The 132,465-nt window shown below is 40.3% G+C and overlaps 6 protein-coding genes across 6 annotated transcripts; 4 read left to right on the forward strand and 2 right to left on the reverse strand.

Moving 5' to 3' along the window:
* The first annotated feature begins 1,273 nt into the window (after nucleotides 1-1,273).
* LOC137268312 (uncharacterized) lies at nucleotides 1,274-8,623 on the forward strand. The gene is made up of 2 exons (XM_067802863.1): nucleotides 1,274-1,478; nucleotides 8,565-8,623. Exons 1-2 carry the CDS (start codon nucleotides 1,274-1,276, stop codon nucleotides 8,621-8,623), a joined length of 264 nt encoding a protein of 87 aa, XP_067658964.1.
* Nucleotides 8,624-13,287: 4,664 nt separating this feature from the next.
* LOC137268881 (uncharacterized) lies at nucleotides 13,288-65,771 on the reverse strand. The gene is made up of 5 exons (XM_067803470.1): nucleotides 65,699-65,771; nucleotides 17,476-17,533; nucleotides 15,715-15,824; nucleotides 14,715-14,867; nucleotides 13,288-14,048 (listed from the first exon to the last, which is right to left on the reverse strand). Exons 3-5 carry the CDS (start codon nucleotides 15,791-15,793, stop codon nucleotides 13,819-13,821), a joined length of 462 nt encoding a protein of 153 aa, XP_067659571.1. The 5' UTR covers nucleotides 15,794-15,824; nucleotides 17,476-17,533; nucleotides 65,699-65,771; the 3' UTR covers nucleotides 13,288-13,818.
* LOC137268874 (uncharacterized) lies at nucleotides 30,713-40,229 on the forward strand. The gene is made up of 6 exons (XM_067803463.1): nucleotides 30,713-30,906; nucleotides 31,892-32,146; nucleotides 33,956-34,036; nucleotides 34,227-34,346; nucleotides 36,406-36,527; nucleotides 36,977-40,229. Exons 2-6 carry the CDS (start codon nucleotides 31,892-31,894, stop codon nucleotides 37,779-37,781), a joined length of 1,383 nt encoding a protein of 460 aa, XP_067659564.1. The 5' UTR covers nucleotides 30,713-30,906; the 3' UTR covers nucleotides 37,782-40,229.
* A 760-nt stretch (nucleotides 65,772-66,531) lies between the features above and the next one.
* Nucleotides 66,532-91,066, forward strand: LOC137267648 (uncharacterized). Its single transcript, XM_067802124.1, has 12 exons — nucleotides 66,532-66,569; nucleotides 70,837-71,091; nucleotides 71,505-71,585; nucleotides 71,772-71,891; nucleotides 73,746-73,796; nucleotides 76,048-76,169; nucleotides 77,302-78,064; nucleotides 83,811-84,065; nucleotides 84,571-84,651; nucleotides 85,360-85,479; nucleotides 86,206-86,327; nucleotides 89,436-91,066. The coding sequence occupies exons 2-12, from the start codon at nucleotides 70,837-70,839 to the stop codon at nucleotides 90,235-90,237; spliced, it is 2,772 nt and encodes a 923-aa protein (XP_067658225.1). The 5' UTR covers nucleotides 66,532-66,569; the 3' UTR covers nucleotides 90,238-91,066.
* Nucleotides 91,067-102,832: 11,766 nt separating this feature from the next.
* On the forward strand, nucleotides 102,833-116,693 carry LOC137268876 (uncharacterized). Its single transcript, XM_067803464.1, has 6 exons — nucleotides 102,833-102,916; nucleotides 106,280-106,534; nucleotides 107,400-107,480; nucleotides 108,869-108,988; nucleotides 109,917-110,038; nucleotides 112,523-116,693. The coding sequence occupies exons 2-6, from the start codon at nucleotides 106,280-106,282 to the stop codon at nucleotides 113,292-113,294; spliced, it is 1,350 nt and encodes a 449-aa protein (XP_067659565.1). The 5' UTR covers nucleotides 102,833-102,916; the 3' UTR covers nucleotides 113,295-116,693.
* A 921-nt stretch (nucleotides 116,694-117,614) lies between these two features.
* LOC137268883 (uncharacterized) lies at nucleotides 117,615-124,290 on the reverse strand. Its single transcript, XM_067803471.1, has 6 exons — nucleotides 124,209-124,290; nucleotides 121,114-121,356; nucleotides 119,899-120,893; nucleotides 119,423-119,489; nucleotides 119,117-119,285; nucleotides 117,615-118,716 (listed from the first exon to the last, which is right to left on the reverse strand). The coding sequence occupies exons 3-6, from the start codon at nucleotides 119,983-119,985 to the stop codon at nucleotides 118,587-118,589; spliced, it is 453 nt and encodes a 150-aa protein (XP_067659572.1). The 5' UTR covers nucleotides 119,986-120,893; nucleotides 121,114-121,356; nucleotides 124,209-124,290; the 3' UTR covers nucleotides 117,615-118,586.
* Nucleotides 124,291-132,465: the final 8,175 nt, after the last annotated feature.

A 132,465-nucleotide genomic window follows, 5' to 3' on the forward strand; every position in this document is an offset into this window, starting at 1 on the left:
ATCAATGAGAAGACCGGATAATTACGGTAATCTTCCACAGATCTCACACCTGTGCGTATTGTGTACATTCTGTAATATCCATGTTGTCTACACAACGGGTACAACACATGTACAAGTGCGTGCAACACATGGGTGCTATTATCCTTAAGCCGACCTACAACGCATCATCAGGTCCGCGTACAGTTTTTGTTTCATTGACCTTATACGATTTCACGCAACTGAGTTATGGTCCGTTTCAAGATCAATGCCATGCGTATGCCTGCAAATGTTTCCGTAAAAACTCCCGTCAAAGATTTGAGTTAAAAAATGGAGAAATGGTGGCGGCGTTATAACACATTAGGATGTTTATTAAAGGAGCATTTTGAAAATAGATTTCCTCTCTTCTTGCATGAGATTATAAGTCACCTAATAATAAATAGGACTGAACGTATATACCATAGCGTTTCAAAAAGTTTCTTTAAGGCGGTTGGGTTTAAAGTGAATGAGCCTATTTTAGCAATATTCCCGCAATATCATGGCGGGGTACACTAGAAAAGGGCCTCACATATTTTACCCATCTGGGGAATCGAATACGGGTCTTCAGCGTGGCGAGCTTTAACCACTGGACTACCAAACTGCCTGGAGGGAGTTACAGCGTTCGCTCAAGACGACTTCGGTCCGAGTTCGATCCCCTATTGTGTGTAATGATTCAAGACTATTTCTATTTCTCCATCGTAATGTTGCTGTAATGTTACTACGTGCAGCGTAAAAACCTGGGAAATATAACTAAAAGGAATTTTAATTTAAGAATCGATCCGTGATCGAAGTCATGATTAACATCATGAATATTATATACTTTTTTAAAAATTTTTATTGCCTAAGAATAGTGTACGACGGAATGATAGGTGTGATTTTATCGTGGATATATTACTTTATGATGACTGAATCTTTAATCAACTGAATCTGTAAAGACACGAATCCATATATATTGCAATGACTTTAGTAGAAACAATCTATAAAGCCAGAGGCAGGTTTTTGTCATCAGGTGGCGCTATTCTTACATATCTTCGCCAGAGTATCGCCTACAATCACAGCTACACCTCACATAAAGGTGTGGCCCTACATTCTGTCAAGCATATTACTCTGCCAATGGAAATCGGTCGGACGGTATAACACCTTACCATTCCAAGGGAGCCATTTTTGGAGAGAAGCTCTCGCCCAGCAAATATTCCCGGCGTTCGCTGCTTGCCACTTCGAAGGGGGACATTGAAGGGGTAACGAGAAAGAAGCAACGATGGCGGGCGCAGCGGAGGAAGAGAGGAAATTCAAAGAAATGTTTAGGATCTTGGACACGAGAGTTGTCGGCTACATTCCCTGTGACGCTCTACAAGGGGTGTTGTCCCCCATGAAGAACGAGGTTGGTCTGAAAGAGGAGGAGATTAAAGAAATGATCTTTGAAGAAATCGACAAGAATAAGGATCAGAGGATAACATTCAACGGTAAGAATAACTGTGATATCGACACTGGTGTATTTCATATCGCTCTGGTGGGATCTTAATAAAAAATATCCTTTTGGAATAATAATTCATATTTTTTTCCATAAGACAGGTGAACGAAATTATGGAATTTTATGAAGACGTGACCTTGGTTAAAATCTATTGTGTCATGACGGTACTGTTTATTCTGTGTCATTTACACGTGGTATTAGTAAAGACAAATTTTTGAATGGATTAACGTTTTAGTTTTAGACCAATTAAATGAATACTGAGTTCGGAATGGTGAAGACTCAACTCTCCAAACACACGTTCATACGGTTACATTCCTATGGTGTTCGTCAGGCCAAGTCTTCATCGCCAGAATCATTACTTTCCTTAAAATCATCACCAGAAAGCGTTTTCAGTTCTCATTGATGATAAAAGCTTTGTTGCGAAGAACACTCACTACCTCACCCGTGAATAGGTCAAGAGGTCACTTCCGTTTGAAGATTATGAAATTAGGTTCAAACCTGATTTGAGCCCCACAATACGAGTAAGCTATGCGAAACAGATCAGGTATTTCGTCAACGATAACAAGGTCATTGTGAATGAGGCAAATACTCCCAGAGGAATGCATGCATGTGAACACGTACATGAAAAGGAATCGCAGTGTGGGCGTGTTTTTAATTAGGTGAAACGGGTCCTTTTAAGATTAAAGTTCTTACATACCTACGTGCATGCTTTTGTGGCTGGTTGTGCAAGGCGAGACTTGACCTTTGAAGTACCCTATTGAGTGCGTGAGTTTTACGCCGCACTCAGCAGTATTCAAGCCATATGGTGGCTGTCTGTAAATGATCGAGTGTGTATCAGACAATCCACGGGTCGCACACTATTGAGGAAAGTTGGGGTGCACACTTCATTTTCACCTAATTTCAATGGTCATTTAAAAATAATCCAGGACAAAAGGCAGGTGCGCACCCCTGCACCCCCTCTGGTTCCGCCTATGAGAGCCGACAAGTCACCTCCACAGTCCCCCAATAGGCTGGGTAAGAAGTAGTGCTATCATTTCACGAATTTCAGTTTGACGGGACCCAGATTCAACCATGACCTTCCGCTTACGGACAAACGCCCTGTCTACCACACCACGTGGATGGTTGTTTAACACAGACATCTGACACAGTGAATTTTTATTCAAATACAGAATATAATATAATGGATGCTGTGTACATTCTTATTTGCAGTAAACTAGGCTCATTACGAACTATTTACTTTTAGTCCCATCCACTTGTAATGTTTTGACGAAATACGTATATCGAACTATGGTTGCAACGAACTAAATTTGTGTTTGGACATCAGCAACCGTTTTCAGAGTAAACCGAAATTACTGCCTGATCCTACTTTATCATACTTTATGATCTGTATTGTAAGACTAAAACAGGGACCTGTGAAGGTCCCGGAGTAGTATAGGCCGTCAGCAACCCATGCTTGCCATAAAAGGCGACTATGCTTGTCGTAAGAGGCGACTAACGGGATCGGGTGGTCAGGCTCAATGACTTGGTTGACACATGTCACCGGTTCCCAATTGCACAGACTGATGCTCATGTTGTGGTCACTGGATTGTCTGGTCCAGGCTCGATTATTTACATACCGCCTGCATATAGCTGGAATATTGCTGAGTGCAGCATAAAACTAAACTCACTCACTCATTAAGCATGGAGCCGTTGGCCACAATATGTAACTTGGTGTATAATGCCTCACCACACCCATCCGTCATATTTTTTAAATATTGCTACAAGCGACGTAAAAGCATACTCATTCATTTACTGTACTTAGAACTGGTGTTCTTTTAAAAACGACAAGCCCTCTTTCGGTGACCCTGCTGTGATTTTGCAAGAATATTGCTGAAAGTAGCGTACAACAGTACTCATTTACAGAAAGTGAGAACCGATTTGTGCAACTGCATGCAAAGCATGTTTAGTCTAGCCATGTTTGACGTCATCTCGTGCTACAGCACACGCGCTGAGCGAGTTGCACGAGCACAATATGCATCAGCTGCACCAGGCGGTTCACATACACCACTCTCTTTATTTTCTGAAACAACATCGGTTTCCCTTTGCACTTCTAAGAACATCCTACCCTGGGTTAAGTAGGGTCACCTCAGGAGGAGGGTTCGACAAAACCTACTTGTATTTCTGAAGAGAATTTCAAATGATTAACTTGGATTCCGTTACTTACTGCTTGAATGAAAGATGTATAATTTTGTTTGGAGTATTGTATACATTAGTTGCCTGATATTAACCTCTAATAAAATACCAAATAGGGCGGTAGGGTAGCCCCCTGGTTAAAGCGTTCGCTCGTCGCGCCAAAGACCCATATCTGGTGTATTCATCCCATCCAAATCACCCCAGTCCCTATCACCTAAATTCTGTTATTGCCCTCCAGGTAGGATGACTCGCAGCGAAGTTGAGATATGTTAGTTATTGATTGGAAGCAAGTAGTATCAATTGATAGATAATCTTCGCGTTTAAACACTTATCTTTGCGATGGGGTATGCCGATATTTTTCACGAACGATTCAGTATCATTGTTGGACCATGACTATCATGAATATGCATTTATTCTTTCCTGCTAACGAGGCGGTGGGGCAGTCAAGTGGTTAAACCGTTGGCTTGTCACGCCGAATACCTTGGTTCGATTCCCCCACATGGTGCAATGTGTGAAGCCTATTTCTGGTGTCTCCCGCCGTGATATTGGTTGAATATTATTAAAAGCGGCGTATAACCATAGTATTACTCACTCACTTTCATGCTAAAAGTCTGGGCTTCAAATGTCTGCACGTATAAAACAAAGCAACTCTTTTGAACAGGCTGCGTGAACCAGTATTATATAACGGGAACTCCTTTTCTATAACAATCGAAAATAACAAATATATATCTTCAAAGCGTTCCTCACATTCCCGAGATATCTAATTTCAATCCTGAAACCTCAATAAATTAATAAGTATAGATAACGATGGTCGAAGATAATCACACTGTCTCAGAAAGTGCAACTTGTCGACATATTCTCTGTGGCGGCCAATATCGTCTCGTTTGCCAAGATGGCTTACTTTTGAAAGGTCAGAGTACCACGGATGATTCCAGTCAGGGAGAGGATGGGATGAGTGGCGCTGAGGAACTGATGGGGGAGTGTTTATTGTTACAAATGTCATATTATCGCAGAGGGAGATCTGTATACGCCTGACTAGAAAAGGCAAGCGGCCGCCGTGAACATTTCAGGTATTTTTCTCCGAGTTGTGTTACATCGGAATTCATTAAAGCGAACAGGCTGTATTGATATCTTATTATAGATAATTAAGCAGTTGTTGTCTACAAGCATTTAGGATGACTTTTAATGATATTTTTTGCAATGAAAGGTAATGTTTTTTAAAGATGGAAGAAAGTTTAAATGTTTACACTTATTTATAATTCTATACTTGTAAGCTTGTCATGAAAAAATATTAGAAGTACTGTGCTTTATTTTTTATTTATTATATATATATATATATATATATATATATATATAGAGAGAGAGAGAGAGAGAGAGAGAGAGAGAGAGGGGAGAGAGAGAGAGAAGATGTATACGTTACAATCTATGAAAGATCCTGGTGATATGAGGCTATTTTCATTTCAACTGATTATTTGTACTCGGTGAAAATTATTTCTTTCTAAAACTTTTTACAAATCATAACGTAAAAGACTTTGTATAATTACTGTTGAAAATGAGACTACCTTCCTTTCAACTGATAATACGAGAATTTAAAACAACTCACCCTACTGTGAGCATCAATAATTTGAAAAAGGGGGTTCTTTGTTATTGATTCGTAGATTGAAAATATAACTGTTAAAGAAATACTTGTCGAAAACATAATTTCTTGCTGTTAAGTTCACGACTTCCTTGATTTACATCTAGTACAAGTGCAGTGGAAAGAGATAATATATTCTTTACGACTGATCGTGTGAGAACAATAAACATTCCGCACCTAACACGATCCGTGCTTTTGCACGTGGTGTTGTATATTTCAGTATGTCTGATAGTGTCACGCGATGAATGAAGTGGCACGTGCGTATGTTGGCAACCGATCAAACACGATAACGAGAAGAATGACATTTCGTGTCTTTTACTTGTCAGTACTCACCATTCAAGATGCATTGACGGTTTAATAGTATCTTATTTAATACATTTACGGTGTCTTGATTTTTTTCAACCGATCTCTGTCTATGCTCTAATACTGACATCATTTCAGTATGATCCGTTAGCCAAATGTCGAACCATGGTCACTAAAGGTCAAGTTCAGAGAATAGCCAGGAGCGACAAAACGCGCCATTGGTGGTCAGTCAGCGACAGTCATACGAATAGACCATTGAAAATCAAAGTGATGGCACAATTTGCACAGTGAAGTAACAGTAAAGACTATATATCTGTTCCATTTATATATTTATTATGGTAGGTCTTTTTATTATTTATATGTGCTCCATTATAATACAAAGTTTCAGTGTAGATCGTCATGCCGGTCTCAAGCTACTTTAATGGTTTGTCCGCGCGTCTCGCTTACGTCCAGGGTTCGAGTCCCCTTGAGTTCAATATGTGAAGCCCATTTCTGGTGTACCTCGCCGCGACATTGCTGGAATATTGCCAAATGCGGCGAAAACCCACACTTACTCTCTCAGAATTAGACACTCCATGGTGTTTGAGAGAGACGACTGCGCTCGTGTGATCCAGTGTGCGACCAATAATCTTCCCCCACACGTGAAGAATAGGGTACACTGAAAAACCGGAATGTACATGGAAAACCGAATCGTAATTGCTTGTAGGGCGGAGACTACAAGGTAACGTGGACCACGTGTTCAGTATCTGTTACCTTTGTCGACATCACACTCCATACACGAGTTGATAAATGTATCCATGTTTCAGCCCTAAACAAACCCTAACAGACAACATGCTGATGAGAATGAACGAAGATAAAACCAGCATCTTACAGGTGCTGTGGTGTTATTTTACCAAACATTCTTAGCATTGAGTAAATAGAGAATAATTCAAGGTAGATGCATGTCTGTGATGGTGTGTGTTTTGAAGGGCTTCGGGTAGCTCCAGTTTTCGTGCTTTTGCCTTCATCAACGTTTAGTTGGGCAGCATACACTACTTGTTGGTGCCACGAAAGTAGTAATCGCTTTATATCAGCTCAGCATCAAACTAGACCCGAGGAGGGCAATGGAAGGATGCACTCGAAGAGTAGAGTAGAGTTGTTTGTTTGTTAAGCTAGCAGTCTGTGTAAAATCCCGCGCTAACTCCCCGACTTTAGAGATTGTTTATAAGTTGAACACATGGAAACGTTCAAACGATATTGTTTGCAATATCAGTGTCAAACTGTAAAGTACAAATTTGCTTGTTTTAACGGACTACCTCGTGTTTATCCGTGACTGACGGAAGTATACGAGTGACACCGATTGGGACGAATAGAAAAGACGAATCTAGAAACTGTTGGAAAACTATGTATTCTAATCGTTGTGTAGAGTCTGCATTCTCTAAGCAACGTTTACGTATTTCTCAAATTATGTGCCAGTCCATGTTGACATCTGTCTTGGGTTTTTCTTCGACATTTTAAAATGAACCCATCTGCTGGTCGTGTCATACCAAGATCTGCGAAAAGACAGTACGTGCCTGCTGCATTAAAGGGGTTATATTGATCCATTGTTATTGACTGGTCTCCTTGAACAATGCATGTGGGTGGGGCATCACGTGTAACGGCGGTATGGTATCTTGGCTGGCACTGAAAGACCGGAATCAGTTCGACGTTGAACAAGAAGCTACAAAGACGCCCGCGCACTGGATAAGCTAGAGGTTAAAGGGTTCTCTCGTCACACAGAAGACCCCTGTTTGATTCCCTAAAAGGATATAATTTATGAAGTCCATTTGTTGGTCCAGGCCGTTGTATTGGTGACGTGAAGCCAAACCTACTCACTCACGCGCGCGCCCACACACGTGCTACCAGGAAGCGATGTAAGTACAATAATCTTCAACACGACATTCAGCCCCATTTCACACCACCAAACACGCTAGAGCCTCACAGCAATAGGATAACTTTGATATCACACACAGAGATCTTCTTACCTCCCAGACATTTGTCCAGTGTAAGCATTCAGACCTACCCTATGATCCTCGTCATGATTTGATACCTCTGGGCGCGCTGCACTGGGCTTCCCGTGTTTCATCATGTTAACATACCTGCTGAAGAAGACTTGTGTTTAGCGCTGAGCCGTGCAGTGCTGTTGACCCACATATCAGGTGTCTTCATTACATGAGCAATGAACAGATGAAGACCAGCTGCCGCAGACAAGACAGCGTGGTTGGGAATTCCTGGCCACGTGGGCGTGGTTCGTGTGGTCAGCTGACAAAGTGCATCGCGTCTCCTGTGGTAACCACTATCACTTCTGCAACACTACTACTGCTGCTGCTGCTGCTGCTGCTGCTGTTGATGATGATGATGATGATGATGATGATACTTCTGCTACTGCTACTGCTACTACTACTACTACTACTACTACTACTACTACTACACCTACTGCCACTGCTGTTGCTGACCCGTGAAGGTCCAGGCTAGAAATGTCTTCAGTTACCATTGCTTGTCTTAACAGGCAGTTAACAGGATCGGTTGGTGAGGCTCGATAACTTGTTTGACACATATCATCTTAGCAAAACTGCGCATAGTAGAGCGAGCTGGTGAGTGAGTGATATTACTGGCATACAGTTCATACGACGCGGAAACCCAGCCATACGTTGGTAAATCAAAGTCGTACCCCTGTCTGTGAGTGAGTGAGCTTTTAGGTGCTTTTAGCAATATATGTTCCAGCAGATATCACGGGAGGGGGCACCAGAAATAGGCTTCACACACTGAACCCATGTACGGAATAGAACCCGAGTCTTCGGTGTGATGAGCGAACGCTTTAACCACTAGGCTACCCCACCGCCACCTTGTCCGTGGAATCCATCTCTTAAATATTGTGGTTTCTAGAGTTATTTTACAATGTCGACAGAAACACCGTTTTGTCTTTAAAACAATATTTTTTCCTTTCAGAATTCCTGAAATTCATGACAACAGAAGATGAAGAAGAGAAGCCAGAGGAAGCAACATAACGTCACAGCGGAAACATGGATGTGGATTTTCTTCCTCCGATCACGTCACGTGGTCTGAGTTTGTGGTTCCTAACCGTAGGACATTAACCCCCATCACTTGTGTCATGATTAACCCTAACACTGCCATATACTGCCATACTAACGTCACTGTGCTTCGGGTGGACTCTATTAACACTATTTCGACGGATCTTAACCAGCATCTTGAGTCGAGCATTTGTGGTGATGTCAGCGGGATCGTGCAATAACAATAATGTATTAACATATTTATTTTGAATGTTGTTAATAACAACCATAACTGTTGTAAATAACAAAGTATTCACCACTGCCAAAGCACTTTCGTTTTCTCCAAGAACGTGACCATGGTAACAGACCCCTTCAAGGAAATTCCAGCTTCTGGAACGGTCGATTTTCTTCGCCTTCAGCAGACCAACTGTCCATTTATACGTCGAATTCTGTTAAGATGTTCCATGACCTTTCCATTTCATTTTACATGCGTCATAACCTTTTGAGATTTGATTTCTGATTTGTGCATGGTGTTCAAGACATAAGTATATATCGAAAACCAAATTGACATATCAGATATCGATGTGAGAATGAACTATATCTTGACGTCGCTACAGTTTCTCGAATTTCCCGTCACTCACTTGACTCCAAATCTTTAAGGATATAATTCATTCTCATGGGAGAGTATATATCTCATTAATACTTTGTTTCTTAGTAGTGTCAATTAAATTTATTTCACCTGTAGAATAACAATAAACGAGTTAATTTATTATAATCGTTTGTTATATAACAGTGGTTTGTAACAGAACTAAAACATCGCCACATTAATTGACATTTAACCCTCCCCCGCCTTGCCCCGAAAATTTTTAAATTTTAATTTAATTTGTTAAATCTGACAATATAAAACGCTTATCGATGTTAGCAATGAAAGCAAGAGCGCCTGAACTGCCGTCACGATTGCCTATGTTCTGTTATTTGTTTCCATGAGTATATATACTTCAACACAATTGTTAAGGACCGCCAGATATGTCACATGGCAGACCTTTTCTACTCAAAAGACATGACGGATATGAAAGAATCGTGTTGCCTTGAACTGTTGGAAGTATAATGTGACTTGGATCTGTAATAACCTTTTCAGGCTTTTGTTTGGTCTAGGAACGGTATAATACCCAGAATTTGTTGTCGGGTAATTAACTCAGGACCGTTCACCTTAAGGTGACGATGATAAGCATCTATTCGTGCTCAGTCTTTATTCTTCATTTCTGTATTTACATTTCAAGGAAAAAAACATCAGCTATTCGGAGAATTAAGAATCACATACATGAAGTGATCAAAATCCTCAGATACAAACCACTGTATGAAGATTAGCATCACGTGAAAACAGACTGAGAATACAGCGTCTGTATTTCGGATTCACTTTGTAGATAATTATGAGTTCTCTTTGGTGTTATGGGGTGGTGGTGTTCGCCTCTGGTGAAAGCGTTTGCTTGTAACTCTGAACACCCAGGTTCGATTTCACACGTTGGTACAATGTATGAAGATCATTTCTGGTGTCCCCCGCTGTGATATTGGTGGAACATTGTTCAAAGTGGCATAAAACCATACTCACTCACTCACTCACTCACTCACTCGTCAGTGATTTATTTTAACTATAAACACCTGAACACAGGTATAAGTAAACTATTAATTTGCTGTTTAATAAGAAGAAAATATTTTAGAAAGATTTGTTGTTATTTTCTCCCAGTGATACTACTAACACAGTTTCGTTTCTTCGTCGTTTTCTAATGTTCAATTTACCATAGCCCATGTCGTTTAACAACTAACCTTTACTAACTGGGGACAAATAACATGGTTCATATGTGCACGCTCACACATTCCGCACACACACACGCACTGAGATCTCATGGTATTCTGGCACAAAAATACCTTTTTAGAGATGCTCGAGACGATCAGCGTTCCGATCGATCTCATCGACCTCACAGGACAACAATGGATGCATCTGTGATAATGTATGCGAGAGGTATCTTCGTTTTTGATCAAGAACAAACATAGGGGCGATGGGAATAGCCTAGTGGTTCAAGTGTTCGTTCGTCACGACAAAGACCCGTGTTTGATTCCCCACATGGGTTCAGTGTGTGAAACCCATTTCTGGTGCCTCCCGCTGTGACATTGCTGGAACATTGCTCGCAGTGGCGTAAAACGTACCTCACTCACCTCACTCACTCAGAGCAAATATAAATATTTAAATATGTCTAAATATACCATGTTTAAAAATTTTTACTTAATCGTACCTTGACATCCACACTTCCCAGTCTAAGTAAACTTAGTCTCAGAGTATTTCGTTACACTCCACCACTGAGTCTAACAAAACGTAGTAGAAGGTTGCGTCAGGTAGCCTTTGAGCGATCACTGACTGCCCAGTCAAATGAAAGACGGTTAAATAGATTTAACCAATCAGACAACGGCTACTATTTAGGGATCGGAGGGACTTTCAAAATATTCAGGCCACTGACACAGATCTCTCCACAAACAAAAATCTGCATATAACACAGTTATTTGACCTGCAGTATATACGCTTTGGGGTTTCTGTTGACCATGGTTACCATTAGCTAATATTTCCGCAAGCTAAAATCCTTGAATATTGCCCAAAACACTATTTTCGGCTACTGTTTACTCACCGTTGTCATGGTTGTATGCACGCCGTGTGCATCACCCGGAAGCGAGCGTACGTTAAATAGCATTCGGAATTGTTCGGGTACGAACCTTTTCGAGACAAATGGTTCAAAAGGTATGCGCGAATGTGCACTTTCGCGATTTGGTAATCTGTGTTCCGATTGGTCAGTCTCAAAGGTTACCTGGCGCGACCTCCCATAAGGTTTTGTTCGACTCAGTAGTGGAGTGTAACGAAAAGTACTGAGGAAAAGTTTACTTAGACTGCCACACTTCCCTGCTTTTCAACAATTCGTCTAAGAACATATACTGTTTAGATAGAAAGTAAAACTATATCTAATTTAAAAAGATTCTCAGTGAGGCGTTTGCCTCATTACTTGGGGAGAATCTAGTGAGAGAGTGAGTGACCTTTGCTTTACGCCACACTCGACAATATTCCAGCGATATGGCGACGGCCTGTCAATAATTTTGTCTGGACCAAACAATCCAGCGTTCAGCACCATGAGCATCGATCTGGGCACCGATGACATATATCAACTAAGTCAACGAGTCTGATCACACGCCTCTTACGACAAGCATAGTCACCTTTTGTGGCAAGCTTGGGTTGGGGAAAATCTACACATGCTTTATTTAGATATTTTATTTTGCAGAGAGGTGCAGTAAGTTTAGCGGAAGGGGGACTATGAGTGTTCAGGGGATATGTGTCCCTTGACTAGGTAGGGCCAAAACATTTAGTTTAATACCAATTATTATAATAACCGGGAAAAGCGAGCCATGGTTTTTGAGCAACGAGCCGAAACACCTTAAGCCCACATCAGATCCGTTTCAGTGACTCTCATAGACTAACGGGTAGTCTCTGAATATATATAATTTTGATTGTAACAAACAGCTCATATAAATTGCTTCATTTCGTGAGTTGTGATTTACGCAAGTGTTAGGAAATGTGCCAGTATATATCACAGCGAGTGACACTAGAAATGGGCTTTACAAGTTGTGCCCATATGAAGAATCTAACCCGTATCGTTGGCGTAACGAGCGAACTCTTTAACCACTAGGCCACCCCACCCCTCCTAAAAGAGTGTGACTGTGTGGTGTGTTTGTGGCAAAGAGAGAGGGGTCTGTGTGTCGGTTTTGGTATGTGTGCACATGCGTGCGTGTGTATGTGTGTGCCTGAGAGATCACCTTCTTTTGGTATAACGCTGACTGAAATCGAATCACAGATCAAACGTTTCATCCACTTGACCCTTTGTTTGTTTACTCTTTAACGCCGCACTCCGCAATATTCCTGCTGCATGGCGGCAGTCAGTAAATAATCGAGTTTGGACCAAACAGTCCGGTGATCAGCAACAATAACATCAATCGACTCTATCGGGTACGAGCTAGTCTGACCAGCCGATTTCGTTAGTCGCCTTTTACAACAAGCATCGGTTGTTAAATACGAAGTCTAACGCAGATCTTTACGGGTCCCGCGAAGCCATGGTCAGTGTCTGAAGGCATTCTTACAATATGGATCAGGGCCTTTTTTAAGCTCTCTTAGAACTTTGATAGTCGCAAGTTAATGTTAATGTATGGCACTTACGACTATCTTGGCGCCAGAATCTTTGCGATGAGTGACTTTGGTTCAATTACACCTGTTGCAAATCTACGTTAAAGTATGGGAATTTCTGAGTGTTACGAGATAGTCTGAGCGTTACGACTGCTTGTGGACCAGCGTTCGGGGGCCACGGTGCCTGTGTAATTGGACCAGCGCTTTAGGGTAGCATGGAAACAACCAGTGATACCTTCTAACTTCTACTTGACTCGATGTCTCATTGGATATGTTGACAAACACAGTGATTTTAGCGGTAAGGCGTTCGTAACACTCATACTTGCGACGGCTACAGAGCAAAGAACGCTTGTGGAACAAGATCAAATTTTCAATATTTCAGACATCCACTGGTTAAATGCAAATGAGTAATATGAATAAAGATAAAACATTGAAATATATCCAATTTGCATATTTTATTTCTATCAAAGGCATGACCTTGACCGTAGGTCACTTAACGAAATCAATAGTAAGTGTAACAGTTTAAGTGGAAACCTTCCTGCAACATCGTTTTTGGATTTAAGAATACTGTTTTACTTTAAAAAAATAAATTGTGTACGAATTTGTGGAGTTAAGAATATTGTGTTACTTTAAAAAAATAATTTGTTTACGAGTTTCCCACGTTTAGTAATTTTCATGATCAACCATCTGTTGTGCAGATTGTCGATTCTCTCGATCCCTGTTTTTCCCTGTCATGTAACCCTTGCCTTAATCCGACACTCATAGAATTTCAAGCATTTAAACACGGTGTCGTTTTAGACGTTTGCAGCCTATCGATTTTACTAACAAACATTTACAGATATTAAGGTCTCCAAACTCTGCTACCGATGGTTTAGGACGTCTCGACGTGGGTAAGTTGTGGTTGTTTTAGACAAATAAGGAATTGATCCCTGCAGTCGGAATCGAACTGTCTGGTGGAAGGTGGTTTGGTGAACAGTTAGAGAGAACTTCCAGAGTTGTCGCCTTCTATTTTGCCAAACAGCCACCCATTCTCTTCTGATGGTTCCTCTTGCTGTGGTCGACGCTGTTGTGGTCGTCGTTGTTGTGGTCGACGCTGCTGCTGTTGTTGGTTGTAATCGTTACTGCTACGAGACTGTGATCCGGCGCCGTTGATCAGACTCTCAGGAATCCTTGTCCTGTGATATAGAGATGATCTCACTGCTCCTACTTAAACAACAAAAATAGTTGTTGGGTGTTGAACGCTACTCTCCAGTGACTGACATCATGATCACGGATCTTCACAGCTGGATGAGTGATTGAGTTTAGTTTTACGCCACTTTCAGCAATATTCCAGCAACACGACAACAGGGTACACGAGAAACCAAACTCACATACTGTATCCATGTGTGGAACCAATCCCGGACATTCAGCGTGACGAACAGCCAATAAGATTGCATGCATTGACGTGTATATCGTCGCAAGTATCTTTTCATAATGACAAGCTCCTGTTGGCAATTGATCCTCAGTAACCCATGTTTGTCGTAAGAGGCGACTAACAGGATCTGGTTGTCAGGTTCGCTGACGTGGTTGACACGTCATCGGTTCCCAGTTGCTTAGATCGATACTCATGCTGTTGATCACTGAATTGTCTAGTCCAGACTTGATTATTTATAGAGCCATTGAACAGGAATATTGCTGAGTGTGGCGTATAACCCATCTTACTCATTCACTCACTCACTCATAAGGACGACATTATTACGTGGAGAATCAAGGTGCTACTCAATGGAAGTCAGCACAAAGAGTCTAAAAAATGCATTATGGAACACAGATGTGGTGTATTGGCATAAATTATCGTTCTTATCAAAGTTAAGAAAATTAATCACAGCCGCTTACAATCATTGTTCATCTTTTCTTGGATGTTTGTCAGTGCCTTCAGGACTCCCGATATTTTGGGTTCATGATGAGATCGAGTATGTGACCTTGACGATGACCTTGACGAAGACCTCATCGGTGACCTCGATAGTGACGATGACCGTGAATGTGATCCTGAAAGTAATAGTAATTGGTTAGAGATGCTTCTTTCCTTCTGGCCTGGTACTCTTCTTTGATGCAGAAAATATCATTAGCTGCTTTACAAATATGATTTGGTTCTGATAAAAGGATGAGCACAAGTGGTCGACAGGGTTTTATCCCGTTTCAACGGGAACTTATGCGAATACTGAAACACTTCCACATAAAGCTCTTTGCCATGTTGGGTCCCAGCAATGTAAACCGTTAATATTTTAAACTGGTCCCTTGAACTGCTGGTCAGAGCGGATCACCGGTATATCAAAATGGTTCCTTGGAATGATGCTCAGAGCGGATCACCGGTATATCAAACTGGTGCCTTGGAATGCCGGTCAGAGCGGAATGCCGGTCAGAGCGGATCACCCGTATATCAAACTGGTGCCTTGGAATACCGGTCAGAGCGAATCACTGGCTTATCAAACTGGTCCCGTGGAATGCCGTCAGAGCAGATCAGCAGTACCTCAAACTGGTCCCTTGGAATGCCGGTCACAGCGGATCACCAGTATATCAAACTGGTGCCTTGGAATGCCAGTCAGAGCCGATCCCCAGTGTATCAAACTGTTCCTTTGGAAACCCAAGCAACAGAAATGTCATAGAATTCATAGATGACACAGTCGAAGACATTCGGAAACCGAGAAAGGAAATCACCATTCACCGGATCACCCAGAAAGGGAAGGAAATCACCAATCACCGGATCACCCAGGAAGGGAACCGTAAGTTGGACAGTATCCTTATGTTTTATTCCTACCAAGCATTCCTAAAAATGAAGTCAAAAGTTTGCTATACTTTAACTTAGCTATCCAAAAGGGGGTTTTAACAATCTTACCTGAGTTTAACACATTCCACATTGATTCCACCAAGGTGGACGAGAGCATTACCAATAACACCGCTGGCAGGACCTTCATAGTGATATGATGCCAAGCCTTGTGTGTGGTGCTATGGAACAAATGCATTATATACACACTTGGGTCATATCACTCCGTCGTTATTCCTTTGTTTTCGGAAAGAAAAAATAGCTTTGATCTCCAGTTCTTGTTGACAACAAATCACTTTTCGTCCGAGAAGATAAATAAAAAGTATTCATAGTTCCTAAAATAATTGTTTTTTCCCAAGGTTTTTATGTGACAAACCGATATTAAGGTCAACAACACAAAACACACCTTGCATGTCGAGTGACAATAAAAATGGCCCTAAGGGCGTAGGAAATGAATGATGGATGAAGCTAGATAAAAAAAGTGACGAAGACGTGTTTTGTTGTGGCATCATCATTTTCTGATGGTTCAGACATTTGGATGTTTTAGTCGTTGGAGTCGAGGCTGAAAGATGAGTGAGTGGATCGTTTAATGAATTGTGGCTGGTGACCAGGCACATGAGAAACTGTGAGTATGAGCAGCGACCCACCTCATCGTTTGTTATTTGTCAAGTTGTTGTTTAACGTCGTAATATTCCAGCTATCTGGCGACGGTCTAAATAATAGGACAGACAATCCAGTGATCAACAGCATGAGCATCGATCTACGCAAATGGACCACGATGACATGTATCAACCAAGTTAGCGAGCCTGACCACCCGATCCCGTTAGCCGCCTCTTACGATAAACATGCCTTACTGAAGATCAATTATAACCCGGATCTTCTCGCGTACATTGTTTTCGTGTATAATTAGATTTTATTTACGCATTTCATGGGGCAAGTGTCATCTTTCTGTTGTTTCTGAATTAAATATAGGGTTAAGTATAAAATATGTGTAATTAACATGCACTTTTGAAGCGTGTTGAAGTGTAACTGTTTCCCAAAAAATTTATAGAAATGGTGTGGTCATTAGAACGTTAACATGCACATATAAACCACTGTAGCATTAAAATTGTTAAAATTACATTACTTACCATTACAACTTTCGCCTGAAGGGACGGAAAACAACACCACTTTAAAATATCTTTTCCTGATACTCAAAACATGTTAAAGGTCATCCAATATGTTTGCATGGCCACATTTCAGCTGCCCCGGCATCACACTCTTAACTTCTTTTGAGTTGTTAGGTAGTTGAGTAGATCTTTTGTTGTCACATACATGGCAAGATCTTCAGTAATACGTGGAAATACGGTTCTTAAAACATGGTACTACGTTTTCTTCAAAGCAAAACCACGCCCTTCAAAGAGCTATGAAATGATGTGTTGGAGACAAAAAGCATTCTTCGAAAATGAAATAACCATTCAAAGAAAGTCGACATTCACGTGTGAACTTACCTGGGTTTCCATTCACTGGACCATCTGTCTGAAGTCTTTGATCAAATGGGCATGAAGCATTTCTTGCATGGTTCCCTTGACAATATGTTCTTATTAGAAGTTGTACGTCATGCACGCCTAACTGTGTGAAACGTAAAGCCTACATGCGAACCGAATACTATTCTTTCGGATCCCTTCACAGTGTTCCACCTGCCAGCTCATCACGCCGAAGACCCGGGCTCGATTTCTTACATGCGTACAATGTGTAAAGACCGTTTCTGGTGTCCCACGTCGTGATTATTGGTGGAATATTGCCAAGCGGCGTAAAACTAAACTCACTCACTCACTCACTCACTCCCCCCACCTGCAAGTTTGCCAGCCCTTTGATCTTCCTTTGAGGTGTTCAAGCCCTCGGTAAGGTTCTGAAAACGATTTATGGTACATGTGAAAGGCAAATTCCACATTTCATGAAAAAGTTATGTCCAATGTATGGAATTCAAGAAGGGACATTGTTGCGTTGTAGTGCTTTTTTCTACATAGATCTATCTTAAATAAACGCGACCTATTTTGATCTCGAAAATTGTTGCGACGTATCAAATTACATAGGTCCGCTGATTTCTGGTAACACGCAGGCGTTTCTATTATGATTATTCTATCCATTTCCAACTTGATAAAGCCCTAAAATTGCTTGACGACGGACCACTATCACGCCCGTGACGTGAAGTGACATCATAAGGAGGACAGTTTTTGATGCTCAATTACCCAAGGTTCATTTGAGATTGAGCTCAAAATGGACGATATTTCTGACTCACATTCGTCATATGTACCTGTTTACATTATGCCATTTCCTGTCGGTGATAATCTTAATAATTGGTCCAGATATTATAATATTTAGCCATGAAATTCAAAACATCGACAGGAACATTGTTCTTTTGCGTCGGGTAGAATGAACAAAGGCCAAGGTCGCATGTCGTAACGTGCAATAGAGACGTCATCCTTTTTGTTCTATGACTTTTCTATATTTGCACAAAAAAGAAGGTCACTGACCTTTGTGTCTTGTTAGCAGTAAATGCTTCGAAAGCGTCACTGTTTTTTGTACTTATTCTATTTAAAATTATGTCCATTTTATGTATTAGTATGGTAACGTTTTTTCATGTGCACTGTCATGATAGTGCTCTGAACAAATAGCGTCACCCTAGTACGAGTGATATAAAATACCGTTGGAATCAAATAGGAACACGAGGCTCTATTCAGCACGTCCCGGAATAACGGGTTTACACTAGAGCCTAGTGGTTAAAGCGTTCGCTCGTCATGTTGGAGAACCGAGTTCGATTCCTCACATGTGTACAATGTGTGAAACCCATTTCTGGTGTCCCCTGCTGTGATATTACTGAAATATTGTTAAAAGCTGCATAAAACTAAACTCACTCACTCACTCATCCTTCTGCAACGATCTGTATTTATATATACACCCATTAATTAAGCACCACCCTATTTTGAAAATACGATGCGATGCTACAGATAAGTTAGGGTAGAGCCATCAATCTAGACTTCCTTCCAACAATTCAGATTGCTAATTGGCAGAAAACTAAAAAACACATTTGGAATAAATGATTTATAAATAGAGCTAAAATGGATTTTTTTTGAGTGTAAAGCAACTTCATCTGCATATTAAAATTTTCCTTTCATTTCAGTTTGACTGTAACGTTTCCAAAAGTTTCCAGACTTGCATCCATTCACAATAAATAACGGATTTATAATCCACACGAGAATCAATTATTACTTTCAGTTTTCAAAATAAAGTAACTTGTTTTAGAACAGAAAAAACACCTGTTTCACAATGACGATTATTACCCTAATCAAAGTGCCAGTAATTTCAATGCTGTTCGTGTATTCAAAATGTTAAATACTTCCAGCATCAAATTATAAAGGTTATTTGTCGGAAAGAATTCCATTTCAGAAAAAAATGAATTTTTCATCTGATGAAGGAATAAAAATAAGCTCTGGAACGTCGCGTAAGGAATGAAAAACGTTAACCTTAAAAAGTGTCATGTTTTCAATAAGAAAGGTAGTTCAAACATAACACAAGAACCCGTCAAACGTGTTTATTAAAGCGTTAACTTAATTATAGAAGCGATGTTACGTCATTGTAAGATATATCTAAACAACAAAGTTAACTTCCATCTGCACTCATATATCATTTACATAAACTCATAAACAATTACATGGTTTACGTGCAAAAATAATTCAAACAATTACATGGTTTACATGCAAAAATAATTGATGTCACGGAGCTACGCTCTTGAGATCAGGGTGTAAACAAGATTGCCGTAAAACAAGAAAGCATGGTAACAATTTCGGTAATCAAAGAAGGCAATCTAAAGGATACAATACAATGGCAGTGCAATAATGTTTGCACATCGGCATGGTTTACATGTTAAAAATTACTAAGATATTATAAAACTTTAAGCATGTATATACATGGAAACGCGATTTCATTGACAGTGCAAGAAAATAAGTTACCACAGTCAGAGTCTATTATAAATTTAGTAAATATTAGAAAAATCGCCTGCTAAGAGTAAACGATCTGTTGTGAGAAACAAGCAAACAATACCTGATCTTCATGTTATCTTTCGCTTTAGGCGACGTTGTTGGAAAACGTGTTTATTACAAGGCTGTATTTAAAAGGTCTGCTTGAGTTTCTGCAGTGACGTATTATTAAAGAATACAAAAACGATATTTAATGTCGGTAATTACAGGCACCTACATTCCATTAAGCTCATTTCTACACACTAGTACAGTGAAATATAAACGTATAGCTTCAAAGACAATACCAAAGGATAACGGAATAAGCTAATAATGTTTACTGTAAATAGTAAAAAGGAAATGCAATCATTTATCACATATATGCGCATCTAAAAACGAGAGGTTTGTCCAGATAGATGATGGGCGTGGCGGTGTTGAGTGACAGGTGAATAAGCCAACGGCGTACTGCATAGCGTAAGTGCTTTGTACCATGCTCACATTGCATGTTTGAATTTGAAATCATTCTCTTCACACCGTGGCGATGTCAAGTCACGAGTGGGATGACACCATAGCCGATCTTACATTGTCACAAATAATGGGAGTGCGGCGAAAAACTAAACTCATTCACTCACTTACATATGATGAAGTAATAGACTGGAATGGAATAATACAATCGAAGACAATTATTTGGTATTTGAGAACTGGAAACTCAATCTGCCGTTTTAGATGGGTTGATCAAACACAGACCAAAGTGCACACTTACTCAAGTCATGAAAAAATTATGATGTAGGCAAGAGCAGTCCAACTCATTTTAAAATTCATGCTGAAGTCTCTGACAACGAATGTGAAGTAACGGTAAACAAAATCAAGAAACCCAGATTCGCTAGTCCGAAACATTATGACGATATCTAGCATTTAATTAAAAACTTAATGTCATTTTGTTGTGGTATATTTATACATTCGACTGAGACGGAGACGTTGAAACAGTGTTTTATGTATGGGAACAGTAGGCGTGGCTTGCTAACCTGTAGTGAGCCAATCATATAGCCACGGTGAAAGGTTACTTCAAGTCGTTGTATAACTAGATTTATTACATGGACCATAGGTACGATCAAAGGGGCTGGCGCCTGGACATGGTACTAAACAAGAGATAACTTCCTAAAACGTGAAACACTTTTTCTGTGTGCCTAGTTAGTCTTTGTTGAAAGTTGTTGTTTGCCCCATCGTGCTGACATCGAAGTGCAACCGAGTGCTTATGTTAGTCTGTTTGGTGTAAAAATAAATGACATCCTCTGTGCACCTTACTGGCGCAGCTATTGCAGCACATCTCTAAAACAATTTTGAGAGCGCATCGAATGACTTGCAGTTGGCCAGATTTCACAATAAGCGAAAATTGTGCCCATGTGATATGCAAATTAGTTCGTCAATGAGTGTGTGTTCGATGCTTTCTTTTTTTAAATAGCATATAACATAAGACATTTGTTTGAAACAACAGGGAACTGAGTTTATGGAAATGATCAGACGTCTGAGATGACATTGACGTATTGACCTTGGTACATCAGGGCTTTCAGGACATTTTATTGTCAATTAACGCCCTTTCAAGGCTAAAGCGACTTTAGAGCCCTTTCAAGCTGAAAACTCCAGGTTGTCATGCCCTTCACTGTCGCAGTTATTGTGGTACATGGCTATAACTCTCAAACCGCAGTTGGAAAAAAAATTCAGAATAGGCGTTCATTTACAGACAGGAGAGACGCAAGCATTAATTTTGTTTATGACCCAATGCAATCATTTCAGTTCCACACACTGACGACTATTCGTGACGAACCCGTGTCATTCCGGGACAGGCCGAATAGGAGGTTACGGAAAGTGGCGAGTGGTGACGAATGATTGTCGACTTGACCTTGACACATCAGGGTTCGTACTGATTATCAGCCATCACATTTAAGGCTCGACTAACAACTAATATCTGACATGAACATATTTTACTGAAAAAAGTTCATAGTAGAAAGAAAAATATAATGAAATGGTGCCCCGAGACTTTCTTCACTTTAGGAAGCTAAGGGAATCTAGACTTGCCACATTTTCTACACTTGTGTGGGCTTTCTTGGATATATTTACTTTACGACAGACTAATTCAAGCCCTTTTTAGGGAGTTTTGCCCAAGCAGCAACAAGCACTGTGAAGGTTCTGCGGTTGAGATTAATCTACACCTTCTGTCATTTTAACTGTGCACGTGTTTCCTTAAATCCAAGTTGACAAGTTTTGCTAAATATCGTCTATCTGCATCTGTGATAGTATTCATTAATATCTATGCTGTAGAAAATGTGCGGAAAACCGTCTATATTCTTTACCACTGAAAAAAAACCCAAGCCTTTCAAGCGTTTCATGTCATATAACTGGGTGTAATATCTTCTACTATTTTTTCAGTTTATTATATCTGTATATGTTTATATATATATTGAAACAAATGTGTCATTTTAGTACTTGTAATTTAGCCAGTTATTGTGAAAAACGTTATAAAGAAACGGTGGCGTAATCAATAACCCTGAAGGCCCCTGACAGGTAATTAAGGGCAACAGTATGTTGATTGAAACACAACACCTTGCTGATTGCAATTAGACAAGGGTAATTAAGCAAGCTGGATGTAGGTGTAATTAACAGGTCCATCAAGTTCATTAGCCCGTGCAGTTCAGACCAAACACTGGGCGTCCCTTTAAGCAAGGTGTTTGCTTCAAATACTCCGTTTTGAGACTCTATAAAGAACTAGTTAGGTAGATATAATACTATTCTACGGATGTAAGCATTAATCAGTATACGTGTGGGGTTTAATCTTGAGAGAACGGGCCGAGTCGGGTTCTCTTTAAACAACGTGTTTGTTTCCAATACAACGCTATGAAACTCTATAGGGCGATATGTAGGTAGATATGTCACTAATCTATGGACAAAAATAGAATTTATTATACATCTATGGGGCGTAAGATGCTTTAAATTTGGCGGCCAGAGAAAATCCTGACCAAACGCTCGTGGAGAGTGTCTTTGTTGAGAATATATATGGAAGAGACCGCAGCACATTGAGCAACGTTTCTTCCATCAAATACTTCGCTTTTAGACTCTAGAGAGGATTAGTTAAGCAGATATAATACTACTCTATGTATATGAACACTAATCAGTATCCATGCGTGGGGTTTGAGCTGTTTTTAAGTGCTAGGGCCAAGTCGGGCCGAACAGAGACTTAGCACTTTTGATCGAGGCTATGTTGAGAATGGAGAGCGAAAAGGGCTTCACTTTAAGGGATCGGTTATCTTTACATGTTGCATTTTGTAAGATACAAAGGTGATATTTAGGTACATGTAGATCTAATCTATGGATTTAATTACAATTCAAGATACATGGGTTATGTTTAAGCTGCTTTAGAGAGCTCGGGCTCCGGAATCCGGGTAGCCCGGGCCAAGTCGGGCCGAACAGAGACTTAACACTTTTGACTGAGGCTATGTCGAGAATGAAGTGAGAACAGGGCTTCACTTTTAAGGGGCCAGTTTTCTCTACATGTTGCAGTTGATAACATTATGAAGTAGTATTTAGGTAGATATGATACCACGCTAAGGATTTAAATACATTTCTACATACATGAGCTCGGACCAAGTCGGACCGAAAGCTTGTGATACTGTGTCTTTGTTGAGAATGTATAGAAAATACGGTTCACTTTAAGCAACGTGTTTGTTTCAAATACAACGCTTTGAAACTCCGTAAAGCCGTATTTAGGTAGATGTGATACTAAACTATGGATTTAAATAGAATTTAAGATACATCTGTGAGGTGTTAGGTGTTTTTGACAGGTCGGGCCAAGTCGGGCAGAACAGAGACTGAACACTTGTGGTCGAGGCTATGTTGGAAAGACAGGTAATTCACTTTAAGGGACCGGTTATCTTTACATGTTGCATTTTGTAACACTACAATGTGATATTTAGGTAGATATGATACCAATCTATGGATTTAAATATACTTCAAGATACATGAGAGATGAAAGATGCTTCTGATGGAACGTGCATGCAAAGCCGGACCGAACGCTTGTGATGCAGTGTGAATGTTGAGACTGTATAGAAAGGACTGCTGCGCGTTGAGGAAACGTGTTTGCACATGCTCTGCTAAGCGTTATTTAGGGAGATATTATTGCATTTTGTCTGTCATATGTACTAGTAAATTTAAGCATTTGCATACTCGCAGGCTATTGAATTTTTGCTGGATTTATGCTTTTTAGAATACAGTGGCAATACATACGATTTTTGCGCGTGCGAATGCATTTTTCCTTTTTTATCCCATTTAACACATTACAAAATGGTGTGATTTAATATATGTCTTTTAACACATATCAGATGGCGAAATGTATCGCTTGAAACGGCAAGAGCTGCCTAGAGTTATCCCCCTTCCTACACCACGTTTCTCTGTTCACCGCTTGACAAAGGGCGCGTACGTAACGTCAACACAACCATTATTATAAGCGAAATACGTCAAGCACGTGTACTTCCAAGATGTCGAGTCTTGATGAGGATGACAGTTCACGTTAGTGAGTATGTATGGTGGATTAAATCTAAATATAGTAAACGACAATGCTTTAAAAATTGGCTAAAGTAACGTCTCAGAATAAGTACTGATGCAATTACAACTTATTCTCTGTGCTAAACGTTCCGTTACTATAAATGCTTTCCAAATGTAACCAATACAAAACACAGATATATTCATATACCATCACTTAAAGGTCACATGCAACCAAAAAATCAAACATAATTAAAACACAGTTATCACTTATTCATGACATATAATATACATTGCTGCTTTTAAAAAAAACCAAATAAACACAATTATAAGCGTACAATAGCGATTCAAAAGTGCAATATTTTGTACTTGGGCTTACTTCCCCTGAAACGAAGCCCTCGGGAGACCGAACCCAGTCATAGCGGGTGGATATGCACTGAAGTGTAACGACGGCTTCCGATTGGCTGTTTCATTTGCTGATATGCTGAGGGTTCATTGTGTGTACAGAAAGATGATCTGTTTGATAGGCATTTTAGAAGTATAGCCAGTCACAAGAAAGTAAGATTCTTTATGGATAACAACTTCTTTTTGTGTACTTGATGCGTCGTTTCAGTATGGAATCATATACTGTTGTCAAACAAAATCATATACACGAAAAGAAGTCGTTATCCATGAAGAATGTATATAGAGATGTTGGGTTTGGAAAATACATGTTCCCTGAATTTGCGATCGATCCAATCAAAAATCATGTCAGTAGAGATGGTAAACTACTGCGTGGCTGGAATCTGTCATTCGTCCAAGTACAAAGCAGGACTTGAAACTGACAACAGTTTGCACCAGTTTCCGTCAGATCCAGTCATCCGAAAAAAATGAATGCAGTTTGTTTGCAACCCACAGACATAAAAACATGTCATGTGTATCACACGTGCCTAATTACATAATGTGGCACACACGGGACTCGGGTGCACTAGTCATAAATCAACTTATTTTCTTTATGTCGTTATGCTAGGTGTTAAGTTCAAATTGCACGTGGTCAGTGATTGAAGCTGTGTATTGCACGTTGTCTTTAGCAGACAGGCAGACAGACATATAGGTGTGAATAAACCAGACACTGAGCTTTCTCTGTGACAGGGACTGCTTACCACACATCAGCAAGTTGTTTTACGTAACGAGTAGATTATTTACTTGTTTGTGTACACAACCAAGATTAGACTACTGCTCACGACCTCAGACGCTGGGCATGCATACTGTTTCAAGCTCCGCGAACCTATTCACTGCGCATGCGTTATGGACGCTGCGCAGCACAGCTGATGAAACCAGTTTCCCCCCCAGCGCTGGCGGGAATTTAGTGAAACGTTTGAACTCCGATTTCGCGGGCTTTTTTTGCATCGCGTTTTTTCAACTTTTTTTTTATGATTTGTTTCGGTAAGTGCATACCGAACGGTACCAGAATCTGCAAAGTTGTGTTTTACGTTGCATGTGACCTTTAAATGATTAATGCCTAAACTATTTTGAGTATCCAGTTAGAAACAAGTGTTTACACTGCAGTGATGGGTCAAGTCAAGCACGCTCACGACGTTACCCCAAGTCCTCCACCCCGAGGAGCTGGCAGGAGGGATGGAACCCTGCACAGGTCACACCTATATCATCCGACATATACCGGGTTCATTACATCGGCTGGGATTCCAAGTATGATGAGATAAAAAAGAAAAAGGATCTATGCGCGTGCCCGTCTTTCTTCACAGATCCGGGTTTTCAGCGGAATCCGAAGATAGAGCTAAAGGAAACACTTGTGCCTACAGTTCGACAAGACTCAAAAGTACGAGTCACGCTTCAAATCTCAGATGAGGATTTCAACCTCCTAGCTACCAATGGACGACCATACAAGCAGAACAGATCCAAAACTATTTACACTATCCGGTGGCGATCTGACTTCAATCGTTTGATGGGGGTAGGGTGGGACAATCGGATACTGAATGGAAATGGGGACAATATTTACATTAAAACTGAAACCGTCCGTTTTCACAAAAAAAACCACCAAACACCGAAACCGCTCGCAGATGATATCGTTTTCCTGACCAGAAGGTTTTTATCCCAAGACCCCAAGTCTTGTGCTTGTCTTTCGTCAAAGTTGCAGGCAACATATCGCACTTTGACGTACTTCTGAATAGTGACTGGATGTAGGAATAAGGGTCACAATGGTCATTGTGTCTAAGGGGATTCGTGAAATTAACTGTTTACTGAAAACCGTTTCTCCCGACCCGGACGATGTAGCCACAAAGACTGAAATGTGGTGCAATAACTTCGCCAAGACGTTTCAATGTAGAGATGTAACACCCCACATGCATAATCTGAGATACCAAGTTCCTCAGCTCTTGAGATTACATGACGGTATTGTTCGTTTCAGTCAGCAGAGTCTCGAGAAGCTCAATGACAGCATAACCAAGCGCTTCTTCTCAGCCTCTAACCACAAGGGTCTTGACTCTTGGCAACAAGTGATGCGCAAACAAAACAGATTATTGGAACTTTCATCAGAGCGTCGCCGACCAAGAGCATACAAGCTACAGAAACGCGTGGAGGTAGCGAACGCTCTTTAACTGCGACCGGTCAAAATCAGGACGTTATTTCTTCAGGTTGACCAGTTAATGAATGCTTAACGTTTTGGTAACATTTTTAAGCTACACTTCTCAAGATTTGCCGCCTCACTGTAGTAGTTTAGCGGTTTAGTTTCTTTTACGTATATGCATCTGTACTCAGAACTGACTTGAGTAGTAACGGAGGTGATTACTTATGAGTTACGATATTGGATGTATGGATAAATCTCTAGCAGAGTGTTCAGACTTTATCATTTGTAAAGTTCATTTCCGTACATGATTACTTCTGTTGTATCACCATTACTATTGGAAATTAAAGACATAATCATTAAAGGCGTTCCTTGTTATATTGTGCTCAATGCAGGATGAAGTGATCAATTTCTTAGGGAACAGATTCATACAACACCGTTTGATGATAACACGATTTAGAATTAAAATTTACGTATGTTATTTCTGTAATCTATACCTTATTAGAATGAATTCGTGTGAGAAATAATGTAAAGATCTTAATGTGTTTTTGGAATAGGACCTTGGCCTATTAGTTTCAAGACTGCAAGCTCAAAACTTCTTGTTCTGAAATAACTGTGCCTTATTTTTTATAAACTCAAAACTACGTAAGTTTTATCAAATTAAATTCTGGAAACATTTTTCCACAAATATTTTAAAGTTGTGTGGATGAATAATTTAGATGTAATACGTCCAATTCTAAATATAAATATTTTTTATATGTGTGAAAACACCTGTTTAGGGGCAGAGGAAGTAATGTAAATATAGGTTCATATGCATTAAAGGGAGACAACCCATATTTATTAAAGAAATTTGGCCATATGTATAATAATATTTTTAATGTCACAGTTGTCCACTGGCTCTCGCCAATGCCCGCTCCTCTTTAACATAAACATCCTCTGCTGATTCAGCATGAGACAATAAAGGCTAATTAGGAAACCCCAACTGTATCAATTTAGGAAAGAAAAGCTGTAAAATACTGTCACTTCCTGCCCAGAACCCCAGGATGTCACGCCTCAGAAATAAGTAACCTTCTCACACAGACATATCAAGGACAACGCATAACAAGAAGACAATGTCTTTCCTCTGGGACTCTCGGTATGTTATCAGTGTTGGGTTTTCATCGTTAACTATACATTTTCAACCAAACCATACTTGGAATTCTAGCTAGCCAAATACGCAGATTTCGTTTTAATATTCTGCAATCCATTTTTAGTAGTACCCGGTGGCCCGGCCCGGCCCGGCCCGACTTTTCTTGGCCCGACTTTTAGGCCACCCCTGGGAACACGCATATTTATAGCTCCCGTTCCGACAACATCCCTGTCTGCCACAGGAACCGGATATCGCACTGTAGGTTAAACATAGACCATAGATCTAAACACACGTCATATATATTTTAATAGAGTAAAGGAGCAGCAGCTGCCATATTGGGTCGTCGTGCCGACATCCACTCGTTCCGATTTCAAGCTGAAATGTACGCTAAGAATTCGGTGACATTCGAAACCATGCACACGTACCTCTCAATTATACAGTTCCCCACACATCCTGCCTGATTTCCACGACATTACACCCATTTTATTAACTTCAATACGTCCTCAAACTCGAAAATCAAAGAAAACCACCTCTGGGGTGACCGTTATCCCGAACCCGCAGCCTCTCGAGCGATCTCACTGGTCCGTTGAACGGAAGTATTTATAGCATAGGTAAACAAGACGGCATGGTTTGAGAGCGAAGAGTCTTGGATGAGCCATGAATTTGACATCGGACCAGGCTTCAACAAAAAAACAAACGATTTTTAAATTTCGCGCGAATGTAATGAACTTGCTCTGGAAAAATTACTTAAGTTCAGCGGACCAAGGAGTTCGGTAAAAAAGAAGATTGTTCACTGTTAGACTTACGATTCCTTGCAATGTCATTTCAGATTTGCTGAAGTTGTTAGTATAAGAAGGTCAGATGTAAATTTCTGTGATGGGTACATGAGCATTTTTATAGAAAAATGCAGGACTGATGTATATAGAGACGGTAAATACGAGGGGATATCAAAGCCTTGCATATTTATACTAGACAAATAGTAATGGGCAGGGCACCTAACGTATATTAGAGTCCTAGCTACATATTCCCGGTAGGATCACATAGCTGGATGCATTTCTTCAATGACAGTGCCTTGTAGAAGAGATTTACCCCCTAGTGAATGTGAAAAATGGACAAGGTTGAATATAGAGCAGTAACAAAGTTTCATGTCGTGGTGGGCAACACGGCCAAGCAGGTTGGAGAGCGACTCACTGCTGTTTACAAGGAGACTTCACCTTCTGCTGCAACCATCAAACGTTGGGTGAAAGAGTTTCAGCGAAGCTTAGATGATGACCCCCGTCCAGGACGACCCTGAACCAGTACCACCCAAGCAAACATTGACACTGTGCATCAACCAGTGATGGGAAATCGTCGTATCGATGCAACCGGGCTCTCATATGGATCCATTCACAGCATACTTCATGACAATCTCCACATGTCCAAGGTGTATGCAAGATGGGTCCAAAGAATGCTTTCTAATGACATGAAGCTTTCTCGGGTCAACATCAGTGGCGCGATGCTGACTCGTTACCATGCCAACCCAGAAAGTTTTCACTTTAGAATTGTAACCTGTGATGAAACCTGGCTTCATCCTTATGACCCCGAGAGCAAGCAGGAGTCAATGGAATGGAAACATGTCACCTCTCCAAGGACAAAGAAGTTCAAATCGACCACGTCACCAAAGAAGGCCATGGCAGCTATTTTGGGGGACAGTAAAGGTGTTCAAGTCTTTGAAGGGCATTTAGAAATGAAATACATAAGAATGAAGATTTTTATGGATATCAACTTCTTTATTATGAGAACACAATGTTTCGGAGTTAATGCTTACTCCTTCATCAGGTGAACTAAGATTTTTCTTAAGTCCAAACTTAAGGGTTTTTTTCAGACGTAACTCCTTTTATGAATACTGCCCCCGGTGGCGCTACTACTGCTACCAGTGCAGGTGTACCAGACCGTTTGTTCAAAAGAGATGGCCGTTAGGTCTCTGAGAATGCAAAAGATGGATATGTCAAAGATAATGTAAAAGAACTGTTGAGTGTTACATCGTTGTTGGGCTTGTGAGAATAAAATGTCGGAAAACATCTACCCGTTCTCTTAATTTCGAGCTGCGGTAGACATAACCCACGTTGTGTGTTTGTTATACAAAATAAATTATTTATGTTTGGTCGATCGAAGATAATTACAACATAAGATATATTTCTGTGTGATTAATGTATCGAGAGCACAGTAAGGTAGAGGAGATGATAAAGCGTATCTTTCTCACGCCATTTCGAGTTTACCACGGTCTTTGTTATACTACGGTGTACAAATATATACTAGTATATAATACGCGTGCAGTATGTGAAGTCTTTCTCAGATGACCTGCTTGGAATGTTCTCAAAGGCGGAGTTAAACCATTTACTCACCTGTGGTCACGATCACATAAAACGGCCCAGCGGCTCACAACGCAGTAAATAATCTGCTCAGAACGCAAACCGAAAGTTGAAATTAGGAAAGGCGTGTGTTTTGATTGCACCATGGTGATAAATGTCCAGTACGAATTTGTATACACAGCTGACGTAAGCGTCACGCGATCAATGTTATTCATTCAATCCATGAGAATTTTTTCCCGACGTTCGATTCATAACAATCAGTCTCACAGTCTCTGGACCATATTATTTCCCTTCCGTCCAGCCATTTCGCCTGACAGATCGCCTTGAAATATCTGGCATGCTGCAGTGTTAAACTATAACAACACAGAATTAACTATAGCAAAATACTGTGTACTTCTAAATATATGTCATCCATGTGCTGAAATAGATCTCAGTATAACGCAGTTATTTTATCTGTCCATCGTTAAGCAAGCTGATATTTGACTTTTTTGTGTGTTGATATGTAAGACGTATATTAGTCACGTTCACTTCTGATAATATACGCGTTTCGTAAAATTCGTTTTCGTTTTCGAGTCCACCGTCATGACGTAATTGTTGTTCTCAGAATTTAGATAATGTTTATTTCGGTCGCTGAGTATAGTCGCTCTGAAGAAAGCTTGATCACAGACGTGTGTCAACTGGCTCTGAATCAAGGTAAGTTTTAATTTACAGAGACATTGGGAAGATCAGGAATAGATTCCTAATGCTGGTGCGTTGCTTGTATCCTGTAGCGAGAGGGTTAAGCACCAGAAAAGTGAGAGAGTATGGTTTTACGCCGTTTATTCCAACAATATCACGGCGGGGGTCACCAGAGATGGGCTTCATCAATTGTACCCATGTGAGGAATCGAACTCACATATATTGGTCGTTTATTAGGGTCATTTTTAAAAAGACCCTTTGCCATAAATGCCTGTAGTTCCGTGGCTTTTGTTGTAGTATTTTTTTTAAATAAAAAAAGCTCGATTATTTAATTTTGATCGTTAAACGATTGCTCCCCCATTGTTCCCCTGTGCCAAACTCCCCGGATATCTTGGGGCACGGGTAAACTGCAGCGCAAAAGGGTTGCGCAGCATAGAGAAAATGACCAGTCGTCTTAAATGCGAGTGAAGCGAGCAAAGGTTGGCAACGTACTTCCCTGGTTTCGGTTTGAAAAATATTTTTCATGTCAAAATAAAATATCGCCACCATCAAAAGTATACACCCATTTCTTCACTGGGTTGTTCTCTCTCATTTCCAACCCCATGTTGAACAATTACTAACGTGAAATATATTTTATTCAACATTTTAAACCCAACTCGTGGTATATTAGACCGTTCTTCGGAGTTGATTGTACCTCCGTGGTGAGTCTACGTCACTTCCGGCTATCACAGTCAACTTACACCGTAATATAAATTATACACAGAGACCGTGTTAAATTTGAACCCGGGCTTTTGGCTTCTCAATACATCAATGACACAGAAACTATGTCTCAGTACCACACACCATATATAAATCACAACGTCTGGTATTGGGCAGAACAAAGACACTACGCTGTTGAGTATAGCCCCTCGTGAGGCAAAAGGCGTGTTCCAATAAACTCCCTGATAAATGTGTAAGTGAAAGCGAGGACACGGGGGCTACTATGTGTTTGTTTTTGTAGATGGCAGAAGATGGAGTACGCCACAAGGTTGTGGATAACGTCGATGACTGCATCAAGGCTGTCGATGACCTCCTCAAGCAACCGGTCGTTGCTGTGGACTGCGAGGGAATCAATCTCGGAAAGACGGGCCCTCTCACTCTCCTCCAGGTGGCCAAACTAGACGGTTTTGTCTACTTGTTCAATGTGTTCGTTGAGCCAAAAGTCTTTACTGAAGGCCGACTGAAGTCATTCCTGGAAAATCGAAACATCGTCAAGGTATGTCTGTCAAATGATGTCAGTGATCAGTGTTTCTGGTAGGACACAAACTCAAAATAGATCTTAAACATTCTCACGACTGCCTCAATTTTCCGCCATGTTGATTTACTGGGTTTCAATTAAAATTTCGGGGTGACAAATTCAGACGTGTGTTATTGGAGGACGAACAAATATATTTATTATTACACGTTTTCAAAGCTTATGCGCCTCGATTGATCGTGTTCGTATCAGGAAATGCGTAGATGTTACCGGATTGTGTTGGGTATAGAAGACATAGGATACGGGTGTGAGGTTTTATTTGCAGAAGAGCAGTTTTGACACCCTGTAACACAATACAATAACAATAGGACAATATTATACAAAATCATTGTTCTGCCTCAAAAACATGGTTCATCCTTCATATACAGGTGATTGCTTCGGTCAAAGAGACATAAAATCATTATTTAAATTACACAAATTGTTTATCAAGGGCGATAACCCATGTACGAGAGGCGTACCATAAACATGAAGAAATATGGTTATGGATTATGTTACATATTCTTAACAGTATAACTAATTACCACATTGTGGTACCAGTGATATAAAATGAAATCAGAGGTACATAGTTGTCATAATATACTATTTACAATGTATACAAAGAACAATAATCAGTAGTGAAGTTATCCATACCCTGTGGGTGATACTGGGGTGTAAATTGCCCTGGGCAGCCGCCTTATCTACCTTGAATGACAGTATACACCTGCACAGGAACACATAAATACAAATATATAACACCCAGGCACATAATGGATTGCCTTACGTACAGAATACTACATTAAAGACATGTGTCTCTAATGATCAGTGAGGGAAGCGTTTCACAATACATATAATACATTCAAATATGTAACACATTCACTCGCTGCACGTCCGCACATGAAGATTCACAGAGGGAGGTTAGAACAGATTAGAATATTTTATCCCTACTGAGATAATACCTATGTGGTAAGAATTCCGCCCGTACCCCCCCCCCCAAAAAAAAAAAAAAAAACAACAAAAAACAAAAAACAAAAAACAAAAAACAAACAAACAAACAAACAAACAAAAAAACATTAACTTACGAACTGTCACTCAAATTCATCACTAGTTATACCATCAATAATGTGTGTAAGGCATGAAAAACAATATATGACTTGCAATAACTGCCGTTCCCGTATTCAGCCTCGGGAATCGAACGGGTGTCCACATCTGTTGAGGTCAGCGTAACAACATCCCCATATGTAAGCTGTTTTCCATACAACTTATCAATACTCAAGAAAAGTACACCGTACCTCTACATATAGACTAGCTAGCAATAATACATATTACTAACCTTGAACAATACCAATCTTTTATCCCCCAAAATATGACTAGCCTGTACATCCAAGTCTTGTCAAGATGGATGAAAAGTGAAGAGTTTAAATTGACGAATGAAAGGAAGGCTTGGGTTAAAACAAAGAGACAATGACAAACATGGAATAAGCTGAAACCCCTTTACCTTAATAGGCTGCTCCATAGTAAGGAGAAGTTTTTAAAAAACCTGCTACCCTGACAACTCTAAAATACCACAACAAAACAACACCTGAATTAGATAAAACTATGTACAACAAACTATTCAGGAATGGAGTCTGCCACATAGAGACGGAAGTAAATTTATGCAAAATAAGAAAGTCTGTTGGGATTTCACACTAACACAATGGCCTGTCTCAAACTGGGTTCCACAACAACCAGCTAATGACAGGCGTTGAAGCTCAGATCACCTCATCAAATGAATGACCTTTCTTTCAATTTTAGGTTTTTCATGCTTGCAGTGGTGACAGCGCGGCCCTGAAGTGCCAGTTTGATGTCATGCTGAACAATGTTTTTGACGTGCAGGTATTGTGAAACGATTACGCTTCATTCTCTCGTTCATCTTGTTTCATTGTTTCATAATCAAGGCCATACTCATTCATACTGCATCAGCGTACAACCAACCCATCAATATTGCGTCTATGTTCAGCCAGCCATCAGCCAGCCCATCCATGATCCATGCTGCGCTAACATACAATCTCCATATCTTCCACAGAAAGCTCTTTTCATCATTGAAAAATCTGAAGGAAGACAACTTCCAACTGCCCGGAAGTTGATGGATGTTTGCAGCCGCTACACTGACGTCACTTCCCTTGAGAGAAAGGAAGACGTCACAGTAGGTTACACGTAGCTGAGGAAGAAAGAAAGTATTACTGACAAACCTGAGTTCACTAAATACTGTGTGGTACCTATTTGTACTAGGTAGAGCAAAAGTGTCATGGCACACCCCCTCCCCCCCGAAATGTGTATATAATTTCGTATGTATACAAAAGTTGTCGTTTTTCAGAAAGGTGGTATTTTATCCAATGTGAAAGCTGGTTTCATAATGCTAGGAAATTGGAAGCTTCATTTTTCTCATCCCCGATATTTCCAGGGTATACGTTCCGATAAGTCTCCACTATACCCTGGACGCATCTACGGCTCTGCCCGATAAATTTATTACCTCCCTTTGCTGGCTCCGCCTTCTCACAGTAGCCAGTCAGCTAGGCCACCGTTATAACCGAGCTTGCCAGTGTCAACAAAGGTAGCGGTCGCAACTGCGAAGGTTTGCTCGCAGTGCGTCCCAGATTTTAGGGAAATCATACAAACAAATTGACAGGTCCGAAACATTAAAACAACATATGCAAGAACTCCTTCTACCTCTTCCAGAGAACCTCTGCATGGTTTCTGTTGCCAAGTATAATCGGTTAGATAATTCAAAAAACGAAAGTGAGTTGTGATTGGTTCGCTCAACTTCCCAGCGTAGACACCTGACTGGATCAAAAGACAGTCAAGGGAGGTAATAAATTTATCTGGCAGAGCCATAGATGCGTCCAGGTATTGTGGAGACTTATCGGAGCGTATACCCTGGAGATATCGAGGATGCATTTATCTAGGTCTAACATTTTCAAAGGGTTTGTCTTGGGTCAGTCAGTGTTCCTATACAGCTGCACACAGTAAAAGGCTTTAGTTGGTGTTCTTAAACTAGTAAGTAGACTAGATACAAAATAGCTCCCATTTTTTTCAAAAGTGATTAGGGAGGAGGACTGTTTGTGTTTTTTTTAATTTTGATAGAAAAAAAAGTGACGCGGGAGGAACACATTTTCTCTCAGAAAAAACAGTTTTGGAGGTTTAGCACGTGCTAATGAGTTGTAGATTCAGATTACAGACACTCATTCGTATAGTGGACAAGTGGATGATCGGGGCCAAGCCAAAATTATTTTTTCTAAATGGTAAAAAAAATGTTACGCGCACAAATAAAAGTGACGCGCCGACGCCCGAGAAACATTTCACTTTTTTTGTTTAGCCTTAGTTATGTGCCGATGGCTTTCACTTCAGAAATAAAGAATTCAACTGATTTGCTGACGTACACATGAAGAAACACAACTGGTGCTCTTGGATGATTTTTAAAAACAAGGACAATATTCTTACAGGGACAAGTCACACACATTGTGTACGTGTTGGGAAAGCACCACATAGTTGGTCCCCTATAGTTGTGAATTTGTCAGCCTCTTACTGCCCAGTGGACGACTTAGTCGATGCTTGTGAATGATAAACCCGGATCACGATAGCGTGAAGTCCTTTCGTCACTGCTGCAAATGTGGTGTCCAGTGCTGATGACGTCACTGTTCTCGCTGCTGATGACGTGACTGTTCTTGCTGCTGATGACGTTACTGTTCTTGCTGTTTGTGACGGCACTGCTCTTGCAGCTTATTATCTCAGCTTTATGACGCGTGTTTCAAATAACCTCATTCAGCTGTGATTTAGACTGACGATCTAAAATATTTACGTCGTTTGGGCTTCTGAAAAAAAAACGGTTTATACTTTCTTTTGTAGGTCAGTTTATTTTACAAGCAGTGTATCCCAATCAACAGATCGTCAGGTTACCCGATGTCATAGGGGGTTTGCTTTTTCGGTAAACCCGTGAAGATCAGGGTTAGAATTGATCTTCAGTTACCCATGCTTGTCGTAAGAGGCGACTAACATGATCGGGTGGTCAGGCTCGCTGACTTCGTTGAGACGTGTCATCCTATTCCAGTTGCATAGATCAATGCTAATGCTTTTGACCACTGGATTGTCTGTAGCTGGAATAACTCTGATTGTGGAGTCAAAGAAAATAAATACAAACGATTTTTAACCAACATAATGTGACACGGTTAAGAACATTTCTTAATGATTCTTTTCGTACATTTCAGGCCAAATTGTACAAATGCAATGCTGCCTATTGGGCAACAAGAGAATTAACGCCTGAAATGATCGACTACGCATGTGCAGATGTACGGGTTTTAATACCAGATGTGTATAAGGAACTGAAAAGGTAAGTCAAAGATGTCACTAGCAGGTGTAATACCCCCGGGGGTCTTAAGACAACAAAGAAGGCGTAGTGTCAACAAAGAATGATAGTTTTTTTATTGCCTAAAGTAGAACATGTGGGGCAGGGCGAATAACTTGCACACAACGTACAGAGGCTGTCAGGGCAAGGCGGCAGTAGATGGCTAGATCGACTGGTCGGTTCGTCCCTTCAGGTCCTTTCTTCTGGTTTGTCAGCGTTTATCTGCTGGCTCTGTCCGCATATAAAGGCTCTGCTGTTTAGACTGACATAATCTGCGAAAGTCGTCAGTTCTTAAGGACATATTCTGCCCATCTGGGCATATTTGACGAGCTTGACATGTGGCCGACAGGTGTACACAATAACAAAGTAGCACAAGGTCAGTCAAGTTTTATACAACGCACTGTATGTTATACTTACATTATACATTGTTTCAGAGTAATTGACGATAAGGATCTCTGGGGAGGTTTCGAGGAAAGGGTAAATTACGAGCTCAACTGTCGATGGAACGAAGCAGTGAAATCAGAAGGCGATGACTACATGTCAGTCGCAAAGAAGCTTTTGCGCCAGTTTGAATCGAAGTACGCAAGCGATATCGCCTTTGCTGATATTTCAGATGAAGATGACATTCAAGCTCTGAAACTGGTCCGAATCACAGAAATTGACGAGTTTCCTGTTCTTGTCAGGAGGTTGAAAATCGAATTTCTCAAGAACGAGCTGAAGACGATAGAAGAAGAGATGACTTCGCAAGGGGACTCATTTATTGCGACTGTGGCTCACTTTAGTATGTTATATGCAGCAAAGAGAAGCAACAACTCAGAACTGAAGAACACAGCTCAAAGACTACAACAAAGAGCAAATGACATACTCAAGAAAGACATGATCGTCAAATACACGGAGCTAACTCCAAACAACCATCTCAAAGATGAAGAGAGGAGATTGCTACGAGATCTCCCTGTTTCAACCGGAACTAGCCCAGCTGTCAACCCCGTCCTCCGCCATCTTTACAACGTTGTCATCGACAGCGACGTGGAGGAAATCGAGACTATGAGACAGAAGTTCCAGCGTGATGGCGGTCGTTACAGACTTAACGACGCTGACGTCCGACAGTACAAGTACTTCATCAGCGCCCCTGGGGTTCATCCTAGGCTTAAGGCAAAGGCCAAGCAATTTCTGAACGAATTACAGGAGGCTGGGTTGGTGGCAGCTCCCAAACGGAGGCCGCGGAATCAGTTAAGATAAATATGGTATGTCTTTAGAATTGTCTCCATGACAAGAACCTTAGTTGTGTCTGTTTCCAAATATACTCTTGTTCAGCAATGACGATATTTCATTCCACAAGTAATGCCTCAAAATTCATTTTGTGAAACTATTCCATAACTGTACTGTGTTAGAAGAGTCACCCCACCCTGGAGCCAAAACTTTGTTTTCTAATATACTCTTGTTCCAGCAATGACGATATCTAATTCCACAAGTAATGCCGCAATATTAATTGTGTGAAACAATTCCATGATTGCACTGTTTCTGAATAACACGAATTTCCTTCAGCCCTTTGTGCCTGTCAAGAACCTTCCTATGTATTGTGAGCTACAGAACACCGATGTTGTGATACTCTGCTTTGAGAGATGGTATTGGAGATTTTAATGTTAAAACGTGAGAGAATGTATTTAAAATTAATGTTCAGGGGTCGCAGGGCTTGAAAAACACATTTTCAAAAAGGCTCTAAATTTGTTTTAGCCTAAAATTTACCCTAACTGCCAACAATTAGTCCTAAAAGATCTTATATTTAGAAAATCGCATCAACTTATGAGTCAAGGAAACAGATGCACGGTTAAAATACCTTGCAATGAGAGAAAGCCTTAATTATTCTTCACCGCCGAAGATACCCAGTGCATCGGTGTTGCTGATGGTTGGTCCCACGTTTGACCAAGCGTTTGTTTAACTATTATGGGTTAAATGCGTTTCTGCCGTTTTCTAAATTGTTGTTTGAATCCTAAAAACTCCCTCAGAAGGCCTTCAGTGCGATGGCTGATAATGTGTCAAGGTCAGGACGACAATCATTCGTCACCACGCGCCCCTTTCCGTAACCTCTTATTCGACTTGTCCCGGAATAACACGAGTTTGGTCACGAAAGGTCGCATTCGTCACCACTAGCCTCCTATTCGGATGTCCCGGAACAACACGAATTACTTACGAATGGAAGGATCGTCAGTGTGTGGGCCTGAAACGATCTCATCTCACACGTCATTTTTGTAAACTAAGTATACTTAGTAATTTAATGAAAAGTGTAAATATGATTTAACCTCTTCCATTCTCCTTGCTTTTGTTGAGTTGCTATACGTTTCCTTTTCGCTAGAAGTGTTGGTGGGAGCAATTGCTAGTGTTAATGTTATGCATACACTTGTGTTTTTTTAAAGGACGTTAAATACCATTTTTCATTCTTCAACAGTAAATTAATGCAAAATGGCAAACGGACCATTTAAAATAAACATGTTTCTATTCGGTTTGATTGGCATTTCAATAGCTGATGAATAATAAGAAAGATACAATGCTTTATGGATGACAAAGTTGTTGTCCATGCAAAGTATCGTACCTTTCTTATGTTTTCTGATAATATTGCCAGGGGTCTAAAGCGAAAAAGCGTCAAAATGAGTTCATCTCCCCTAGGAGGTATTATCATGCTATGTCTGTCCTTGAGATATTATTTGTTAGCTTTTCACAACTGATGTTTACCCTTAACGAAAGAGACTTCTACTTTTTACTAAAATCATATCAGAATATCTGACACTGTCCGTTTATTTCCTTGTACCATCAAATGAAAATTCAACCGACGCCTACATTTTAAGTTTAGATTTGTTAGTCAAGGTGTTTAATGTTTTTGCATGTAAATTAATGCCTGTGTGCAAACATTATTGTATCATCAGTCTATTGCATCCTTTAGATTGCCTACCTTAATTACTGAAACTGTTACTATGCTTTCTTGTTTTACGGTAGTCTTGTGTACATCCTGATATCAAGAGCGGAGCTACGTGACATTAATTATTTCATTTGTTGCATGTAAAACAATGTCTATATGCAAACATTATTGTATTTTCATTGTATTGAATCCTTTAGATTGCCTTCTTGGATTACTGAAACTGTTACCATGCATTCTTGTTTTGTGATAATCTTGTTTACATCCTGACATCAAAAGCGGAGCTACGTGACATTAATTATTGCATATTTTTGCATGTCAAACAATGCCTATATGCAAACATAAATGTATTTTCATTGTATTGAATCCTTTAGATTGCCTTCTTTAATCACTGAAACTGGTTCCATGCTTTCTTGTTTTGTGATAATCTTGTATACATCCTGATCCTATCCTGATCTCATCCGTGACAATGATGTAACACTGTCTTTTCAATTATGTTGTGTCAGCTTACACGTTTTAAATTGCTTTCATTCACTATATTTGTCAAACATATTTTATTGTAAACATGTTATACCCTATGCTCACGTTATGCCCATATGAACTGTGATTCTTGGTCAGGGTGATATATTCTAGACTTAATGTGTCTCTTAAACTTGTTGCGGGTTCTTAACAAAACTTAGAAGTTAATATCTTTGTATTGCTATATCTTACCTGCAACAAATTTAAATCGCATCTTCAATATTTAACTTAACACCAAATAAACACGTTTGACGAGGTTCTTGTGTTATGACCTCTCTTTTTGAAAAGACCCGTGAAGGTCCGGATCAGAATGTATCTTCAGTAACCCATACAGACTTGACTGACGCGTCATCGGTTCCCAGTCACGCAGATCGATGCTCATGATGTTGATCACTGGATTGTCTGGTCCAGATTACATTATTTACAGACCGCCGCTATAAAGCTGGAATAATGCTGAGCGCGGCCTAAAACTGAAATTCCTCACTCATTTGCTAGTATTGAAAACATGACACGTTTTATGGATAGCTTCATTTTCAATTATTAACACCACCGTTCAAAGCTAGTTGCTGCTCCTTCATCAGGTGAAAAGATAGATAGACAGATACACTTCGACACTTTTCACAATATTCCATCAATAACAATGAACACCGGACCTCACACATTTCACCCATGTGGACAATCGAACCCGGGTCTTCGGCTCGACGCGCGAACGCTTTAGCCACTTGGCTACCCCCACCGCTCCAGTATGAAGTATAAACCCGTATATATATTAATAAAGATTAGTTTAAAGAAAATTGTTTGATACCATTAATTTTTATGGACACTCTTTAAAAAAAAATATTACGGTTTCGCCTTTAAAGTTTGAAGACTTATCTCCCTTTATCATTTAACGTTGCTATGCAAGATGACAATGTATCTTCAACATTTTTCTTCCTTCTGTTGATTAGTCAGAGAATCGCTTTCCTAATCAAGAAAGTAAAATATGTCTTCTGACTTCATTAAAAAGAGGCTGGTCTTTGGATTGTCTACTCCAGTATCGATAGTGTACGGTCAGCTGTCATACAGCTGTGTGTCTCGCTAAACAAACAGACTAAACTGAACATCTGTCTCTCACAGTCAGAGAAATCACTGACTCGACTGATTTCGGAAGAATAATGAATGTGAATCACCACATTCGACATTTTTCCCGAGTACGTATTTAGCTGAAATGTGTCCATTTCTAGTATTGTCTCGTTGCTTGGAATATTTGTTTCGAACTATTTTGATATTGGAAATTTCAAGTATTTTCTCGCAACCACAAGTATTCTCCAAAACTTGAAATTTAAAGCATTTAGTGTTTGCTTCCAGTATTTCCTCTTAAGTTCAGGATTTTTAAAGAATGTTGAAGGAATAAGGAACGACTCTAAGGAAACAGATATCAATCGAAGCAACGTAAAATATAACTGAAGTAACGAGAAGTCATCTGAAATAACGAAAAGCCCCGGCAAAACAATCGAAGCAATGAGAATGAAATATTTCACGCCGCTAAAGTGGCCGCATTCGGCTTTCGTGGGAACACGGGATGGCCTAAAAGTCGGGCCGGGCCGGGCCACGGCTGGCCAAATATATTATTGAATAATAAACCCATTAATGAGCACCATGCCTACAAATGATTAATGCAACATACATCATTGATAAAAATAATCGATTTTAAGCCACAAACGCGTGCCATATATAGTTTACTATGAATAAAGCGGCTAAAACTCATGAAGACGAGTTTCCTGCGAGCTGGCTGGCCGAGCTTACGTCGAAAAGTGGAATCGATAAACAAAACATGATTTAAAATACATAAATATTTGACTTCATTCGGATTCAGGCTTCCATCGGCACGAAAATGTTTCCTACGTCTACATCCAATTAATACCAGCCCATAAATTCACTATTCATAGTATTTAGAGCATGCATGATATGATCTCTTCCCCACACTCTAAACATAATCTTGACCACAATAGTTCGGTCCGGCGTGGCCCGAGCTCTCAAAGCCAGCTTAAAACCTAGAACATGCATCTTCAGTTGTAATTAAATCCATAGACTGGCGTCATATCTACCTAAATACCACTTCATAATGTTATCAAGTGCAACCTGTAAAGAAAATTAGCCCCTTAAAGTGAAGCCCTTTTCTCACTTCATTCTCAACATAGCCTCAATCAAAAGTGTCTCTGTTCAGCCCGCCTTGGCCCGGGCTCTCAAAAACAGGTTAAACCTAACACACGTGTACTGTTTTGAGTTTACAATTACAGATGACTATTCTATCCACCTAAATACCTCTTTACTGAGTCTCAAAACGTAGTATTTGAAGCAAGCACGTTTGCTTAAAGTGAACCCTATTTTCTAGATATTCTCAACAAAGACACAGTATCACAAGCTTTCGGTCCGACTTGGCTCGAGCTCTCAAAAGCAACTTAAACCTAACTCATGTATGTAGAAATGTATTTAAATCCTTAGCATGGTACCATATCTACCTAAATACTACTTCATAATGTTATCAACTGCAACATGTAAAAAAACTAGCCCCTTAAAACTGAAGGCCTGTTCTCACTTCATTCTCAAGATAGCCTCAATCAAAAGTGTTAAGTCTCTGTTCGGCTCGGCTTGGCCCGGATACCCGGATTCCTATGACATCTACCTGAATATGACATGTAAATATTTACATGAAACACGTAGCTCTGTTCCTCACTATCATAATTGTTTGAACTGACTTTGATTTTCTACGTTTCCTTGGTTTTGCCTATTCCGGCGTTTTGATATTTCGCATTTATTCGGCCAGAAATGAATGTCGGAATAGTTACCAGACCAAGCCACGAGAAGGCACAAGGAATTGCTGACCCAAAAAGTTTTTTTTTTCACTGTAAGTTCCAGGACCACAAGTTCTCACCAGAGTGGCTTAGCTACAAACCAACGTCATTAAGTGTTAACATTTTGCACGTTCCACAAAATACTTCATTCTCTGATTTCTATTCTGTTTCATTGCTAATTTGAAACTGATACCTATCGAATGTTACCTTTTAATAAGTATTACAGTACAGTGTATCATTAGCACTCTCTGAGAGAGAGAGAGAGAGAGAGAGAGAGAGAGAGAGAGAGAGAGCTATAATCGATGGGTAAAGTGACTCAGAAATGAAACCGGGTTCTGGAGCTCACAGTGAACATGTGTGCATGGACCTCGGTTTTACGTCACATCCGAAAGACAAAGGAACAAAACGGTTTTTCTGTAACTACCTAACTAACTGATTAGAGCACAAATTATCTGATGCAACCAACATTTAGAGGGGGATTATATAATGAAATCAAACATCAGACACCAAAAGGGTGAACATATATTTCTGAATTACCAAAATCCTGTGGATCAGTAAATGTGACAGTATAAATGAAAAACACTTCACAGGCTCCTAGCATTAAGAACTGATCTTCTGCATCATCCATATTTTCTCCCAATCTAACATAATCTTAGACTTGGCTGATATGTAGCAAATAAATAATAATATCAAACTCCTATATAGGCACTATGAAAACTGTCACACAGATTTCGGTAGTTTAGCCCACCACGGGCCGATGATTTACAGATGTTCAAGCCCATGTTTTATGAATACTTATAATCTTACCCAAATGAAGGAAAACACACCCATTCCGCCCCACTCACGCCAGGTCCAATGCATCGGTAAGCCCTCGCAACACAAGGAACATTTCAGGATTTTTGCGTCAAACGATGCTGGAAGACTACAGCGACAGTACAACTGGGTATGGATAGACCTGAAAGAGTATGGGTTTTAGGTCAGTTCATATCCAAGAGCATACGGCATGGCGATCAGTAGTTACTTGGGTAACAGTGTAGTATATGTGAGTACACTACCTTGCCAAGGTATATGTGAGTACACTACCTTACCTTGGCAATCGTCGTCGCGTTGGAAGTTTGTATTGTGCTTTTGGGAAGCAGGTGAGGTAGCCACTCTGAAAGCACTGTTGTAGATGCTGTCGCATTTTCGGGATGTCATGAGCTACTTTAAAGTCTACCAGTAACATTTTAGGGGCAAAGCAAAATTCAACTGCATTGGCTATTGCGAATACACCGCAATCACTTCCATTGTTCTGGTGCATGGTTTCGGGCATTCTAACATGAAAATTTCGTTCTTGATTAATATATATTTGGGCTAACTGGATTACCAAACTCTCGGTCGGGGTGCATTGGAGACTGCCAGGAACGTAAATAGAGTCGTCTAATTTATCATCTCTACGTAACGACAAAACCCAATGAAAACTGGAATCATGGTGTATTTGAACTGATGGGATCTGGGGAACTTTATTTAAATGAGTGTTGGGTAATCCACAGCTTCTGTTTATGCCGGGATGGGACCAGCTCTGTTAGCTGAAGACCGAAAATGATGGGAAACTGTTTCCTTAAGAGAATGTTAACAGCTTCCATGTGACGAGAGCTCAGCCAAGCGCCGGACAAGAGGTCGTCTGTATCACTTGAACAAAAATATAATTCCGGTAGCCACTGTCCATCACTAGATGGATGTGGTTCTGGGACAGACGCTTGCACAGGCTCCTTACTGGGTGGTGATAACTGTCCGGAAACACAAGAAATCTAGTTGATGACGTGTTCGACTTTGGAGATGGCGTCCAACAATCATCCCTGAAACGGTAATTATGACATTGTAGGTAATCAAATGTCAACCAGCAAAAGAGACAGTAAATTTTGGTGTACTCAAAACGAAAGAACTACAATGGACGTCCTCAAAAAAAAAAAACAACAAAAAAACGTACCTTTCATTGGAAGAATAAGTTCCCGAACACCATTTTGACTCTCTGGAGATGTACAGGAAGGGGCGAAGGATAAGTTTCGACGCGAGGACAAAAACTGGACTCTAGTTGGCGTTTTAAGGCTAGAATGAAATTTGGTGTACGGAGAAGGCAGTGACGCATCTTCCCTGGGTGGACTGTTTGCTGAAGCTTGCGAGTCGGGAGCTGGTTACACTGATCTACATCTAATTTACGAGGAGTCTTCCTACCAAATTTCTAATCATGACGTTTGTGACTATTTTTCATTAAAGTTGTTAAGTTTATGGTCTTGCTGCCTTGATCTATTCGCTGACCTACTGATAACTTTGTAGCTAAGATATGGTAACAGGTTGTCATCGATGGACACTGACAGGTCTCCTTTGGATGCAGCCGGACAGCATACGGATTTGCTCCCAATTACAAGCCCTCTCTGGTACACCACCAGACTGGTATAATGTCCGGGCTAAGTGTATCTGTGATAGACGTGGACCCTGGGTGGACTGTAGCTTGGCTGGACTCTCAGAAACAGCTGTCGTGCTGAGTGATGCCTGATCTGAAGCGTGGTTCTTGTCCAGTTCGGGTACGTTGAAGCCACCTGAGGATTTATTTGAGTCCACTATCTTGTTCGGGTGCATTGAAGCTTGTGGCACAGTTACATCAGAAGGTTCCGATGTGAAGTCTGCCATGTTAGATTTTAGGTGGAAGTCGCCTACACCTGCCCGACCACTTTGAATTTCTAAGTAGAAGAAGTTTTGCAGATGGAATAGAGCTAATAGTACTTGATCGTGTCTGTGTTCTTTGAAATCAAACAGTTGTTTGAGCAGAGAATTCGGAGATCCCGAGATGTTGTTTGTGATGCCGTTCTTTGAAGCTATGCTACACGATGTTAAGACAAACTGAGCAGCCCTGTTGAAGATGCCTTCTGTCATATTGTGATCGAAGTAATTTTTAACTAGTTGTGTCCAACTGGATGTGAGTTCTTTATATTGGAGGTTGAACTCTTCCAGGGTTTTCGACAATAGAAGCGTCTCTAAATGAATGGTGTAGGAAGCTATCTGGTCACCAGTGACCTTTTGCTTACGCAGCCAATAGCGAAAATCCCGTTTTATGTGATTCCAGCAGTATACTATCTTCGCCTGTGTGAGCTCTTTCTGTAAAGCTCTAGTGATGGCTTTCTCTCTGTCCGCTACAAATAGTATCCGGCTGGAATCAAGGATAGGCGGTTTGTCTCTGAGTGCATCCAAGAAATATTGATGGACCCTCGCAAATTTACGTTCATGAATAAGCAATGCCAATGGGATCACTGGTTCTTTTTAAATTGCCGTGATGATAAACTATAGTAGTTACATAGAAATCTCCCAAATTGAATGTGGTGTCATATTCAAGAATCAAGGTGTTACAGGTTTCCTGTCAGCCATGTCTTTGAGGTCGTCCATGATGTTATCTAATGCCAATACTATTCGGAGATCTGGATAGGTGGTGATACTGTCATAGACTAAATCATTTCAATAAGTTTCCTTAAAACTTCATTTATTCAAACAATCTATTTGTTTCAATCTAAGTCCAAAGTGCACCGAAATTCTATCCCCTTTGTCTATGCAATGTATTCGGCAAACATTCGGTGTATCCCCTCTTATCATAAACCCCCCTCCGGGCAGGACCCTTAATTCTCAAACGCTATCAATACATGTCAATTAACACCTCCATACGTCGGCGAATCTTACGTATGTACATGTGCATGGGCCTGTGATCTTACACAATGTGACGTAATGGCCCTGTGTATAAAAACCTGACTGATATGGTCAGTCGACAGACCAACCGGCGAGACCATCCAGCGAGACCATCCAGCGAGACCAACCAGCAAGACCAACCATGGAGTCTAGATCATCGACAGAAGTGGGCGGATTGTGCGGGTAGTCGGGGTGTCGGCCAAGGCCGTCGCCCCACCTACGACTACGTCGACGACGAAGAATCGCCGTCGGACTTCTGAATGTGTGTAAGTGACAGAGCGGGTCTCCACATCGGGATCATTGGCCATTCAGTCCCGATGTGCGTTCTGTCACATGTTTACCACTGTATTTACCATTTTGACCATCCTTCGACCAAACAGTAATAAAATATGGCTGCTGCTGTCTTCATCTCTACCGCTGACTCTTGCCTGTCTTCCCTGTCTCTAGTCCACCATCCTAAACTACCACCCGAGAGCGACCACGACGACCGCTCTTGGACAGATGGTGGAGAAATATCCGGGTAGCGTGAGTTTGCTGTGACTCACGCACGATTCCCCTACCCTAACTCGCAGCAAAGCAACCGGTAGTTTAGAGATGGTGGTTGACAAGAGCAGCGTCAACGTCGGGTGCCATCTTGGCGGAAGAACGAAGACATCAGACAGTCAGCCGACCCGACAGTCATCAGCGAAACAGCAGCTCATAGCCGGCAAACCTCAGCACTTCCAGCAATGTCATCGACAGCAACAACCAGACCCAGCAAAGTCATATTATCGAGTGAGTACAACAACTTTCAACACCACTCTTCAAGATCATGTCATCAAGACTCAAGATTCTTCATCATGTGCTTCACATTGTGTTCGTGTGACAATTTATGTGAACTTTTCTTCGAACTTTCTCACAACTTTTGTGTTTATATGTTTCCCTCGGACATTCTTGTACATGTCAGGTATGTCAATCTTCTCCAGCCATTGTTTCATATGTATTTATATGTGTCATATTTTTCATCTACTGAGTACTTATTGCTATCTGTATGTGATGTTATGAGGCGTACATCTTTATTAGATTAAGTTTTTGAAGTCGGTTAGGCTCTTACTTTACTACACATCCTTGCATATACACATTTAATGCAGATCAACGCTATCTGCGGGTTCCGAGTCGTCCCACTCAAATCAGACTCCCGGTTTCAAGGATTTTTCTAGCAATTTGTTCCTCTATAACTATTACTATAGACAATAGCTTATAACGAGTTGTGCAATACCCTAATTACTCTTTGTGAAAAACGTCTAAAACTTTTCATGTGGTAATAGCTGTCGTAGAAGTAAAATAAGCTATGTCTCTCCAAACTTATTTGATGGAGACTGTTTATCCAGTCTACATCCTACTTCGTTTTGCCAACGTGTTTTTGTGCCTAGTTATGATACCGGCGAAAATTTAGTATCCATGTGCATAATACTTTCTACGGTAACTGGCACACAATATACAATTCGCTGAAATATCTATGAGCCAATTTCACTTGAATTAATTTTTCATCAACTTTCGGTTTAGACTTTTGAAGTTGGTTAGGTTTATTTTTTTTCTCATGTCAATTCTACTTTTAGTGCAGATCACATCTACATCTGCTAGCCTTGTCGAGTCTAGGCTCACCAATATAAGACTCCCAATTTCAAAGATCTTACTGTTGTCATGAAAATATTACATTCAAATGCAAACGACGACGCATTACGCACATTCTGTTTTTGTTCCTGTAAGTCATACGTGTACTTATCAGTCAGGTATTCCGACTGTATGGTCGACCGTGAGCAGGATTTTGCCGCTCGGTGAAAACGTCCAATGTTTTATTTGTACGAGCTGGATAGCCGCTCACCTGTGTTTTTGTACGAGCTGGATAACCGCTCGCTTGTGTTTTTGTACGAGCTGGAATCTCCGCTCACCTGTATTTTGTGTATAAACGTCCAGTATTGTTATTGTTATGTTTCGCCTGACTAATGTTGACAATTCGATTCATATATTACTTTGACGTTCCCGTATATCTTATCTAATGCCATTACGATTATGTGACTTATGATCAATGCCTCTACCAGATATTGTCAACGCGTCAACGTTTCATGCAGTTTACCGTATACTTGTACATCCAATATTGTCACTATTCTTAAAAAGCGCTTTTGAGGACAAAAGCTCCACGACGTTCAGGGGTGTTGTCATAGACTAAATCATTTCAATAAGTTTCCTTAAAACTTCATTTATTCAAACAATCTATTTGTTTCAATCTAAGTCCAAAGTGCACCGAAATTCTATCCCCTTTGTCTATGCAATGTATTCGGCAAACATTCGGTGTATCCCCTCTTATCATAAACCCCCCTCCGGGCAGGACCCTTAATTCTCAAACGCTATCAATACATGTCAATTAACACCTCCATACGTCGGCGAATCTTACGTATGTACATGTGCATGGGCCTGTGATCTTACACAATGTGACGTAATGGCCCTGTGTATAAAAACCTGACTGATATGGTCAGTCGACAGACCAACCGGCGAGACCATCCAGCGAGACCATCCAGCGAGACCAACCAGCAAGACCAACCATGGAGTCTAGATCATCGACAGAAGTGGGCGGATTGTGCGGGTAGTCGGGGTGTCGGCCAAGGCCGTCGCCCCACCTACGACTACGTCGACGACGAAGAATCGCCGTCGGACTTCTGAATGTGTGTAAGTGACAGAGCGGGTCTCCACATCGGGATCATTGGCCATTCAGTCCCGATGTGCGTTCTGTCACATGTTTACCACTGTATTTACCATTTTGACCATCCTTCGACCAAACAGTAATAAAATATGGCTGCTGCTGTCTTCATCTCTACCGCTGACTCTTGCCTGTCTTCCCTGTCTCTAGTCCACCATCCTAAACTACCACCCGAGAGCGACCACGACGACCGCTCTTGGACAGATGGTGGAGAAATATCCGGGTAGCGTGAGTTTGCTGTGACTCACGCACGATTCCCCTACCCTAACTCGCAGCAAAGCAACCGGTAGTTTAGAGATGGTGGTTGACAAGAGCAGCGTCAACGTCGGGTGCCATCTTGGCGGAAGAACGAAGACATCAGACAGTCAGCCGACCCGACAGTCATCAGCGAAACAGCAGCTCATAGCCGGCAAACCTCAGCACTTCCAGCAATGTCATCGACAGCAACAACCAGACCCAGCAAAGTCATATTATCGAGTGAGTACAACAACTTTCAACACCACTCTTCAAGATCATGTCATCAAGACTCAAGATTCTTCATCATGTGCTTCACATTGTGTTCGTGTGACAATTTATGTGAACTTTTCTTCGAACTTTCTCACAACTTTTGTGTTTATATGTTTCCCTCGGACATTCTTGTACATGTCAGGTATGTCAATCTTCTCCAGCCATTGTTTCATATGTATTTATATGTGTCATATTTTTCATCTACTGAGTACTTATTGCTATCTGTATGTGATGTTATGAGGCGTACATCTTTATTAGATTAAGTTTTTGAAGTCGGTTAGGCTCTTACTTTACTACACATCCTTGCATATACACATTTAATGCAGATCAACGCTATCTGCGGGTTCCGAGTCGTCCCACTCAAATCAGACTCCCGGTTTCAAGGATTTTTCTAGCAATTTGTTCCTCTATAACTATTACTATAGACAATAGCTTATAACGAGTTGTGCAATACCCTAATTACTCTTTGTGAAAAACGTCTAAAACTTTTCATGTGGTAATAGCTGTCGTAGAAGTAAAATAAGCTATGTCTCTCCAAACTTATTTGATGGAGACTGTTTATCCAGTCTACATCCTACTTCGTTTTGCCAACGTGTTTTTGTGCCTAGTTATGATACCGGCGAAAATTTAGTATCCATGTGCATAATACTTTCTACGGTAACTGGCACACAATATACAATTCGCTGAAATATCTATGAGCCAATTTCACTTGAATTAATTTTTCATCAACTTTCGGTTTAGACTTTTGAAGTTGGTTAGGTTTATTTTTTTTCTCATGTCAATTCTACTTTTAGTGCAGATCACATCTACATCTGCTAGCCTTGTCGAGTCTAGGCTCACCAATATAAGACTCCCAATTTCAAAGATCTTACTGTTGTCATGAAAATATTACATTCAAATGCAAACGACGACGCATTACGCACATTCTGTTTTTGTTCCTGTAAGTCATACGTGTACTTATCAGTCAGGTATTCCGACTGTATGGTCGACCGTGAGCAGGATTTTGCCGCTCGGTGAAAACGTCCAATGTTTTATTTGTACGAGCTGGATAGCCGCTCACCTGTGTTTTTGTACGAGCTGGATAACCGCTCGCTTGTGTTTTTGTACGAGCTGGAATCTCCGCTCACCTGTATTTTGTGTATAAACGTCCAGTATTGTTATTGTTATGTTTCGCCTGACTAATGTTGACAATTCGATTCATATATTACTTTGACGTTCCCGTATATCTTATCTAATGCCATTACGATTATGTGACTTATGATCAATGCCTCTACCAGATATTGTCAACGCGTCAACGTTTCATGCAGTTTACCGTATACTTGTACATCCAATATTGTCACTATTCTTAAAAAGCGCTTTTGAGGACAAAAGCTCCACGACGTTCAGGGGTGTTGTCATAGACTAAATCATTTCAATAAGTTTCCTTAAAACTTCATTTATTCAAACAATCTATTTGTTTCAATCTAAGTCCAAAGTGCACCGAAATTCTATCCCCTTTGTCTATGCAATGTATTCGGCAAACATTCGGTGTATCCCCTCTTATCATAAACCCCCCTCCGGGCAGGACCCTTAATTCTCAAACGCTATCAATACATGTCAATTAACACCTCCATACGTCGGCGAATCTTACGTATGTACATGTGCATGGGCCTGTGATCTTACACAATGTGACGTAATGGCCCTGTGTATAAAAACCTGACTGATATGGTCAGTCGACAGACCAACCGGCGAGACCATCCAGCGAGACCATCCAGCGAGACCAACCAGCAAGACCAACCATGGAGTCTAGATCATCGACAGAAGTGGGCGGATTGTGCGGGTAGTCGGGGTGTCGGCCAAGGCCGTCGCCCCACCTACGACTACGTCGACGACGAAGAATCGCCGTCGGACTTCTGAATGTGTGTAAGTGACAGAGCGGGTCTCCACATCGGGATCATTGGCCATTCAGTCCCGATGTGCGTTCTGTCACATGTTTACCACTGTATTTACCATTTTGACCATCCTTCGACCAAACAGTAATAAAATATGGCTGCTGCTGTCTTCATCTCTACCGCTGACTCTTGCCTGTCTTCCCTGTCTCTAGTCCACCATCCTAAACTACCACCCGAGAGCGACCACGACGACCGCTCTTGGACAGATGGTGGAGAAATATCCGGGTAGCGTGAGTTTGCTGTGACTCACGCACGATTCCCCTACCCTAACTCGCAGCAAAGCAACCGGTAGTTTAGAGATGGTGGTTGACAAGAGCAGCGTCAACGTCGGGTGCCATCTTGGCGGAAGAACGAAGACATCAGACAGTCAGCCGACCCGACAGTCATCAGCGAAACAGCAGCTCATAGCCGGCAAACCTCAGCACTTCCAGCAATGTCATCGACAGCAACAACCAGACCCAGCAAAGTCATATTATCGAGTGAGTACAACAACTTTCAACACCACTCTTCAAGATCATGTCATCAAGACTCAAGATTCTTCATCATGTGCTTCACATTGTGTTCGTGTGACAATTTATGTGAACTTTTCTTCGAACTTTCTCACAACTTTTGTGTTTATATGTTTCCCTCGGACATTCTTGTACATGTCAGGTATGTCAATCTTCTCCAGCCATTGTTTCATATGTATTTATATGTGTCATATTTTTCATCTACTGAGTACTTATTGCTATCTGTATGTGATGTTATGAGGCGTACATCTTTATTAGATTAAGTTTTTGAAGTCGGTTAGGCTCTTACTTTACTACACATCCTTGCATATACACATTTAATGCAGATCAACGCTATCTGCGGGTTCCGAGTCGTCCCACTCAAATCAGACTCCCGGTTTCAAGGATTTTTCTAGCAATTTGTTCCTCTATAACTATTACTATAGACAATAGCTTATAACGAGTTGTGCAATACCCTAATTACTCTTTGTGAAAAACGTCTAAAACTTTTCATGTGGTAATAGCTGTCGTAGAAGTAAAATAAGCTATGTCTCTCCAAACTTATTTGATGGAGACTGTTTATCCAGTCTACATCCTACTTCGTTTTGCCAACGTGTTTTTGTGCCTAGTTATGATACCGGCGAAAATTTAGTATCCATGTGCATAATACTTTCTACGGTAACTGGCACACAATATACAATTCGCTGAAATATCTATGAGCCAATTTCACTTGAATTAATTTTTCATCAACTTTCGGTTTAGACTTTTGAAGTTGGTTAGGTTTATTTTTTTTCTCATGTCAATTCTACTTTTAGTGCAGATCACATCTACATCTGCTAGCCTTGTCGAGTCTAGGCTCACCAATATAAGACTCCCAATTTCAAAGATCTTACTGTTGTCATGAAAATATTACATTCAAATGCAAACGACGACGCATTACGCACATTCTGTTTTTGTTCCTGTAAGTCATACGTGTACTTATCAGTCAGGTATTCCGACTGTATGGTCGACCGTGAGCAGGATTTTGCCGCTCGGTGAAAACGTCCAATGTTTTATTTGTACGAGCTGGATAGCCGCTCACCTGTGTTTTTGTACGAGCTGGATAACCGCTCGCTTGTGTTTTTGTACGAGCTGGAATCTCCGCTCACCTGTATTTTGTGTATAAACGTCCAGTATTGTTATTGTTATGTTTCGCCTGACTAATGTTGACAATTCGATTCATATATTACTTTGACGTTCCCGTATATCTTATCTAATGCCATTACGATTATGTGACTTATGATCAATGCCTCTACCAGATATTGTCAACGCGTCAACGTTTCATGCAGTTTACCGTATACTTGTACATCCAATATTGTCACTATTCTTAAAAAGCGCTTTTGAGGACAAAAGCTCCACGACGTTCAGGGGTGTTGTCATAGACTAAATCATTTCAATAAGTTTCCTTAAAACTTCATTTATTCAAACAATCTATTTGTTTCAATCTAAGTCCAAAGTGCACCGAAATTCTATCCCCTTTGTCTATGCAATGTATTCGGCAAACATTCGGTGTATCCCCTCTTATCATAAACCCCCCTCCGGGCAGGACCCTTAATTCTCAAACGCTATCAATACATGTCAATTAACACCTCCATACGTCGGCGAATCTTACGTATGTACATGTGCATGGGCCTGTGATCTTACACAATGTGACGTAATGGCCCTGTGTATAAAAACCTGACTGATATGGTCAGTCGACAGACCAACCGGCGAGACCATCCAGCGAGACCATCCAGCGAGACCAACCAGCAAGACCAACCATGGAGTCTAGATCATCGACAGAAGTGGGCGGATTGTGCGGGTAGTCGGGGTGTCGGCCAAGGCCGTCGCCCCACCTACGACTACGTCGACGACGAAGAATCGCCGTCGGACTTCTGAATGTGTGTAAGTGACAGAGCGGGTCTCCACATCGGGATCATTGGCCATTCAGTCCCGATGTGCGTTCTGTCACATGTTTACCACTGTATTTACCATTTTGACCATCCTTCGACCAAACAGTAATAAAATATGGCTGCTGCTGTCTTCATCTCTACCGCTGACTCTTGCCTGTCTTCCCTGTCTCTAGTCCACCATCCTAAACTACCACCCGAGAGCGACCACGACGACCGCTCTTGGACAATACCAAGGACAAGGTGATAAGCAAGTTCTTGAACACTATATATAGTATCTTCTTTAAGTCTCTGTTTGATTTTGTCGAAGTTTCCCTTGGTTCCGGACCTGCTTTCTATTTCGTGGGTTCAAGATGCTTTGGAATGTGCCGCAAACGAATGGATCACTTACTAAATCGCGATACGTTGCGGAAGGGCCTTTGGTGGATTCCCTGGCCTTTGCGAGGACAGACAAAACAGTTCTGCGATGTTCCTGATTCCCGTGTACTCTGTTACCACGGGGCTTGGGCTTGTATGCAAAATGGTCTCCTTTGTAATACACTAGAACCAAATGGGTGATGTCTGGGTGGCGGAATTCCTGTTTTGTGAATGGTGGTGGGACTTCTTCAGAATCTACTGAAAAATAATATTTCTTGAGTATTTGCTTGCCTGCTTCATCAGTGGCCTGTGGTAATTTGAACCAGTTGTAAACTCTAATTATGATCTGAAAACTTACACTTTTTGTTGGGGTCACCACCTGTAGAGAACAGGTACACTTCCGTACACTTTGGTCTGCATGGTAGAAAGAATGTGATTCGCTCTTGCACTGGATGTTCTGAAAAGTATTTAAAAAATATTTCAGACATGTCAGGGACAACTGAATGTGTCTGGCAGAGGGAGGTATATGTAGGGAATGATATTATGGTTGTGCAGAACGTGTCTCACCTAAAATAGAGAGGACGTCATGGGGTGTGGGTTCGGTATGAGATATTTATGAGATATACAGGCACATGACTGCCGCCGTAAAGCATCGAGGAATCCTGAAAAAGTAATGACACATACACGCTAATAATTACTATATTTCACAGTTATAGAAAAAAATGCATGCTACTTTATGTGTTGGCTGGTATGTGAAGAAGGGTGTTGCTCACTGGCGGCGGGGCGTGAAGCGGATGTCAGGTGGGTCTGGAACAACGAAGACGGGGTTTACAGTTCATAAAGGGAGTTTTGGAAGCTGGTATGTGAAGGAGAATACTGTTAGCTTAGGTGTTGCAAGTATCTTACCTTCACTGGCTGCTTACTGGCGGCGGGGCGCGAAACAGCTGTCAGGTGGGTCTGGAACACCTTGTCAGTCATCTTATTCTTCACTGCTGCCCGTACAAGGGGTGGGAAGTGAACCTGTAGTATATTGTGATGTTTAGATGGGTACAAAAACAACAACGAGTTATGAAGTTCTATATATTGTATACGATTGTTCTATGTTTACCTCAGAACCGATATCCAGTAAGGGTGTGACGCCAATAGGTGTTTCTTCGCAAGCTTGTTCGTAAGTCACTCTCGACGTAGTCGATGGTGCAGTGTGAGATGACAACGGTACTTTAGTGGGATTTTTCAACGAGTGCGTACACTGGACAAAAGGAACAATCGGTTGGAAATGGCATTACTATCTTGAACAGAGTAATTTATGTTCAGATTGCTATGCTTATTAAACAGAAATATACGTAAGAGAACGGGTGATATAATTTATAAGGTTTGACGTTGGATTTGTATGTCAGCTGTTCATGTCAGTAGAACACACCTGTGAGTATAGAAGGCAAGCAGACGGTAAATGAAGGTTCTGCATCAAACCGGAGTTTTGACCCAATGACACATTAATGAAGTAAGTATTGAATTAATGCACAGATGATATCTGAAGCCAGCTGCTTCTGTCCTGCTGGCCTCAAATGAAGCCCGTCGCAGGCAATGAACTCCTGCCTTACTCTCCCGAAAGACCCAAAGTTAGGGTGGCCGACATAGGTCAATCCATTCTCACCACAGAGGTGTTTCAATCTCTCCTTGAGGGTGTAAGCCTTCTCGTTGAGGGCAAGATGATTTCCACGGCCCTGTCGCCATCTATTCCGGCATCTTGGGGTGACACCGGAAAGGAGCAACACATCTCTGTGAAATATAGTATACAAAACATTATGTGCACCCATCTTCAAACCACCCGCTGAAATCCGAAATATCGAATTTATCTCAGTAACTAACCTGTAGTCGGACGATGTCTTGTCCTTTTAGACCTTACTTTGCAACCGCTTGTATAAGTAAATGTCAGATTAAACAGTTCTTATTCATAAAAACATAATAGGCATTCAAATACCATTTTTTAAACAGATGCATAAAACTAGATGAAATACCCTGGGTTCCGTTTCCTTATAATGTCAACCAGTTTCGAAAAGTTGACCAAGACCTGTCCAGGCGTCCTAGGAATGTACGCCAGGTCATTAATCTCTGCGTGGACGATGAAGAACTGGAAACAATTACTTTAGAAATGAATCCATGTGGGCGATCAAAATATAATATGCGCTTTGTAGCATGCAATATCCAATGATATATTACGACTACGCGTGTGAAATAATCCTCATTCTGTGCAAAATCCTACATTCTTCATTTGTTTCCCACCTTAAAGTGCTCCCACAAGAGATCGGGAATGTCAGCCACCTTGGCTCCGGACAGAGACCTTGTCACGATCCCTCCTTTCTATGTACAACGTCCAACATACTTCCACAAAGAGTCGCCAACAAGTAATACAGACATTTTCAGATCAGATGATTTGAAAACAGGCTGATACTGCCCAGCTCGGCCAGTTTTATAGAGATACATTTGGAGAAAGGTACGTGAGACACTGAAGGTTTATGAAAACATACTTCTCCCACGGCCCTCTTTAATGTTTTTATTGTCTGTATGTGTGTTCAGGAAAACAAGTTTATCAGAATGGCTGGAAGTTTACAACATCCGGAAACAGCATCTCCGAGTTGCCTTTGTGTTGCAAAGCACATGCAGTGAAAACAAATTTCTCCTGGTCCGGAGCTGGACAACCTAGAGACATATTGGATGTGTTTTCATAGTTTCGTATGTTCAAATACGAACCAATAATGTTCACCAATTCCGTAAGATGTCTCGTGTTAGCTAATATCGTCGGATACGTATTAAGTTTCTGATATGTATAAATCATGCCATGAATAGCCTCACCCGTCTGTCTGCATCTGTGATAGTATTCATTGATGTCTATGCTGTAGAAAATGTGCGGAAAACCTTCTATATTCTTCACCACTGAAAAAAAACCCAAGCCTTTCAAGCGTTTCATGTCATATAACTGGGTGTAATATCTTCTACTATTTGTTCAGTTTATTATATGTGTACATGTTTATAAATATATAATGAAACAAATGTCTCATTTTAGTAGTTGTAATTTAGTCAGTTATTGTGAAAAACGTTATAAAGAAACGGTGGAGTAATCAATAACTCTGAAGGCCCCTGACAGGTAATTAAGGGCAAAAGTATGTTGACTGAATCACAACACCTAGCTGATTGCAATTAGACAAGGGTAATTAAGCAAGCTGGATGCAGGTGTAATTAACAGGTCCACCAAGTTCATTAGCCCGCGTGCAGTTCAGACCAAACACTGGGCGTCACTTTAAGCAAGGTGTTTGCTTCAAATACTCCTTTTTGAGACTCTATAAAGAACTAGTTAGGTAGATATAATACTATTCTATGGATGTAAACATTAACCAGTATACGTGTGGGGTTTAATCTTGAGAGAACGGGCCGAGTCGGGTTCTCTTTAAACAACGTGTTTGTTTCCAATACAACGCTATGAAACCCTATAGGGCGATATGTAGGTAGATATGACACTAATCTATGGACAAAAATAGAATTTATTATACATCTATGGAGCGTAAGATGCTTTAAATTTGACGGCCAGAGAAAATCCTGACCAAACGCTCGTGGAGAGTGTCTTTGTTGAGAATATATATGGAAGAGACCGCAGCACTTTGAGCAACGTTTCTTCCATCAAATACTTCGCTTTTAGACTCTAGAGAGGATTAGTTAAGTAGATATAATACTACTGTATGTATATGAACACTAATCAGTATCCATGCGTGGGGTTTGAGCTGTTTTTAAGTGCTAGGGCCAAGTCGGGCCGAACAGAGACTTAGCACTTTTGATCGAGGCTATGTTGAGAATGGAGAGCGAAAAGGGCTTCACTTTAAGGGACCGGTTATCTTTACATGTTGCATTTTGTAAGATAAAAAGGTGATATTTAGGTACACGTAGATCTAATCTATGGATTTAATTACAATTCAAGATACATGGGTTATGTTTAAGCTGCTTTAGAGAGCTCTGGCTCCGGAATCCGGGTAGCCCGGGCCAAGTCGGGCAGAACAGAGACTTAACTCTTTTGATTGAGGCTATGTTGAGAATGAAGTGAGAACAGGGCTTCACTTTTAACTGGCCAGTTTTCTTTACATGTTGCAGCTGATAACATTATGAAGTAGTATTTAGGTAGATATGATACCACGCTAAGGATTTAAATACATTTCTACATACATGAGTTAGGTTTAAGTTGCCTTTGAGAGCTCGGGCCAAGTCGGACCGAATGCTTGTGATACTGTGTCTTTGTTGAGAATGTATAGAAAATAGGGTTCACTTTAAGCAACGTGTTTGTTTCAAATACAACGCTTTGAAACTCCGTAAAGCCGTATTTAGGTAGATATGATACTAAACTATGGATTTAAATAGAATTTAAGATACATCTGTGAGGTGTTAAGTGTTTTTGAGAGGTCGGGTCAAGTCGGGCCGAACAGAGACTTGACACTTTTGGTCGAGACTATGTTTGAAAGACAGGTAATTCACTTTAAGGGACCGGTTATCTTTACATGTTGCATTTTGTAACACTACAATGTGATATTTAGGTAGATATGATACCAATCTATGGATTTAAATATACTTCAAGATACATGAGAGATGAAAGATGCTTCTGATGGAACGTGCATGCAAAGCCGGACCGAACGCTTGTGACACAGTGTGTATGTTGAGACTGTATAGAAAAGAGCGCTGCGCGTTGAGGAAACGTGTTTGCACATGCTCTGCTAAGTGTTATTTAGGTAGATATTATTGCATTTTGTCTGTCATATGTACTAGTAAATTGAAGCATTTGCATACTCGCAGGCTATTGAATTTTTGCTGGATTTATGCTTTTTAGAATACAGTGGCAACACATACGATTTTTGCGCGTGCGAATGCATTTTTCCTTTTTTATCCCTTTTAACACATTACAAAATGGTGTGATTTAATATATGTCTTTTAACACATATCAGATGGCGAAATGTATCGCTTGAAACGGCAAGAGCTGCCTAGAGTTATCCCCCTTCCTACACCACGTTTCTCTGTTCACCGCTTGACAAAGGGCGCGTACGCAACGTCAACACAACCATTATTATAAGCGAAATACGTCAAGCACGTGTACTTCCAAGATGTCGAGTCTTGATGAGGATGACAGTTCACGTTAGTGAGTATGTATGGTGGATTAAATCTAAATATAGTAAACGACAATGCTTTAAAAATTGGCTAAAGTAACGTCTCAGAATAAGTACTGATGCAATTACAACTTATTCTCTGTGCTAAACGTTCCGTTACTATAAATGCTTTCCAAATGTAACCAATACAAAACACAGATATATTCATATACCATCACTTAAAGGTCACATGCAACCAAAAATTCAAACATAATTAAAACACAGTTATCACTTATTCATGACATATAATATACATTGCTGCTTTTAAAAAAACCCAAATAAACACAATTATAAGCGTACAATAGCGATTCAAAAGTGCAATATTTTGTACTTGGGCTTACTTCCCCTGAAACGAAGCCCTCGGGAGACCGAACCCAGTCATAGCGGGTGGATATGCACTGAAGTGTAACGACGGCTTCCGATTGGCTGTTTCATTTGCTGATATGCTGAGGGTTCATTGTGTGTACAGAAAGATGATCTGTTTGATAGGCATTTTAGAAGTATAGCCAGTCACAAGAAAGTAAGATTCTTTATGGATAACAACTTCTTTTTGTGTACTTGATGCGTCGTTTCAGTATGGAATCATATACTGTTGTCAAACAAAATCATATACACGAAAAGAAGTCGTTATCCATGAAGAATGTATATAGAGATGTTGGGTTTGGAAAATACATGTTCCCTGAATTTGCGCTCGATCCAATAAAAAATCATGTCAGTAGAGATGGTAAACTACTGCGTGGCTGGAATCTGTCATTCGTCCAAGTACAAAGCAGGACTTGAAACTGACAACAGTTTGCACCAGTTTCCGTCAGATCCAGTCATCCGAAAAAAATGAATGCAGTTTGTTTGCAACCCACAGACATAAAAACATGTCATGTGTATCACACGTGCCTAATTACATAATGTGGCACACACGGGACTCGGGTGCACGAGTCATAAATCAACTTATTTTCTTTATGTCGTTATGCTAGGTGTTAAGTTCAAATCGCACGTGGTCAATGATTGAAGCTGTGTATTGCATGTTGTCTTTAGCAGACAGGCAGGCAGACATATAGGTGTGAATAAACCAGACACTGAGCTTTCTCTGTGACAGGGACTGCTTACCACACATCAACAAGTTGTTTTACGTAACGAGTAGATTATTTACTTGTTTGTGTACACAACCAAGATTAGACTACTGCTCACGACCTCAGACGCTGGGCATGCATACTGTTTCAAGCTCAGCGAACCTATTCACTGCACATGCGTTATGGACGCTGCGCAGCACAGCTGATGAAACCAGTTTTCCCCCCAGCGCTGGCGGGAATTTAGTGAAACGTTTGAACTCCGATTTCGCGGGCTTTTTTTTCATCGCGTTTTTTCAACTTTATAGGTTGAATTGGCATTTTTTATGATTTGTTTCGGTAAGTGCATACCGAAAGGTACCAGAATCTGCAAAGTTGTGTTTTACGTTGCATGTGACCTTTAAATGATTAATGCCTAAACTATTTTGAGTATCCAGTTAGAAACAAGTGTTTACACTGCAGTGATGGATCAAGTCAAGCACGCTCACGACGTTACCCCAAGTCCTCCACCCCGAGGAGCTGGCAGGAGGGATGGAACCCTGCACAGGTCACACCTATATCATCCGACATATACCGGGTTCATTACATCGGCTGGGATTCCAAGTATGATGAGATAAAAAAGAAAAAGGATCTATGCGCGTGCCCGTCTTTCTTCACAGATCCGGGTTTTCAGCGGAATCCGAAGATAGAGCTAAAGGAAACACTTGTGCCTACAGTTCGACAAGACTCAAAAGTACGAGTCACGCTTCAAATCTCAGATGAGGATTTCAACCTCCTAGCTACCAATGGACGACCATACAAGCAGAACAGATCCAAAACTATTTACACTATCCGGTGGCGATCTGACTTCAATCGTTTGATGGGGATAGGGTGGGACAATCGGATACTGAATGGAAATGGGGACAATATTTACATTAAAACTGAAACCGTCCGTTTTCACAAAAAAACCCACCAAACACCGAAACCGCTCGCAGATGATATCGTTTTCCTGACCAGAAGGTTTTTATCCCAAGACCCCAAGTCTTGTGCTTGTCTTTCGTCAAAGTTGCAGGCAACATATCGCACTTTGACGTACTTCTGAATAGTGACTGGATGTAGGAATAAGGGTCACAATGGTCATTGTGTCTAAGGGGATTCGTGAAATTAACTGTTTACTGAAAACCGTTTCTCCCGACCCGGACGATGTAGCCACAAAGACTGAAATGTGGTGCAATAACTTCGCCAAGACGTTTCAATGTAGAGATGTAACACCCCACATGCATAATCTGAGATACCAAGTTCCTCAGCTCTTGAGATTACATGACGGTATTGTTCGTTTCAGTCAGCAGAGTCTCGAGAAGCTCAATGACAGCATAACCAAGCGCTTCTTCTCAGCCTCTAACCACAAGGGTCTTGACTCTTGGCAACAAGTGATGCGCAAACAAAACAGATTATTGGAACTTTCATCAGAGCGTCGCCGACCAAGAGCATACAAGCTACAGAAACGCGTGGAGGTAGCGAACGCTCTTAACTGCGACCGGTCAAAATCAGGACGTTATTTCTTCAGGTTGACCAGTTAATGAATGGTTAACGTTTTGGTAACATTTTTAAGCTACACTTCCCAAGATTTGCCGCCTCACTGTAGTAGTTTAGCGGTTTAGTTTCTTTTACGTATATGCATCTGTACTCAGAACTGACTTGAGTAGTAACGGAGGTGATTACTTATGAGTTACGATATTGGATGTATGGATAAATCTCTAGCAGAGTGTTCAGACTTTATCATTTGTAAAGTTCATTTCCGTACATGATTACTTCTGTTGTATCACCATTACTATTGGAAATTAAAGACATAATCATTAAAGGCGTTCCTTGTTATATTGTGCTCAATGCAGGATGAAGTGATCAATTTCTTAGGGACCAGATTCATACAACACCGTTTGATGATAACACGATTTAGAATTAAAATTTACGTATGTTATTTCTGTAATCTATATCTTATTAGAATGAATTCGTGTGAGAAATAATGTAAAGATCTTAAATGTGTTTTTGGAATAGGACCTTGGCCTATTAGTTTCAAGACTGCAAGCTCAAAACTTCTTGTTCTGAAATAACTGTGCCTTATTTTTTATAAACTCAAAACTACGTAAGTTTTATCAAATTAAATTCTGGAAACATTTTTCCACAAATATTTTAAAGTTGTGTGGATGAATAATTTAGATGTAATACGTCCAATTCTAAATATAAATATTTTTTATATGTGTGAAAACACCTGTTTAGGGGCAGAGGAGTAATGTAAATATAGGTTCATATGCATTAAAGGGAGACAACCCATATTTATCAAAGAAATTTGGCCATATGTATAATAATATTTTTAATGTCACAGTTGTCCACTGGCTCTCGCCAATGCCCGCTCCTCTTTAACATAAACATCCTCTGCTGATTCAGCATGAGACAATAAAGGCTAATTAGGAAACCCCAACTGTATCAATTTAGGAAAGAAAAGCTGTAAAACACTGTCACTTCCTGCCCAGAACCCCAGGATGTCACGCCTCAGAAATAAGTAACCTTCTCACACAGACATATCAAGGACAACGCACAACAAGAAGACAATGTCTTTCCTCTGGGACTCTCGGTATGTTATCAGTGTTGGGTTTTCATCATTAACTATACATTTTCAACCAAACCATACTTGGAATTCTAGCTAGCCAAATACGCAGATTTCGTTTTAATATTCTGCAATCCATTTTTAGTAGTACCCGGTGGCCCGGCCCGACCCGACTTTTCTTGGCCCGACTTTTAGGCCACCCCTGGGAACACGCATATTTATAGCTCCCGTTCCGACAACATCCCTGTCTGCCACAGGAACCGGATATCTCACTATAGGTTAAACATAGACCATAGATCTAAACACACGTCATATGTATTTTAAAAGAGTAAAGGAGCAGCAGCTGCCATATTGGGTCGTCGTGCCGACATCCACTCTTTCCGAAAAGCTGAAATGTACGCTAAGAATTCGGTGACATTCGAAACTATGCACACGTACCTCTCAATTATACAGTTCCCCACACATCCTCCCTGATTTCCACGACATAACACCCATTTTATTAACTTCAATACTTCCTCAAACTCGAAAACCAAGGAGTTTCGGTTCCTTGCAATGTCATCCATTTCGTTTGCAGGTTTTTTCAGATTTGCTGAAGTTGTTAGTATAAGAAGGTCAGATGTAAATTTCTGTGATGGGTACATGAGCATTTTTATAGAAAAATGCAAGACTGATGTATATAGAGACGGTAAATACGAGGGGATATCAAAATGTTTTGAGCCTTGCATATTTATACTTGACAAATAGTAATGGGCAGGGCACCTAACGTATATTAGAGTCCTAGCTATATATTCCCGGTAGGATCACATAGCTGGATGCATTTCTTCAATGACAGTGCCTTGTAGAAGAGATATACCCCCTAGTGAATGTGAAAAATGGACAAGGTTGAATATAGAGCAGTTACAAAGTTTCTTGTCGTGGTGGGCAACACGGCCAAGCAGGTTGAAGAGCGACTCACTACTGTTATGTAACATCATCCAATCATATATCATATAAATATAGCTCTGCACCCCATTCTCATTCACCTGATGAAGGAGTAAGCAGTAACTCCGAAACTTTGTGTACTCATACTAAAGAAGTTGATATCTATAAAAATCTTCATTCTTAGTAAAGGTGTTATCCACATCGACTACTTGCCTCATGATACGATAATGAATGGAGAGTAATATGCTAACCTTCTGAAGCAGCTACGCCAGTCCATTAAAGAGAAGCGGCAAGGAAAGATCCGGCGAGGGATTCTTCTTCACCAGGACAATGCGTCAGTCGACACCAGTCAAGCTGCAAAGCCCTTAGCGACTTCCACCTCTTTCCTCGACTGAAAAAACACACCCGGGGCCAGGAATTTCAGGATGATGATGAGCTTATCGCTGCTGTGGAGGGTTTTTAGGGGACCAAGATGTGGAGTTCTTCAGATCAGGAATCAGCAACTGGCAAACCGGATGGGAGAAGTGTGTGAAGTTGGAAGGGGACTATGTTGAAAAATAAAGCAGTATGAATTCCAAAATCTTGCTTTTTCAGGGCGAGGCTCAAAACCTTTTGATATCCTCTCGTATGTCTTAATTTCAGCTTCTGGATCCGAACTCTTTCCTGTTGCTATGCTTAGGCGTTACATAGTGAAAGCTGGAATTTGTGAGTATTCGCAGGAATACCTATTCAGAAAGTTACGTTTTTGTAGAAAACGTGGATGCCACATTCTGAGGGGAGACACGCATATTTCATATTCCAGAGCCAGAAAGATATTTATTGAAGAATTCAAACTTGTAGGGGACGGTGTTAAGACAACAGTTTCATAAGAACTAAGATTTTTCCTAAGTCCAAACTTAAGGGTTTTTTTCAGACTTAACTCCTTTCATGAATACCGCCCCCGGTGGCGCTACTACTGCTGCCAGTGCTGGTGTACCAGACCGTTTGTTCAAAAGAGATGGCCGTTGGGGCTCTGAGAATGCAAAAGATGGATATGTCAAAGATAATGTAAAAGAACTGTTGAGTGTTACATCGTTGTTGGGCTTGTGAGAATAAAATGTCGGAAAACATCTACCCGTTCTCTTAATTTCGAGCTGCGGTAGACATAACCCACGTTGTGTGTTTGTTATACAATTATATATGTTATACAAAATATTTTATGTTCGGTTGATCGAAGAGAATTACAACATAACATACAATTATGTGTGATTAATGTATCGAGAGCACAGTAAGCTAGAGGAGATGATAAAGCGTATCTTTATCGCGCCATGTCGAGTTTACCACGGTCTTTGTTATATTACGGTGTAAGTTGACTGTGGTAGCCGGAAGTGACGATAGCTTACAAATATATACCAGTATATAATACGCGTGCAGTATGTGAAGTCTGTCTCACATGTCCTGCTTGGAATATTCTCAAAAGCGTAGTTAAACCATTTACTCACCTTTGGTGACGATCAGATAAAACGGCCCACCAGCCTCACAACGCAGTAAATAGTCTTCTCGGAACGCAAACCGAAAGTTGAAATTAAGAAAGGCGTGTGTTCTGATTGCACCGTGGTGATAAATGTCCATTACAAATTTGTATACACAGCTGACGTAAGCATCACGCGATCAATGTTATTCATTCAGTCCATGAGAATTTTTCCCCGACGTTCGCCTCATAACAGTCAGTCCCTCAGTCTCTGAACCACATTATTTCCCTTCCGTCCAACCATTTCTGCAATGCTAAAGCCCAAAATGAACCAGTTTAGATTTCCACGGGTTCAAGTTCTGAATCTCCCATATAACTATATCAGTTCAGAGTTATTTGTTTCTGTCTGTGAGGCTGACTACCAGGATATGTGGGCAGCCATGGTGACATACATGTTATTTTATCCCAGTGGCGAAGATAGATGTCAATCACTGGATTGCCTGGTCTTGTCTTGATGACTGACAGATCGCCTTAAAACATCTGGCATGCTGCAGTGTTAAACTATAAACAGCACAGAATTAACTATAGCAAAATACAGTGTACTTCTAAATATATGTCATCCATGTGCTGAAATAGATCTCAGTATAACGCAGTTATTTTATCTATCCACCGTTAAGCAAGCTGAAATTTGACTTTTTTGTGTGTTGATATGTAAGACGTATATTAGTCACGTTCACTTCTGATAATATACACGTTTCGTAAAATTCGCTTTCTTTTTCGAGTCCACCGTCATGACGTAATTGTTGTTCTCGGGATTTAGATAATGTTTATATCGGTCGCTGAGTATAGTCGCTCTGAAGAAAGCTTGATCACAGACGTGTGTCAGCTGGCTCTGAATCAAGGTGAGTTTTAATTTCCAGAGACATTGGGAAGATCAGGAATAGATTCCTAATGCTGGTGCGTTACTTGTATCCTGTCTGTAGCGAGATGGTTAAGCACCAGAAAAGTGAGAGAGTATGGTTTTACGCCGTTTATTCCAACAATATCACGGCGGGGGTCACCAGAGATGGGCTTCATCAATTGTACCCATGTGAGGAATCGAACCCAAACTAACTCACATATATTGGTCGTTTATTAGGGTCATTTTTAACAAGACCCTTTGCCATAAATGCCTGTAGTTCCGTGGTTTTTGTTGTAGTATTTTTTTTAAATAAAAAAAGCTCGATTATTTAATTTTGATCGTTAAACGATTGCTCCCCCATTGTTCCCCTGTGCCAAACTCCCCGGATATCTTGGGGCACGGGTAAACTGTAGCGCAAATGGGTTGCGCAGGATACCGAAAATGACCAGTCTTCTTAAATGCGAGTGAAGCGAGCAAAGGTTGGCAACGTACTTCCCTCGCATCGGTTCGAAAAATATTTCTCATGTCAAAATAAAATATCGCCACCATGAAAACTATACACCTATTTCTTCACTGGGTTGTTCTCTCTCATTTCCAACCCCATGTTGAACAATTACTCACGTGAAATATATTTTATTCAACATTTTAAACGCAACTCGTGGTATAGCAGACCGTACTTCGCCTCCATTACCACTTCCAGCTTCCGGTTCAACGGAGTGAAGGGACAGGGTATTATTCCATATGGAATGCTTACAGTTACCTCCCCTGCTTCATTCGCCCATTACGCCAGAAGTGTTTTTATGTAATGTTTTAATGTTACGAAAATTCCAACAATAGCGACGACATATAAGACGAATAAACTCCAACAGGTTCATGATAAAATTAGGCAATATGGTACTTCTTTTTAATTTTTGCTTATTCTTGTTCCGTCACTTCGTTCAACTGGAAGCTGGCAGAGGCTGGCAGAGGATGTGCATACGTCAGAGCTATCACTATCTCGTGGTGCATACGTAAGAGCTATCTATATCCCGTGGTGCATACGTCAGAGCTATTTATATCCCGTGGTACATACGTCAGGGCTATCTATATCCCGTGGTGCATACGTCAGGGCTATCTTTATCCCGTGGTGCATACGTCAGGGCTATCTATATCTCGTGGTGGATACGTCAGGGCTATCTATATCCCGTGATGCATACGTCAGAGCTATCAATATCTCGTGGTGCATACGTTAGAGCTATCAATATCTCGTGGTGCATACGTAAGAACTATCTATATCCCGTGGTGCATACGTAAGAGCTATTTATACCCAGTGGTGCATACGTCAGAGCTATTTATATCCCTTGGTGCATACGTCAGAGCTATCTATATCCCGTGGTGCATGCGTCAGAGTTGTGTATATCTCTTGATGCTTACGTCAGCTATCTACACAAATTCCTATTGGACAATCATCGCAATGGTGCAGTCAAAACACACCCGTTTCTTAATTTTATCTCTCGGTTTGCGTTCTGGAGAAGGCTCTTTAATGTGTTGTGTAGAGTAATTGAATATAACTGAACGCCGCTTTTTGAGAACATTCCAGGCACGACACCCGAATTGGGTTCACAAATTGTACTTCACATGCCGGCACAGAGATGATTCAGCTTAACATCACTGCCACAGGCTAATTTGCATATCACGTGATCGGACTATTCTCTTCTTCTAAACTTCTTCTTAGATAAGAAGAGACCGGCGCGGGCTTCTCCATGTTTTACTTTTTTTTACATAAATAATCTTCTACAACTGCGACAGTAAGGTATGGAACAATTCATATTTATGTATCAAAGGGGATCGATTGTTTGCTTTCCGTCGGCTTCGATGACAGCACGTGATGCCCCCATTCGTCACCACTCGCCCCTTTCCTTATCCTCTGAAAAGGACTTGCCCCCCCACTCGACGCTTGTTCTGTGCGAAAATACGACAGGTCATTCAGATTCGAACGCGCGCAGTGGATATTGTGCTTTGAAAAAAAATCCTGACTCCTTACATCCATTATGGCATTATGCTATTGTTTAGGAAATCGTGAAAAGTAAATACAACCAGCTTGGTACATTAAGAAACTTTTTGAGCAATTCTGCTGTGATGCCATGCCCGAACGCCAAACAGACTGTAATTTCGGATTTTTTTAAGAGATAAATTCCCCACATGTACACGTATGTACATTCCGATTCCGTTTGTGTGAACTATACAACTTTTTATACTGACTTAAAATGAATTAGTGCTGTCAACTAAATGGGATCGCTAGTGAGGTTGTTAAATTATTCTTGTTCTTATCTTTTTGTATGCATATTTATTTGCCATGACGAATAAAGTGATTGAATTGATTTACATTTGTATATGTTGTAATTTAAAGATCAATACTGTCGTAAACGTTTATTGCAAAGATATATTGTTCGTATGTGTATCCTACTGCAAAATAACGATGTGTTAAGCACCGTGGTCGTGTTGGTTCTTGGTCTTTTCAATGCTGACGGATGTGTCGAACACTCGGATAAGTCGAACTTTCCCGTTGGACCCGACGAGTTCGACACAACGGGGTTTGACTGTATCGTCATATTGAAAGTACAAAGAACGTACCTAACAGAACTGTGTTGTCTAATGTGAAGTTTTTGATAAAAATCATGCTACTGACGGCCGGAGATTCAAGTACACGCAAGTGTGTTTATTGACATAACGGCTCTCACTGGTCCAGCTGAGCGTTTTTCTGGCGATCGTGCGGGCTTGTTATGATGATTGTATGTGCACGTCCAACGGTTTTAGGAAATGTAATAATAAATCGATTGGCGTTTCAAACCAATAATATTCTGTAAAATATACTGTATAAGTATTCAAAGCTATCTTTAATTTCAAAGTCAGTTTGGACTTTCTGCTTTGGCATGTAATGTAGCATTTTTTTGTAATTAAATTAATTTTATTTGTATATTCAATGAAACAAATACCATTTAGTCAGTAAATCTTTTTTCTAAAATATATTTTGAAATATAAGGTGACAATTACGTCTGAATATGTCTTTAATGTGTTTTCCCCTTCTTTTAGTTGTTTTAGCCTGACTCTACTCTGTTTTTAAGTATCATTTGAATCAAACACGACCAGAGTTACCGTTTCTGTCGCTATTCGGCTTGTCCCGAAATAACACGAGTTAGTCACGAATGTCACAACCGATGGAAGCAAAGGATCGCTACCTAAAAGTGTTCCACGTTTTAAGATATTTTCTCATTAAAACTAAACCATTTTAACAATGATGTTTAATTAGACTTGTAGACTCATAAAAAAATAGTTAAGAAATATAATCCTAAAAAAGTATAGGAACTGTACTGTCAATGTACGATGGTCGAAATTGGCAGATATATGAGACTGAATCACTGTTGATACAGTAATAATGGATGTTTTGAGAATGCATCACCACATGGAATTCATATAAAGCAAAGCTATTCGTTCAGTTATTCCCCTGTTAGGTGACTGGAGTATGGCATGAAAATTTCAGGTTTACAATTTTCAGTCAGTAGTGTGTGATTTGACCCTGAAAACCCTGACCATGCACAGACGCAAGAAAATTATCGGAAAAAATGGTCTACAGTGATTTGTCGACCTGCCTCAAAAAACGTCTAGATTCATAATGACACCCCATGCACGGGTAGGAGGCTCACACGTTGTGCACGTGCTTCCCATGCAGTGTGTTTGCGTGTGATGAGAACGTGAACTGATTCTGCATACACAAGATGAATGTCATTATGACGTTCCTCAATGGGTTTTCTTTCTGCCAGAAATCAAAGTTCAGGTTCCCCTACTTTTTTTAAGAGTATATGTACATTACACTGAATGCACTATGCGTGACGACGCGTCACGTCATTTTTGCCTGTGGCTGGTCACATGGAACCTGGTAGGAGTTGATTGTACCTCCGTGGTGAGTCCACGTCACTTCCGCCTATCACAGTCAACTTACACCGTAATATATACACAGAAACCGTGTTAAATTTGAACCCGGACTTTGGCTTGATGAGATTATGCTTTACCAACACCTCTACCCCACTGTCTTCTCAATACATTAATGACACAGACCATATGTGTCACACACCATATATAAATCACAATGTGGGTATTGGGCAGAACAAAGACACTACGCTGTTGGGTATAGCCCCTCGTGAGGCAAAAGGGCGAATTCCAGTAAACTCCCTGATAAATGTTTAAGTGTAAGCAAAGACACAGGGGCTATTATGTGTTGGTTTTTGTAGATGGCAGAAGATGGAGTACGCCACAAGGTTGTGGATAACGTCGATGACTGCATCAAGGCTGTCGATGACCTCCTCAAGCAGCCGGTCGTTGCTGTGGACTGCGAGGGAATCAATCTCGGAAAGACGGGCCCTCTCACTCTCCTCCAGGTGGCCAAACTAGACGGTTTTGTCTACTTGTTCAATGTGTTCGTTGAGCCAAAAGTCTTTATTGAAGGCCGACTGAAGTCGTTTCTGGAAAATCGAAACATTGTCAAGGTTTGTCTGTCAAATGATGTCAATGATCAGTGTTTCTGGTAGGACACAAACTCAAAATAGATCTTAAACATTCTCACGACTGCCTCAATTTTCCGCCATGTTGATTTACTGGGCTTCAATTTAAATTTCGGGATGACAAATTCAGACGTGTGTTATTGGAGGACGAACAAATATATTTTTGATCAATATATTTATTATTACACGTTTTCAAAGCTTATGCACCTCGGATGATCGTGTTCGTATCAAGAAATGCGTAGAGACGGAAGTAAATCTATGCAAAATAAGAAAGTCTGTTGGGGATTTCACACTAACACAATGGCCTGTCTCAAACTGGGTTCCACAACAACCAGTTGATGATAGGCGTTGAAGCTCAGATCACCTCATCAAATGAATGACCTTTCTTTCAATTTTAGGTTTTTCATGCGTGCAGTGGTGACAGCGCGGCCCTGAAGTGCCAGTTTGATGTCATGCTGAACAATGTTTTTGACGTGCAGGTATTGTGAAACGATTACGCTTCATACTCTCGTTCAGCTTGTTTCATTGTTTCATAAACAAGGCCATACTCATTCATATTGCATCAGCGTACAACCAACCCATCAATATTGCGTCTATGTTCAGCCAGCCCATCCTGATCACGTGATCCATGCTACGCTAATGTACAATCTCCATATTTTCCACAGAGAGCTCTTTTCATCATTGAAAAATCTGAAGGAAGACAACTTCCATATTCCCGGAAGTTGATGGATGTTTGCAGCCGCTACACTAACGTCACTTCCCTTGAGAGAAAGGAAGACGTCACAGTAGGTTACACGTAGCTGAAGAAGAAAGAAAGTGGCATTACTGACAAACCTGAGTTCACTAAATACTGTGTGGTACCTATTTGTACTAGGTAGAGCAAAAGCGACATGTATACATAATTTCGTATATAGTTGTCGGTTTTTTATGTAGAAAGGTGGTATTTTATCAAAAGAAAGTTTTCAATGGGTTTGTCTTAAGTCAGTCAGTGTTTCTATACAGCTTTCCACGGTATAAGGCTTTATTTGGTGTGTTTTTTCATGTGTTTTTCATGTCAAAATAAAATTTCGCCACCATTAAAGGTATACATCCATTTCTTCATTGGGTTGTGCTCTTACATTTCCAACTCCATGTTGAACAATTACTCACGTGAAATATTTTTTATTCAACATTTTAATCGCAACTAGTGGTATATCAGACCGTACTTCGCCTCCATTCCCCTTTCCAGCTTCCGGTTCAACGAAGTGAAGGAACAGGAGGGTATTGTTCTATATGGAATACTTACAATTATCTCCCTTGCTTCGTTCGCTCATTACGCCTGAAGTGTTTTTATGTAACGTTAAAATGTTCTAATGTTACGAAATTTCTAACAACAGAGACAACAAATAAGACAAATAAATTCCAACAGGTTCATAATAAAACTAGGCAATGTGGAATTTCTTTTTAATTTTTGCTTATTCTTGTTACGTCACTCTGTTCAAACGGACGCTGGCAGGGGTAACGGAGGTGAAGAACGATCTGAATGCCACGAGTGGCGCTTAAAATGTTGCGAAAAAAAAACATTTCGGGTGAGTAATTATTACACATGGGGTAGGATATTGAAGAGTACAACCAAGTGAGGAAACGGGAATGTATCTTTGATGGTAGTGATTTTTTGTTTTGACATGAAAAATATTTTTCCATCTGAAGCGAGGGAAGTACTGGTCATATTCACTATGATGCCGAACTCCATTTGCGCTACAGTTTGCCTGTGCCTTAAACTAGTAAGTAGGCTGGATACAAAATCGCTCCTATTGTGCTCTGTGGTGCCGAAGTTCTGTCAGAATGATTATATTAAATCGGTTTTTAAGGGGGTCTAGTCTCGTTTTTATCTGAATTTGAGCGTCGGCTTAAATGTATTTATGAACAGAATTGGTGTACATCACTTCAAAATGGCAGTAAATCTCAGTCAAACATCCATGGAATTGTACTTAAATGTACTTGCCCAGTGCATTGATGTATTTCGCATCAGACGCATCAGTAACGTATTAAAATTGGAGTGTATTATTATTTGTTTACCTATGCGACAAAGGTTATAATGAAAATGACTACCATTATGTTCTCGTGTCTTCCAAATTTAAACTTCCGCTTGAAACGTTTACCTTAAACCTATTGTACCAATCCAAGTAAAACTTAAAGGTCCCATGCAACCAAAAAATCAAACATAATTAAAACACAATTATCACTTATCCATGACATATAATCATGTAAAAAAAACAAATAAACAAAATCATAAGTGTACAATTGCGATTCAAAAGTGCAATATTTTGTTCTTGGGCTTACTTCCCTCGAAACGAAGCCCTCGGGAGACCGAACCCAGTCATAGCAGGTAGGGGTGCACTCCACACTCCGGCGCAGCGATGACTTAGCAAAACACTATAACATATACAATGCTGGCTCGCCACATGGAACTCTGGGCCCAAGTTTCGAAGCTCACTTAGTACTAACATAGACGTAAGCTAATGTATGGCACTTACGGCTATCTTAGAGGTGAGAGAGCTTAGAAAATCTAGGGCCTGGGTAGGAGAGTGGGTACACTCAATTGCAAAGACGGCTTCCGATTGGCTGGTTCATTTGCTGTGGGCTCATCGTGTGTACAGAAAGATGATCTGTTTGATGGGCATTTCAGAAGTATGGCGAGTCACAAGAAAGTAAGATTCCTTGTGGATAACAACTTCATTTATTGTACTTGATGCATCGTTTCAGTATAGATTCATATACCGTTGTCAAACAAAATAATTTACACTAGAAGAAGTTGTTATCCATAAAGAATGTATATCGAGACGTTGGGTTTTTTAAATACATGTATTCTGAATTTGTTCGATCCAATCAAAAATCATCTCAGTACCGATGGTGAACTACTGTGTGGCTAGCAACTGTCATTCGTCCAAGTACAAAGCAGGAGCTGAAACTGACAAGAGTTTGCACCAGTTTCCGCCACATCCAGTCATCCGAGAAAAATGGATGTAGTTTGCAACCCACAGACATAAAAACATGTGTGTATGTATGTTTCCTTAATTACATAATGTGGCACGAGTCATAAATCAATTAATTTTGTTTATGACGTGTAGCCTGATAAGTGTTAAGTTCAAATTGCATGTGGTCAATGACTGAAACTGTGCATTGCATGTTGTCTTTAGCAGACAGGCAGGCAGACATATGGGTGTCAGTAAACCAGAAATTGAGCTTTCTCTGTGAAAGAAGCTGCCTACCACAATCAACAAGTTTTTTATGTAACGAGTAGATTATTTACTTCTTTGTGTACACAACCAAGATTAGACGACTGCTGACAACCCCATACTTCGTCCATGCATACTGTTCAAGCTCCGCGAACCTATTCAGTGCTCATACGTTATGGGCGCAGCGCAGCACAGATGTTGAAAGCGCTTCTCCCAGGGGGGAATTTAATGAATCGTTTGAACTATAAGTTGAATTGGCATTTTTGATGATTTGTTTCAATAAGTGCATACCGAACAGTATCAAAATCTGCAAAGTTGTGCTTTACGTTGCATGTGACCTTTAATCAAAATTCCTCATGTCATCATCAGTTTGATAGTATATGAATAAATTATTCATTATTATTATTATTATTTATTTGGCATTATTTATGAGACAGTGCATCGAAGATATTAATTTGTACTGCACACACTATTTTTTCATGTACAATGTAACCTATTTAGACTGCATAAAAATTGAATGTTTCTCGGGCACATTTTTTCAAAAGTGACTAGAGAGGAGGACATTTTTAAAAAATTTGAGAGAAAAAAGTGACGCGGGAGCAACACATTTTCATTTTGTGCTCTCAGAAATACAGATTGGGAAGTTTAGCACGTGTTAATGAGTTATAGATTCAGTGACACCTGTTCTTACAGACACTCATTCTTATAGCGGACAAGTGGATGATCGGGACGCGGCCAAACCAAAATAAATTTTTCTGAATGGTAAAAAAATATATTGTTACGCGTACAAATGAAAGTGACGTGCCGATGCCCGAGAAACATTTCACTTTTTTTGTTTAGCCTTAGTTATGTGCCGATGGCCTTCACTTCTAAAATAAAGAATTCGACTGATTTGCTGACGTACACACGAAGAAACACAACTGAAGCTCTTTGGTGATTTTTAAAAACAAGGACAGTATTCTTAGAGGGACAAGTCACAGACATTGTGTACGTGTTGCGAAAGCACCACATAGTTGGTCCCAAACTGTGAATTTGTCAGCGTCTTACGTGCTCAATGGACGACTCAGCCGATGTTGACTGGTGAATGATAAACCCTGATCAGGACAGCATGAAGTTCTTTCGTCACTGCTGCAAATGTGGTGACCAGTGCTGATGACGTTACTGCTCTTGCTGCTGATGACGTCACTGTTCTTGCTGTTTGTGATGGCACTGCTCTTGCTGCTTATTATCTCAGCATTTTGACGCGTGTTTCAAATAACCTCATTCAGCTGTGATTAAGACTGACGAACTAAAACATTTACGTCGTTTGGGGCTTCTGAAAAAAAAACGGTTTATACCTTCTTTTGTTGGTCAGTTTATTTTACAAGCAGTGTATTCAAATCAACGGATCGTCAGGTTACCCCGATGTCATAGGGGGTTCTGCTTTTTCGGTAAACCCGTGAAGATCAGGGTTAGAATTGATCTTCAGTTACCCATGCTTGTAAGAGGCGACAAACGTGATCGGGTAGTCAGGCTCGCTGACTTGGTTGACACATGTCATCGTATTCCACTTGCATAGATCAATGCTAATGCTTTTGATCACCGGATTGTCTGTAGATGGAACAATGCTGGCTGTCACGTCAAAGAACGTTAATGCAACCGATGTTTTTAACCATCATGATGTGACACGGTTAAGAACTTTTCTTTATGATTCTGACTTTATGATTCTTTTCGTACATTTCAGGCCAAATTGGACAAGTGCAATGCTGCTTATTGGGCAACAAAAGAATTAACACCGGAAATGATCGACTACGCATGTGCAGATGTACGGATTTTAATACCAGAGGTGTATGAGAAACTGAAAAGGTTGGTCAGGAATGTATTACGCTTAATAATTTGCCGTGACAAAATGTGTAAGAAATCCCCACTGAACCAGAAAAATATAACACTGACAAGTCTAAGATTTTTAATGACTCTTCAGATACAGATTCACGAGAGAGGTTTCATATACAGTGCAAATGAGTCAATTCTAAAATAATAGGTCAGACATATAATGTCAACTCACCGAAGTTTTGATATGAGAGTGAGAAACAGTTAAGCAGAATGTAACACAGCGCGGTCAGGCAGCAATTATGAAGATCAAGTATTGACAGAGACAGGAAGATATATATTCCAGTTGCCTGTGTGTATTTTCCGTGTCGACAAAACGGCAACTAGCCTTTATATATACAGTCAACAATTCCTGAAAGTTCGAGCACTAACGACCATCGCCATCACTGTAGCATGCTCTAGACCAGCCTCGTGTTTACCTCATAAAAATAATCAAAGGAAGGTAACTCTATTGAACTACCTTAAAGGCCTACCGATGAAATACTTACACCACTGAACTTCTATCATACGGAATGTGACCCATAATAATTATTTTTCAAAACACTAAACTTTGTGACCCACTAATAATTATTACTTAATTAATAAATTCAATTTAAAGAAAATACTCTCGTAACAGATGTCACTAGCAGGGAGTTGTGAGACAACACGAGGTGTAGTGTCAACAAAGAATGATACTTTTTACTGTTTAACGTAGAGCATGCACGGCAGGGCTACACAGAGGCTACCAGGGGAAGGTGGCAGAAGGTGGCTGGATCGACTGGTCAGTTGGTCCCTCAAGGTCCTTAGCTTGCCTTTCTTCTGGTTTGTCAGCGTTCACCTGCTGGCTCTGCCCTGTTTGCCTGCCCTGTTTGATAAGGATCTCTTTGTCTGTTCCGCTTTTATAGACCGCATATAAAGGCAGATGAAGGTTCTGCAGTTCAGACTGACATAATCTGCGAAGGTTCTTATGGACATATTCTGCCCAGCTGGGAATATTTGACGAGCTTGACATGTGTCCGACAAGTGTACGCAACAATAGTGTAACACAAGGTCAGTCAAATAGTACCTATCATATCTCAAGTTTTATGGAACACACTGCATGTAATACTTACATTATACATTGTTTCAGTATAATTGACGATAAGGATCTCTGGAGCGATTTCAGGGAAAGGGTAGAATACCAGCTGAACTGTCGATGGAACGAAGCAGTGAAATCAGAAAGCTATGAAGCCACGTCAGTCGTGAAGAAGGTTCTGCACCAGTTTGAATCGAAGTACTCTAGCGACATTGCCTTTGCTGATATTTCTGACGAAGATGACATTCAAGCTCTGAAACTGGTCCGAATCACAGAAATTGACGAGTTTCCTGCTCTTGTCAGGAGGTTGAAAATTGAATTTCTCAAGAACGAACTGAAGACGATTGAAGAAGAGATGACTTCACAAGGGGACTCATTTATTGCGACTTCATATTACTTGAATTCGTTGTATGCGGCAAAGAGAAGCAACAGCTCAGAACTGAAGAACGCAGCTCAAAGACTACAGCAAAGAGTAAATGAAATACTCAAGAAAGACCTCATCGTCAAATACACGGAGCTAACCCCAAACAACCATCTCAAAGATGGAGAGAGAAGGTTGCTACAAGATCTCCCAGTATCAACCGGAACCAGCTCAGCTGTCAACCCCGTCCTCCGCCATCTTTACAACGTCGTCATCGACAGCGACGTCGACAAAATCGAGACTCTGAGGCTGAAACTCCGGCGCGAAGGTAGTCTTTTCAGACTGAACGATGCAGACGTCAGACAGTACAAGTACTTCATCAGCAACCCTGGGGTCCCTTCCAGGCTTAAGACTAAAGCTAAGCAATTTCTGAGGGAATTAGAGGACGCTGGGTTGGTGACACCTCCCAAACGGAGGCCACGGAATCAGTTAAGATAAATATGGTATGTCTTTAGAATTGTCTCCATGACAAGAACCTGAGTTGTGTCTGTTTTCAAATATACTCTTGTTCCAGCAATGACGATATTTCATTCCACAAGTAATGCCTCAATATTAATTGTGTGAAACAATTCCATGATTGCACTGTTTCTGAATAACACGAATTTGCTTCAGCCCTTTGTGCCTGTCAAGAACCTTCCTATGTATTGTGAGCTACAGAACACCGATGTTGTGATACTCTGCTTTGAGAGATGGTATTGGAGATTTTAATGTTAACACGTGAGAGAATGTATTTAAAATTAATGTTCAGGGGTCGCGAGGGCTTGAAAAACACATTTTCAAAAAGGCTCTAAATTTGTTTTAGCCTAAAATTTACCCTAACTGCTAACAATTAGTCCTAAAAGATCTTATATTTAGAAAATCGCATCAACTTATGAGTCAAGGAAACAGATGCGCGGTTAAAATACCTTGCAATGAGAGAAAGCCTTAATTATTCTTCACCGCCGAAGATACCCAGTGCATCGGTGTTGCTGATGGTTGGTCCCACGTTTGACCAAGCGTTTGTTTAACTATTATGGTTTAAATGCGTTTCTGCCGTTTTCTAAATTGTTGTTTGAATCCTAAAAACTCCCTCAGAAGGCCTTCAGTGCGATGGCTGATAATGTGTCAAGGTCAGGACGACAATCATTCGTCACCACGCGCCCCTTTCCGTAACCTCTTATTCGACTTGTCCCGGAATAACACGAGTTGGTCACGAAAGGTCGCATTCGTCACCACTCGCCCCTTTCCGTAGCCTCCTATTCGGATGTCCCGGAACAACACGAATTACTTACGAATGGAAGGATCGTCAGTGTGTGGGCCTGAAACGATCTCATCTCACACGTCTGATCATTTTTGTAAACTAAGTATACTTAGTAATTTAATGAAAAGTGTAAATATGATTTAGCCTCTTCCATTCTCCTTGCTTTTGTTGAGTTGCTATACGTTTCCTTTTCGCTAGAAGTGTTGGTGGGAGCAATTGCTAGTGTTAATGTTATGCATACACTTGTGTTTTTTTAAAGGACGTTAAATACCATTTTTCATTCTTCAACAGTAAATTAATGCAAAATGGCAAACGGACCATTTAAAATAAACATGTTTCTATTCGGTTTGATTGGCATTTCAATAGCTGATGAATAATAAGAAAGATACAATGCTTTATGGATGACAAAGTTGTTGTCCATGCAAACTATCGTACCTTTCTTATGTTTTCTGATAATATTGCCAGGGGTCTAAAGCGAAAAAGCGTCAAAATGAGTTCATCTCCCCTAGGAGGTATTATCATGCTATGTCTGTCCTTGAGATATTATTTGTTAGCTTTTCACAACTGATGTTTAACCTTAACGAAAGAGACTTCTACTTTTTACTAAAATCATATCAGAATATCTGACACTGTCCGTTTATTTCCTTGTACCATCAAATGAAAATTCAACCGACGCCTACATTTTAAGTTTAGATTTGTTAGTCAAGGTGTTTAATGTTTTTGCATGTAAATTAATGCCTGTGTGCAAACATTATTGTATCATCAGTCTATTGCATCCTTTAGATTGCCTACCTTAATTACTGAAACTGTTACTATGCTTTCTTGTTTTACGGTAGTCTTGTGTACATCCTGATATCAAGAGCGGAGCTACGTGACATTAATTATTTCATTTGTTGCATGTAAAACAATGTCTATATGCAAACATTATTGTATTTTCATTGTATTGAATCCTTTAGATTGCCTTCTTGGATTACTGAAACTGTTACCATGCATTCTTGTTTTGTGATAATCTTGTTTACATCCTGACATCAAAAGCGGAGCTACGTGACATTAATTATTGCATATTTTTGCATGTCAAACAATGCCTATATGCAAACATAAATGTATTTTCATTGTATTGAATCCTTTAGATTGCCTTCTTTAATCACTGAAACTGGTTCCATGCTTTCTTGTTTTGTGATAATCTTGTATACATCCTGATCCTATCCTGATCTCATCCGTGACAATGATGTAACACTGTCTTTTCAATTATGTTGTGTCAGCTTACACGTTTTAAATTGCTTTCATTCACTATATTTGTCAAACATATTTTATTGTAAACATGTTATACCCTATGCTCACGTTATGCCCATATGAACTGTGATTCTTGGTCAGGGTGATATATTCTAGACTTAATGTGTCTCTTAAACTTGTTGCGGGTTCTTAACAAAACTTAGAAGTTAATATCTTTGTATTGCTATATCTTACCTGCAACAAATTTAAATCGCATCTTCAATATTTAACTTAACACCAAATAAACACGTTTGACGAGGTTCTTGTGTTATGACCTCTCTTTTTGAAAAGACCCGTGAAGGTCCGGATCAGAATGTATCTTCAGTAACCCATACAGACTTGACTGACGCGTCATCGGTTCCCAGTCACGCAGATCGATGCTCATGATGTTGATCACTGGATTGTCTGGTCCAGATTACATTATTTACAGACCGCCGCTATAAAGCTGGAATAATGCTGAGCGCGGCCTAAAACTGAAATTCCTCACTCATTTGCTAGTATTGAAAACATGACACGTTTTATGGATAGCTTCATTTTCAATTATTAACACCACCGTTCAAAGCTAGTTGCTGCTCCTTCATCAGGTGAAAAGATAGATAGACAGATACACTTCGACACTTTTCACAATATTCCATCAATAACAATGAACACCGGACTTCACACATTTCACCCATGTGGACAATCGAACCCGGGTCTTCGGCTCGACGCGCGAACGCTTTAGCCACTTGGCTACCCCCACCGCTCCAGTATGAAGTATTAACCCGTATATATATTAATAAAGATTAGTTTAAAGAAACTTGTTTGATACCATTAATTTTTATGGACACTCTTTAAAAAAAAATATTACGGTTTCGCCTTTAAAGTTTGAAGACTTATCTCCCTTTATCATTCACCGCTGCTATGCAAGATGACAATGCACCTTCAACATTTCTCTTCCTTCTATTGATAAGTCAGAGAATCGCTTTCCTAATCAAGAAAGTAAAATGTGTCTTCTGACTTCATTAAAAAGAGACTAATCATTGGATTGTCTGGTCCAGTATCGATAGTGTACTGTCAGCTGTCATACAGCTGCGTAACTCAACATAGGACTCTCACAGTCTGAGAAATCACTGGTTTGATTGATTTCGGAAGAATAATGAATGTGAATCACCACATCCGACATTTTTTCCATTACGTATTTAGCAAAAAAGTGTCCATTTTAGTATTGTCTCTTTTCTTTGGAATATTTGTTTCGAACTATTTTGAAATTGGAAATTTCAAGTATTTTCTCGCAACCACAAGTATTCTCCAAAACTTGAAATTTAAAGCATTTAGTGTTTGCTTTTAGTATTTCCTCTTAAGTTCAGGATTTTTAAAGCAGGTTGAAAGAACAAGGAACGACTCTAAGCAACGAGATATTGATCGAAGCAACGTAAAATATACCTGAAGTGACGAGAAGCCATCTGAAATAAAGGAAGCCCGGCAAAACAATCGAAGCAAAGAGAATAAAATATTTTATGCCGCAATAGTGGCCGCATTCGGCTTTCGTAGGCACACACACATCTGTAGCCCCCGTTCCGATAATACCCCTGTCTGCGCCACATCATAGTGAACGGAATAGAGTTACCTCCCTTCGTTCCGTGAATGAACTTTCGGTTTATGATCTTCGTATCAATCCAGTCTCTCTTGACTTAAGCGGTAGCAGTGTTTCTCAGGTGTCTTGACTCTTGACCGATACACAGTAAGGTACGTGTTTTAAAAAGGAACTCAACATACTCTAGAAAACTGTCGCACATTGCATCAATTGTCTTTCTTTCATGAACAGTTCGCCCCGTCTCATAATACATAGATCTAACTAGTCCTAGGCCAAATGCTAGAAAAGTCCCTATCTCTCAGGATCTCTCAGCAGCAGTAAACGTGTTATTCAGTGATTAGTATGACAATTCCCACCCTCCAAAATTTCTTGTTTATGTGGAACTAGCTACAGGAGGTATCAGGTTACTAAAAATTAACTGGGTTCAGTCCACTGTTGAAACAGTGTCCACATGTTCACAGGCAAACTGCTTTAGTATTGATCGCATTGTCTAATGGGTGGTGACAAAGCACTGGTGTTCAGCATGGGCAAGATATGCAGTATGGGTGATAAGGCTGGGTGCATCATATTACCTGATTTTGATTCTATCTCAACATTTGACCTGAGAGTATACAGTATGCTTTACACATTATCGCATTGTCTCAACGGTGTCTTGAATTTGCACTCTGATTCTGCAATACAAGTTGATCCGGATATTTTAATACAGTATTCGTGAGATAAAGTTTCTGTTAGGTTACAATGACATGTTATTGTCGTACAAATTATAGTAAATATTCATTTGAATAATGTGGGTCCCATTACCATACACGTTATGGTAAATATACTGAGTCAAAAAAGAAACTTCACAAAATGTAATTTTTAAAAATAATGAATATTTCTTCTCTGATGATACATCTATGTATCCGGAATGGGATCCCTATCTTTCGACTCTAGATAATCGTTAGCAAAACCCACTCACACCCATCCATTCGTCGTGCAAATGACGTTAGTGCCAAATCAGGTTTTGCACGTGCAGTCGATCACGTGATCTTTGCATCGAAGTTTTCTTCATTTGCACGTGTTTGCCTTGGCCTCAAGAATTGAACAAACACTTTTAAACCACAGTTCTAATGGTACTTTAAATGCCACGATTGTCAAGTGTGCAACGTGAACGTGCCGTTGGCGTGTTGCAAGCGGGAAGATCAGTTACTGACGTCGCAAGAGCAATGAGATGCAGCCGTCGTACTGTATATGACTTGCGACGTCTTCTGCAACAAACTGGCACCACTTCTGATCGACCAAGGTCGGGTCGTCCACGTGTGACGTCAAATCGTCCTATGTCACCTACGTGACAGATTTCTGCCGGCTACACGAACCAGGGCTGAGATGTTTAAAGGTCGACTGTCCTCACAGACCATTCGAAATCGGTTGCGGGCTGCCAATCTCCATTCTCGACGTCCATATTGTGACTTGACATTCTGTATACCCATGTTTTGGAACGGCGTGTAGCCTAATGGAACTGATTGTGGCACTGTCAGTGTATCCAGTACATCACACAGATCAATGAAATAATAACAATTTAACCATCTCACTATCTCTTGTTCTTTTATAGTGCCCTGAAGAAAGAATGTGAAGTTTCTTTTTTGACTCAGAATATTCAGTTTGAGTAATGTGGGTGTCAGTACCGTAAATGTTATGGTAAATATTCATTTTGAGTAATGTGGGTGCCAATACCATATACGTTACAGTAAATATTCAGTTTGAGTAATATGGGTGTCAGTACCGTAAATGTTATGGTAAATATTCAGTTTGTATGATGTGGGTTTGATTACCGTACACATTATTTTAAATATTTCATTTGTGTAATATTGGTTTCATTACCGTATAGTTTGCGGTTAATACAACATCACTTCCTCCATGTTACGTTAATCACACAACGTCACACACCGACTTAATGACAATGACTCTTATTGGGCAGACTGTTTTTCATAGCCCCTCATCAGGCAATAGACTGCATTCAATAAACTCACTGATAAAAAAAGACAATGTCAGGACCTTTTTTTGTTTTGTTTTTGTAGATGGCAGAAGGTGGCGAACGCCACAAGGTTGTGGATAACGTCGATGACTGCATCAAGGCTGTCGATGACCTCCTCAAGGAGCCTGTCGTTGCGGTGGACTGTGAGGGAGTCCATCTCGGAAAGAAGGGCCCTCTCACTCTTCTCCAGGTGGCCAAACGAGACGGTTTTGTTTACTTGTTCAATGTGTTCGTTGAGCCAAAGGTTTTTACTGAAGGCCTGCTGAAGTCATTTCTGGAAAACAAAGATATCACGAAGGTATGATATCAGGTATATTTTGGTGTTTGACATTAGCAGCGTGGATGGTTGACATGAACGGTGTAGATGTTTGACGTGAACAATGTGGATGTTTGATATGAACAATGTAGACCTTTCATATGAACAGTGTAGATGTTTGACGTGAACAATGGATATGTTTGACGTGAACAATGTAGGTATTTGACGTAAACAATGACGATGTTTGACATGCACAATTTAGGTGTTTGACATGTACACGGTGCATGTTTCACATGAACAGTATGTGTTTGACATGACAGTGTAGATGTTTGATGTAAACAAAGTAGATGTTTGACGTAAACAAAGTAGGTGTTTGACATGGACGATAGACTTTTTACATGAACAATGTAGATGTTTGACACAACAATAGGGATATTTGAAATAAAATTGTTATCCCTAAATCATTCCCATCTACCATTCAACGCCTCAAAATTGCCTAGAATTTTGGACAGTTCCAAAAGCAGTTCTAATGCTTCGTCTGCTTCAGGTGTTCCATGCCTGCAACAACGACAGTGCTGCCCTCAAGTGCCAGTACGCCGTCATGGTCGTCAACGTGTTTGATGTACAGGTTAGCATATTAATGGAGAGCGGCAGAGTAGCTTAGTGGTTAAAGCGTTTGCTCGTCACGCCAAAGACCCGGGTTCTATACCCCACTTGGGTACAGTATGTGAAGCCCATTTCTGGTGTCCCCTGTCGCGATATTGCTGAAATATCATTGAAAGAGGGGTAGAAAATCCTGAAGATCAGGGTTAGAATTGATCTTCAATAAGCCATGCTTGTCGAAAGAAGAGACTAACCGGAACGGGTGGTCAGACTCATTGACTGGGTTGGCAATTGTCATCGTATCCCAAGTACATAGATAGATCCTCATGCTATTCATCCCAGGATCGTGTTGTTCTGATCCGATTATTTTCAGACGCCACCACATGGCTGGAATATTGCTGAGGGCGGCTTAAAACTAAACTTACTCACTCAGTACATTAATGACACAGTTAGCCACACAGGTCATTGAACCACTATTTGTGAGCACAGGGCTTACATGCCTGTACCCTGCTGTGATGTGCACTGTTTAGAAGTATTTGGCGAAATGTCAATGGAGGATATGTGCAATCGAATAGGAAACAATACGTTTTAATTTAATGTTGTTTTCATGTTAAATTTTAACGTCAGTCGAATTCAGTGTGGACCGTCACTCTGAGATAATCAAGATAACAATTGAAAAATGGATTCATCATTTCGGGGCCTCTTATTTGTTCGAATATGTACGTTCTTTCAGGCGGCCCAGTACATAATTGATAAGTCCGAAGGGAGACAACTCCCGTCTCACCGGAAGTTGCTGGACCTGTGCAGCTTGTACACAGACGTCACATCCCTTGAGGGGAAAGAAGAAGTTCAAGTAGGCCATATCAATCGTTTAATAAACTTGCCATTTACTGCGTCATGTAGTTTGATGTGTGTTTGAGGTTAAATGTACTTGTGGACACACAGTCTTTCCTTGCTTGTGTAAGACAGCTGGTTACGATATGAGAATGACTTAAGGAGTCGTTATCAGGACAGATAACTGCTACCGACCAGTTATCGCCTTATATTAACGGTATGTACTCCGCCGTTCGTTAAATTAATTAAACAATATTAATTATGACACTTACTTGGCTGTTCAACGATACTTCAAGCCCGTTGTCTGTCGCCGATCTTATTAGGGAATCATTGCTGTGTAAGTAGGTATTGTCTGACAACTTGTATCAGTTATCGCAATTTGCCTTGGGAAAAAATATAGAAATAATTAATGACTGGAACTGTTCCGGCCCGATAAGTGTTATCCAGTGATAACTGTTCGGCAGCCACTACAACACAACTAAGAGTACAGGTATAGACCCCAGTTAGATACGTCTCGCTCTTTCTCTCTGATCTTATGTTGCGATGGACGGTGTCAACTACACATATGGTATTGTTGTCTTAAATGTTGATGATTAAATCAGCAGTTGGCATGAAAGTTAGTGTGAAATGACGCCGGTATTTGCGTGTATCGATCCCTCCACATGGCACGCATTGACATTTTTTTCGTCCATCCCCCTTTAAACCAGAATGTAATTAGATGGTAACTATTTTCTTCGATGTACAGGCGAAATGGTACAAGACAGATGGTGCGTACTGGGCTAAAAAAGAATTCTCACCTGAAATGGTAGACTACGCATGTGCAGATGTGCGGATTCTGGTACCGGAAGTGTATGACAAATTGAAGAGGTAGGTCCGGCGCAGTGGTGACTTAACATAAGGCCACTGAAGCCCTGGATTTGATTTCCCACATTAAGGTGCCCCCTTCCATGATATTGCTGGAATATTGTTAAAAGCGCCGAAAGCGCCATACTCAGTCACTCACTCAAACGTTTTAAGAGACATTTTATTATCCATACAATGAAACATAACCGAGTACATATAAATCATATGTTATCCACGTGTTATAAACCCTAAAACGAATTTCATTGGTCAGTTATCCGACATGACCTCCATGACCCCACTGGGAATGTGGAACTACTTTTTTCATTCATAACTTTTTACTACAAATTTGCTATGAATGTTCAGTCTCGCTATGACCTCCATGACCGCACTCGCTACTACGAGAACAAACCAATGAAATGCTATCAAATACAAAACGTTACAAACAAGCAATTTTTCACACACCGTGTTTATTGATGTAAGATTTCAAGAAAAGGTAAAAATAAATTCGGCTCGATAACGACAAGTGGAGCACACGTCACTGGCGACAAACGGCTAACTAATCACAGTGCCCGCAAACATATGATTCACAAGTTGCTAGACAATAACGTAGCTTCAACGCAAATCGTGCAAGTGTCTGGACATAAGATTGTACAGAGTGTGAACAAGTATTCACGCCTTTCTGATACACAACACTGGGAAGTGGGAAATCTGTTGTCTTCGACCGGAAATAAGCCTGCCATGTTTCCATGCTCGCGTCGCGCGTCTTCAATCGTTCCATCATCGGCAGTTTGTCGGAAATAAATCTAACATCCCAATGCATTTCGTACACAAACACAAGCAAAGCCTTGTCTAGTGATGTTGTTCACACTATCTTCGGAGGCCCAATAAACGGGGGAAAATTCCACAACATTTAACAACCGAGCCGTTACAACCCGTCGCCGTGTTGCTCGCTCTCCTCTCATTGACTCTTCTGACGACGGAAAACTTTACCATTAACAATGTTTCCACTTAAACAGTTCTTACAGTTACTTAAGTTGATAAAGATTACAATTCAAAATGTGTTTGTATTTTTTATCTTCGTGCGAGAGTAGCTTGTCAATATGTCGCGCTCTTTTCTTAGTAGCATTACACAAGGAGTTTACGTCCATAGTGCCGTATCACTGTATTCTTACGCGACCTTGACCTATACGTCAAGCGACAACAGCTGATTTCGTTTTACATGGAGTTGTTTAGATATAAAAAGTTAGACACAAATGGATAATAAAGAAATTAACACACTAGCTCTCGCGCGGGAAATATGCATTTTTTCTGACACTGGTTTCGTATAAACAATATGACACACTCGCTCGTGTATCAGTCTCTCTTTATTCACTAGCGTACATGGAAACAATTAAATAAACTACCTCACTGTTCAAATGCATTAACACCCTGTGACGATCAATGATATAATCGGTCGAATAGTCAGGCTTAGTTGATTCAGTCCATTGTATTCCATTGCGTGTCATGCTCATGTCTCCAGGATAAACGTTACGATCAATCTCCACTATACCCTTGATGCATCTACGGCTCAGCCCGATAATTTTATCACCTTCCTTTGCAGGCTCCACACTTTCACAGTAACCAATCAGTAACCTTTATATCTGTTAACTGACTTTTTATCCAATGAGGTGTCAACGCTGGGAAGTTGAGCGTACCAATCACATGCTCGCTTCTTCAATTATCTAAACGAACTTGGCAACACCTATCATGCAGAGTTACTCTGAAAACCTGTCCGTATGGACGATTTCCAAAAATCTGAGTCGCACTGCGAACAAAATTTGGATATATTCTGGTCCAGACTCCGTTGTGCCGTGTTAAACAACAAAACAACCAACCAACTCTTCGTATATCATTTGTAATTGAGGGGCGGTGGGGTAGCCTTAAAGATAAAGCGTTAAAGACCCGGGTTCGATTCCCCACATTACTACAATCACTCCAGAGCTCCAGATAACTTTTCAAGCTATTGGGTATTTACTCCCATGTCTGTTTATGTGTGCGTAATTGCTTGTTCGAGGAGTTACTAGCATTTTGTATACTCCCACTAATTTAAAGAATTTGAGTACTTTTACACAGTAAGAGTTTCTTATCCTTATTGGGTAAATAACTCTCCTACATATATAAATATAAATGCTTCTCAGTTGACTAAAAGTTGTTATTAATTGTTATATTGCAAAATAGTTTTCAGTCATTTTCAAATACTCAACATGGAAGTCATGTTACTATTACAGTAAACTCCGGACAGAGGCTACAGCTATAACAGTATATAGTTTATATAGGCATCGCCTACCATTTGCTAATGCTGTTATAGAGTTTGGGCGCCATGACGAATCATACGCAAACTTGTCAGTTAATTGAGTAAAGTACGCAGGTATTATAGACCTATCGGATTTTAAGTGATTCTTAGTGCGTTTTTCGTACTTCCAGATTTGTAATTAATTGAGTAAATATGACTTTTATTTAGCAAAATGCGGCAAGTACGCGCCTTATCTGGAGCTCTGTTACAATGTATGAAGCCCTTTTTTTGGTGTCCCTCCGAAAAACACTAAAACCTCATACATTCATTCAATTTACACCGCGTTGATATTATTTCAGTTTTGTCGCGGGGTGTGAATAACGGGCAAGAAGTGACTCTAAAATATGGACATTTTGAGAAAATATCAATGACACCACTGTTTTATTCGTGCACAAGAAAAAATAATCATTTTGGTTTTCCATTTGATTTAATGACGTGAGTGAGTGAGTTTAGTTTTACGTCGCACTTAGCAATATTCCAGCTATATGGCGACGGTCTGTAAATAATCGAGTCTGGACCAGACAATCCAGTGATCAACAACATGAGCATTGATCTGCGCAATGGGGAACCGATGACATGTGTCAGCCAAGTCAGCTAGTCTGACCACCCGATCCCGTTAGTCGCCTCTTACGACAAGCATAGCCACCTTTTTATGGCCAGCATGGGTTGCTGAAGGCCTATTCTACCCCGGGACCTTCACGGGTCATTTAATGACAACATTAAGAACCGAGAGAGTTGCCAATGCACCCGTCTACATTCCCGAATGATAATCCTATTCATGTTTGAACTACATTTTACAGGGCACTTGATGAAAAAAAGCTGTGGGCAGAGTTTAAAGAAAAAGTAGAATTTGAATTGAACTTTCGATGGAATGAGAATGTCAGAGATGACAAGAATGAAGAGACCATGACTCTTGTTAAAAACATACTTCGCGAGTTCTCAACAAAATATACCAGCAATGCCAAGCTGGATGACATCACAAGCGAGGATGACATTCAAGCGTTGAAACAGATTCGAATGCAAGACGCGGGACAGTTTCCTGATATTGCCATGAAACTGAAAAACCAAATTCTAAAAAAGGATATGGACGAATTGGACCAAGCCTTAACAGAAAAGGCCGACTCCTTCGTCCCAATGGGATCGCACTTCAGAATGCTGGCCGGCGGCAAGAGCAGCCCTGATCCTGTACTAAGTATGACAGCACGCAGACTAAATCTCAAACTGGATGAGATTCTGAAGACGGACCTAATTACCAAGTACAATGAGACAACTCCAGGGAATTACATCTCGGAGGATGAGAAGAGATTCATGAGAAGACTTCCATCGTCTACCGGCACCAGCCCTATTGTAAACCCCGTCCTCCGCCATCTTTACAACGTCAGCATCGACGGCGACGTGGAGGAAATCGAGACCCTGAGACAGAAGTTCCAGGCTGAGGGGAACCGTTTCAGACTTCGAGACGGTGATCATAGGCTGTTCAAATACTACATCAGCGCTCCTGAAATCCCATTTAGACTCAAGACCAAGGCTAAAGGATTTCTGGAAATGCTGGAGAAGGCTGGAATCATCTCAAGACATAGGAAGAGACCGTATCGCTTTTAATTATCACCAGTTCCTACCAGACACTTGCTTATAAAACGAAAATCATATCTAATATGTGAAAGAAAATTTCATAATGACCATATAATGTATCATTTTTCGGAGGCACGTCCTGACGTTAAGAGGTCTAATGTACCCTGTGAGTGAACCGAACAAGGATTAATTCGACTGGCCATCTAATGATTTGGAATGTTGAAGAACACTATATAAGAAAACACATGTGATAGCCATTTTATTTTGCCTTGCAATGTAATTTTCATAAAAATGATAGAATTCAGTAGTTTGATAGGAAAGAAAGTTGTAAGCGGTGTCTGCCCAAACACTACTAAAACATGCTAGGATGTTGTTATATTTTTGTTAGTGTAAACTATATATCTTCATGTAAAGGTTATTATCTATTCTATCTATTCTATATTATTCTATCTATTGATTTAGATTCTCTATCGAAAGTGAAATAGGGTACATTGTAAGTGCCAGCGATAGATTATCACAAACGAGTGTCTACAAGAACTCTATTACTGTTTATTACACTTGCTTTTTCGTTTTGGATTTATAGTAAGTAAATTTTTGATGATTGGGATGTTGGAAGATTCTTACTTTGTAAACTTTAGGGAGGCTGATGTTACAGGCCACATTGTGAGATGTAAACATGAGACGGACGGTCCATTTAATTAGTGTGATACCCGTGCATCACACGTGACACGGTGAGCCGATCAGAGGAGAGTACTGTAAGCGGGGCGTCCGTGCTACATGTGTGCATCAGTCTCGTCTTGTCTTCTGTCTTGTCTTCTGTCTTGTCCAGTCGTCGTAAATAAATGTTTTGTGTGCCGGCCGGTGCCTTGATTGGTATCCCTTACATATGGTGGCAGCGGTAAAGGAAATTGAAGTTGCAACAGATGAAAACCCGACGTGTGAGTGAAAAATTGACTTTGTTCATTATTGTCGTCGCAATTTTTGTTGGGTGTTCAACGCGGAGTGAGGCTAACATGTCCGTCCCTGAGGGAGAGAATGCTGCTGGCTCCCAGAATACTGACCAGTCGTGTACTTTCGGAGGAGGTTTTAAAATGCCAGTTTATGATCCTAAGCAAATGACATTTTCTGCATATATTGACAATATTTATGAACCAAAAGCCTGGGGGTTTGGTTGGAGTTAAAGACAAAAACTTCATGGACTTTCACGTGCTTTACCACCGGGTCATTGTACTAGCGTGTTTGGTCTCTGCCCCCCTGAATTAAAATCTGACTTTGAAACTTTCAAGAAGTATTTGATAAAAGAAATTGACAGGACTGTTGAACGTAAACAAAAATGCAGCAAGTGATTTCCATACTTTGTCACAAAAGGTTTCTGAAACCATTGATGAATTTGCGCATCGTTTGGCTTTGAAAGTAGACGAGGCTTATCCTTCATTTGCAAAGTCAAATAAGGAAGAACTATGTGCTCGGCGTTTCTATGATGGTCTGTATTCCAAATCTGACAGTCTTGTAGATATGACTCGTCGTTTACAAGATACTGAGTCCCAGAAAAACTTGGATAATACTGCAGTATTGCGTATCAAATGTTCATTTTGCAAAAAAACTTGGTCATAAGGAAAAAGATTGTCGTACTAGATTACGCTTAGTCTCTAGTCAGGTGGGTACACATTCTGGTGTTATGTCACAGTCCTTTGGGTCACGTGGTGCATCGGGTTCCGGGAGACGTACGCATGATGAGAGGAAGTGTTACCAGTGTGGTATGCGAGGTCACATTGCACGATTCTGTCGTAAGAGAGTGAATGTAGTGCGACCATCCAAACTTGTTGAAATTGGTAGGCTATATACGCAAGCAGTCATTGATTCGGGTGCGTGTGTGTCATGCATTTGTGTTAGCTCGTTGGAGAAGGCTTTTCCTAGTGGTGTGTCCATACAGGAAACAAAGTCGAAGCTTAAGAGCTTATCTGGCGAGACATTAGATACTATCGGTACAGTTGATACGTGTGTCCGTATTGACGGTAGTATCTACGAGTGTATTTTCCATGTGTTGGAAAACAGTACCGAGAATGTTCTACTTGGCTGGGATTTCCTATCAAAATTTGACAGGGTTACTCTGGTACCTAAACATAATGAAGTCAAACTGGGTAACTTAATCGAGTGTGGTAACAGGGTTGCCAGTGTACATTTGACTGAATCTGTTGTTATACCACCAAGGTGTCAGAAAGTGTTGAGGGTGTCTGTTAGTCGGAACCTGGGTGATGGTGAACAGATGATGATTGAACGGAATGAGAATTTTGAAACCAAGACAGGGCTGTTTGTAGCCAGGTCTGTTAGCTCGAGGAATCTGTGTGCGTTAGTAATGAATCCAGAACCAGTGAGTAAGAAGCTGTACAGATGTCAGACTCTTGGGGAGGCTCGAGAGTGTGAGGATTCTGTGTGTTCAAATACTCCCTCAACTTCGAAACAGAGCGAGTTAAGCGATCCTAAGTTTAACATAGGGCCCGTGGATGATTTACATCGGGAAAAGTTAATAGCACTGCTCAGAGAATACAAAGATACATTGTTTACAGGTTTAGGACAGGTGAATGACCATACATTCAAGCTTACACTTAAACCTAATACAGATTTGAGTAAAGTTACACAGCGTCGCAAGCGGTTTGGTCCTCATGTAGATAAGATCGTTGATGGGCAAACTAAATCAATGGTGGATCAAGGTATAGTGGAACCTGGTACATCAACTATCATTTCACCAATTGTATTGGTTAAGAAGGCTGATAAGAGCGTAAGATTTTGTTTGGAGCTGAGAATTTTGAATGACCAGTTGCTTGACGAACGTTTTCCTTTAATGACTCCTAATGAGGCACTGATGAGATTTACACATTCAAAATATTTCAGTGTTCTTGATATGAACTCTGATTATAACCAGATTGTTTTGGATGAAACGTCAAGGCCCTTGACTGCATTTGAGACTTCGTCTGGTGTCTGGCAATTCTCACGTATGTGTTTTAGCATTCCAACGTACTATGCATCTTGTCCTGAGTGGGTTGTGGAGAGATCATATTTTGGTGTATCTGGACGATGTGTGTGTCCATTCGTCCACGGCCGATGAACATTTGTCAGTGTTACGTGAGGTGTTTGAGCGAATGAAGTCTGTTGGTTTGACATTAAAACCGTCTAAGTGTCATTTCTTTATGGATACAATAGAATATCTTGGTTTCCAGGGATAAATCTACCCCCGCGTCCCGGCAGGACTCATTATTTTTTTACATGTGCGTCCTCAAGGACGCAAGATTTTGATGGAAACCTAATGATAAATTTTGTGGAGAGGCATTATCGCCGTTATGCACGAAGTGTCCCCGCGAAGTATAGATGACAAAATATTCGTACTCCTGGAAATTCCGTGTCTAAAAATAATAATTTTCTTCCACACGCGACCGCTGATTTGCGGACAATAAGTAAGCAGCCAATCAGACACAAGCTTGTATACTACCATGGCTACTGTGCTCTACATCGCTAACATGTGCGTGTGAATTTTCGATTAAATAACAACAGATTTATGAATTGGCAACTTCTTCATTTGGTGTCAGTTACTTCCATTCTCAAATAGACGTCCGCTAATAACTACACAGTAATTTTAAAACGATCGCTGCTTTCATTCGCATGATATTCTGTTCATTTCCCTGTTTTCAAAAATAGGTCACACCAAGTGTGTCGGACATACTCCAGGAAAGTTTGTGTTTAAAAATAACAATTTCTTTGAAACGCGATAGCTGATTGGCGGAATATAAATAAGCAGCCAATCGGAAGCAAGCTTGCAGGAAACCTACGTTAAGAACTGTCATGTAGCAGTCGACATGCCACCCAAAAAGCTACAGAAGCTGTCAAGTTCACAAAAAACATTGACTTCTTTGTTTGGGCAAAGTGAAACGAACAAAGATACAATTCAATCACCCGAATGTTCTGCCCAGGAAGTGGTGGATACAGTTACCAAACACAAAAGCAGGAAATTTCAGTCAAGCTGGTTGACTACTCATCGTTCATGGCTTACGTACGACAGGGAAGGGGATTTCATGTTTTGCACACTTTGTACTAAGAATGGTAAACGAAATGGCATGACACAAGATGCAAAATGTAGAAATTTCCAAAATACAACTTTGATCAGACACATAAACCACAATGACCATAAACTGTCCATTCAAGCTCCCAAACTCAGAGATGATTTGCAAGTTGCAACTTCACACATACATGAGAAGCAGGACAGAGCAGCTGTGGCCCTAATGAAGTCAGTTCACTGGTTAGCATCAGAAAATATTCCACTGACAAAATTTAAGAGTTTTGTCGAATTTTTACATGAATTCGAAACCAAAGACATTCAAATGCTCAAGGAGGGTAAAATACATTATGATTCTCCAACTACTGCCACTGATCTCTTAACATCTATGTCTGATGTCATTGAGGATGACTTACAAATTAAAATGGAAAAGTCCCCATTTGTTACGGCCTTGGCAGACGAGAGTACTGACATCAGCAATCACAAACGCCTTGTCATTTACTGCCAAATAATACTTGAAATGGTGCCGAGCACTCATTTTGTCACCAACATTGAGTGCACAGATACGACAGGGAAAGGAATTGCAAGGGAAATTCTAGATCAATTGAAGAAACGTGGTATCCCCCCAGAGAAGATCAGGAGTCTGGGATCAGATGGTGCATCTGCGATGACAGGGAAGTACAATGGTAATTGAATATTTTCAATGACATTCCATGTATACATGTATGAAGTGAAATATCAGTATAATTAAGAAAACATTTATCACAGATGAGAGTAAATATAACTGAACAAATATTTTGTTTATACTAATTATAATACACATTATCTGATCAGGAAATTTTATTAATGATTTTCAATAATTTCATAGTCACAGCATAAACAATTAAAAATATTTAATAGAATAGGTAGTAGCAAAGAGACGTAGACTTGCTAAATATTTCATGTTTCAAGTTTGAACTGAAAGACATTAATAGTATTCTTCTTTATTAATTTTAGGTGCAGCTGCCATCATAAAACATCTCAGGCTGCATCCGGCATTCAGCATTTGAAGGATCATCAGCAAGTTTTGACAGATCTGTTTTATTACTTTCGTGCCAGCAGTAAGCGAGCATCCAGAATACATGAAATTCAGAAAATACTTGAAGACCCAAAACTGACATATAAAGAGATTCACTCTGTCAGATGGCTGTCTTATTTTGAGGCATTGAGCTGTGTGTATTTAACTCTGGACAGTCTGCTTACTTACCTGTCAGAATTTGGCACAACCAGTGCCAACGAATAGATTATTTACTTGTTTGTGTACACACCCAAGGTTAGACTTCTGCTCACCTCATACTCCGGACATGCATACTGTTTCAAGCTCCGCGAACCTATTCACTGCGCATGCGTTTTTGGGCGCAGCGCAGCACAGCTGTTGAAATCAGTTTTCCCCCAGGCAGGGGGGAATTTAGTGAATCGTTTGAACTCCGATTTCGGGGGCTTTTTATCCATCGCGGTTTTTTTTCAACTTTATAGGTTGACTTGGCATTTTTGATGATTTATTCCGGTAATTGCATACCGAAAGGTATCACAATCTGTGTTTTACGTTGCATGTGACCTTCAACAGAAACCATTATTATAGACATTTTCAGGACATGAATGCCTTGATGGGGTTCGATACCAGATGCAGGGTTACAATTTGTTAAGGAGTTATGGCCCTTGTGATGCGTTTCTTGACTTAGTGCATGGCATCCACAATAGGAACAGATATTTCGCAACTGTTTTGATATGGAAACCAAAGGCGGCATGCAGTGTACAAACCAGCCACTGGCCTACAAACACATGGCCAATAAATAAATCAAGACAGTCTCCACTGTCACTGGCTCGACTAGCTAGCGAATTTTCAATGGGTCATTTTGTAAATATATCATTCGATCCGACTTGTTAGGTTATTATCATAGACTTTGAAATCATGCAAGATTATGACCTGATAAAAATGTTCATATTAGCAACTTATTGATCAAGACCCGCGCAATGCCGACATGTTTATTCTCATCTACTTTCGCATTCTTTTGCATAGTTTCTTCGTCCATTTTTCGAGCTGGTGAATTATGTTGTGGGCTGGTATCTTTCAGGCATAGCTATCCTGACTGGCTCGCAAAATTTGGAAACTATTCCGCGCACTCGTGACCTGTGTTTCAGGACGTGAATATCGTGGTAGAGTTTAAAGAAAAGAACCAGGTTGGACCAGAATGCTGTGGCGGGGAGATAGCCACAATAACCGTGTCTTCTTGTTTGTTAGGTATATCCTTCAAATAGTCTTATAATTTTATTTTTTACAGATTAAAAATTGAAATGCAGAGGGTTCGGGTGATCCTGGCACAGTCAGGCTGGTCAAGCTCATCATCAGCTCAGGGCCCTCGCCCCCTCTACACGCAGCCCACACAGCGAATGGGACTTCTCCCAGGAAACACTGCCCAGTCGAACCCACCAAGAACTTTTCGGAGAATATGAAGGCTCCCCAACAATGCAGCCTTCTGCATTACCCAGATTGTCAGAAGGGCTGTGCTCCCGGTGGAGAACCCGGGCACTCTCCTCATCTGCGCCAAGAGATCAGGAGGTACCAAACCAAGGGCACCGAGAACAATGGGGAGCCTGACGACAGTGTACTTGGAATGCAAGCGAGACATTTCAAAGGCGAGGTCCGCATATTTATCATGCTTTTCCTGAATCTTGCCAATCACATTGCTGTCAAAAGGGACAGAAAATTCAATGATATAAATAATTTCATTGGTTTTATCAAAAAGGACAAGATCAGGTTTGTTGGCTGGAATTCGTCTCAGGCTGTATATTGGCCTATTCCAGAGAAGTTTGTAGCTGTCATTTTCCAGGACGCCCTGGACATGCTCAGGGTCGTACCATGGATGGACCTCGGAGTCAAAACCACAGGCATGGCGGAGACGATAATAAAAGCAGCGAGCCATGCCATCATGTCTTTTAAGATATGCTGTTTGTGCCAAGGAAGGGCATCCACTAACAAGGTGTTGGACAGTCTCTGTAAATTGATTGCAAAGACGACATTTCATATTGATATTTTCTTTAAGAATCACATTCTGGCGATTGCGAGTGGGAAGTGACTGGTCCTGAGCAGCAAAAAGGAAGCCCTCAGTTTCACATTTGAGACCAGCCGACTTCATCCAGGCGAAGGAGTCGGTTGGATTGCTGTTCTGTTCCACACACTGCATATACACACGATGCAATGGCTTCTCAGACAGCTTCTCCACAAAGGACCGACTCTGGGCAGAGACTTCACCTGGTTTACTCCCATCACTGTACCGTCCAGCAGTACATCGCCATCAACAAAATCAACTTCAAATTTCAAATTGTGTCCAACAACCTTGGCACGCTTAAAGTAGCTGTGGAATTCCTTGCTTTCATCATGAATCTTGACGTGCATCACCAGAGGATCATCTGACAAATAAATATGTGCAAAAGTACACAATAAAATTCTGTCATGAAGAGCTTCCACATTAATCAAACCCCGACCTCCCGAATTGATTGGCATATATAAACGATTAAGAGAGGAGCGAGGGTGGTGTGCTCTGTTATCAGACATGATCCTTCTGGTCAGGCGGTCAAGACTCTGGATGTCTTGTTTTGTCCAATCAACTACTCCAAAGGAGTAGGAGAGGACTGGCACAGCAAAAGTATTGGTGGCTTTGACTTTGTTTCGAGCATTTAGCTCTGAACTCCAGATTTTCTTTAAACGAGATTTATACTCGGCCCGAAGTTTATCTTGAATCAGGGCATTCTGGAGCTTGTCTCGAACTTGCATTCCAAGATAGGTGTAGGCCTTATCTTCCACAAGATGCTCAATAACTCCTCCCCCTTGTAACTTGACCGATCCATCATTAGTTACCTTGCCACGTTTCAGATGAAGAGTATTACATTTGTCGAGTCCAAATGTCATGCCAATATCATTAGAGAAGGACTCGACAAGGAGAACCTGTTCTTTCAAATTGGTCTCTCCTTTGGCAAGGAGCTCGATGTCATCCATATAGAGGAGATGAGTGAGAGGTGTTGGGGATCTGTGCTGAGGAGGTCCGGGATGGTACCCTTCCTCCCCGTTGAGCAGGAAACTCAAAGGATTTATTATTATTATTATTATTTAAATATTATCTTTTTGTTTGTTAAGTATATACATATATATATATATATATTCTTTAAATATTCTTATAATTTTATTATTTGATTTATTTTTCTTATATTATCTTTATTACATACGTGTGCGAACATATCGGGGTTCATATTTTTCCTACGATGCCATAGGACAAAATATCACTTTGTCATGGTGACGTGACATCATGAGCAATGCCATGACGTCCAGTTTCTTCTGTGACGTTGCGTTCGACGTGCGACGGCGGCGGGTAGCCAGCCTGTGTTTGAAAGAAATTTGGGTTCATTTTCCTCTATTTGACGACTTCGGTAATAAACAGAATATCATGTTTATGTCCATGTCATACTATGTTTACCTAAAGGTTGGTATTTCCCGAGCGAAAATATTATACTATTCATATACAATATTCTCTATTTATGACAATACGTCTTGTACAGACGTTCAAAATAGTCTGGTACAATTTGTTTACTCGGATAAATACATTTTCTTTGTTTGGATGACGTATTGTCTTCTATATTTAAAGGTACACTGTCTTTTGCTTTGGTTAATACTGTGTTGTTTATAGCTTAACACTGGCAGCATTCCAGATATTTCAAGACGATCTGTCAGTCATCAAGATAAGGCCAGACAATCCAGTGATTGACATCTGTCTTCGCAACTGGGATAACACATATGTCACCATGGCTGCCCACATATCCTGGTTGTCAGCCTCACCGCAAGCTTCAGCTGTTGTAGATAAAGTCTAACGCGGACTTTATGTAAACAAATACGCTCTGATTTGAAAATGACATGTCGTTTTCTTGGATAAATAAATGCCCTTTGCAGCCAGGTGACCCGTGAAGATCCGGGTTAGAATTTGTCTCCAGTAACTCATGCTTGTCGTAAGAGGCGACTAACAGGATCGCGTGGTCAGGCTCGCTAACTTGGTTGACACATGTCATCGTACCTCAGTTACGTGGATCGATGCTCATCCTGTTGATCACTTTTCTAGCCTAGACTCGATTATTTACTGACCGCCGCCTTATAACTGGAGTATGACTTGAGTACGACATGCAACGAAAGTCACTCACTCTGGTTATAGATGGGCTTTAGCAAACCAATGCTTGTATAAAGGGAGAGGAAGGGGCGACAAAGGGATTAAGGGTCTCTGCCATGACATGTGGTTAACACATGTTACCACTCCCAAGCTGATGTTCAAGATGTCGATCACAGGATTGTTTGGTCCAGATTCTATTATTTAATCCAGACCACCTACTGTAACTGGGATATTACCAAGTGCGGCGTAGAACAAACAAACGCAAATGTCATGCGAAAACGGTTGGTGTTCATGAAAAACAATTGCCTTCGGCGTGTCTTCATTAGCGACATGTGAACGGGCATTATCTTGCTGAAGCATGAATGGCTGCCCATGAGGCCCAAATCCTATCCCTGTATCTGAGCTGTGCAGATAAAAATCTCAACTGTTCATTGAACAAAATACAAAACCCCATTTAGACTCCGGCAAGGTGTGTGCCTGTCTGTGACGGTGGAGCAAAACTAGACAGTTTGCAGACCGTCAAGGCCAGATGTCGTGCTCCCCCGGTTGGTTTCGTACAGCCCTGCAACTGACTGAAGGTAAGTCAGGAATGGCAGTGAGTCTCTGGTGTTCTTATTATGTTAAAAATGTCACTATAGAGATGAGATGGCGTGTTTCGATGGACACAAAAATGTCTGCCACTTTTCTCCAGTATACCAACGGCTCGAATACGCCGATTTTCTGTAACCCGTGTCATGACGTATGCACAGTTTAGCTTGAAATGAACGTGTATACCACAACATTCAGAGACAAGAGAATAATCAATCATTCTTCAGTTTTCAATCTGAGGTGTGGAAAGTTCAGGTGTCAGAATGCATGCGAAAGGTCAGTAAGTTCATTGTTCACAAAGTGCCCATGTCGCGCGTTATGGGACATCAAATGTCATGCAAAGTCATGTTGATTTAGGGTTGTTATATAACTTTTTAAACACATGTAGGTATCATTTTAGCTTTCTCACGACCGACCCCATGCTCACTTAAAAGTCGCCATCTCAAAAACTAGTCAGCCGATTTGAGCCAAATTTGGCATCCATGGTGTTTAGTATAGAGAATGGTGGTTTTGGAAAGGTACTTGGTCAGAAACCTCTATTGTATATTCCGGTAGTGGGGTTTATTCAGTGTGAGGTATAGCAGGGTGTATTTCCTGAATGTGAGGTAGTATATTCCGATAGCGGGTTGTATTTACTGATTATACTGAAACATGAGTCTCATTAATAACCTACATTTTAGCCATCCAAAATTCCTTGTGCAAAAGTAAAAATAGACATCACAAAGAGCTCTGGTTGCATTGAATTCCAATTTCTTGCTTCATAAGTAAATGGTATTTACAAATGGATTTTAATTATAAACTTTAATAACACCGTATTTCTATTTTTATTGCGAGGTGTAGGCATCAGGATCTTAACGGTCACATGCAACCAAAAAATCAAACATAATTAAAACACATTTATCACTTATTCATGATATATAATATACATTGCTGCTTTTAAAAACACAAATAAACAAAATTATAAGCGTACAATCGCGATTCAAAAGTGCAATATTTTGTACTTGGGCTTACTTCCCCCGAAACGAAGCCCTCGGGAGACCGAACCCAGTCGTAGCGGGTGGACCTGCACTCAAGTGTAACGACGGCTTCCGATGGGCTGTTTCATTTGCTGATATGCTGAGGGTTCATTGTGTGTACAGAAAGATGATCTGTTTGGCGAGTCACAAGAAAGTAAGATTCTTTATGGATAACAAATTCTTTTTGTGTACTTGATGTGCCGTTTCAGTATGGATTCATATACTGTTGTCAAACAAAAAAATCATAAACACTAAAAGAAGTTATCAATGAAGAATGTATATAGAGATGTTAGGTTTTGAAAATACATGTTCTCTGAATTTGCGCTCAATCGAATAAAAAAATCATCCCAGAAGAGATGGTAAACTGCTGCGTGGCTGGAATCAGTCATTCGTCCAAGTACAAAGCAGGACTTGAAACTGACAAGAGTTTGCACCAGTTTCCGTCAGATCCACTCATCCAAAAAAAATTGACATGTGTATCACACCTGCCTAAATACATAATGTGGCAGAGACGGGACTGGGGTGCACGAGTCATAAATCAGTTTTTCTTTACGTCGTATATTCTGATAGGTGTTAAGTTCAAAGTGCACGTGGTCAATGATTGAAGCTGTGTACTGCATGTTGTCTTTAACAGACAGTCTGACATATAGGTGTGAATAAACCAGACACTGAGCTTTCTCTGAGACAGAGACTGCTTACCACAATCAACAAGTTTTGTTTACGTAACGAGTAGATTATTTACTTGTTTGTGTACACAACTGCTCACGACCTCAGACTCTGGGCATGCATACTGTTTCAAGCTCCGCGAACCTAGTCACTGCGCATGCGTTATGAACGCAGCGCAGCACAGCTGCTGAAACCAGTTTTCCCCCCAGCACTGGGGGGAATTTAGTGAAACGTTTGAACTCGATTTCGCGGGCTTTTCTTTCATAGCGTTTTTTTCAACTTTATAGGTTGAATTGGTATTGTTTATGATTTGTTTAGGTAAGTGCATACCGAAAGGTACCAGAATCTGCAAAGTTGTGTTTTACGTTGCATGTGACCTTTAACAAAGACGTCACAAACTCCCCCTGTTTGTTGCGGTCGTAAAGTGATTCACAATGCACCTGGCATATGCATTACACCTGTTATGTGTTTATTCAGTGTACTTATTCAGTACAGTGTACACGATCCAGGAAGCACATCTTTGTTATCAACTGGGTCGGATGTTTTCCTCGAGCTTCAAGAACGTAAGTGTTATTTGTTTAACAAAAACAAAAACAACCCAGAAACTGTCATTCCTTTATGACCATGCCCCAAATGTCGCTGACACCTCCACCCTTAAATAACATGATTAAATGTTAAACAACCGTTGTGAAGATAAGACGAAGTAATACGAAAGGCGTTAGCTCATTCCACACAATGCGTGATCGTGACAGCGCTGATGTATTGATCACCCACTTGATTTAGCTTCATTAGAATATAATAGTAGCCGCCCACTGCAATGCGATATGTGTGACCTGAAATCATAACAAGCGAGTCTGTCTCATAGTTCTCATATCCTAGTCATCAAGCCCTTTCTGCCCTTTCTCCCGATTTTACACGGGCTCTGAATCTCCAGTTTCACCGTGACTGCTTTCCAATTTATATGGTGTGATTTGTTGCTGCCGAAATAGCACATTGTCAGACAACCTGGTTCCCTGGGTCTGATGCGCCTGCGCTTACATGACATTCATACCTTTCTAAGAAGTAGTTTCTGTTTCGATTACACATAAATGACGTATCTGCTATTTTCAGTATCTACTTTATGATTATTTCGAAGGGTGAGTATACTCCTTGTTCTGAGAGCTTCATCACAGACGTGCGTTGCCTGGCTGTGAGTTAAGGTACGTTTAAAATTACTTTCTCGGGGTTAAAGTACAACTTGGCAGCCGATTTTAAGCTCGATAGCTTAGAGACAACAAACCATAAGTGATGACACTGTTGTGTAAACATCAACATGTACCAAAACCTTTTGCCAACAGTCATAGTAATACAATGAAGAACAGAAGATATCATGCCAGAGTCCCAAATGTTGAGGTCACCGAAGATCTCATGTGACCAAACGCCTTGCCCCCTGTACGGGGCTTGAGGATTGGGTTTGGCTTGGTCTAGGGGTTGTGGGCGGAATAGGATTCTTTGACGCAAGATCTGGTTCTCCGTGGCGTAATTCCACTGTGTTTCGTGACTCAGAGAATGGGCCGTGAAACGCTCCGCTTCCTCCCGTGAAAAATCGAGGAGTGGTTCCTTTGAAACAGACCAGTGTTTCTGTTCGCATGTAAACATTTACCATATTGCTCCAAAAACGCAATTTGATTGGTCGCGCCACCTCTAGGCATCTCCATTGCCCCCATATTACCTCCATATTATCACACAGGGACAACATCTAAGTGTCACATACTGTGTTTATCACACAGGGACAACGTCTAAGTATCACATACTGTGTTTATCACACAGGGACAACGTCTAAGTGTCACATACTGTGTTAATAACACAAGGACAACATCTAAGTGTCACATACTGTGTTAATAACACAGGGACAACATCTAAGTGTCACATACTGTGTTAATAACACAGGGACATCATCTAAGTGTCACATACTGTGTTTATCACACAGGGACAACGTCTAAGTAGTGTCACATACTGTGTTAATAACACAGGGACATCATCTAAGTGTCACATACTGAGTGTATCACACAGGGACAACCTCTAAGTGTCACATACTGTGTTAATAACACAGGGACAACGTCTAAGTGTCACATACTGTGTTAATAACACAGGGACAACGTCTAAGTGTCACATACTGTGTTAATAACACAGGGACATCATCTAAGTATCACATACTGTGTTTATCACACAGGGACAACGTCTAAGTGTCACATACTGTTTATCACACAGGGACAACGTCTAAGTGTCACATACTGTGTTTATCACACAGGGACAACATCTAAGTGTCACATACTGTGTTTATCACACAGGGACATTCTCCAAGTGTCACATACTGTGTTTATCACACAGGAACAACATCTAAGTGTCACATACTGTGTTTATCACACATGGACAATCTCTAAGTGTCACATACTGTGTTAATAACACAAGGACAATATCTAAGTGTCACATACTGTGTTTATCACACAGGGACAACATCTAAGTGTCACATACTGTGTGTATCACACAGGGACATCATCTAAGTGTCACATACTGTGTTTATCACACATGGACAATCTCTAGGTGTCACATACTGTGTTAATAACACAGGGACAATGTCTAAGTGTCACATACTGTGTTAATAACACAAGGACAATGTCTAAGTGTCACATACTGTGTTTATCACACAGGGACATCATCTAAGTGTCACATACTGTGTGTATCACACAGGGACAACGTCTAAGTGTCACATACTGTGTTAATAACACAGGGACAACGTCTAAGTGTCACATACTGTGTTAATAACACAGGGACATCATCTAAGTGTCACATACTGTGTTTATCACACAGGGACAACGTCTAAGTGTCACATACTGTGTTTATCACACAGGGACAACATCTAAGTGTCACATACTGTGTTAATAACACAGGGACAACATCTAAGTGTCACATACTGTGTTAATAACACAGGGACATCCTATTAGTGTCACATACTGTGTTTATCACACAGGGACAACGTCTAAGTATCACATACTGTGTTTATCACACAGGGACAACGTCTAAGTGTCACATACTGTGTTAATAACACAAGGACAACATCTAAGTGTCACATACTGTGTTAATAACACAGGGACAACATCTAAGTGTCACATACTGTGTTAATAACACAGGGACATCATCTAAGTGTCACATACTGTGTTTATCACACAGGGACAACGTCTAAGTGTCACATACTGTGTTAATAACACAGGGACATCATCTAAGTGTCACATACTGAGTGTATCACACAGGGACAACCTCTAAGTGTCACATACTGTGTTAATAACACAGGGACAACGTCTAAGTGTCACATACTGTGTTAATAACACAGGGACAACGTCTAAGTGTCACATACTGTGTTAATAACACAGGGACATCATCTAAGTGTCACATACTGTGTTTATCACACAGGGACAACGTCTAAGTGTCACATACTGTGTTTATCACACAGGGACAACGTCTAAGTGTCACATACTGTGTTTATCACACAGGGACAACGTCTAAGTGTCACATACTGTGTTTATCACACAGGGACATTCTCCAAGTGTCACATACTGTGTTTATCACACAGGAACAACATCTAAGTGTCACATACTGTGTTTATCACACATGGACAATCTCTAAGTGTCACATACTGTGTTAATAACACAAGGACAATATCTAAGTGTCACATACTGTGTTTATCACACAGGGACAACATCTAAGTGTCACATACTGTGTGTATCACACAGGGACATCATCTAAGTGTCACATACTGTGTTTATCACACATGGACAATCTCTAGGTGTCACATACTGTGTTAATAACACAGGGACAATGTCTAAGTGTCACATACTGTGTTAATAACACAAGGACAATGTCTAAGTGTCACATACTGTGTTTATCACACAGGGACATCATCTAAGTGTCACATACTGTGTGTATCACACAGGGACAACGTCTAAGTGTCACATACTGTGTTAATAACACAGGGACAACGTCTAAGTGTCACATACTGTGTTAATAACACAGGGACATCATCTAAGTGTCACATACTGTGTTTATCACACAGGGACAACGTCTAAGTGTCACATACTGTGTTTATCACACAGGGACAACATCTAAGTGTCACATACTGTGTTAATAACACAGGGACAACATCTAAGTGTCACATACTGTGTTAATAACACAGGGACATCCTCTTAGTGTCACATACTGTGTTTATCACACAGGGACAACGTCTAAGTGTCACATACTGTGTTTATCACACAGGGACAACATCTAAGTGTCACATACTGTGTTTATCACACAGGGACATCATCTAAGTGTCACATACTGTGTGACTCACGATGTCTCGAATTGGGCAATGTGAATCATAAACATACTTGATATAAAACACCAGACTGTTGTTTATAAAGCCCCATAAGGCACTAAAGTTCCACTAAACTTTCCCTTGGTCCTTTTCGATTTTTCTTTGACTTTGGCCTTTTGGCTTTCGACTTATTTGATTTTGGCCCTTTTGCCCTCTGTCATCGTTTGTGTAGATGGCAGAAGGTGGAGAACGCCACAAGGTTGTGGATAACGTCGATGACTGCGTCAAGGCTGTCGATGACCTCCTCAAGGAGCCTGTCGTTGCTGTGAACTGCGAGGGAATCCATCTCGGAAAGAAGGGCCCTCTCACTCTTCTCCAGGTGGCCAAACGAGACGGTTTTGTCTACTTGTTCAATGTGTTCGTTGAGCCAAAGGTCTTCAATGAAGGCCGACTGAAGACGTTTCTGGAAAACAAAGATATCACCAAGGTATGATGTCATGAACAATATTGATGCTTGACATGCACGTTGAAGATGTTTCACATAAACATTGTGGATGTTTGATATGAATGATGTAGATGCTTGATATATACAATATGGATGTTTGACATGAACAGTATACTGCAGGTGTTTGACATGAACAATGTAGGTGTTTGACATGAACAATGTAGGTGTTTGACATGAACAATGTAGGTGTTTGACATGAACAATGTTGTGGAGATGACTGACACGAACAATATAGTGTGTGACGTGAACATTGTGGATTGCTGACCTGAACAATTTAGATATTTAACTTTAATAATGTATTGTTCCGAGTGAACAATGTAGATATTTGACATGGACACTGTTGATATTTATTATGAACAATGTAATGGAGGTGTTTGACATGAACAATGTAGGTGTTTGACATGAACACTGTTGCTGTTTATTATGAACAATATAATGGAGATGATTGACATGAACAATACAAGTGTTTGACATGAGCAATGTGGATGTTTGCCATGAACCGACCAAGGCGAACAGCCCTTGACTGCTCCCCGTCGGAACCGTCTACCAATGAACACTTGCCATAAAAGGTGACTATGTCGTAAGAGGCGACTAACGGGATCGGGTGGTCAGGCTGGCTGACGTGGTTGACACATGTCATTGGTTCCCAATTGCGCAGTTCGATGCTCATGTTGTTGATCACTGGATTGTCTGGTCCAGACTGCGTACCACCGCCATATAGCTGGAATATTGCTGAGTGCGGAGTAAAACTAATCTCACTCACTCACTTGCCAATAAACCTATGACATTTATGTGACCTTTACTTTTGACAGTTCCAACACCAGTTCTAATGCTTTGTCTTCTTCAGGTGTTTCACGCCTGCAGCAACGACAGTGCCGCCCTCAAGTGCCAGTACGACGTCATGGTCGTCAACGTGTTTGATGTACAGGTTAGCATATCAATGGAGGCGACAGAGTAGCTTAGTGGTTAAAGTGTTTGCTCGTCACGCCATACACACGGGTTCTATACCACACTTGGGTACAGTATGTGAAGCCTATTTCTGGTGTCCCCTGCCGCGATATTGCTGAAATATCACTGAAAGATGAGTAGAAAACCCCGAAGATCAGGGTTAGAATAGATCTTCAATAACCCATGCTTGAAACTTCACATTCTTTCTTCAGGGCACTATAAAATAACAAGGTGTGGTAAGATGGTTCAATTGCTATTATTGCATTGCTGAGATCTGTGTGATGTACTTGATACACTGACAGTGCCACAAGCAGTTCCATCAGGCTACACCGCCGTTCCAAAACATGGGTATACAGAATGTCAAGTCACAAGAATAAAAATTCGAAAAATTGCAGCCCGCAACCGATTTCGAATGGTCTGTGAGGACAGTGTAGCCGGCAGAAATCCGTCACGTAGGTGGCGTAGGACGATTTGACGTTCTTCTGCTCGTGACGTCACACGTGGGCCATGGTCGATCAGAAGTGGTGCCAGTTTGTTATAGACGACCTCGAAAGTCATATACAGTACAGCGGCTGCATTTCATTGCTCTTGCGACGTCAATAACTGATCTTCCCGTTTGCAACATGCCAACGGCACGTTCACGTTGCACATTTGAGAATCGTGACATTTACTGTACCGTTAGAACTGTGGTTTAAAAGTTTTGTTTTTTTTCCAATTCTTGAGACCAGAAGAAAACTTCGATGCGAAGATCACATGATCGACTGCACGTGCAAAACCTGATTTGGCACTAACGTCATTTGCACAACGAATGGGTGGGTTTGAGTGGGTTTTGCTAACGTTTTTCTAGAGTCGAAGGATAGGGATCCCATTTCGGATACATAGATGTATCATCAGAGAAAAAAATTCATTATTTTTAAAAATTACATTTTGTGAAGTTTCTTTCTTGACTATATATTAATGGATGCGGTAGTGTAGCTAAGTGGCTAACACGTTTGCTCGTCACACCAAAGACCCCGGTTCGATTCCCCACATGGGTACAATATGTGAAGGCCATTTCTGGTGCCCGTTGTAGCTATTCCAGCGATATGCTGGAATATTGCTGAAAGTAACTGCTCCCTCATTCAGTATATTAATGACACAGCTGGAAGTACCGCTTGCTCAAGATAGGGAACGTCCGACGCATAAACCTTTTCTGTATGTGACTTTGAGGGTCAGTGCGCCACTGTTTGTGAGCAGAGGGCCTTCATACTGGTACCCTGCTGCGCTGTTCTCTATCAGTTATAATTTTTAAACATTCATATAAGATTGCCAGACATTTCAGTGTTTATTTAATAGATTTAGGTGCCTCGCGTTTTCATGTTCTTTCAGGCGGCCCAGTATGTAATTGAAAAGTCAGAAGGGAGACAACTACCGTCTTACCGGACAATGCTGGATCTGTGCCGCTTATATACAGACGTCACATCGCTTGAGGGGAACGGAGAAGTTCAAGTAGGACATATCAATCATTTAAGGAACATACGTTTGTCGTTTACTGGCGTCATGCAGTTTGATGTATGTTTGACGTTTTAAGTAGAGACCTACTTGTGGACCCATAGTCTTTCCTTGCTTGTGTCGAGTAAACAGCATGGTGTCAATGATGATTTTTATCAATACATGCAGAAAGAGCACTAGGATGTGGGAGGTAGTCAGCACAATATGAATACCTCACTCAAACATGGGAAAAAATTCGCTCAAGGTTGTATCAATACGTAAAGACTCTTCGTGCCCACCCAAGCACGGCGTTTGTTCCTATTTCGGATGAAAATAGACGCTCTCTGAGACTGGAACACTACCAAGTTGCAAAGTTTTTTAAGCACAAGAAGCTATTCTCAAACGATACAATGAGAGAGGTTCTTGTACAGTATAGGTTGTCAGTGACGTGAAGGTATTTGATTGGTGTGCTAACGTTTTCTTAGGCTTCATGTGTTGACGATTAAAGTTTGGTAGGACTTACTGTTGACTTAAATATCAATGTAAAATCAAGTTGGTATTTGCGGTTATCTCTCCACAAGGCAGTTAAGTCAATTCAAACTGGCTCGGTGACCCAGGTTATATTTTGATGATGCTGAATAAGTTGTCGGATGTCTCGAAGTTAGGATAACTCGATATTTTTGTTGGTTCCATGAATATCGAGACAACGGTGCTCGACTGTATATTCTGTGCGCACGCACACTGAAAACAAAAAGAGCCACCGAATCATAAGCGTTTGTTATGCCGTCATAATTGTTCAATTTAGTTTTGAGTTTTGACAAAGTCATGTTTATCTTGGAGGCTATTTTGATACTAGATCATTCGGAGATTTTATATCTTATCCTGAAACTAAAAGGTAATAGCACGGTAACCTTGCATTTACAACTAAAAATGGTTTGATGTACAGGCGGAAAGGTACAAGGCAGACAATGCTTACTGGGCTAAAAAGGAATTATCGCCGGAAATGGTAGACTACGCATGTGCAGGCGTGCGGATTCTGTTGCCGGAAGTGTATGACAAGCAGAAGAGGTAGGTTTAGAGGCTGAAAGGGGTTTTGGTTTGAAGACAATTTGGAAAATATTGCATTTTTGTTAACTGTTGTAGGAGGAAAGATCTGCAGGTTATACGTACGCGTGATCTAATTGGTTTGTCGTATTTCCCCTTTTCAGTAACCTCCAAGGAGAGTCGTCCCCGCCTTGATGTCTGTCATGTGTGAAAATACGACATTCAATCATAACCAGCGTTATGATTGGCGTGTTTTAATAAAAATATTAAAGTTGTGTTTGTTTAAGATGTCATGGAACATATATATCGTCATACTGAAAGATCAAAGATCACAGCAAACAGAACTGTGTTGCTCCGTGTAGATTTTATTAAGGATAGCACCATGGACTGTGAGAGATTCAAATACACTGCGAACGTGTTTATGGCAAGCCGTTTTCACATTTATTCAGGAATTTCGGATATCTTCAATTGTTTTAAAGATATCTGCATTATATTTAAAGATATCAATCATGATTTAAAGATATCTGCATTATATTTAAAGATGTCAATCATGATTTAAAGATATCTGTAAATATTTGAAGATATCTCTAATTAATTTCACATATCCAAAATAGAATTACTGGTATCTCAAAATGTTATAGAGATGTCAAGATAATCTTTCGAGATATCTGTAAATGTTTTAAAGATATCTGCAAACCAATTACGATCATAGTGTACATAATTGTACTAGAAATTAATTCAAGATATCTTGAATTCAATTCAACATATCTGGAAATCAATTCTAGATATCTTGAAATGATCGGTACATATCCACAAATGCATTACAGATATCTTTAATTCAATTAGAGATATCTTTAATTCAATATCTTTAATTCAATTATTGATATTGTCAATTCTTACTATTACTGATATCTAAAATTGTTTTACAGATATCTTGAATTGATTTGAAGATGTCTTGAATTGAATTAGAGATATCTTGAAATGAATTAAAGATATCTTGAATTGTAACGGTTTCAAGATATCTTCAAATACTGACCCGTGAAGGTCCCGGGGTAGAATAGGCCTTCAGCAACCCATGCTTGTCATAAAAGGTGACTCAGCTTGTCGTAAGAGGCGACTAACGGGATCGGGTGGTCAGGCTCCCTGACTTGGTTGACACATGTCATCGGTTCCCAATTGCGCAGATCGATGCTCATGTTGTTGGTCACTGGATTGTCTGGTCCAGGCTCGATTATTTACAGACCGCCGCCATATAGCTGTAATATTGCTGAGTGCGGCGTAAAACTAAACTCACTCTCTCTCTCTCTTCAAATACTTCCGGCTACATATCCGTAAATACTTCCGGTTGGAAATAGTTGGTGACCATGCTTGTACAGCTCTTACATGCCGTGGGCCGAGATGCGGTCAAGACATGATCCTGTATCGCGGCCAAAAACACCGCCTGTATGAATTCTACCCAGATTCTTGTGGTCAATATTCCCTCGTAGTTTTTTAGTCAGTTCCTGTATCAACGCTAGCGAGCTAACACATGTGGCAATGCGCCACATTTTTATTTTTATAGTTTCTGATAGTGTTCTACAGTGGGGCCGTCCAATGTTCATTCGAGCTTTGATTTTCGCCGTCATGGGTTCAATTGAGTGTAGTGCTATCAATGTTTGGGGCTTGACATGGAGATTGTGTGTGCGCTTCCAACATATTTAGGCATTATACTTGTTAATAGCTGCGAGTTTTAAAACTATAATATTGTATCGGTGTGTAACTAATCAACTTTAATCTTTAACATTGGGCTTATATTTCACATCTCTGGGGATAGTTTAGTCTGACTTTGTCTTCGGTTTATTTTTATCATAATGTTTTCATTGTCTGAAAGTCCAAGACTCAATGTTAAAGGATTGAGGATCATTCATACTTTTTTTCAGCGAATTCATTAAAAGTTCCAACAAAGTTGAGAAATATGTTATTTAAGTCATTATTTAGTATCTGCTTCAGGATTTGATGAAAAATTTGATTTTATTTGCATATTAGATAAAACGATTCCCATGTGTGAGTATTAAACCCTGTTTAGAAACATAAGTGGAAATATCAGGTGAACGGCTGGTAACAACGGCCTTAGAATAGGTCTTCTCCTGCATTTACTTGTATCAAAAAGTTTCAGTTCTTGAAAACAAATGAGTAAAAACAAAAAACGGCAATATAAGGTACGAGTACTTTGATGATACTACGAAACACTGGACTCAAACAAGAGTAGAGTTATCGTTCTTGTTTCAAGTAGTTCTCATGTTTATGCGGCTATATCAAATCCTTTCAGTCCCTGTTCGGCTTGACCCAGAATAAAGAGTTGGTCACGAATGATATCTGCTCAAATCGCTAAGTCGTCGACACTGACAAAATATCCGTGGCATGTGTGTATTATACGTGTTCAAGGAAATAATTTTTGCTTTTCTTGATTCAATGACGAAATTGAGTCGACTTTGATAATGCTATTCATGAGTGAAGTATATTTTGCAGAACACTTGATGACAAAGAACTGTGGGTACAGTTTAATGAAAGAGTAAAATTTGAACTGAACTTTCGATGGAATGATAGTGTCAGAGATGACAAGAATGAAGAGACCATGACTCTTGTGAAAAACATACTTCGCCAGTTCTCAACAAAATATACCAGCAATGCCAAGCTGGATGACATCACAAGCGAGGATGACATTGAAGCGTTGAAACTGATTCGAATGCAAGAGGTTGGACAATTTTCTGATATTGTCATGAAACTGAAAAACCAACTTCTAAAAAGGGATATGGACAAATTGGAACAAGCCTTAACTGAAAATGCCGACTCTTTCGTCCCGATAGGGTTGCATCACAGAATACTGGCCGGCGGCAAGAGAAGCCCTGATCTTGAAGTAAGCATGGCGGCGCAGAAACTATATCTCAAGCTTAATGCTATTCAGATGGCAGGCCTACTTACCAAGTACAATGAGACAACTCCTAGTTATTACATCTCGGAGGATGACAAGAAATTCCTGAGAAAACTTCCACCCTGTACCGGCACCAACCCGAATGTAGACCCCGTCCTCCGCCATCTTTACAACGTCAGCATCGACAGCTACGTGGAGGAAATCGAGACCCTGAGACAGAAGTTCCAGGCTGAGGGGAGCCGTTTCAGACTTGGAGACGCTGATCATAGGCTGTTCAAATACTACATCAGCGCTCCTGAAATCCCATTAAGACTCAAGACTAAGGCTAAAGAATTTGTGGACATACTGGAGAAAGCTGGAATCATTTGAAGACAGAGGAAAAGACAGTACCGCTTCTAATTATCACCACTTCTTACCAGACACTTGCTCATAAAACGACAATCTTGTCTAAGACGCGAGGTACATTCTCACTTCATGAGATGTGTACTGAGTTGGAACTGTGAGTAAACCAAACAAAGGTAAACTCGATTGGCCATCCAGTGTTTTCGAATGTTCAGATTACTCATATAATATCCATTTAGTTTGGACGTACAATTCATTTTTACGTAGATGACAGAATTCAGTAGTTTGATATGGAACAAATTTGTAAGCGGTGATTTTTCCTTCTAACTTCTACAAAAAACATCATGTAAGGATGTTCTTGCAAGTGTAATCTTTTTATCTTTGTGTAAAGGTTATTATTTGTCCTTGATTTTTATCCTTTTTCGAAAGTGAAAAAGGGTACATTGTTGGAACCAGCGATAGATAATCACATACTGGTAAACACATATAAGATGATCCACGACCTGACAAATGACCCCAATTTGCATAATTGGGATCGCCCCACAGAACGATCCACTTGAAACAAGAGGGAGACAGGTTGTCTGATAAATATCGAGAAGTTCATTTTCCCCGTGCGTTTCACACATGAATTGTTATAGCACACTCGATTTGGGAACAGGTACAATCCCAACGAATTGAATCAACACATATACTGAGCAAATATGTTTAGGACCACCGATCCATTTTACGAAGCAAATGACATTTTCCTGGGGTTTTTTTTAAACAAAATTGTTGAATATCTAAAATGCTTCTCAATGCCCCAATCATCTATTTGTCTTCGTCTTAACTAAAGGTTAGCTTTGAATATCAGTATCTTATGCCTGAAATTGCAGTCTTATCATTCGAAGGAATATGCGGTGTTGTTTTAATGGTAAAGTTGACTTTTCGTCTGCTAAATATTAAATAGATAATAACTACATATAGTTAAATGTGTTAAAAGTTATCTGTTACTGAATGGTGGTGACTAAATCAGAGTAGCAAGGGGGAAATATTTGTATCCCATAATTTTGTTCCTATTTCTCTGTACAGGCTGGTGATCGACCGGGAATACATGTCTTGGAAATTTATATAACCGGTTCCAGAGAAATGGTTAGTATTCAAACAATATTTCCAAATTTGTCATATTTTTATTATGGTCACCAAAATTGTGTACAGAAAACTGAAAATACCTTTTGACATTGATAAGTCAGTGAGAAATATCTTTGTACACAAATTTGTCGGTAGATTCAGTAGATTTATCAGTGACTAAAAAAATATAAAATACAGACAACTCACCAAAGATTACTCTTTTTTATGACAAAGTATGGGAACAGTAAAAACCTGATATAGTATGTGTCAATTATTATACAAGACACAACAATGCTGGAAAATTAGGCGGACTTACTGATTTATGCTTTAATTATCACTCTCTGAATCAGTCTCGGTGTCTGAATCACTCGCAAGTCCTAAGTCAATCACTAGTTTTTCAATTTCCCTTTCTACTGCGATTTCGCGTTGCCAGTAACCATCTTCAATTATTTTAACATGTTTACAACATTCCGGCAATTCTTTTGCACCGATTGCAGACATCCTTTCAATTACAGCAACTCTTAAGGAACTTTTTATGAACTGCAAGTTTTGTGAAGCGACATAATTTTTCACATTTGCCCAAATTATCTCAATCGGGTTTTGTTCTGCGTGGTATGGAGGGAGACGTAGTACATCATGACCATGTTGCTTCGACATCGTGTCTACTCTGCAGACAGGGCCCGATTTGTTGGATTTTGCAAGAAACAATAGTTCCGATCGGCTTTAAGCATTTTCTCATCAAATGAGATATTGTGCCTTTGTAGCCACGCTTTTATGTCATCTTTTCTGTTGGCGGTTGTCGGACATTTGTCCACCTGCTTGCTATGATATGGTGCATTATCCATAACGATGACAGAGTGCAGTGAAAGGATCAACTTGTCCTGGAGCCATTTGGAAAAATTACCAAAGTTCATCTCGTCATGATAGTCTGCTGATTTGAGTTTGGAATCAAAAACAAGCAAAGCATTTGGAACAAAACCGTTTTCACCCCCTGCATGAACCACAATAAGCCGAGGTCCGGTGCCAGACGGAGGTTGAACCCCATTTATTACGACTTCACCCTCAAGTTGCCAACACTTTGGGACAATGTGGTGTCCATGCAACCATGTTTCAGCGATAAAGATGAGTGTTCGATTTCCTTCTCTGTATTTCTTTATTGCACGCAAGTATTGCAAACGCTTGGAAACAATGTCATTACGTTCCATTAAAAGTTTACGGTTTGACTGCGTTTTTCGCCACCTAAACCCCATGTCTTTGAGATTTTTTCGAAAACTTTCCTTAGAACCCTTGTAGTTCAACTGGCACTTTGCCATATCATACATCGTATCCAGAGTGGGTAGTTGTTTTTTACGCCATATAAACTTGACGGACTGCACACAGGTCGAAATCATCAAGTTTGTAACTGCAAGTTTTGGGTTTGCGCAACTTGGTGGGACTGATAAATGTAGGTCCACTCGCACTCCTACCACCTTCTGCCTTAATGCGCTTTGAAGTTGCCGTTGAGAGTCCAGTAGCAAGGCTACTTTGTAAAAGGGAATCTGCTTTGGTTGCACAATTTTTGTCCATACACTTGATAACATTGTATGCTATCTCCCTTGCCTGAGAATGAACTATTTGCCCATGTTTTCCTAACTTGGACATTTTTTACTACAACTGAAATATGTTTAACAGTATTGAGACAGGTGTAAAACAGTAGCGAGACAGGTGTTAATCGGAGGCGGTGTTGATTTCATGTCACGGTTAGCATGTATTGCACGTGCATAATCGTCAAGCTACCTGTAGCAGCCAAGTGTACTCATCCAATTCGTTGTAGCGCCTCTCTTGTCACAAATGCGTTTAGTGCGCAGGATCATCTAATATGTGTCTAGCAGTACAAATGTATACAAGTACTCCATGACAGTATACACCAGCGTTTTCTTTTTGTATTTATAGTAAGTATATTTATTAAATATTAATTATTTTGTATTTCAATACGTTTTGCACTGATTTTCAAAATAATATGCAATCAAAGCAAATTGTGTTATTGTGTTACTTGGATAACACAATTTGATTCGACTGATACATTGTTGCTTGTAGTTTATCAGAAGTACTAAGTTCTCGCGAAGTGCCGTGACATACCTCGGCTCCAGTTAAATGACATCAGGGGCAGCAACTGGGATACGATGACATGCAGGGGCCACGTGACCATGCTTGTCCACCAGATCACGTCATCGCTCACTCCAAGCATGAGTCACTGAAGATAAAGTCTAACAATGATGTGCACTAATAAGCTGTGGTTTGAAAATTATAGTTTGCTTGAATAAACAGATGGCCTTTGCATCCTTGTGTTAATGTTTACGTCAGAATAAATGTTATCTCTAGCACAAATCACAGGGGACCTGTGAAGATCCAGGTTTGAATAGGTCTTCAGAAACCCATTCTTGTCGTCGACTAACGGGATCGAGCGCTCACAGGGGCGGGTACAGCTTTTTAGCATTTTGAGAAAGGAGGTGTGCGTACTATTGAGAACGGGTGCACATTTCATTTTCACCTGAGTTTCAAAGGTCATATAACTAAATTTCCCCTGCAACTCTCTCTCTCTTGGTTGGGCAGATCACACTGCTACTGAATCAACTGATTGGGTAGACCACACCACTAATGAATGAAATGGTTGGGAAGATCACACCACTACTGAATCAAATGATTGGGCAGACAACATCGCCCATGAATCAAATGATTGAGCAGACCACAGCACTACTGAATCAAAGGACTGAGCAGACAACGCCACTACTGAATCAAAGGGCTTGTCAGAGGGCACCACAACCGAATAAAATGGTTGGGTAGACGATACTACTTCTGAATCGAATGGTTGGGCGGACGATACTGTTCCAGAATCAAATGATTGGGAAGAAGACACCACAACCGAGTCAAATGGTTGGGTAGACACACTGTAAAACTTTCCTGTAGTTATTTACGGTAAACTACAGGCAGCTAGGCTGCCAAACTTTTACAGTAAAAACACGGTATACCGTGAAAATAACAGCAATCTGTAATAGCATTTAAGATATAATATAACAGTAAACTAAGGTAGGACTTACCATACAATGTGCTGTGCACATTCCTGTATTTCTACTTAACTTTAGACTTTACTATCAGGGTTTAAACGGTGAAATAACTCAACCAACTGCAACCTAATGTCATCCAACCTCTGCGATAAGATGCTCTAATATATATCCATGTCAATAAAAAAAGACTCAAATGAAGTTTGAAGAAGATTTATTAAAAGAAGAAATAAAGCATAGGGCAAACAAGCCACTGTAAGTGACACCATATAACAATGATCAACAGCGGAAAATAACATCTTTGGGATTCATGTGTGCCATTAGTCATATATAAAACGATATTATTGGGAAATGGCCCATTCATATGCTTTCATTTGATGAAAGATTGCAACAGCTCACTGGCGATATAGGTAAAGTGGAAAAGAAAAAAACCATATTGCTAGTATAGCATCAGCAAAATCAACCTGATAATGTATTAACTGAAAACAAACAATATCTAAACAACTTCTGGGGAAAAAAACATGTTTGGCTATCACTGAATTTGAAATTATGCATTTCTCTTCCAGCAATTAACTCAATGAACACAATTCAAACAATATGTAAACCACTTCTGGAAAGACATGTTTGGCTATGACTGAACATGAAATTGTGCATTTCTCTTCTAGCAATTACCTCAATGAACTAAATTCAAACAATATGTAAACCACTTCTGGAAAGACATGTTTGGCTATCACTGAACATGAAATTATGCATTTCTCTTCCAGCAATTAACTCAATAACCTCAATTCAAACAATATGTAAAACACTTCTGAAAGACATGTTTGACTATCATTGAATTTGAAATTATGCATTTCTCTTCCAGCAATTAACTCAGTGAACTCAATTTAAACAACTTCTGGAAAAAACACGTTTTACTATCAATGAAAACGAAATTAAGTACTTCTCTTCCAACAATTTACTCAGTGACCTTAATTCAAACAATATCTAAACAACCTCTCGAAAGACATGTTTGGCTATCATTGATCATGAAATTAAGTATTTCTCTTTCAGCAATTAACTCCAAGAACTTAATTCAAACAATATCTAAAAAAACTCCTGGAAAAAACATGTTTGGCCGTCATTAATGCAAACCAATCATTACTTAGTATTGCAACTGCTAGACTTTGCCCTCTCATGCCTCGATCCATTCAAAATCGGCAAGTTCGTTGATGAGTTTGAGAACTTTCGCACTCATAACTGTCTTCTTTCTTTTTTCCTTGCAACCTTTTGATCCCTTTTCTGGATTAAGGCGAACGAAGCATCTGGAAATGAAAGCAGTGGCATCATTGTTTCTGCGTTATCAAAGCTTTTCACAATAAATAAATAGGACTAAGTAAACTACATTTACATTTTTCGGAAAAACAGAAAGTCTGCAATTTTCAGCAGCAGTTCATTTATCCTACAGCCATTTATCTTGATACTGGAGGGTTGGGCCAATGAGATATTGGTCACATATACCTTTAACATCTACAAGCAGACAGGACAAGGGTAACATCTATTATCAGTGAATCTAAGCTTGAAGTCCCTGATAAGTAAGACAGAGGCTTCTGAGGGGAACTGTTGCTCTTGGGTGAGTCTTTTAAACCGGAATCCCATATAGTTTTATCCGTCTCTAGCTGGTTGCTGAATTCAACAGTCTGTTAAGATACACGTTTAATTTACCTCTGTATGAACTCAAGTGTGACAGCAGACCCAGTCTGATATTCAATGTTAAACACATAGAAAGAAGCGAAGAGCATAGCAAATGCATCAATGAAGCTGTTAAGTCTTGGGCTGATTACCAAATGGTCACACATCACAGTGTAGTGCTGGCCAGCTAAAACTGAGTCACCTGAAAAAGATGCAAATGATATCAACAAGATGATATATATATTTTATATAGATCTAGCAATGTGACCTTCTTTCTGTAAATCCACAGTACCCAGTACTGGTAATCTGACAGATTGTTACTGACACTAAAGTACACACCATGGACGATCATCATGGGGTTCTCAGGAGTGTCCATTGCTTCAAGAGTCTCTGGTGTTGAGGTTACCTGTAAATTTAAAAATCAGGAATGTAGACATAACTGAATCATGTCATTCCTACAAAAAGACAGATTACAGTTATGGATTTGATAGTGTACTGTTTGAATATGTCGTGGACTGTGACCTACAATAGACATTTTGCATATTAGGCCAGTAAAGACACATTAACCTGACAAAGCTATGATATCACAGACATATATTTTCCAGTGACAGGGTCACAGGACATTACAGATATTTTGGCAATCCAGGAATGAAGCGTGAATTTCAAGGAGCAATGAAGTGACATAGAGTAACTCGTCTTCCCTAACAATTTTGTTGTTCTCCGTAAACTACTGACTGGAAAAAAACTTGAACTAACTGGGTATGAACACTGGTGTCAACCCAGTACAAAAAAGTAAACGCTTTTGTTTCACTTACATCAGTCACTAGAAACAGGGATTTTCTCGTCCATGTACTCCATAATGCACAATAACACAGCCACCAGCCAGGCTTTGACATTGTCATTTTGACTCTGTCTGATTGCTTCTTCAAATATATGCGAAGACTTGTGTGGCAGTTTATTTCTGAAGAATCTGTTCATTCTCGGAGCCTTAATCCTGTATGAATTGGCCAGTGCCTCATGTTTATTCCAACAAGTTTTTCAAAGTGATTCAGCATTCCTACAGTGTGAAATAGAAATGGCCACTCAGCTTTTATGTGTGCCATGCTTGCGCCATTGTTGATCACGCTCCTGAGGAGGGGATATACAGTTTCCATCCCCTTTGCAATGACTTCTGCATCGACTTCTTTTGGATCATCCTCATTAAGTTTCAAAAGTTCTGCCTGAACATGTTTTATTTTGAGCTCATCCTCCTCTTCAGGATGTGGCTCCCAGTTTATACAGCCATAGGAATCACTTCTTGGTGCAGAAATGCCCGAGTTTCTGCTTCTGTCGGCATCAGATGAGTCAGTATCAGCTTGCCGTCTTTTCAAATTATGTTTAGTTAAACAGAGTTTATCAACAGAGATTCCTCGATTGAGATTGTCATTTCGTGAGATTAACCTGTTCAACAAAGATCCATACCCCGAACCCACAACATCGTCATCTATCCAGTCCTCAAGAGAATCGGGGTATTTGGCCACGGCTCTTTGTGCAATGATAGACAACTGTCTTTTTGTGGCCTGCACAGTCACAACTCTGACCATATCCATTAAATGTCTAACTAATTTCCTTTTCAGTGTAGGTACGAGGCGCTGTTTCGATTCTAGAGGCTTCATGACATCCCTTGTCATAGAACTCCAATTTAGGTCAAGTTTGAGTGCCAGTTAGGGTTCTCTATTTCTACCTTCAAACACAATAGGTGGAGGTGGAGGTGGTGAGAACGTACTGCTGGTACTAGGTGTTGAGCAATCACTTAGGTCACTTTCAGTTTCTGAAATACATAATAATGAAGAGAAGAAATCTCACTGTTTATTATGTTATAATCAATGGCATCAGTTTTACTTTAGAATTGTTAGGATGCATCTGCATGATATCATATATTAAAGTTATGACAAACCATGTACAACTGCAGTTATTCAACATGCCATATTTCTATAAAGCAATTATTTCACAATGATTAGATTCTTACAAGGCATTATGAAACGTCTTACCTGCAGAGGTTAATAAAGGCTGTTTCAGTTGACAAGCATGCTTCAATAATTTCCTGGCTACTATTGTTTTGAGGTTGTTTTGGCCTTCAGTTAAGTCTTTCTCTTGGACCAAAGATAAATCCTGCACAGACTCTACCCCAATCAACTTTAGTCATAATGTAGTCCTTTAAACACTTATCAGTGCAATCTGTGTGGTTAGAATCATCAGATGTACTAGCCATTGTGCCCGTGTAGCACTGTGCCCTTCAAAGAGAAATAGAAACTGCCTGAATAAAAGTACACAAACAATGGCCAGATATCTGCAAAGTCTGAAACAGTTCAGCTCTTTGCATTCATTTTCATTTTCAAAGCCATGTAAACCCATTGTTGGCACGGGTATGGACTGAATAGACTTAAATACAATTAGGACTGTTTTTGCTCTAAGTAGAATGATCTCAAGTTTACCAAGCTTCAAACCTTTGTCATTCTCTTCAACTACTAAATAATTGTACTAACTTTGTACTGTACACCTCTGTATACGAGTTGTAATGATGAAACCGTATTGGTTTCGTTAACATCATATTTTGAAACTGCCTTCAAGACTGACTGGCTATGGATACTAGGTGAAAATGGTGAGCTATGATCAGCTTGTAGTTCACTCTGAAACAAATTTCCAGTCATGTAATATGCTTGTAGGAGCTGATGTTTCTGTGCGAGTGTTTTGGCCAAACGTTTATAGTTTTGAAGCTTTCTAGCACATTTCTTGAACTATGAGTGTTTGCTTTCAAAACGAAGGGTCCACAACTGGATCAAGGGTCCATGGACGCGATTAGCTCGGGGTAATGATAAAGAAAATGATGTTTTGGTCTGAGCTCTTGATTAGTAAAGAGGGTTTTCCTATAATAGAGATACTCTTCAATGATAGAGTTCAAAGTAGCTATTTTTGAAACATTGAGTCTGTGACTGCAAACAATTTCAGTAACTGTTTTCAGTAACAGAAACAGTTGCCAAACATCATTTTCAGCATCAGACACACAATTCCCTATTAGTGGGGGAAAGGTTCTCACAAAAACCCAATTCTGAATAGCATGACCTGACAATTTATCAGATTTTGCCTTCACACTCCACATAAGAAAATTCTGAAATCCGTGTATTTAGGTGTTCATAAGTGAACCATTTCACGTTCCTTACAAAGTAATCAATCATTAGCATCATTTCATATGGTACAATGCCTTCGAACAGGTCATGGCCTAGACATGGGGGCAAACCACTAGTGACATGGAAACTGTTTACCTGGTTGAAATACGGATTCATGTTTGATACCATCATGGTGAGCAAGGTCTGGATTTTCATCTAAAGCCTTAAGGGACTCTTCATAAGTGTGTTTTGTTCTCTTTACACCTCTGATTGGTAGTACTGACCCTCTTATATCTGTTTTTGTTGCTGAACAGTATCTACAAAAGTTCTCACCAGAAAAGTTTTCCAAGAATCCACCTATCATGTGCGATCCAAGGTTGTCACCTAGGATGTAAACTAAAACCCCTTTAATTTGTCCATCTCCAGTTTCAACACCGTTTACTTCCACATCATGTTGATCCCTCACTAAGGGTGGCAATACCTTGTCCTGTCCATATTCCTTAAGATATGCCTCCCTACATAACAATACGAGCTGCATATGATCTATATTGGAACGGCGATAAGCAGGAGAATTTCCTAGGGTATAATACACGCCGATCAATTTGTGTTTCTTTCTTGCTGATCCCAGGGGATTAACAACCTCAATAGCATCCTGGTACAGCAAGATCTCAAAGCAGGCTTCTCCACTACTCAAGATGGGATGGTTTTTAAATAAAGATCCTTGATGAAGACTAGTTAAAACATCTTCATCATCAATCTGTTCAGACCTGACACAAGTTCATAGAATCTCTCTGATATCTATACAGTGCTAACAGACTTTCAATTACTGAAACATACTGAAATGTTTTCCGCAATTGTTTATTGCTATATGCAAGGAATATCTCTCGAGGTTCTACGAAAGGAAAGTGTTTCTTGTAGAAATGTGATCTGAACTTTTGTGATCTTAATGGTCCATTGTTACAGGCAGAAAATATATCACTTGATTGAATTTCCTCTCTAACATTTCTAATAACATCATTATCTGTCCCACATAATCTTAACGTTTCTGTGACAGCGTGTTTCACAAACTTTTGACTAAATTCATGCCATGAATTAAACTCTTCAATAATGCTTTGGATTGTTAAACTGGAAGCAAATACTTGCTTTCTAATTTCAAATAAAATAATGCCAAGTTTCTCAAATATTGTTCATTCGTGATGGGGCCAAAGTGACTGCCTTCATCATTCCAATTTTGACTTTCAGATACATCACTTTCATCTATATCTTTGCTCTGTAACGGAACTATGATGTCGAGATCATTATGATCAGCAATAGCTGTGGTGGCACTATGTTCCGAGTCAGTCAAAGTTCTTGAGAGATGTTCATCGCAGTCTATAGTTTGGTAGGATTCTTCAACATCCTTTACTGCTTGTTGAAGTAGGTGTACAGAGATATGGTGAATATCAGAGATTTGGTGCTTGCGAGAGAAATGTGAAGAAAATGATGACTTTTTATTGAAACGAAGGCCCCAATTCTTAAACGGACACAATACTTCCTCATGTAGAGACAGGTGTTCTCTTAAATGTGATAAATGCTTACTTAAACTGTCAAAGTGGCTTCCACACCATTCTATACTACATTTCAAACATGTCCAGACCCGAGTAGATTTTGACCTACACACGTGTAATTGTCCATGATCTCTCAGTGTATGAGATCTGAATGCAGAGTAAGTATGAAAGGCCCTTTCACACGTGACGAAACAGCATGGAAACTGTATATTTGGAACATTTAGGTGAAGCTGGTAATGGTCAACATAGTGCCTAAGCGTTGACGTTTCAAAACTACAACATTTGCAACCCAACATAACCCTCGTCCACAACTGCGAAAACTCGAAGAGACGGACAACGCATATTCCCTGGCAAAGACATGAGACTATACTACAAATCAATACAGCAGAAACCAACATACTACTCCTCAGATCATTATATCATATTCCATACCAGTAACCTGTGATATAGCAGTTGACATGCGGTTGTCAGATGTCTTGTCAGCCTGTCCCAAACCTCAAACAATGGCGGCATTCAAGAAAAACGATCCCACAATACATCTGTTTACGGTACGAACGTAATATTGACGGCACTTTACCGTATTTAGATATTACGGTGGAGCACTGTTAAAATAATACAGCGAACTACCGTATATTTTGCGGTGAGGGTTTACAGCGCAACACTGCAACTGAATCAAATAGTTGAGCATATGACACCGCTACCAAATCAAATGACTGGGCAGACGACACCATCACCCGTTAAATGTTGGTTATCATAAGCTTTTTAGTAAGTCGCATTTCGTTCAACGGTGCACCTTAAATATTAGTGTTGCAATATATTAAGGTATTTTAAAAAAGAACTCAATGGAGTCGTTTGTTGCAGAAGTCCATACTGTTTTTGTTGTTTTTTTAATGAGAATTTGATGTGCGTATCACAGCAATGCACTTCTGTATTTCAATTTTAATGAAGATGAGGAACCTCGTACAAAGCTTGAACGGATCAAATCTAATATGTTTCAGAAATTCCGCAGGTGAGTGACTTTAGTTTTAGACCGCGTTCAACAATATGTCATCAATGTCACGGCAGGGTTAAATCTTGCAGCCAAGGGGTAGGAATGCCAATTACTGTCGCTGCTATTGCAAATGTATAACAAGACAGAACTGTTCCCTGGGTAAATGTATTTTACCAGTATTTAAGACCTTTTTTATATATCGTATATCATGGATAGATTGTCACAGACAAAAACCTAGTACATCTTAAACCCCTATGTACAATACATTGCTATTATAATCATGTATTAGTTATGGTGCGTAATAATATCTGTCGGTGTAATATACGGTATGTTTCTTTTCAAGCAACACTGTGCATGAACGTAGGATGTTAAGAAGAAAGTATTTTTGCAAGGAAAGCCAAGTTAATCTCAACAGAAATGTCTCTTCGGTACAGTACAATATTCCTGGAAAGCTTCTGGTTATACGACCCATGAAGATCCGGGTTAGACTTCATCTTCACTACACCATGCTTGTCGCTATTGGCGACTAACGAGATCGGGTAGTCAGGCGCACAGTATCCCAGTTGATCGATGCTGTTGACGTTGATCACTGGACTCGATTATTTACAGACCACCGACACATATCTGGAATATTTGCAGCTAAACTCGATCACTCGCTCGCCAACGACCTCATTTTTTACAGGGATGTGCTTCCCCCTTTTGTCATGAAAGTTTACTAATTAAATGACCATTGGAACTCTCATGAAAACGGGTGAAAATGAACTGTGCAACGTTTGCGTCAATCCTATAATGAGCAGTTGACGTTAGCTAAAGCTTTGGTTCAGACACGGGACAAAATTCCCCAAAGTTCCTTCAATCCTTTAGTGCCGTCTTTCGTAATCAAGCCTGCATCAAAGCCAGTGGTAGACACACAAAATTATGAACTTGTGAACTGACTTTTGACACCACATCATGTCAAGGCTGGCAGTGTGCCTAGTGTCGAATCATACTGATTTCGATATTATTCTGCCAACTGTCATTAAGTAAAGCACCACAAATCACGTTATTATCTTTTGCATTGACAAATGGCATAACATAAAATAATGTATGGTTACATTTTACTATGTGAAGTAATCGCTTGATGACAAGCCTGCATCAAAACCAGTGGTGGACACACACGATACTGAATTTGTGCCCTGACTTGGACACGACATCTCGTTAGGGGTGTGTAACATCAAATATGCACAGTTACTTTCCAGCATTATATATGTAAACTTACTATATTAGGACAACTGGATGCTTCAGGACATGATATCGCCAACGTTCACCATATATGTAGCTTACTTCTAGGAATAGTCAAGGGTGGGTATATTCGCACTTGCATGTTAGATATGCTGGATAATGAAATGCTCATGTCATGTGTGTATCCTCGTGATTTGAATACACTTGCTCTAAAATACAGATATTTAGATACTTAGCTTGTTTGAGTGGCATTTTAGAAGTTGAGGTGTACAAATAGGACAAATTGTTATGGATAACAACTTCTTTATTGCGTGATTGCGACGTTTCGATACAGATTCTTGTACCGTTGTCAAGCAGGGTTAGACAACGAAACGTCGCAATCACGCAATAAAGAAGTTGTTATCCATAACAATTTGTCCTATTTATTTAGATACTTGCTTAGCTTTTTGGCTGGTTTGTTGTTTAACTCCGCACTTAGTGGGGTTTTGAGGAAGCCTAGTGGTTAAAGCGTTCGCTCGTCACTCCGAGGACCCGGGTTCGATTCCCCGCATGGTATAATGTGTGAAGCCCATTCCTGGTGTCCCTCGCCGTGATGTTGCCAGAATATTGCAGAATATAAGTGGAGCAAATCTAAACTCTCGTCAAACATTTGAGGAGAATGAACTGCCATTGTGGAGGCCTTTGAATGACATTTAGAAGTGATACACGAGGAAGGGAGTTGTATGAATGTCAACATCTTCATCATGAGGATCACAAAATTTGGAAGAAAATACGTACTTCTTCATCGGGTCAACTGTGCAATCGTGCGTGAATTTGGAGACGGACTGCAGTTTAAAATATTAAAAGCGCCATTTCACCATCTCAATCAATTCCTCTTTGAAATCTCCACACATTAATGACTACGGTGTAAGTGTCATGCAAGAGTAGATGAAACATCAGCGCCATCTTCGTCAAAGTGTTGTTAAACTGTACTATATATATATTTCATTTGAGCACTAAAAGATCAAGGTACAGTAACGAGTCATTCTAGCGTTGTGCTTATTTGTCCGTGACAAACAACTCGTAAAATCAGATCGGGTCAATTACTGTTTGAGTTGTGTCGGGAGTTCTATTGTTCAAACGATCGTGGGATAATTAAAGAGCAAATTCAGAGTCTATCATATTATTGCTGAGGCCCTGCTCATCAGCCTGATACCCGTCGTGTTTTCTGGAGGTGTGAAGACAAACATTCATTGAACCATGCCCACAACCTTAGAACAAAGGTAGTAACTATAGCTTTCAGAAATAACACCAATTATTTAAAAGGCTAACATTTTGACTGCCAAAGTGTACTTCACGCGAGAACAATCACTTAGTACACGTTTTCAGGACAACAAATTGTCTTATTTTGCATTATTTTGAGGAACATAATAACCAGTAATTTTTGCTCCTAGTTCTAATTAACCTTTGAAAAGTGCTCAGCTGCTGCCTGAACACAAACTTTTGTGAGTATTTTGATTTAATGGCTGATTTCTGATTCCAGTTTGGGAAAATTGAATAATTTCGAGTTGAAAAGTTTGAGAACAGATTCATTGATGTCTGGACATGGACACCACCATGTGAAGATTGTTTCAAGAGCTATGTAAACTATTGATTAAGAAATCCCTGAGCCTCAAATACAGTGTTAGAAGCAAATACGCTAACGTGTTGTTGTAACAAACATAAACGGAATACTTATTTTAGTTTGTGAATGACTTTATTGCAGTAGATCGGCCACGGGCCTCTTATACAGTGCTCTGTACAACAAATACTGATGGAGCGTAGCACAGTCGGCAGGTAATGTACTGGGCACATAAAGAAACTGTACATACACATATTTAAAATCTAAATTTATCAAACCTGTGTAGACATATAAGGATTTAACTCAGAGTGACATGTATCCAACGTGCATGCACGTGCCACGTTCCGTGACGTCAGTGGTTTCATCCTTGAGATGTACAATACGTTGTTGCACGTGCATTCCGGAGGAGAGAAACAGAGTAAACGAATGCCACTGTCACTTTGGAAAGCTCAACCCCTGCCCTTGCGATCGTTAAAAAATGAAACGGCTATTGAAACGCATGCCAAGGCTAACGTCTGCACGGGATAATCCGTCGGGGAATGTCTCAACGACAAGTGGCAGCGCATTTCCACTGCCACCGAAACACAATTTCTGCACTAGTGAGACACTACCCGAACACAAATGACGTCATCGATCGGTCGCGTTCTGGACATCCATGTGTAACAACGCCAAGACAGGACCTATGGATAAGGGTGACCCATCTTCGCCACAGGTTTCAGAGATCAGTGATGACTGTCCGGACCACCCCAGGACTTATTCACCTCAACAAAGTTCGACAACGTTTACACCATTACGTGATCAGACCACGAACCTCCCCTCCTCCCCCATACGACCTATCCTGACACATCGTCATCGACAAGCCCGCTGAATGTGGTGCCGAAATCATGTCAGCAGAGCCTTGTTATGGTGGAGAAATGTTGTTTTCACAGATGAGTCCATGTTTAACATTTCCCATAGTGTGGATGCCAACATGCCCACAGACGCGTGGGAGAACGGTCTGCACAGGCCTGTGTCTCGGAGAGGAATCGCTTTGGTGGTGGTGGTGGTGGTGGTGGTGGTGGTGGTTCCGTGATGACTTGGGGTGGAATAACATCATGCCAAACAACTTCCTTGGTGATTTTTCAGGACAACTTAACTGGTGTGGGTTACAGGGATCATATTCTTCGACCTGTGGCAATTCCTTTTCTGCAACGTCATGGCCCTGGGTTAACATTCCTGAGGACAATGCCCGCCCTCATACGGCAAGGGTTGCTATGGATTTCTTGCAACGTTGCCTGCAAATTCACCGGATCTCTCGTCGATAGAGCAAAGTTTGGGACGAGATGGGTCGACGTCTACGTCGTCTTCCTCATCCGCCAGATAACGTCCTTGTCCTTGCCAATGATATCTTGGTAATAATAATTGCGTTACTTCGTTATAAAATTAGCACTGTAGAGCAAAATGTAATTCTGTTTCTACAGCTGGAACAATACATAGCGGTCATAGACTTTCCTGTCTCTTTGACTCCAGTTTCTGCCCCATTTCAATCTGTAAGCAGTGATTAGAACATCTTAGAAAACAAAGTGCAGAGTGATAGATTTTCACTGATATACTAGATAGATAACTTTAAAAAACACCACACTTTTTACTGACCGATATAAAGATAATTCAGAGCACTAATTTATACTTTCACACCACGGCTGCTTATCATTTGCAGAGTGATAGATTTTCACTGATATACTAGATAGATAACTTTAAAAAACACCACACTTTTTACTGACCGATATAAAGATAATTCAGAGCACTAATTTATACTTTCACACCACGGCTGCTTATCATTCTCAACACACCTCCACTTGAACGATTGAAAGAAGGAAGGGATGCTATCTCCTGTTGATCGTTCCATACCGACCCCAATCCATATTTAAAAAAGAGAGTTTTAACTCGAAAAGCCTAACACTCAATACCTTAGTTCGCTATACACATTTCATACTGATAAACAGTTTATGATAATGACGCTAACTCATTTGTGGATGACCTAATGTTCAACTCAAAGATGAACAACGGCGTTTGTACTGAGCGAAAAGGGATTAAATCATTGACGATAAACTGTACAAATGGACGGGTGGCAATGAACAAACGACTATTGGCTCAGGTAGTTTTGGTTATTTACTGTCACAAAGAGGTGAGAGTTTAGGAGAGATTTTAAGTTATCCTTTGAAGAAGGCACCTTAAGTTTGACGACTCGCACACAGGAGCGGATAGGTTGAGCTGTAAAACTAAACTCACTCATTAGTAGGTTCTCAACTGGTTTTCAACTGCATTAACAGCTGTGTCATGTCGTTTACCGCTACCGCTGCACGTTTTTTTAAACTGCGTATCATTAACATAAGGGACCTATGAAGGTTGGAGTTAGGATATTGGCCTTCAGTAACAGATGGTTGGTTGACACAAGTCATCGGTTCCCAATTACGCAGATCGATGTTCATACTGTTAATCACAGGATTGCCTGGTCCAGCCTTGATTATTTACAGACCGCCTCCATAAAGATGGAATATTGCTGAGTGCAGCGTCAAACTAAAATCACTCACTTGCATATGTTTAATGCCGCACCGATTGGAGTTCCAAACGTTTTGGGGCGATCTGTGAATAATCAAGTTTGGGCTAGACTCTCCAGTGATTGACATCATAAGCATTGATCTCCGCAAATGGGATACACATGACATTGTGTCAACCAAGTCAAAGAGCCTGACCACCTGATCCCGATAGTCGCCTCTAACATGTACAACAAGCATGGGTTGGTGAAGACCAATTCCCATCCGGATCTTCACGGGTCTCCAAGGAAACCCCTAACTTTTTCCCTGCTCTAAAATACCTAGTAACTGCCAAAGTCCATGACTGTGTAGTCAGACGTGTTGAACAAACTCTTAGGCGAGTTTTAAGCAGTATTTCAGCAATGTCCCGACGGGGGGCACCAGAAATGGGCACCACACGTTGTACCCATATGTGGAATCGGACCCATGTCTTAGCGTGACGAACGAACGTTTTAGCCACCTTAGTAGGAAAAGGATGTTATTGGTCCTATGCCTTACGGCACCATATCGTAAATGCAAATTTCCCGTTAAATATTCACCGGTTCCCATTTGAAATGGAGAAAATAGCCAGTCTAAGTGTGTACACCCAAAGCAAGATAATATTGATTCTACCCGGGATGTGGATGGTCTCAGCTTTGTCATTGTGGAGTGAGTCCATTTCCTCCTGGACTAGAAGCAGTGCGGAAGAAAGCAGCCTGTCATGTTGTCGTTTGTGGTCCTGTTCATCAGCCTTATACCCCAGGTGTTCTCTGGAGGGGGAGGTGAGTAGACACATACATTGAGCCATATTTCGACGTAAATTGTAAGAAAAGGTTAAATGTAATACTTGCAACAACTTGTAATAACCCATGACGTAAATTTAATAAAATCGTAAATTGTAAATCGTTATAAAAATAACGTAAATTGTATTAGGCAAATTCTAATGAAGAAATATAGTTCATTCTACAACCATGTATAGCGTAATAAAGCACACTTTCGCCCTGAACTATTATAGTTATAGCACGAGTTAAATTAGCATTTAGTTCATTGTTGCGTTTAATTGCGTTATAACTGTAATAAAGTTTTCACCACACGTAAGCATTATGCAATTTACGTTTTATTACAGTTTACGTGAACGGTTATTAAAATTTGCTGCAAGTAGTACAATTTACGTTTGTATTACAATTTACGTCGTGACAAGTCACATTTGGTCTTTAGTGGGGTGGTTATTTAGAACGTTTAACATTTTTATATGGTATTAACGTCACTATCGGGATATTGCTGCAGTGACTGGGGATTTCACCAATACACAGGGTGTGTGCAATGTGTTAGGTTCATTAAACATGATAGGTGAGAAGTAAGTAAGCTTTATTGTCACTTCGGGAACACCTTTATGCACACGTGTTCGGGATCGCTCGTAGCTGCATTTTACCGCATTAAACAAAGGGAAGCCTGTTGAGCAATAATAATTTGATAATCATTTAAATGATATAACAAATCCTAAGTTTATGAGCAACTAGATTCAAGATATGAACGCGGTGGTCGTTAAAGCGTTCACTCAACACGCCAAAGACCCGGGTTCGATTCCCTATGTGGGTACAATGTGTGAAGCCTACTCCTGGTCTCCCCAACCGTGATATTGCTGGAATATTGCTGGAATATTGCTTAAGGCGGCTTACATCTAAATTCTCACCAAACATTAGAGGAGAATGACCTGCGAGTGCAGGCCCTTAGTGACATTTAGAAGTGATACACATGGGGGAGAGAATTTTATGAATGTCGACATCTTCATTATGAGGATCACAAAGTTTGGAAGAAAACAAGTGTGTCTTCATCAGGTGACTATTGGGGTCTCAGGAACTACTGCGATGTCGATAGACTATTGCAAGCTACTATTGCGATAACTATTGCAAAAGTTCAGACAAAACGTAAATTTCAGATAATTGCCATGTTCTACCATCTTCTTTAACATTAAACTACTTAAACCATAAAATGTGTAAACTACTTAAACCATAAAATGTGTAAACTACTTAAACCATAAAATGTGTAAACTACTTAAACCATAAAATGTGTAAACGGCTTAAACCATAAAATGTGTAAACTGCTTAAACCATAAAATGTGTAAACTACTTACACCATAAAATGTGTAAACGGCTTAAACCATAAAATGTGTAAACTACTTACACCATAAAATGTGTAAACTACTTAAACCATAAAATGTGTAAACTACTTAAACCATAAAATGTGTAAACTACTTAAACCATAAAATGTGTAAACGGTTTAAACTATAAAATGTGTAAACTACTTAAACCATAAAATGTGTAA

Source organism: Haliotis asinina, chromosome 16 (assembly GCF_037392515.1).
Source record: "Haliotis asinina isolate JCU_RB_2024 chromosome 16, JCU_Hal_asi_v2, whole genome shotgun sequence".
Classification (NCBI taxonomy): Eukaryota; Metazoa; Mollusca; class Gastropoda; order Lepetellida; family Haliotidae; genus Haliotis; species Haliotis asinina.

Bases quoted from the DNA above. Each gene is read 5' to 3' on its own strand.
- LOC137268312 (XM_067802863.1), top strand. From the start codon at position 1,274: ATGGCGGGCGCAGCGGAGGAAGAGAGGAAATTCAAAGAAATGTTTAGG. The intron at 1,479-8,564 runs GTAAGAATAACT...TTTTCCTTTCAG, and splicing joins TCAGAGGATAACATTCAACG to AATTCCTGAAATTCATGACA.
- LOC137268876 (XM_067803464.1), top strand. From the start codon at position 106,280: ATGGCAGAAGGTGGAGAACGCCACAAGGTTGTGGATAACGTCGATGAC. The intron at 108,989-109,916 runs GTAGGACATATC...TTTGATGTACAG, and splicing joins AGGGGAACGGAGAAGTTCAA to GCGGAAAGGTACAAGGCAGA. The intron at 110,039-112,522 runs GTAGGTTTAGAG...TATATTTTGCAG, and splicing joins GTGTATGACAAGCAGAAGAG to AACACTTGATGACAAAGAAC.
- LOC137267648 (XM_067802124.1), top strand. From the start codon at position 70,837: ATGGCAGAAGATGGAGTACGCCACAAGGTTGTGGATAACGTCGATGAC. The intron at 71,092-71,504 runs GTTTGTCTGTCA...TTTCAATTTTAG, and splicing joins AAAATCGAAACATTGTCAAG to GTTTTTCATGCGTGCAGTGG. The intron at 84,066-84,570 runs GTATGATATCAG...CGTCTGCTTCAG, and splicing joins AAAACAAAGATATCACGAAG to GTGTTCCATGCCTGCAACAA.
- LOC137268874 (XM_067803463.1), top strand. From the start codon at position 31,892: ATGGCAGAAGATGGAGTACGCCACAAGGTTGTGGATAACGTCGATGAC. The intron at 34,037-34,226 runs GTATTGTGAAAC...TATCTTCCACAG, and splicing joins ACAATGTTTTTGACGTGCAG to AAAGCTCTTTTCATCATTGA. The intron at 34,347-36,405 runs GTAGGTTACACG...CGTACATTTCAG, and splicing joins AGAGAAAGGAAGACGTCACA to GCCAAATTGTACAAATGCAA.
- LOC137268881 (XM_067803470.1), bottom strand. From the start codon at position 15,793: ATGAAGGTCCTGCCAGCGGTGTTATTGGTAATGCTCTCGTCCACCTTG. The intron at 14,868-15,714 runs GTAAGATTGTTA...TATTACTTTCAG, and splicing joins GTGGAATGTGTTAAACTCAG to GATCACATTCACGGTCATCG. The intron at 14,049-14,714 runs GTAAGCGGCTGT...TTGTTGTTTAAG, and splicing joins AGAAAAGATGAACAATGATT to TAGGAGCAGTGAGATCATCT.
- LOC137268883 (XM_067803471.1), bottom strand. From the start codon at position 119,985: ATGACAATGTCAAAGCCTGGCTGGTGGCTGTGTTATTGTGCATTATGG. The intron at 119,490-119,898 runs GTAAGTGAAACA...TTAAATTTACAG, and splicing joins CCCTGTTTCTAGTGACTGAT to GTAACCTCAACACCAGAGAC. The intron at 118,717-119,116 runs GTAAATTAAACG...TTTCATTTCCAG, and splicing joins ACACTTGAGTTCATACAGAG to ATGCTTCGTTCGCCTTAATC.